Genomic DNA, 144,179 nt, shown 5'->3' on the forward strand with positions numbered 1-144,179 from the left:
TTTGGGGGCAGTTTCTAACCAAGACTTGTTCTGATTATTCAGTGTCAGAAATAAGTGTAATGTTGAAAAAGTAGAGTAATTGCATTTACTACCGTTCTTCATCCTGGAAGAAACTTTGCAACCCCAGAAGCAAATGAAGCACTCTCACTCCTTTTCCTGGAAGAAGTGCTGTAGAACAAAGATAGAAATGAGAGAAATCACCCTTAATGTTGCAAGTCATAGCACCAGAGTTTTCAAGACCTGTTCTATATTTCCATGCGAAAAGAAATAGCATGAAAATTCTGAACGAATAATTAAAAATGATCAAATAAATATTGATCTGCCCAGGAAATACATTGGTACAGAAATGTTTCCTTTTCAAACATAGTAGCATGGGAAGAACACTAGGTGGTATTTTGCACGTGCACATGATAGCACAGAACTTTTTACATGTGAACATGTGGACCTTTCAAAGGACTGAATCACAGCAATTTTTCTTTTAAGTTTTTCTTTTAAGTTGCTGTTTAAAAGTATTATGAGGAAAAATATATATTTGTCCAAGCTTTTATTTTTCAATAAAAGCATCATTCTCTCTTCATCAAAAAATCTAGAGGTTTATGAGAATGATCGCTGATATTTTTCACTTAATGAGAAACATTAAGTCGAGAAAAACAAAACAAACTGTTACAACATTTCAGATAACTAAAGACTACCTAGATTATTTTTTAAATCTTGTAAAAAATAAAAACTATCTTATTCACAACTTTGGCTGTGTCCTAGGCAAACCATGAAGGCACTGATTCTGCAGAAATGTTTTTTTGCCCAACAAAAAATTAAACTTCACAAAAAAGAATAACATACCTGAGTATACACTCAGGAGAACATAGTTTAGATGGCTAGGAAGAAACTGATTAATTCTGTTTTTATATAAACAGTCAGAACTTGCTCTTTAAATAAGTTTGTGAAATAAGGCAACATGCAGTAGTTTTGAGTGGTGTCTGACATGTAGTAATGGTAATCATATGTGCACCCATTGATAGCCACCCCGTGCCCAAGTACTGAAGTACTAAGTATGATACATTTGTGAGCAAATAAAACATTCAAGAGATGAAGCCAAAGTGTTCTGTCTATAGAGGATATGCCACTGGCTAGTTATAAGGAATGGAAGAGGAAATGTGTTTAGATATGTCAGCTAACTACAAATGCATATGATCAGACAAATTGGTCTACTGAAATGGATGTACAAGCTAATGAAACTTGTGAGATTTTTAATGGATTGGGATGCATTAAATCTTGAATATCTCATATTGCTATAGGCACTGATACGTTTTCTGAAGTTGATGTGCCATGTAAAACTCAGGTAACTGTCAATGACAGAATACAAGTCGAACTTCATTAGATGGCTGAATCATTTTGGGTGGCTGAGTCATTTTGGGCACTACTGACTGAGTTAATAATATGGCCACTGTACAAAAAAAAAAAAAAAAAAAAAAAAAAAGTTACAAGAATGTCAAAGTTAGAAAAGACAAATAACAGTCTATCTGAAGCAGTTTCCCAAACTACTAGGTGAAGAGACTACAGTATTAGAAAATGCAAGAAAGCTTTTAGTTTGGAATATGAGCCAAGAAGCCCAGCAAGTCCTACTGTATAAAGAATTTGTTCCTTCAATTCTTTGTTCAAAAGAGATGTGTATATGATGATGATAAGAATGAATATATTTCACGGTTCCATCAGCATCAGATTTTTAGGGGTGTTTTGCCTCATATCTTAGAGGATGTAGACAGAGTGCCATCAGGTAGTAGTCAAGCAGTGATCAGCTCCAAAAGAAGAAGGTTTGATTTCTATAAAGGAGAAAGAACATTAGACTGAACAGAAAAATAGTTCTTGTTTAGCCTGGAAGAATTCAGCTGCTGTAGGGAACTGGCTGTATGGAGAGAGGTTAGCAGAGGGGTTGGACTCAATGATCTCTAGAAGTCCCTTCCAACCAATTCTCTGGTTCTGTGATTCCGCAATCTAGTTATGTATTAGAAAATAAATACTGAGACTTGAGATATTAAAAATGGATTTGCATATATTAGTGGAATACTTCAGAACAAGGAGACCTGGAAAAGATTCATGAGCTTGTTCCCATACAAACATATTTGCCACAATTTTTTATGGTCAAGTGCATTCTTCAGACAAAAAGTAATGTCTGTGGGTTGACTGGCAAAAGAAAAGCCTTTGAAATACAGAAGACTCTGTTACAGAGGTATCTTTACTGATTTTATTTTTTTTTAAACAAGCAAGATCTATGATCTAATGTGTTATGGACTATTTTAATATTTACTAGCATGAGCTTCTAATAGACCATATAAAACAATATAAAACAATAACAGAAAACTCACTCTTAACTTTAGCTCAGATACAGCTTCTTGCTCAATGCCTAGAAGTCAGAATTATTATTAAAAAGTGATTACCTTCATAAAACCTGCTGTCCTTGGTGATGCTTTATTTTATATTAAGACCTCTGTTTTGAGAAGGAAGGTGGAATATTTGACTTTTCCTATCAATCACCATCACTACCATTTTAAAACATGCTTAACTGAAATGTTACATGGCTGGCAAGAAATTTCACTTCTATGAATGCTTTATCTTTAACTACCTTGGAAATATGAGTCCAGGGTCAATCTAAAAACACATTTTCTTTAATAATAATCCTTTCTATTAAGCAGCTCACACACACTACTGAGTAGTACAGCAGTACTGTAACATCACCTAGTTACAGCGTAAGGTCTTTCAAGCTTTCAGTGTCTTCGAGGCCATCGTCTGATACTTCGAAGATCAGCCTCCAAACCAGGACCTTCCACATGGCTGCACTCTTAGCAAAGCCTCTCCCCTTTTTCCTTGTGATCTTTCATGACTTAATTGGAAACAACTTTAAATGTCTTTTTTTATTATTATTTTCTAAATGATAGTAGTATAACATCTGCATTTTCAGCAGTATCCCATTTAATCACATTAGGTTATAAAGTGAAATTCTTATACTCAGTGTAAATCTTGAGGAACCCATACATTCAGTCTTTAAGCATCCTTGACTCATCATCTTATATCCTTTCATCAATATTTTAATAGCCAGTCATAAAAATGTAGTTTGATGGATAATTCTCTAAACCTGTTTTAGTTTTGTTGTTTCTCTAAAAAGTTGTGACTCTGCATGTGTTTTCTTACTGTAACTACTATACCTGAAACTTATTCCAAGCATTTAAACATGCAAAGATAAACCCCGGGCTAGCATAAATTCAAAATCTCGTACTACTATATGAGGTTGCACTGTAGAACAGTCTGATTCCAAGGTAAGAAAATCATTGTCAGTATTAAGGATTCTACTTTTAATTGAAACATAAGAATTTCACCTTCAACTGAAGCATATTTATGTGTTCTGTACTTTACAATGTAGTCTATGTCATATTAGTGTGAGTCTAGGTGCATGAATTCTATTTTAATCATGTTTTCACTCCTCACATGCTTGATTAAATTTAGCAGTTTCTGTCTGAAGTTAGTCATTTGTTCCAATGTAAGTTAATCACAGACTCTGAATTTCAGTTATCTGTAGCTATTTTGCAGCAAGTTCAGAAGTGTTTATTCACCTACTTCTTTCTAGTTAGTTAATATGACAAAAATGAAACTCCATACAGTAAATTATATTCTTTATGAACATTAAGGAATTCTAGGTCAGAAATGCCCTGAGGATATCACCCATATAAAACCATACATGATCAAGAGAACTCTGAAATAAATAACCTAAACTAAATGTTTACTTAAATGCCTTCCTGAGGGACCCTCTCTTAAGTATGGGGGAAGACTACAGCTAGAATGTATCGTAGAATCATCTGAGTTGGAAGGGACACTTAAAGGCCATGTAGTACAACTCCCCTGCAATATACAGGAGCACCTACATCTTGATCAGAGCCTAGTCCAGCCTGACCTTAAACATTTCTGAGCACAGAGCACCCACCACCCCTCTGGGCAACCTGTTCCAGTGCCTCACCATTACTGTAAAAAACTCCTTCCTTGCATTCAATCTAAATCTCCCCTCTTATCATGTGAAATCATTTCCCCTTGTCCTATCACAAGCAAAAGAGTCTGTCCCCTTCTTTGTCACAACTCCCCTTCACATACAGAAGGGCTGCCATCAGGTCTTGCCAGAGCCTTCTCTTCTCCAGGCTGAACAGTCCCAGCTCTCAGCCTGTCCTTGTAGGAGAGGTGTTCCATCCCTGGGATCATTTCTGTGGCCCTTCTCTGGACTCGTGCTAACTAGTCCACATCTCCCCAGTACCGAGGGCTCCACACCTGGACACGGTGCTCCAGGTGAGGTCTCACAGCACAAAGCAGACAGGCAGGATCACTTCCTTTGTCCTGCTGTCCGCATTTCTTTTGAGGCAGCCCAGGATACGCTTGGCTCTCTGGGCTGTGAGGGCACACTGTTGGCTCATGTCCAGTTTGCCATCCACCAGGAACCCCAAGTCCTTTTTGGCAGGGCTGTGCTCCATCCTTACGTCCTCAGTTTGTACTGAGAGTGGGGTTTGCTGTCACACAGGTGCAAGACCTTGCACTCGGATTTGTTGAACCTCATGTGGTTTGCCCGGGTCCACTGCTGGAGCCAGCCTAGGTCTCTCTGGATGGCATCCCATCCCTCAGGCCTGTCGGCTGCTCCGCACAGCTTGGTGTCATCCACAGGCTTGCTAAGGGTGTGCTCGATCCCACTGTAGGTGTCACTGATGTGAAGAGCACCGGTGCCAGTAGTGATTTCTGAGGGACTCCACTCATTACTGATCTCCATCTGGACACTGAGCCATTGACCACCATCCTCTGGGTACGATCTCTCAACCAGATCCTCGTGTACTGAACAGTCCTTCCATCAGATCCCCTCTCTTTCCACTACAGAGAAAAGATATTATGGAGGACTATGTCAAAGGCTCTACTGAAGTCCATAGACGACATCAGTGGCTCTTCCCTTTTCCACTGATGCAGTTACACCACCATAAAAGGCCAGTATGCCTTCATACATAAGCAAGTTGCCCATACAAGTATGTTCCTTTCTTTTCCAGCAGCTCTCTAACAGTTAGCAGGAGTGTAGGATTATTGAGAAAGCTCAGAAGAGAATTCCACTGCCATATTTTCCTTTTGACAGATTTCTGCTAGCTTTTATGGGAAACAGTGAAATTCACACTAATCCCTGGTTTTTCGGAAAAGGCCAAGTAGAGGGGAAAATAACTGAAAATGATACTGATACTCACTTCTTAAATAATAATAGTAATACAAAAATGGTATTATTAAGAAAGTTCTAGAACAATAAAGAACTTGTTAAAATAACAATTGCAATAAATAAATAATCACCCAACAACAACATTGTATAGATGCTAAATACTTTATGAGAACTCTTTCCTTAAAACTTGAAAAAAATACATTGTTCTTTTTGAAGAATGACTGTATAGTACTGACGCTTGCTTATTCGGTGGAATTCACATGCATCTATGCAGGTTTTTGAACCATATTTTGAAGACTGCACAATTATGAGACTGAATTTTCTTTCAGTGTGTTTAAAAAAAAAAGAACCAGTAAACAAGTTTCTACTACATGCTTAATGTTACAGTCTTCATGTGCTCATCTCTCACTTTCTTAAGCAAAATCCTTAGAGCGTGTCACCCCTTGAAGAACCATTGGACTAAACATATGCTTTTAACCCACAAGTGGTAATATGAAGTGTAGTTTCAAAGGTGGAAGGACCCAGTGTTGCAACTTAGACTACTAGTTAATTTTTTTTAAAGTAATGATACTGAATCACCACCTGAACTCAGTGTTATTACACATGAGAAATCTGGAATAAAGCATTCATGTTAAAAGTCAATGAACTATACCAGAATTATATTACCTCAACTGAGATCATAAATTGATCCTGTAATTGGACCTTTAGTTTTAAATATAATATTTGCAACTGATAGTTCTGTCAAGGAAACAGACAACTGTATCTCAACAGAATTCAGAGTCTATTAGAACAAGCTGGGAGTGGGTGACTACATGATGAATATCCAATTCAGCAAAATGAAGATGAGTAAAACTAGAAATACAGTGCTAATTTTGAAGTAGATGTTCCTTTAACTTACATTTACATTTGCAGTGCTTAGTGTGGTTGTTTAAAACAAAACAGGTGGTAGTGAGGGTGTGATGTCTGTCATCCTTCCCTTCTCCTTCCTTCCTTCCTTCCTTCCTTCCTTCCTTCCTTCCTTCCTCCTTCCTTCCTTCCTTCCTTCTCTCTTCTTTCTTTCTTCTCCCTTTCTCTCTTCTTCTCTCTTTCTTTCTCTCTTTCTTTCTTTCTTTCTTTCTTTCTTTCTTCTCTTTCTTTCTTCTCTTTCTTTCTTTCTTTCTTTTCTTTCTTTCTTCTTTCTTTCTTTCTTTCTTTTCTTTCTTTCTTTCTTTTCTTTCTTTCTTTCTTTCTTTCTTTCTTTCTTTCTTTTAAGCATTAGTCCAGCTTAGTCATGTTCAAATGACTGCCCATTTGCAGCTAGGGTGAATCATAGTATTTTCCACAATGATCTTGTCAAGATCAAACTAAGCTTGCTGATTTTTAGCCAGCTAAAAATAATCATGTCTTATGATAAGGGTATATAACATCTTTCAGGACTAAATTGTTTCTTAGAGAAATTATTTGCAAAGGAGAAAGTACATACTTAAAAAAATATTAACTCTTCAGCCAAGCTTTGAAAGAACACATAATTTGCAGTGCAGATAGCCCAAATCAGCTAGGCAGACATACAGGTTTGCTCCCTCCTATATAAAATCTATTTTCAGTGCAGATGAAAGACCTAATGAGTTGATAGTCCCTTTATAGCATTTCTGCAGCTCTCCCTTGTGGGCCAACAAATTGTCCTACAAGTCAACTTTACAGAAGAATTTCAACAGGACATGTTAAGGGCAAGGCAGAAATTCTGAGGAATCCTTCATGTAGATGAACTTTGCAGTGGAATCAATTGAACTAGCTTTGGAGGCAGTTGAGAAGATTAGTCAACCAGTCATGCTACTTTCTGCTTATGGTCTTGGTGGTTTGGGGTCAGACATATGTACTGACTAGGAAAGTGCTGGACCTTGGTATGAAGGTATGCCTGTGATTGCAAGCTCCAGGAATAGAGTCTAGGCAGATGATGATGATTCTTTTTTTATATAGTTTCTATCCTAGTAGTTACAGACACTGGAATTGTACTCATACATACTCTGCTTTTCATCTTATTTGTAAGATGTTATCCTGACTCCTTCTCCTGCTTTCTTTTCATAATTTGTGCTAGTGACTTGGGTAATAAAAAAGGTTAAATTGACAGACTGTTAATGAGAAACTGGCCTTAATTTCAGCACTTGTGTAATTTTTGTCTGGCAAGAATCATTGTGGATTATTTTAACCTCTTTCAGGAATCAATGGCACATGAAACATAGACATGAAAGATTTAAAGTAGCACAAAACCTTTGAAAAACTCAGTAATAGTTGTGGTATTGGAGTCAGAAGGCTTGGGAGGCTTGGGCCTCTAATGTATTTCTGTCTGAAGGTGTTGGGTGCTTTTTTCTTTTTTGGGGGTGTCATAGCTCTTCTCTTCTGTAAAGATGTGAGGGGGTGATGCTCTTCATCATTTGGCATCCACCAGCCATTCCTGGCTGTAAAAAGAGAACTTTTGCTGTAAGAAGTCTATGATTGTTTTCTTTAAATTTGCTGTGAGAGGTGAAATCATTGGGAAAGAGCAAGAAGAAAGCCTTCAGGAGCTATGTATGAAAATGATTTGTTTTGGTACACCCCACACTGCTATCATGTAAACAAGTTTTGGAGCAAGCGTAGCAGTGCTGGGTAAAGACCTGCTCAGGAACTGCCTGTCAGGGGTGGACAAGGCTGGCAGGTGCAGGCCTGGGCTGAGCCTCACCTCCTGGGGCAAAGCTGTTCCCACTGGACAGAGTGGGATATCACACAGGAGTCCCTGGGCAGACCCTGAAGTACCAACGTCAGAGAGGCACTTACTGGCTTTACTTTTTTATTGTTATTGTCCTTTTAAATTGTATCACCCTTTAAAACTGTTTATTTGGCTTGAAAAAGAGTCCTAATGGAACAACTGGAATGGTTCACGCTGAACTTCAGCCCTTCTTCCTGACCAAACCAAATTCTTATTCTCCACAGGAACAGCTGCATCTGTAGCTTCTCTGACACCACTGGGCAGGTTGTGGGGAGCTCAGGGCTGTCCACACAGCAGCTCAGAGAACACCAGTCCCAGTCCTGCCCTCTTCCTCAGGGCTTACCTGGAGGTTGCAGGGAGCTCAGATTCACCTGCTGGACGCCTCCCATCATCCCAGAACAGCTCAGTGGACAGCAGTCCCACTCCTGCCCTTTTCCTCAGGGCTCACCTGGAGGCTGCAGGGAGCTCAGGGCCTTTTGCTGGATCCTTTCTGTTGTCTCATCACAGCAGCTCAGTGAATACCAGTCCCAGTCCTGCTCTCGTCCTCATGGCTTACCTGGAGGCTGCAGGGAGCTCAGGGTTATCTGCTGGACTCCTCCTGTTGACCCAGCACAGCAGCTCAATGAACACCAGTCTCAGTCCTGCCATCTTCCTCAGGGCTCACATTGAGGCAGCAGGTAGCTTGAGATTGTCTGCTGGACTGCTGCTGTTGTCCCAGCTCATCAGTTTTGTGGACACCAGACGCAGTCCTATTCCTTCCCTTCTCCTGGGAAAGAAGAGGGGAGAGGTCTAGGGGAAGGACAAGAATGGGAGATGAGAAGGAAGGGGGTTAGGGAGCAGCATCTGGCACAGGGGCTCTCTGGCAGACATTTCAACACCGAGATGGAAATTGAGAGCCCCTGGTGTGCTGCCAACAGATATGATGATGTCACTGGGCAAGCATGATGTTATAGTGCTTGCCCAGGCCTGATGGAGATGGATCCACCTTCACTGGTCCTTCCTCTGGAGGTACATCCACCTCCACAGGCTCGATGTCATCTTCATGTGAGTCAATTTCCATTGGTTCAGGTTCTCTGCTGCTCCCCTGAAGCCTAAGCTTCATTGGTGGAGGAGGATTCATCCTCCTCCAAAAAGGTTATCTTTAATATGTTTTCAATGACTGTTCTAATTAAGATCTGGAAGATCTCAGGCACTCCACAGCTCCTCATGGCGGCACACAGCTCCTCACAGGGTGCAGATTGGCAGCACTGCTCTCTGGTGACAGCAACAGGGCCCGAGGGAACAGCATGGAACTGCATCAGGGGAGGGTCGGGTGAACGTGAGGAAAAGGCTCTGCACCAGAGGGCAGTGGGCATGGGACACAGTTCCCAGGGCAGTGGGCATGGCCCCGAGCTGCTGGAGCTCAGGGAGGGTATGGGCAGCGTTCTCAGACAAAGAGATTGGGTTTAGATGGCCCTGTGTGGAGCAAGGAATTGGACTCGGTGATCCTTGTGGGTCCCTTCCAACTCAGGATGTTCTGTGACTCTGTGGAAAGGCTTAATAGTGAGGGTGTTCTCACACGGTCTACACTGTCTCGCTTATGCACCTGCAGCACCTGTCTCAGCTCTGGATTTCTGCATCCAGAGTTTTTTCTGGTAAAGGTACCATAATCTCCTTTAAGCAGCTGCATGAGATATTTAAATCAACCTGAACAGCTTTGCTAGAAGCAGGAGGATCCACTGTGTATCTTCACCTACACAAATCAGCTGGGGAAGCATTTTTTTGGCATGAAAGAGAAAGTCAGAGGTGAACATTTTTCTCAGCATCCAGTACAGCTGTTTCAGAAAGAAGTATCTAGCCATGGCCTGAAAGCAGGGAACAAATGTGTAAGTTAACTGTACACTGCAGGCATAGCTTAAATGTAATTAGCTCTTTTGTTTAAGAATAAACTGACTCTAACCACTTCTTGGGTATGTGGTTCTTTCAAGACAAAAAGGCAAATAACTCAGTTACATTTAGAAAAATGGCTTTAATGAACAGGAAAATGGCATTTAATCTTCTGGTTCATCCTGCATTTTATGAGTAAATTCCATGGGAAACTGTAAGTGGAATGTAATTATTTTTAGAATAGAATCCTTTGTTATTAGCTACGTAGCTGTCGTGTGTACATAAAGAACCCTGCTGCACAGACAAAAGAGTGGAAAAGTTTCCTGTAGAGTTTTCTGCTATTGAAAGAATAAAAATTGAAGCAGTGGGGTGAACTTTTGCTTCACAGATTCAAACACTGAATGTTAAACCTGGCTGAGAGAAAATCACTTTATTCCGATAACTGGATTACTTAGAACAAAAATAGAGAAAATTAAGAACTGAAGAGCAGAAAATTAAGGTGGAATGCAATTTAAAGAGTAAGTAGATGATGTAGGCTTTCATTTTCATCCCCCCTCAGTGTCCAGCTAATTAAAATTACAATCAAAATGAAAGTCTAAACTTGTAAATATCTCTAGCTAATGATTTTGTCTTTTTAATCATCTTCACATTCAAAGACTTTATTTTATTCATTTAGAGCTTTACAATAAAATGAAATTGTTTTTCTCTAGTAAAATCCTTTTAATTTTCTTTATCTGTTGCTTTTTACATCATACATTATGTATTTTTCTTTTTTCTTTTTAATTTCTGCACAATATTCTCTCCACTTTATAGTCTGTGCTCTTATGCATTTACTTAAACTATTATAAAGTTGGATGTAATAAAGCAGATAATGAAAACTTTTTGCTTAGCATAAAATCACTGGAGTTGCATCTGCTGGCTTGCAAAGTAATCTAGACAAACATTACCTTTCTTTGTGAGGTACATATGCAGATACAATGAATTTCTAAGCCACCGATCACATACAACTTTAAGTTTAGACAGAACAGCAAGTATTCAACTTCCTTTCTATGAAAAAGAATGGATTTGCCTGGATTTATAGACTACTATCCATAGAAAATGGCTCGATTTTCTGTGAGTTTTCAGGGAACTCTTTCAAAAGGTTCAAGAATCAAAAGGAATAAAAGATGTTTGTAACATACTAAGCAACAGTGACTCATCTTTCTGACTCCAGCATCCTAAAAATTAGTGTTCTAATGTCTGTGTATTTTGCACTTTCCAACAATATGGGAATACAAAATTGCTATCAAAAAATGGATATAAGTTTACAGCCTTTGTTTTTGCATCCATGAAATGTATGAAAAACTTTAGTTTCATGTCAAAAAATTATTTTTATAAACTGAGTGTGAGGAAGCCTTGAAAATAAAGAACAAATTATTACCTGTGATTTGTCTTCATTACTTCCCTCATTTTGGATAATATCTCATTTCACTAGAAAATACTGATTTAAATTGGATACTAGGGGTACGACAGCCAGTCATAACAGCGTATCGTAACACAATAGGAACACAATGATATTTAGTAACATAGTTCATTTCAACCTCAGTTTTGCTTTGATTCAGCTACAATGAAATCTGAGGATTCTGATCTTGATCAAATCTATCTTGAAGTGTCTGCGAAATGACTGGGAGGTTATTAAACTTCTAGCTGGAAGACAGTGCTTTTGTTTATCTTCAGCTTGGTTTTCTTAGGAATTCTGCTTAAAGGAAAGAGAATGACAACATTATACCCTACCTTGCAACATATTTATCATTATTATGTTGACATGGACGTGTATATATACACATCTCCATTGAAATATCCTCATTTGACAGTGCAAAAGCAAGGCCAGATTTTGGCCCAGCATCTTTTGGAATTTCTAACAATGTATGTTCCCTGGTTCTGAAAGGCAACTTTCATCTGGCTGCTTGGAAGATCTCCAAGAGTTTGAGTTCTGCAAGGTTTGAAAGAGATAAAGTGCATATTTTTGTGTCTTTAGAATTCATATAAATTATGGATTAGTTTCATCTTCCATTGATACCACTGATTGCAAAGGAAGTATTTGCAAAATTTGGGAAGATGTAATTGGGCTTAAAGTATCTGTACATGGAAATTATTTTGTGTGCATGCATTAACGTTGATACATCAGTCATTTCACAAGGTCATTTGCCAAACAGAGTGCCAAGATATTGTACAAACACGAATGTGAGCTTTGATAGCCCTCTAGACCTGAAACCTTTTAAAATATCCAGTGTTTACCTAACCGTGCAAAATGGTTTTAAGTAGCCAGAAATAAATTGCAATGGAAGACAACTTCATAATAACCCCAAGAAATATATTCTAGCAAAAATTCTGTGGGTAGGGTGAGGGGATATGCATAAGCTGCCCAAAATAGGTTGTCGACTGGGAGGACTGCGGTAGAATGGAAGCACGGTGGTTCTCAACTGTCTTTTTCTTAGTGACTGATCTAACATCTCACTGTTTCCAAAGATAGTAGCTTGGGTTATGGCTGCTTTCTTCATGTCAGCTCTAGTGCTTGCATCACAGCTTCTGCAAGGCACGTTTGCCTAAAATGAATTCATGAAAAAAGCAATCAGTTTTTGATCAACAAACAAATGGATCTAGTTTACAAGGAGATGGATCAGGAACCAGAGAGGGGAGAAGCGAGGAGGGGCTGTGTGGCTGGGAGCTGGGTGAAGGGAAGAACATAACTGACTTTTGCAGTAGTGAGCCAGATGTTCAGGTGGAGCAATTGTACTAGAAAACTTCTTTCAGAAGACCCAATGGTTTAATCACAGAAAGGTCTATGTACTCCCAAGGGCTGCTAGTGCAGCTGAGTTGTGGATTTATGCTTTCAAGCAGTAGAAAACTGAAGATCTGGTGGGGTAGGGGGATTAGGGGGGAAATGGGGGGAAGCTCCTTAATTAGCTGAGAATAGGGTTTAAACATTAGTTTAGTTAGTTAGTCTAGGGCAGTTTCACTGTTTATCAGTGTGTTCTGATCAGATAAAGATACTGACACTTCTGGTGTAGCTTTTAAGAATAAGCAAGTTGATTTGACTTCAGTGAAAATAGGAACCATTATATACTATTCAAAGCATTCTTTTGTTCATTGAAGTCTCTCTTTATATCATTTTTAAGCATTTGTTAGGACTGGAATTCTTACACTGTGGCCTATTGTGCAGTTTGTAGAGGCCTGTGAAGTTCTGTGGTTTTAGTTCTGCTTAAGAGACAGATAAAATACACTAATTTTTTTTTTTTACTGTGGCTTTTCCTTACAAACAACTACTGCTTTGGCCATCAGATTTATGATTACTCTGCAGAAGAGGAGGTGTTTCGGAAAAGAGGTGCTCTGTGAAATAGTTACGTTATGTATTAAAATATGATGTTTGAAAACATTTGATTGGCAGCCTTGCACACTTAGTAACATTGACCTTCAGTGGCTTGAAATACTATTGTAATTTTTCAATTTGCTATTATAAAATCCAGATTTCATAAACATATTATTATCTTTCCATTATGATTACTTATTTCATCTGAGGTCTACAATGCTTTTCTGTAACATCTAAATGGAAATGGGATTAGGATGAGATTCTGTCACTCTGGAGACTTGTGGAAAAAGGTGGGAATATGCACAGAAAAGGTCATTTCTTAGGGGCAAGATGAATAAAATGACAATGAGCTATGATGAAGGACAGCAATAATGGTACTAGCAATTCTAAATTGATTGTTTTATGTTGGAGAGACTAATGTGAAGAATAATGCACTATTATTTGCTTAGAATCACAGAATCACCAAGGTTGGAAAAGGCCTCCAAGATCATTCAGTCCAACTGTCCACCTGTCACCAATATTTCCCACTAAACCATGTCCCTCAGTACAACATTTAAACATTTCTTGAACACCTCCAGGGTCAATGACTCCATCACCTCCTTGGGCAGCTTTTCCAGCACCTGACCACTCTCTTGGAGAAGTATTTCCCAACATCCTACCCGAATCTCCCCTGGAGCAACTTGAGGCCATTCCCTCCAGTCCTATCACCAGTTACATAGGAGAAGAGCCCGACCCCCACCTCACCACAACCTCCCTTCAGGATGTTGTAGAGAGTGATAAGGTCACCCTTGAGACTTCTCCAGACTGAAAAATGCCAGCTTCCTCAACCACTTCATTGCCCTTCTCTGAACATGCTCCAGTGCCTGGATGTCTTTCTTGCAGTGAGGGGCCCAAAACTGAACGAAGCACTTGAGGTGCGGCCTCACCAGAGCTGAGTACAGAGGGATGATCACTTCCCTGCTCCTGTTGGCAACACTATTTCTGATACAAGCCAGGATGCCATTGGCCTTCTTGGCCACCTGGGCACACTACTGGCTCATGTTCAGCCAAGCACTGATCAATATCCCCAGGTCCATTTCCTCTATGCAGTCTTTCAGCTACTCTGTCCCAAGCCTGTAGCATTGCCTGGAGCTGCTGTGGCCAAAGTGCAGGACCTGGCACTTGGACTTGTTGAACTTCATCCCATTGGCCTCAGCCCAGCAATCCAGCCTGTCTAGATCCCTCCGCAGGGCCTTCCTACCCTCAGGCATATTGGCACCTCCTTCCAACTGGGCGTCATCTGCACTCTTTCTAAGGGTGCATTTCACAATAGCCTCATATATAAAGAATCAAACTTAAAAATAATTCATGGAAACAATGTCACTTTCTTAAGTTACTAAGTGGTTTCATATGAATTGCTTTTTTTTTTTGTGAATGTACTTGCTGTCTCTGACTTTATGGGATAACTTTAGTAACAAAATCTAGCCTATTGAATATTCAGAAATTACTGCTTTCAAGAGTTCAGTCTCCATACTGGGAATTTTGACAGTCTATTCATGTTTTTATTTTCTGACTTCGTAACTACCTGAAAATCATATTTGAATGGACAAATAATTAATAACATGCCTTATGATTCTTCTGGCAAGCAATGGTTGTAATCAACCTAATAAAGGTGACCTGTGGCTGAAAAATTGAATCCGGACTCCTTTGCCTTATGAAGTACACCTGTCAAACCTCATCTTGCTGTGATCAACAACTTTATGGAGGAAACTATGAGCACGGGTAAAACATAATGGTATTTAAAGCCTGTCAGTGCTTTAAACTCGAAAACTTTTCTTGGTTTGAATCTTGCTTTGGATAAGGCACTCTAAAGCAACATCAGGATGACAACCTTCTTACAAGGAACTGAACATGTCTTTCCCAGCAACACTGAAAATTTGTTGTAAATCTGCACTTTTTTGCAGCTCGAAATGCACTGTTTTAAAGGTATGCTGCAGCCTCAGTTATAGGCAAGTTTCTAGGGCCTCTTGAAACATATATGAGGAATGCTCCAAAAATAATGCCTTATTTATTACGATGGCCCACAACATCAGAGGCAGATGTTGTCTGTGTGGTAGTAGAAGTTGAACCTTTCTGCCAATATTCCATTACATTTTGTTGCCATGAGACAGAGGGGCACCGTGACAGAACGGCACCTGACGTGGAAGTGCTTAAGAAGAAAAGGAGCGTCATTGAATTCCTCCAGATAGAAAAAACAGCACTGCTGACATTCACTGACACTTGCTGAACAAGGATGGAGATCAGACAGTGGATGTGAGCACAGTGAGGTGGTGGATGGTGCAGTGGCCATGTTCCAGACAGCCATGCCCGGCTGTCACACCACAAAACGAAGAGCTCTTGCTTATTGCTGGAGAAAATGCATTGCTAGCCATAGCGACTGTCGGAAAAGTGTGCCTTGTAGCAGAGAGATCAGTGTATCAACAGCGTTATCATGCGCTTTGTTGTAATTTCCATGTTAATAAACAGGAGGCATTACTTTCAGAGCAACCTGCATATAATAAACCTCCGAGGCTTATTTAAAACTCATTTTCCAGACTTCCCCAAGCACAGTGACCGCAAACTGCTTATCGCCGTATCGCTGGTTGTAGATCACGATCCCCACTCGAGGGCTCTCTTCAGCCCCGCTTCCTCAGGACGTCCCGACGCGGGAAGGAGAGCGCGCGCCTTAAGCAGCGGCCGAATGACAGAGATGGGCGGGCACGGCAGCGCAGCCCGGCGCCAACGCACGGAACGCCCCTTCGCCTCCCGCGCATGCGCCGCCTGACGGGCGGGGCCTCGGCACGGTTCGAACGGTGGCGGGCCGCGGATGCGCGGCGGCATGGCGGCTCGGGGATCTCTGTTCCGCCAGTGCCCGCTGCTGCTTCCTCAGAACGGCGAGGGGACGGCCTACGAGGGCTTCGTCAGCGCGCAGGTACCGGCTGCGCTCTCGTGGCGCTGCTCGACGGCTGTGTGAGGGGCTCTGAGCGGAGCCCGGCACAGCGGGACCGCCGCGCTGCCTGGAGGCGCCCGGCTCCGTGTGAGGCGGGGCGAGTGTCGTGCTACGGCCGCGGCTTTGTAACGTGTGTTGTCGGAGCTGCGGCTCTGTGTGCCGGAACGCAGCCCGGCTCTGCCGTGACAAATAAGGCGTGAGAGCGGCTGCTCCCTGATGCGGCTGTGGGATCGAGGCTGGGGCTGCGGTGTAGCGAGGGCTGAAGTTACGAACTCATTGAAAGGCTCATTTCGCAGGAGTTTGGAAGCAGTTGGTGCTCCAGTGGGCTGTGTTCCGCTTTGGGGCAGACGCTTTGTTTTTGCTGATGGAGATCGCAGATGTGGTAGGACTCTCTGCAGCCCCTTGGCAGGGTGACTTAGGGCAGGCTGCTCAAGCCTGTGTGCGTTCAGATTTTGGGTAACTCCAGGCATGGAAACCCCAGGACCTCTCAGGCAACCAGACCCAGTCTTTGACCACCTACAGTATCGATAAATGTGTCTCTTGTGGTTTTTCTGTTTCCCCTCCTTCCCCCTCCTTGCATTTAAATGAAGCTTCCAGTATTTAAACTTATACCCACTGCCTATTGTCCCTTGGGTGTGTGTCTGACCATGTGTTCTTTTCTCTTTGTCAGGAATTTGTACGTACTGGCAAGGTACTTCAGACCCTTAAATCACCCTCATAGCTCTCCGTGGCCTAACTTCAGCGTGTCTCTGTCCCACTGCATTCAAGGAACGCCTTACCACCCCTGAGCAGAGGGGAAGCATTGCCCCTGGGCCTGCTGGCAGCTCTGCCTAATGTAGCATTAGAGGCACTTCACCTCCCTTGCTGTAAGGGCGTACCACTGGCTCAAGGTCAGCTCTGTGCCCACTGGGCTCAGACAGGGCCTTTTCTGCAGAACTGCTCTCTAGTTGCTTAGTGCATTGGTGCATGGTATTACCAGTACACGTCACATCAGCTGCTTCCTCCAGTCTTTTGTCCTCCGCAGACTTGCTGAGACTGCGGTGTCCTCTCACCTGGGTCAATAAGGAGGGTTTAGTAGTGTTGACCCCTTGTGTGTGCCTTTAGTCAATGGCTTCCATCTGGACATTGTCATGCTGCGCACAACCTTTAGAGCCTGGCACCTTTAACAGCTTTCAGTCCACCTCACTGAGAGCCTGTTATGGAAAATGGTATTGAAAGCCTTGCTGGAGTCAAGGCAAAACAGAATTGGTTGTTTTATCAGTAGAAGATATTTGCTGTTGTTCTTACCTTTCTTCTGAAGAAATGTCAGAATCTGTGGTTGTAGTTCAAGGTGTGCTGAGATGGAAGAGAATCTGAAGTTTTGAGATAAGTTAATTGTCCACTTCTGGGAGGTGTCTTACAAAACTTTATTTCAATTCTGTTTGCATAATCCTTTAAGAATGTCGGGGCAAGATCGTGAATAGGGACAATTAATAAAAATAGAAGTGAATGGTGTTTAGGAGCTGCTTCATAAAGACTGCACCAATGGGGGGAAGGAGTATGTTAATATAGTTGAGACTACTTGAGTTTATGGTTTCTAAGTTGCTGGAAGTCTTCTGTACATCAATGCCCAAGTTCTTTTTAGCACAGTACTTTTATAATAAAAGTCTACTCTCTTACTTGATTTGAAAAGACATTCTTACAGACTTCAGCATGATTTGGATTATGGCATGTCTAGGTCTGAGTAATGCTTTTTTTCTTTTTTAAATGTATTATTTTTCTTTATAAAATATGATCTACTGAAAGCATTCTTATTGAATACTGTGAGTTACAGAAATAAAAAATATTTCAACTTGAGAATTAAAACCAGGATTATTCCTACCTGTTACTCATACTGCTTTTTATTTTTTTTCTAAATGAAGAAATTCTGTATAATATTTTTGAAAGTCACAGAAGAGAAATTTTCTTGCTTAGCAGTCAATACTTTCAGGAAGTATTGCCCACAATATCAAACAATTTTTCTTTGCTGGCCTTCTTACTAACTAAATGCTTATTTTCAAGGGTAGAGACTTCCACATCCGGATACTTCTACCAACAGATTCTCAACTGAAAAATGCAAGGTAAGATAATCATATGGAAAAAAATGTGTGAGTGTATGTAAGCAAGCATATTTGATAAAAGCAGTGATGAATATGTGTATTAATTGGTACCTTTTTCCAGTTATGAGCATTGGTAATAAATTTTTACTGGTTTCTACTTAACCTTGAAACAAAATTATACAGCATCTGTGCTAATAAACAACGATAATAAACATCGACTGTATCAAAATATTTTGTTTTTAATTAATTGGCTATTTTTTATATAAGTCAATGTACTTGAGAAAATGTTCATTTAGATCAAACTGTTTATATGTCACCGTTTGGAAAACAGAAGATCCAGCTCAGAGTTGTAAATTAAAGGCATCATATATTGATATTAAAAATGCTACACTATTACTGAGCTGCTCTTTAAAAGCCCTGTTCTTATTGGTGCAATTGTTTATCACAGTGGTATTTGGGTATATGCACGTACTGTATGTGTGCATTTATGCATTAGTTCTTGGCATTCTATTCTATGCTTCTACCTGCTGTAAACTGTGAACAAGTGATGTTAGGTAGCTTTTACATTCTAGGTCAGATGGTTAAAACGGCATTATAAGTAACTGACATTTTCAGGCTTGAGTTTCAAAATACTGGTATTTTCTTAATGAAGTCATATTAGCTTGAAAGAATTATGTTGCTTTCAGCAAAAGAAGAGGCTTAATTTCTAATGGGCTGTGGATAGTGACATTTGAAAATTTGAAATGTATTTGAATATGAAATCTGAAAGAAATTTGAAGTATTGTTTAATTCCTTCGTTGCTTTTGAAGGAAAACTTTTATGTTCTTGGCACCAAACTTTGTGATCCTTTCTCAAAATCATGTAGTATGAATTTAAAATGAATACAAAGTACTGTTTGTCCAGGATAGAGTGTAGCTGGCACCTGAAGAAGATACTTCATGGATATCGGCATATTTTGAAACAGGTATGCTACTTTTAAAACCATTTCTGCTAAATGTCTGTGTATAATGATTCTGTTAAGTGTGTGTGTATGATTTGTGAAACTTTTACTCACGCTTATTCTGAAAGTGTTAAAGAATCCTAAGTTCACTTTGTTGCCAAGATGTGCTATTTTGAAATGCTTGAGTATTTGCAGACTACTGTGAGGTGAGATGGATTGGATTTAGAAAGTAGTCGCTTTTTATTCAAGGTTTGGAGTGAGGCTGTTTGTTTGTTTGTTTTCCTTTTGTTCATTTTTGAAGGTTCAGTTAGAACAACTTGTAATAAATTACAGCTGCCATCTTACATTTTCCTTAATTTCTCTCTCTGTATATATAATAAATAGTCCATAATGCATAAAGGAAAAAATCACAGACGTTACTGATTTATGTAGCTCATTCTCTGTTGTGGGCAGTCAAGAAATCTAAGTTAAACCTTCCTGTCCTGAAGAAACTTTTAGAGCAAGGATATAACTGCCCTCCAGCCATGGAGGATATTTTAAGGAGACATCTGCCAAACCTGCAAATTGCATCTCTCAGACTTTGTGCTGCTTTGCAGAACACGAGTTGCAGCTTTGGAGTATCTGAAGTTACAGAGCTACAGAAACAGGAATATAAATATGTGCTGCATCAGATGACAAACAAGGATCCTTTAAAGTGTACGGTATCTGGAAGTAGATGGTTCCTGAGAGTTCTTAAAGAAAATTGAACTGAAAACGTTTTGAGTAATTCAAAAGCATCTCTTCTCTGTGGTAGAAACTGAAGGGTCCATAAAAATCTTCCTAAATACAGATAAATGCATGAAGTATAAAGTCTTAACAAACTATGTAAATGTGTTATGTGATGCTATTTGACAAAGATGGTAGTTAATTTTCACTAAGGTTCCCTGAACTGGAGACTTGTTTTTTTTAATTGTGGTATTTAAAATTTTATGTGTTGATTTTTTTTTTAATTTTATTTTATTTTTTTTTCTTGTTAGTGGCTTGATAACACCAGAACAGTAGCTATTTAGACTGGAATTATTTACCACTAAATGTTATGATATGAAAATGATGCTCTGTTCCTTCCAGAGGTTGCACAGTTGTCCAGATCTTGTCAGTTTTGTGGTGGAGTTGAAAACTATTTTGGTAAGTGGCATAATATCCAGAATATCAATGCTAGTGCTTTTTCTCTTTTGTTGTTGTTGCTGTGGTGTTTTGTTTCCTTTTTTTTAAAGGAGATAAACATACAAGGAAAAATATTACACAGTATCAGTGGATTGCTCAAGGTGTTTTCACTTTTTCACTGTATCCTGTTGGAACACTTTTTTTTCAGTTTGACTATCCACTTTCATTGTGCATCTCAGTATAGAATTAAGTTTTAATAATAATGAAAAAATCCTTGCTGTTAATGCTGCTTCTGTAATGTCTTCCACATCTGTCAAGTACAAAGCTCTGAGGCTGAGTGACGTTGATAGCAGCACTTGAAAGTGATCATTCATCATTACTGCAGTTTTGGAGACAGATCTCACTTCATATGACCATATGAGCAAAATTTTAAGTATGCTTTTCAAGTCCAAGTAGTGCAACACTAAGGTGTGCAGCACATGGCTTTGTGTTTGTTTTTTCTTTTCTGTTGTTTTTCTCTGTAATTTGGTATTAAGTTTTTCATAGAACTTTTGAGGCACCTGCCTGATGAGTACCTGTACACAAACTCTGGGATCCTATTGTATTAAAACTGAGACATTGATTACTTTTTGATTGAAAGTATGTGGTCTTATATGAGGGATTTAATATTTTCTTATGTGGCTGTGATGCTCAGAAGGCAGCTGTGGGCTTCACGGAACCTTCTTTTGAAATGTTCTTTCAGACAAGATGCTTGGCTTCAAATTTATTAGATGAAAAAGAGGCACATTTGATATTTGCATCTGAAGACTGTTGTCAACATCTGTGTTTTTTTTTAAATTGCAGATGTTTTCATTAGCAGTATCTGAAGTAATTTACCAAACAGCTTTTGTCTGCTTTAGCTGGAGGCTATAACAAAACAAACGCAGTGTACAGTTAATTTTACATAAGTTTAATATTTTGAATGAATTGCAAAAATCACATAACTAAGTAGATGCAAAAATATTGAAGTCTTTCTTAATGATGTTTTTAACTTTCTTTTAAACAGGAAATTGCTTTGAAGAATACACAAGAGCTGCATGTACCATGGCCACCAGAATACTACTCCTGTCTTGTCAGAGATCTAGAAATATTGGGTTGGAATAAGTATGTTTATTTTGTTACCTAGTAGGGGACCCTCTCATACATATGTATTAGGTGTTGATTTCACATATAACTTGTTAATTTATCCTGTTCAGAAGCCTTTTGTTTTAACATAGACTTCTGCTTTTTTTTTTCTTTAAAAAAGAAAAAAAGGGATGAAAAAAAATCAAAACAAAACCCTGCTTCAGCTGAAGACACATTTTCAGTATTGGATAACTGAGCTGGGGGTTGAGATTGTACTAGTAACCAATCAATTCTTTGACCTATAAACTATTGGCATAGTAAACAATACTATATTTACAGGTGATTTTTTTTTTTTTTTTTTTACTATTTCAGTCATGCAGTGAGTTATATAATTATAACTGACTTCATGATGGTGGTTCTTTACAAAACTAAAAAAGTGTAGAAGAGATTTTGGGAATTTGTTATTCCAGAACAATCAGCCCTTGAGAAACTAGAGAAATTGATTATGTTTCTGGCTCCCCAGGTGGTTTAAACAAAGATGAGGGCTAATGAAAGGCATCTGGTATGTTTTCTTGACTCAGCTGTGCAGGGAGACCATGTTTGGGGTGTTACTTTTGAAGGGATTGGTTGCTGCACAAGGAGAGGATAAGCTGTGTTACCTGGTCAGGTTGGCTTAGTGCACCTGAGTACAGGATTTCATGGGGTTGTATAAAATGAGTATCTATCAAATAGGGAATGAAATTCAGGTGGTCTTCTCAGGGAAGTAAAATAGTAGTGAATCATAAAAGATACTTATCTTTGTTGAGGAAAGAAAAGTACACGTAGCTGCATCTGGGAGCTTATTTGTTAGGATATTGGATGTGTCCAAACAGATCATATTTATTCACAATCCAGTATGCCTTCAGATGAGCTGATTGGAGGAGTGTCAAATTGAAGTTGTTCAGAGGAAGTCATGGATCTCCTCTTATAAAAATGAAGGAACGCAGGGTTGTGATCAAATACTCAATGTCTGTGCAGAAATGTTTCAGGAATCTGCAGTGCTTCCTGATTTGCAGACTTCTGGGAAGGCTTTACCTGCCATCATATGCCACTATTAGCAAGTTCTCTGATATCAAATAATTTAATCCTCCAGCAGAGAGCTTGGAATGATTTATATGTAGGTAACCTTTATGGAGATGAAGGCAGTTATTTCTGTGGAGGCACAGAGAAAATAAATTTGTAGACTATGTTTAATTTTACTGATAGCATGCAATTAATTTGAGTGCCTTCTTTCAAGGGGCAAAGATGAAAGATTGAAGAGTTTTGAATGAGAAGCTATATTTTAGGTTTTCTAAAACAAAAGTTTGAAACAGGAAGTCTGCGTTTGGAACTTTCAGAATAGCAAATCTACTTTTTTTTTTTCTTAATCTTGGCTGATAATTTAATATGTTTAGTTCACCACATGAAGTAATGTTTTTTTTCTAGAGACTTACATTGAGGATTAGTCCTAAGTTTTCTCACTTTTGTGTATGAATAAGTAATATATAATTAACATTAAGTGGGAATTTGCTTTGAAGACCTCCTCTTTAAAACGTCCTTCTTAAATCAGCTACGGTGTTTTCAGTGATTTCCATTATTAAGTATGTAGCTGGTGGGTACAGCTGATGGCACACTCTTCAAGCAGGTCTGAGAATATTTGTTAAGAATTCCTAAACACATAGGGACTACATTCTGAATCATGCCAACTTCCAGCTCAACACTCTTCCTCCCTCCCCTGCCTTCCCCCCTGTACCCTCAAAAAAAACCTTCAAGAAGCTCACGCAAGCAAAACACACTGACCCAAACTAAATATACTTGAGAAATACAGTTATATATAATTCCATATACTTTCAATTATAAATATATTTGTAAATTGTATGTCACTAAGCATAGTACACTCCTGAAATACATTTTAGTAGCTTATCTCAAAGAGAGGAGTACTTCTCTCTTGCTATAAATATAAAATATTCAGTGGTTTACTGAAAAAACACATCAGTGTTTTATCAGAGAGCATGCTTCTAAGGCAGAATTTGCCTCATTTTCTAGGTAAAATTGGTTTTTGTGTGGACAAACAACTTAGGCTGTGCTTTTGTCCAGTGTAGTCAAGTAATTTTGTAGACATGGATCTCTTGATTAATGTGTTACGGTTGCTATTCAGTCTGGGAAGTGGAGAGTCAGTTATTAAAAGGACTGGGCTGTACATAAGGGATCATATCTGCTTTACAGTGAGTTGATAATTTGAGTGTACTAGCAAGTTCCTCCTCTAATTAAAAATATAATGAACTACAGAGAAGGCCACTTAACTTAAACTGGTTTTGGGCTGCAAGAGATGTGTACTTGCATATTAAAAACATGTTGGTACGGTCTTCTAGCAGAAAACTAGGCCTTCTTACTGCCAGAAAACTTCAATTAAATGCTCACACCTTGTGACGTCTGGCTTTATTTATCAGTATTAGTCTTTGTCTTTTTCCCCCCTCCCCCCCCTCAAAAACTGGCTTGTTGTGGACTTTTTCTCAGTAAGATTTTTGGGCCATGCTCCATCCAATCCATATCTGAATGCATCCAAATCCAACTGAAAAATTTTCTTATTTGAAAGAGAATCTAAACAATAGGGTATAGTCCCTTATCTCTAAAGTGAGCTAAGAAGCTTTTAGGGATGGCAGGAGTTCAGTGTATTCAAATAACTTATCTAAGGAATATGTGGAGTTTCTCAAAAACAAATTGTAGACGTTACTTGAAATGATCTTATGCCTCTTTCCTCTTCAACCACGGAGAGTAAAACCAGTAATGAATATTGTAAATGGGCAGGCTGCCATTAGATATAATCACTTTCTCTATTATAATGGAAGCTTTATTTTTTTGACCTAATTTTAGTGTGGAGTACACATTCTTTCATATTCAAATACTTGTTCACAAAGATCACATTTCAATAGGTTCTAAAGTTTCACTGAATTTCCTGTAGCAACTGCTCTCCTTCTTGAAGCTGGAGAGTTCAAAGGAAGTTACTCATACAACTTCAAGAAGATGAAGAAACTGGCACAAATTAGTTTGCTGAGATGGGAAAGTAGTAAAATAAATGAAAGATTTTTCTAGTGTTATCTGACTAGTTGAGTTAGTAAAAATGCTTCAGGTAGGTAGCTTATTGACTATTAAACCTCTGTAAGACTCATCACCCTTGTGTGGATGACATCTCCAAATTGTGCTTAACCACAGTGGTTGCCTTCTACGTTGTCATCAGTGGGTAGATGGGGGGAGAGCAGTGTGTGTTGTGTTCCTTGACTACAGCAAGGTGTTTGACACTGTCTCCCACAATGTCCTTGTAATGAAACTTAGAAAGTGTAAGATAGACGAGTGGGCAGTGAGGTGGGTTGAGAACTGGCTGACTGGCAGAGTTCAGAGGGTTGTGATCAGTGGTGTAGTCTAGATGGAGGCTAAGAGGCCTGTGTTCCCCAATGGTCAGTGCCGGATATGGTCTTATTCAATGTCTTTGGTGACCTGAATGACAGGACAGAGTCCACTCTCAGCAAGTTTGCTGATGTATGAAGCTGGGAGAAGTGGTAGACATGCCAGAAGGCAGTGCTGCCATTCAGTGGGACCTGAGCAGGCTGGAGATTTGGGTGGGAAGGAAAGTTCAAGGAAGCAAGTGTAGAGTCCTGCACTTGTGGAGGAATAACAACATGCATCAGTACAGGTTAGGGGATGGCTTGCTGGAGAATAGCTCTGCAGAGCACAGGGTGACAAAGATGATAAAAAGCCTGGAACATTTCCCATGTGAGGAAAGGCTGAGAGATCTGCAACTGTTCAGCCTGGAGAAGAAAAGGCTGAGAGGGGGTCTGATCAGCGTTTATAAATATCTGAAGTGTAGGAGGCAATTTGACAAGACCAGACTCTTTTTCAGTAGCGTGTAGTTATAGGACAAGGAGTAATGGCCCAAAACTGGAACATAGGAAGTTCCACATAAATATGAGTAAGAAATTACTTACACTAAGGGTGATGAAGCACTGGAACAGGCTGCCCAAGAAGGTTGTGGAATCTCCTTCTATGGAGGTATTTAGGACCCATCTGGACACCTATCTGTGAGACCTGCAGTAAGGAACCTGCTTTAGTAGGGAGGTTGAGCTTGATGACCTCTAGACGTCCCTTCCCACTCCTGCAATTCTGTGGAAAAAAGTTGCTTACGTCTCTTGAGTCCACAATGTGAGTCACAATCCCAGTTATCCCAGATCTCAATACAGTCTTGACTTCTGCTTGATACTTGCCAAGTTGTTTTGTGGAATGTATCTTCAGTTGCCTTTTCCTTTCCAAGGAATTCGGCCCTGCTGTGTGCCTCGATGAAATGTCATTTGTGCATTATGCTGAATTACAGTGCTTTGGAGCTTTCCATCTTCATGATCATTCCATTCTTTTATATGTGAAGAAATGATGGAGCCCACTGAAGGATAAAGGTTTATATAGCTGAAATATCACCTATCTAAACTTCCTTCTTCTATTGTGAGGTCGTATGAAGAAGTTCATATGGCTTTTACAGAGTTGTCCGACTTCCCCCAGTTGTACAGAACTCACTTCTTCATTTTTATTTTTTTTTCCAGAGACTGGTAGAATGATGTTACAGAATGAATAGCCAGTAAGCTACTGAGTTCTTTTCTTTTATCTTAAATGGAAAATTGAATCCTCCTTCATCCCCTAGAGGCAGTTTATTGCTTTTTACGTTCTGTTGAGAAAAAGGAAGACCAGCAATGAATTTTCATTCTGGGCATTCTTCAACTCCATCTGCAACAGTAGATGGAGGCCTGGGTTGTAAGTAATTTCTTATCTTTATAAAAATGTGTAATATAATTTTGAGGTAAAGTTAGAATGAGGTGTGAGCAGTGATCATTCTTATTGGAGGAGAAATGCTGTCATGTTCTCTAAGTAAACGGAATTTAATTGACTACATTTTCATCAAGACTTCTATTTCTTTAAACTGTTCTAGAGGAGTGGCAAAATATTCCCAGAAATTTGTAGGCCAGTGTAATATTGCTTTAAATTATCCAGCATTAAATGTGAAATAATGTCTTTTTCAGTACTCACTAGCACTACTACTTTTTCCAACCTTATTTTTCACGCGTGATTACGGAGATCACTTTGTTCCTTTCACCTCCTGCTAGGAATGTGTAGCTCTACTTTTTCCTATGTAGACTTCTACAACTGTGTATCTATTTGCTCTTGAAAGAGAAACATTTTTTCCAGTGTGCTGGCTAGAGTGACTGGGCTAGTATGTATCAATATAGGAAATGTGACTTAGGTTGGCTAGCAGATACTTGCTTTGAGCTCTGATGGAGTTTTCCATCAGTCTAGGTGATAAGTTTGTGCAACAATTGTGGACTGCTTTTTTTATCATCACACGCAAATGATACAGTAATAATGTCAAAATATTCACATAGTTCTCTGTTGAGTATATGGGTAAGTCTCAACCTTTTTGGCAGCTGCTGAAGCCTCTCAGTAGGACATACTTTGGTAGAACAATGCGTTTCATAATTTCATTCATCTTTGTTTAGGGAAGTAGAGATCAGTAACGTCTTAAAAAGATTTTGTATTAGAACTTCTTTATGTTTAGTATGTACTTTCTACTTGCTCGAGTGCGTTTATACTGTGTGAAACTGTCATGAAACAAAGGTGAATCATTGTAAACAACTCATTTTGTACCTGCTGTAGAACTGCTTTTTGTGAAAAATCAATTTCAGAATGTGAACCAATAGCCACCGAATTTTCAAAACTAATATTATTGATAACAAGAGAGAGCTTCATTGAAGACAAAAGCAAATCAGGAGCATAAAAGTCTCATGGTGTAAGAAACTGCAGAAATGGATCAAAGATTTGACAGGAAGTTTAATGTGTACATAAGTAGAGGCTGACAGGAACATGCTGTGTGTGTCAAAGGTTCCAGTGATGGAAAACTGAAACATAGCGCTCACTGACCACAGCGTGAGCCTTGACACACACTGTAAATAACCCAAAGATGTATGACTGCATTAAGCAGTAGGCTGGTGTATTAACAGCAGTAAATCCAGAAGAGATGGAATGCTTGGCATATCAGACTTGCCCTGATTAATATTTGTAACAGACTAATAAGAGTATCGCAGATCTTTCAAACTGTAGTTCTTGAAATCCCACTACAGCTTTCTTTTCTCTTGTAGAGTTGTGTATGTGGATACTGGTCTCACCACAGTCAAGCTGAAAGCTGAAGACTCTCGTGGTCGACAACATCTGATCACTCTGAAGTTAAACGCAAAGGTGAATTTATATGGGGGAAAATACTTCAACATTTCCATGAAAAAGATGGATTTTCTAATTTGTAAGGATTTTAGGGAGTTGCTCTGATAGCATGTCTGTTGTGCAAAATAATCTGGTTTTTGGTGGTTTGTTTTTTAGAAATTGTTTTGTAAAATGCAGAATTTTCAGACTTGAACTTCAATGAAAATTCCTAATATGTTATTGTTACCTGTAAGGATCTCACGTGAGGCTGCACATCACATGAGAAACACTTTGTGATGCTGCAATTATTTTACCTTCTCATAGATAAAGCTATTTTAGAGACTTCCATACATTATCACTCAGTCCAGAGACTAAACATAACAGGAATTAGAGGATGTTATGTAGCTTCTGTGGCAAGTCTTACTGTTTGAGCTGTAAAGATTTATGGCAGACTGACTGCAGAATTGACATTCTTAAGCATTTAGAAAGCAAAACAACAACAAAAAAACCATACTGTGGCATGTATGGAAGCAGGAAAGTTTTAATTCTTCCTAATACATAGACCTGAACTCAAACTGTAATACTTCTTTGTAGAATTTCTTATTTTAAGACATGAATCTCCTATCAGAATCTATGAAGATCCTGGTAGGCTGTGTGATGACAATTGTATGGTCATAGCTGCTACCTTCAGAAAATCAGCTTATGGGTAAAAGTGGATTTGGAAACTATCGTTGGTCCATCATCTGGAATAATAATCTTGAAGGAATAAGAACTGGGCACTGTACTGTGAAACTAAATTTCATCCTCAGAAACTTCCTGTATTCTTTAAGAAATAGAAATGCAGGATTTTTTTAGTTTTATGTAAGGCAAATTATTACCTCACAGGACACAATAAAGAACTGTCAGGGAATGGTGGTTATCAACATAGATTTTCAAAAAATAATAAAAGTGCTCTAAATATATATGCATGTGTTTGTACACACAGTAATGAACAAATAATTAATTTGCTAGTCATTTGGTTGTTAAATACACTTTGGGGGGGGGGAATATCAAGAGGTAAAATTATGGGCTATTTAGTGTGCAAGAACCTGACTGTATTGTCATTGTTTATAAGGAAGCTGCTATCCATATGCTTAGTATGGCATTAGAAGTGAAATGCATGCAGCCTGTTGCCCCTAAGCTTTTTCTTCAGCTTATGGAGATTGAAGTAAAGCACTTTTAACTGTAAAACTCAAGCACCTGATAAAACTGGTCAAACAACGTTACCCTTCTGCATTGGCTGGTTCTGTTTCACTTCCATGACCGGAATCAAGCTTACCCATTTTCTGTCCTTCTGAAAAGTTGTGCATTTCTTTATAGTAATGAAATGTGTGTGGTTGAGGCTCCTGATAGCAGAAGAAAGCACCTTCTATCAACTAAAGATGCGGTGTAATAAAAAGACTAGGTTATCTAAATTGTCTGCTGTGAAAAGTAATCATCAAATTTTTCTTTTCAAGTGATTTTTGTGATGAAAGGATCAATTGTTTGTCCTTTTGAAACTGTCTGGCATTTAAAGTTGCCACAGAGAAAATTTATATGTGAAATGTTGCTGACACAAGGGTTTGATTTTCCTTTATATACATATTTCAGATATTTGAGAAGACTGTGCTTTTTAAGAGATTTCTTTTGGTAACATGCTTTAATTCAATTATGCTTATTGTTGTTATGCTATTTATTTGACTGTGGTTAGTTTGAGAGTTAAACCTCTCCCCTGAGCATATGTTGCTGGCTCTTGTCTGTGCTGTGGCAGAGTGGTTGGTTCAGCCTTGTCCTTGCAGATGCCATGCACTGAGATGAGTTAATAAGCACGCCGAGAATGACTTCAGGATGGAATACTTCTACAAGTGGTTCAGAAAATTATTCTTCATGAAGTTACATTGTGTATTCAAATAATCCTCTAAATATTCCTTCACTACCATCCTTAATGGTTTGGATGTATTTTTGAGGACTTCTCTGTAACAGTTTGTCAAACAGTTTGTCACCTGTGCGACCTGGTGTAGGGAACCTGCTTTGGCAGGGGGGTTGGTCTCGATGATCTCTAGAGGCCCCTTCCAACCCCTACAATTCTGTGATTCTGTGAAATGTTTTCGCTTATTCTTGGATTAATGTTCTTTGTATTAGGAATTGCTCTTGTAAAAATGATTGCTCTCTATAATCTACGCTTATGAAGCACATGGGAAACTTGGGGCAATCAAATGAAATCTGGAAGGATCGGGAGTATCATGTCATTGGTGTCTTTGTGCAATCCAGTGCTACACAGTGCTGACTTGTGTAAATTATTAGGACTATCCTCATAAGAGGATGCATTGTTTAATGCTCAGATTACATTTTGTGAAATAGTTTTCAGTTTAGTTTGCCTGAAAATGCCTGATGCAGGAAATTTTTTCCACTCACAATTTAATAAACGAGCTAGAAGGTTTCTGAAAGCCAAATGTGTGTCTTTGCAAGGTATAAAATGAAATACATTAGGTTTTATTTTTCAGATTTCATGTTGTATTACATGAGAAACTCATATATTTCAATTCTTGGAAGTGGGTTGGGTGCTTGCCATTTCAGATCCCAAGAACTCTAATAGCTGCTGCAATAATTTGCATGCCATGTAGTAAACAAGATGCTTTGACAGTAATTAAGTGAATGATTTGGCGAGGGTTATTGAAAATGCTTTTTCTAGATAACATCAGCTGCATGCGCAAAATACGGTACATAAATCTTTGCTCTAGCAATTGCTTAAATTCTTCTGAAAAGTAGGATTTCTAAGGTACCAATCTGATTGTATATGATGCTGCTGATGTGCTGTGGGATAGCACTGTAAAATACTATCTCAGGCAGAATCACTCATTACTTTATACAGGATTTCACCCTGCAAGGTTGAAAAGCATTAAAGAGATAAGGTAATTTATTTATTTTTTTTAAATAATGTTTGTAGGATCTGTTTGCAACCACTTGTTCAAAGGCAACGTACAAAAGAATGCATAAAGTGGATTTACTTACCAAGAAAATAAGCACCTAATTGGTTAATGCTGCTGATATTTAACCAGGGCAGTCCTAAAATGAATCCCACACAGAAACTGATCTGTTTGTTTTAGGCAAGATTTTATACATTGAAAACAACTTTATTTTTATGCAAGTATTAAAGCATTTCATGAAAAATAATGCTAACGCTACAGTAAAAGAAACGGTGACAGCTTTTGTGGGTATACTTCTCTAAACTGTAACTGCCTCCTGTCCAAATTAGTTGTTTGTTCTCTTGCTCTCTTGCAGTTTTTTAGCTTGTCTGCCTCCAGTTTGATAAAATAGCAAATCACACAGTACTCAAGTTGTAGAAGTTGTCTTCAGGAAGTGGGTATCTGACAGAAACTACTAAAAAGTGCAAGTTTAAACAGATTTCTGTGAAATACATAAATCCACTTCATTATTAAAATCAAGGCAGTGCAGAATGGATGCTCTAGAAAGCTATACCTTTTATTGTTTTGCTCTTTTTACAAAGATCAATTGGGAACCAGTTCCTATAGAATTACACTCTATATGATGCAAAGGCACTTTAAAAGAAAAAAAAAATACATTGATTGCTAGATGATGTAAATGATGATATCTGTGTGGGGGGGTTTATTATGAGTGCAGGATGGTTGTGGGAAGCAGCATAGTTAAGCTTCACATCTCTGTCTTTAATTCAGGGAGGAAGTTGGGACCTTTTTTTTAATGTCTCCTCAAGTAAGGTTTTCTGAAATGTTTTTTGTATTAGCAGTTTATGCAATACTAATACAACTTCTGTAATACCTCTTGGTATGTCACTGGCTGAACTGGGAATGTTGCCTCCTTTAGTCCTGTGCAACTTCTCAGGTGAATAAAATTTTGGATAGGTGTTAATCTGTAATGAAGTGGGCTTTTTTCTTTCACTGCTTTATTTTTCAGAGAATACATTTTTTTCTCCACAGATCTCAGAGTGGGAAGCTGAGCTGCAGAATTTTAACAAGTGTAATGAATGGTCAATGCCTTTTTTATCAAAAAACAGTCAATTTTTTAAATATATCTTTTCTTCCTAATTGATACCTTTTAATCTGGGGGCAGGTGGAGAGAATAGCTGTTAGTTTTAATTTTGTCTTCACGATTGCTTTGATTGTTTTAAGTTTCAAAACAAAAAGCACTTCCAATCTCAGCAAATATTCTGGTTCAATTGAAAATTAATCCTTGCCTCAGGGAAGTTTTTCTGTTTTGTTGTTTTTGTTTTAAACTTTTGTATCCACTACAGGCAATTGAGGAGCAAGGGTAATGCTTCTGTTCAGCAGATGCCATCAAGTTGCCAAGAAATATTTTCTATTTTTTTATGTGATCTGTTTTTGAAGTTCTTTTTTGATTTGCCTATGTGAAAACTGAGCACAGGAAGCTATGATCCTCCTGCCTTTTTCAAAACCTGATACATAAGAACACTTTACGTGTAGATTTCTTCTTTAAATGATAATTAACATTTATAAGTATTTCTGAAAATGCCTTCCATATTTTTCCTTTGAGAGCCAAGTTCTCAAGATGCATGAAGTGCTTATATTTCATTATCGAATTTGGCAGCTGAGTAACAATCTGACTTTAATCATATTTAAAAAAAAAAAAAAAACTACCAAAACCAGAACTATATATATATATATATTTTTTTCTCTCCCTCAGTATCCTACTGAACCACCAGACTGCATTGTGGATTTTCCTGCTCAGTTTGCCATTTCTTGGATGCCACAGGTAAACACATGTACCTGTTATTTTTGTTGTTTTCCTTTTTTTAATAACAAAGACATATGAAGGTAGGTGGCAATGATGCACTGGACTTCATTTTTAACTCAAGTGTTAAAACTGTGTGCTTTTTACTTACAGACCTGCTTCTGTTTGAACTTTGCATTCCTTATGAGATTATTTTTAATGTTTTCCTTTCATGTCTGTATACTTTGTGTGTTGATTGCTTTGCACTCATACTGCTTTTCTCTTAAGCTGTATGTACAGGTGGAACTTGGAGCCTTTAGAAATATTAGGAAATGATATGCGCAGTAAGTTTTTCATGCAGAGAAGCACCACCCTCAAAAGGTGGCAGCTATACCAATAGGTACAACAACCAAGAGAAATCTCAGTTTGTTATCCTGAATGATTTCCACAGCAAAATGAAACTTCATTTGTAACCAAAAGACCAAGAAAATACTTAAGAGAACTCAAATTTTGTAATTTAACAGTTGTCAATGGAAGCTGTTGTCTTTTAGTTTCTTGCTTTATTTTGTCTCTCGCTCTCCCTTAATGGAGCATGCGTCCTTGATTAAATGGATTTAGGAGTGACCACTTTAGAAGCAAGTTAATGTGAATTATCTCTAGAAAATAGTTGAGATTTGATGTCATTTAATTCAGAAAAACAGATTTTGCACAAGTGACAGATAGCATTTCATAATTGTAACTCCTGCAATGATTTCTGCCCATCCATAAGGCTTATTTTGACACTACTAAATTTGTGTAGGGGAGGTAACCAAATGATTGCATCAGAATGATTTTTCAGATGAGATGCAGAGCTTGAGGTTCTGCACATCACCTTAAATCCAGTTTGAGAGCCTGAGGAAGTAACTTCAAGAACGAACCACTGCAAATAAAAACTGTGTTCATTTTCGTGTGTAATTTTAGTTTTTGATTCCCTGGTACAGTTTTGAACAATCTGAATAGGTACTATTTTTCTTCTTAAATTTTACTAATATGTGGTACTGATATGTTTTCCTAATATTACAGGCAGGATTTCAAATGCTGTTTCTTGCCTCTGGAGTTATCTACAGTTCTAATATTATTTTCTTGATTTTTATGTCATTGCAATGTATGTTACCTCTAATTAAAAGCATTTCAAATATCCTTGACAGGTGTAGCTGCTCCAAATGTACTCTTAGTAATTATAAGGCTACCAGCTGGACTTAGGTTTTAATACGATGCACTTGAATAACATAACAAAAGCAACCTGCTTAGACAAGTTAAAAGATGTGAGCAAATATGACTCTACAGGAAAGTAAAAATATAATCTTAAAAAATATGACGCTCCAGTGCCTGGAATCTTAAATTTCTTACAGTTAGAATTACTAAGGGGTGGTTGAAAATACAAGCAATAGATGTATGTATGTAACTGAGGGCTGTTTTGAAATCATAGGAGACTGATTTCAGCTGCAGATAATCTCCTGCACTGTGGAGGCAAATAGCAACAACCTGTGCTTTCTGATGGGAGATGTGCACAGTCTTTTGTCAAAACTGATCTTCTGAGTGTGACGTGAACTTCTGAGGTAAAAAGAATGTTTATAGTGAATGTTTGTGTTGCTTGCACTATTGAAATTTGTGCTTATTTTCAAAGTGCATTGAAACTATTAAAGTGAGCATCTTGGTAGGATAAGGGTTAAACTTAGATAAAGATGAAACAACAACAGAAGCAGATTTTAGCAGGTTCTCAAGTGGTTAAAAATTTTGGTACCTAAAAGGGAAAGAGAGCATGCTGTACTTATCTACCAGTAAAATACTATGAAGTTTTAATGGAACTTTAATATTTCTTGGTCATCTTTGATGTAAAAACTGACAAGGCTTAACTGACAAATATGCAATCGTGCTATTATACTATAAACTCTTGTGAAAGGAAATAGAAATAGGTTTCTGGTAATTGATTTTGCTAATTTTTTTATTTTCCCCCCCTTGCTGTTGCCTATTTGGGGTTCTTTTCAGTGCTCATGGACTTTAAACTTGAGGGGCTGTTGGGTGGCTGGTTTGTTGGTTGTTGTTTTTTTTATTTGGTGTAATAATAGACATGGCTTTATGGCATCCATATTAAAAATGGGTAATTTTCCTTATGGTCCCTGTCTTCCTGCTGGGTTGATAATGTTTTGATGTATTTTTCTTTTGCTCTGATGAGAGGTCTGCTGCTGCTGCTCTGACATATTCATTTGGATGAATAATTATAACTTGCACAATGTCAAGCTGAAGATGGTAGGGTTTTGTGCGTCATGACAAGCCTAGTAGCCAGTGCAGGTGTCTCACAGCATGATCAGCAACAGCCAGTGTATTCTGGCTCAGAGGAGACATTTTAGAGTAGTAAGAAATCAGCACCAAGGGCAATGCTGCTGCTGCCGCTACTGTTACAAGTGCCAAATAAATGCAGAGTGCTTCTCAATGACAAGTGCAAGAACATCTACTTATTTCAGTTATATTCTTTTTCTAAATTACCCAATAAATGTTCTGTCTACAGATTTCAGTATAAACTGTCAGCGTGGTTCTGCAGTTTCAGTGCACTTGTATTCTGCTGCCCTCGCATCAGGATATTGTTTCTATACTGACCATTGCCCACCTGGTTTGCTACATGAAGGTCAGGAGAGTGGAAATTAATGACTAATGAGGTCATGCAGCCAGCCAACAATGCAGTAAAACTAAATTCAGAAAGTATAGTAATATGAATGAGATTATTTGCTTATTTTACTGAGTTTCCATTAAAATATGGCATAATTTTGTTGTGTGGTTTTTTTTTTAGCAAAGGAGCTTCACAGATCTGCTTTCTGTGTGTCTATCAATACAAAAAATACAAATGGTTGACACTTCATAAAGATTTCAGATTGTTGTGTCTGACTGGAGTTTGTGCTAAGGAGGAAGAAAATTGTTGAAGTTTGGTTTGTGTGAAATAAATAATAGCCCCAAGAAATCTAAAGAATCACAAATTACTTAAATAATACAGGTGATCCACTGCCAGCCAGCAACTGCTCGTTTTATTAAATGGTTCTTTATCTGGGAGTGCACAAAAGGCAGATAGCAACATCCATAGCTTAGTCTACTTTACCTTTTCAGTTAGGAAAGCTTTGTTCCTCTTATGTTCTTTCTAATTTTACTGTATTTCTAAGGGACAGCAAATCTTATGTTAGGAAGAATTAGGGAAAAACCCTAGCATCAACAGCAAAAGAACTCAACAGAACAAAATGGAGAAACCCCACCAGGCTCTATTCTTGATTTTATATATTTTAATAAAATGCACTGTGTTTAATTTGAGCATTCTCACTGCTATTTGGTCAGTATTTAGTCCATCCAGGATTTGGAATAGGCGTTTGAAATTTGTCATGTATCATGTAGCACTTCTTTCGAGTTTCTAGCTCTATGAATAAGAACCAGCAGTAGAATGACTTGTTCCCCCCCGCCCCGTTCCTTCTTATTCATTTAATTGAAGTGACTGGGGGGGAAGTGTTTTGAGTTGGAATAAAAGAAAGAATTAGCATGAGGACTAGTGATGGGATGGAGATGAGAATGCAGAGAGTAGAAAAAGGAACAAATTTTGCAGAACTACTTGAGACTCTTCCTAGGTAGAAGACTAATTGTTAGGGTGAGGCTGGTTGGGGGACAGGCAGAAAACTCGAAGCTTAGGAGTAACAGGAGCAGCAAAACAGAATGTGCTCCTCTCCAGGTAGGTCCAGATTGTCACTGACCAGAATAAGCAATTCATGTCCTGTCAGTGGCTGCAATGAATGGAGGATGCATACAGTCTGATATCACAAAAGATAAAGAGGGGTCAGATTTCTAAAACTGATGGGGAGTCCCTTGGCAGTCACGTGAAAGTGATATACCTCCATCTTTTGTCTTGTAAAATAACGAATTTAGCCCAGTCTCTGTAAATACCTATTTTCAGAAGTTCAGATCACAGAATCACGTCCTTCCAAATCAAGAACCGTTCAGTCCCAAGGACTGTGTAAGTATGTGTTATGTGAGCATGCATCAGACTTGTGTCTGACAGAGCCTGGAAGAACTATATGGTGAGGCTGGAGAGAGAACTGACTGTGCTGAATCACACTGCACTTTCATACGTCATCACTAATTGTATTCTTTGCTTTCTACACTCACAGTCTGAACTATGAAAAATCTGAAAGATGCTGGCTGTGTAGAAAAAGAAATGGCATGTGATGCAGTTAGAAAAGACCGTAACATCCACTTGTACGACAAACTGCATCGAGGCTTCACAGCAGGATTTCTGAGCCTCTGGTAGCTATTAATTAGCTTCCCATACTAGCCACAGACTCAGTGGCCTCTGTACTTATAAACAATATGCAGGGTCTATTTTAAACATAAAATCATCTTTGTTTTGTTATAAGCTGTTGTGAAAGATTCTTTATATTTTTAAAATGTATGTTTTGCCTGATGGGCATGGAAACCTAATAATTACAGAGGGTGGAGTAAAACCAGATTGCTTTTGCTAGTGATTTTTAGAGTCAGGTGGGCAGCCAACAATGATTTTGTGAATGGTGTCTTGTTTTTTTGTTTGTTTTTTGTTGTTTCTTTTAAAGAATATTTGACTTATTTCAATAAAATTCTAGTGTGCTTATGGGGAGGTTACTGAGAAACAGAGTTTGTACTTCGTGGTGCTGTTAACAGCTCTCTTGGTGTAGTACAGACAAAAAAAAAAGCACGGTAATCTTTTTGGTTATTGCCTGATGCTTTTCTGAAATTAGTTGGTTAATCAACTAAAAAGGAGTGTTACAGTTCTCGTGGTTTGCATGACAAGCGTGTGATGTATTTAAATACCTATAGATGCATTTATGTATATAGCAGGAGACAGCTGGCAACATCAATGAAGCATGCAAATAAGATCAAATGAACAGTGCATTTAAGAAAAGATTTAACTACCTTTTTAAGGAACATCATTGAAAAATTACAATTAGTATTAAAATTAATTGGATTTTAAAACTTATCTGTGGGTTATAATCCCTTGATGTTTCTTTTTTCTAGTGAAACCCTTTGAATTCCCAGAAGATAAAGATAAAAATGATTATTAGAGGATTTATCTGTATGTGATATAGAAAAATGTAAAAAATCAAAATGGAAAGCAACTGTTGCAAGTACCAGAAAATTATGCTATTAATTTAAGTGTCATCAGAGCACAAAAGATCACATTTCAGGACTGTGTTAAAATTATTAAAATACTGGAAATAATAGTACTTAAGATGAAGATATTATACTCTAAGATGTGGTTAAGTGACTGACACTATTATATCACTTCAGGTATTATAAAAGTAACAAAATGCTTTTAAAGATAATAAGCGTTACGTTTTGAGATTGGCAGTATTCACACTTTTCTGCTTAAGTGCTTTCCTACTTTAATTTAATAACAGCAGGAAGGAATGTAGCATTTCTAAGCTGCACTGTTTCTTTCTGGAATGTGTGTGCATAAAATATGAGAACTTGTTATATAAAAAAGCATTTTTTCATCTCAGAAAAATATATATATAATTTTTACTTCTTGTTCTGGTGAAAGAGCATAATTACTCAAAGATTAAAGGAGAGTGTTGCATGCATGCTTTGTGTTATTTGTAGAAAAATACCTCTTTAGAACATAGTATTTAATTTGCTTTTTCTTTTTCACACCCAGAACTTGTTTGGCTCCTGGGCCAAAGTAAAGTATATCTGAAATGTGACCCTTGTCACATCTTCTTAATTTTCCATCTCCTTATTGTCAATGTTCTGTCATTGTTTTTACTCCTGCATTTGATTTTTCAGTTGTGTTTTGTGTGAGTAATTTCAAGGTAGTCCTTCAGTACTCCCAAATCCTAGCCTCCTGTGTCCACGTGAAGCCACGTTTGGAGTGCTTGTTATTCTGGGCCCTGTTCATGACACTCCAGGCTTCTCTGCTCATTCCATCCTATATCAGACTCAAGTTTACTTTGGATCAGAGCATGGATGGAATATTACTCTTGCTTTCTATTGCATTCTTCACCTCTTTCTTTGGCTCCCTGAATTCATCTTTGTATTTTGTACCGTTTGGCATCTGCATTTTGAAAGCTTGACTCCTAAATATTTTCTCTATTTTGAAAATTTCCTCTAGAAGAATGGCATCTGTTTTGCTCAGCGATATTTAAAACACTTCTTTTGCATTGCTGCTCTCTATATTGTCCTGTATAATGATTATTTTTTTTTATTCTGCCTATTCCACTCTCAAATATTGAAATCCTTTGGGTGTAATCCTCTGAATATTGCATGGTTTCTCTTTCTCTTACAGTATTTGCATGGTTTGAAATATAATGTTATGTCCCTGCTTTTATGCTGCTTAATTTTGAGACTGTTATAACATCGTTTAGCAACATATCATAGCTTTTTTAAAATCTACCTTGTAGTTGTCACCAGTTTTCAGAGCAGTTTCCTAAAAAAAAAAATAAAAATAAAAATATAAAAAGAGTATGGAACAATATCAAATCAGTTATGATGTATACTTATCACAACGTGCTGGAAGTACCAAGATGTACCAAGATTAGAGAAATTGTACTGAAGATAGTTGTCTACTTTATGTTGCTTCAATTAAAAAAATAAAGTGTTGTTATATAAGGTCCAGCATTTTTTTCTCCCATACTCTAAGTGGATGCATACTAGATTTTAATGCTGCTTAAATTATGCCAGTTGTTTTTTTTTAATATTCTATATTGCTATAGGTAGAAACCACGTAAAATCTTTAAATTTCTTTTTTTTCCCAGGACTCCTTGGTAGACATCCATAATCAGTTCCTGGCAGCATTAGAATCACTGAAAGAGTTCTGGGACACCATGGATGAAATTGATGGGAAGACGTGGGTGCTGGAGCCAGAAAATCCAGCCAGGTGTGCTACATCAAGAAGGATTGCCATAGGTACACAAAGATTGCAAGGAATGCATGAGTTTTAGAAGTAAACTCAGCATGCTTTTTTTTTTCCTTTGCTTATCAGATGGTGGTTTTTTTTTTTCAGTCTGGAAAAAGAAAGTTAGGACTTAAAAAAAAATAAAATAAAAAGTAAAACACAACACTTACTCTGTATTAAAAGCAAACTTCCACTGAACACTACGCCTGTTTATGAAGTTGTTAGCAGTTCTCTGTTAAATACAAAATGTAAGTTTCATTTCCACATTATGAGCACGTAACTATTAAGAATAAGGAGAACTTGCATGACAACTCTAGAAAATCAGTGTTTGTAGAACAGAGCTTCGAAGAATCCCTGATCTTGTTCACAAATTCCAGTTTTTCAGTAGACTGTTTTAGATTGTTCCTGTCTTGGAAGAATGAAAGGAGAATTAGTGTAGTCCAAAGAGGGGAAAAGAGGTTAAAGAGGCAGGAAAGGACAAAGAAAGGAGGAGAGGAAATTAGAGGCATACAATGGTACTTTTTCAGATTGTTAACTTAATTCATATGCTGGCATGTGGCACTTCAAGGTCTTAATATATAGAGAGAGTAAGGAGTCCTGTACTCGCAGAGGAGAAACTTACCAAAGTCTTAGGTTAGGAATACAGGTGAAAATGTTATCTTTGAAAAGATTTCTGATTTTCAGCTTAAATCCAAAATTCCAATTGCATACTGTAGAGATCTGAGAACGTACAATGGACCAAAGTAGATCTAAGTTGTCCCTGAAAGCTGCAGAGTGGGGAAGGAAGGCTGCTGGTGGGGTGCTGAGGCAGCTCCTTCATTGGGGGTGATGGGAGGAAGAAGGAGGGACTGGGAAGGTCAGCAGCTGGTTAGAGCAGAGTGGATTGGATAATACATTTTTGGTGTCAGGCTGGCTTTATCTTGGTTGTACTACTGTACTGATAAAGACCAATGAAAAGGAAGGGAAAGCCTCAAAAAGTTCAGATCAGTGGAGAGCAGTGTAAGGCTTTGAGGCCTTTGTTTTCAGTCACAGATGATCAGTTAAGACTAGATTTCAATTTAATTCATTCCAATTTATTCAAAAAGGTCAAGCCTAACTACCTGTTAATTAGGGAAAAAAAGTTGGATTTCACTTGTTTGTGTGTTAGAGAATGTGCTGCAAGGTTTTTAACCTGGAGCCAGAACATTCTTGAGCAAATCCTTTGGGGTTCTTAGGCTATCACAGAACGGGAGATATTTGCTGTTTGAGAAATATGCTGCGGCTGGCTCAGTCCAGGAGTATGCTGTCGAGGCCTTGTACACTGTTGTGGACTTCAAAAGGACAAGTAGAATTGACAATTAAATCTCTTCTGCCTTTAGAATTTCACTAAGATTTCAAATTGATTACACCATTAGCTTCAATTCGATTATTCAGAAGTCTAGGCATTAAGGTTAAGATATTCTCGGAGAAATGCAAGATGTAACTTTTTTAGTAAGTTGCTATTTTTAATTACAGTCCATCGGAATTGAATGTTTTGTACCAACTTTCCAATTATCTGGAGGAATTAAAAGCAGTCTGAATTCATTAATTTATAACTGTTTTCTAAGTTAATGTTTCTGTTTTCAAGTAGTTGCTTGCAAAGAAAAACTTCGCCTATGTCTGACTCTCTTCCTGTAGGGAGCAATGTTTCTGTGAACATAGAGGTGGATCCCAGGCATCCAAAGATGCTCCCCGAGTGTTACTTCCTTGGAGCAGATCACGGTAAGGCAGCAGACAGGCAACATTTGTTTCTCTTCTAGAATCTGCTCTCCGGTGGGCAGGCATCAGAGTAAGCTATGTCAGGCTCCTGGGTCAGCATTAAGTAGAGCCAGGATCTAGGCTGTGTGTCCAGGAGGGTTTGACACAGACACTTTTTTAACAGCATAAATCTGCAGCCTGCTGTTTTGCTGAGTGCCATTTTTTCCTAGTGTTTTCCTAACACAGTTTATGTCCTGTTGATGATTATGCAGTCCTATTTATATTTTATTACGATTTTCTTTTTATAAATAAGTTAATAATTACTGCATATGTCCTAGTGGAGTTTGGAAGTAGTCTTTCACTCTGCTTCGCACAGCTTTTTTGCCAACTTCTTAAGCGAAATAAATCAGATATTTATCAGTATGGTTTATCAGTATGGTGTTTTAAATGCTAGCATGATCAGTTTCTAAAACTGAGGGCAATCGTTGAGTTGGTTGCCTTAATTTAAAAAAAAAAAAAAAAAACACCAAAAAAATGATCACCAACAAATATGACTTCCTGAAATAGAAGAGATAGAATTGAGCAAGGGATAGAAGGGGATCATAAGGATATTATAACTATGTATGTATATTGTTTGCAGTGGTTAACCCTTTGAGAACTAAGCTGAACAACAACATGCACTTGTGGTAAGCACCTTTAATGATACAGGTTTGAAACTAGAATGGTATTTGCTGTTCTTTGCATTTACTTTTTTCTCCCTTTTTCCCGCTTGCAGGGATCCAGAAATTAGTTTACTACAAAACTTGAAAGACCTCTTAGAAATTGATTTTCCATCTCGTGCCGTGTTAGAAAAAAGTGTAAGTTGTTTTTTGTTAATGATCAGTCATTATTTCCGAATAAGTAAAATCTAAACGGTCATTTTATAACTGCCAGGAAAAGTAAGAGACTTAGAAGAGTGGTAATTGGAGTAATATATTGTCATAAGGACTTCTGAACTTCAAGCAACAATTGTCAGTACTTGTTAACCTTTGATTTGAGGTGCACGCTTTCCTGTGGCCTTCATAGCAGCAGGACAATTAATAATAGGTTTCACTATTAAAAGGGAAAGAGGAAGTTCCAGAGGAGCTAATGAGATGTGGAAAATCCAAACATTCTGTTATGGATGTTGATGACTTACGTTCTAATTAGGTAGAGCTGCTTACAGGGGACAAGAGGCCATCCAAATACTGGTGCATTTCAAATAAACTTGGAATTAATTTTTGACAATGCTGTAACACTGGATTACCAGCTTGGCTTTCACTCGTGAAATTTTAAATTAATATCTGACTGCAAGGTCTCGTTTCTGATATCTAAATGTAATGACAAATCATTGTGTTTGAAAAAGAAACGCTGGGGCCCGACTATGAAAATGCTTGTCAAACTAGATGTAATGCAGTGAGGATAAAATGTACAGGACTGCTAGGTTACATCTGGCAACTGCTCTCACTGTTAATACCATAATGTAAAAAAAAATATGTCGAAGGCAGAAATGTCTAGTAATTCTAAATAAGGAAAGGTGCAAAACAAAAACCAAATAGATGAAAATGTTTCTCTGTCTCAGCCCTTTTTCTTCCCTTTGAACCTAAACTAGTGTGCTTTCAGGATTTTACTAAGGACTGTGGGATCTGCTATGCCTATCGCCTCCATGGCACCACGCCAGATCAAGTGTGCGATGAGCCCCGATGCGGACAACCTTTTCATCAGGCATGCCTGTATGAGGTACAGTAATTAATGGGGCAAACTTGCTTGTTAACTGACTGGCAAGTCATAAAAAAACAAGTATTGCACACCTACGTTTACAGACGAAGCAAAATCCCATAAGGGTTCCTAGAAAAGCTCCTGTGATCAGAACACTTTGAATAAAACAAGCTCAGTGTGGAGGTGAACCTTCCTCACAGTGTGGTTATACAGACTGACCTGACATGCACTGTGTCAGATGCATCCCAGATGAACTAAGTTTGCAAAACTCTGTTAAGGGATGTGTTTTAAATTTAAGTAAATTAAAATCTACATTTGATATTATTTGTGTTGCAGTGGCTACAAGGTCTTCCTTCCAGCAGACAGAGCTTTAATGTCATCTTTGGTGAATGTCCATATTGTAACAAGGTAAGGAAGTATGATGAAAATGGGAGCTGGAATGAAGTGTGTGGTTACTTCCTTACAGTTTTTTGCCTTTATCTCAGTCTTCTGTTGAACAGCAGTTGCAGCTTTTATTTCCCCTTTTCCTCTCTTTATCCTGCTGAGTAAAGTTTGCATTTAATAGTACTTAACTATGCTGTTTCAGAAAATCCTTAAAGATGTTGTTATAACTCATATCAACATACTAGTGTTAAAAATAAATAAATACCATGCTGCAATCTTACATGATTTTTTTTTAATTGTCTGTAACAAAGAACTCATTTATGAAAAACCCCCAAATTCATAGTACAGAACAACCCCCAACGGTACTTCAGTACATAACAACTCTTTGGTGCAGACCATGAAGGTTTAAAAGAACCTGCTTTTAAAGGGTATGTATTTACATTTATTTCATAAAATTATTTTCTAAGCCACTGACACTGAAATCTTCCATGAAGAAACCTTGAGAAAAACACCATGATGGGAACGCCGATACACTGAAGACAATGAAATGGTGACATCAAAGAAAATACAAGGAAAGTAATATCAGAAACAAAAGCACAAGTATAGCTATACTGTAGCGGTATCTTTCTTCAGTAAATGCAAGCCTGAATATAGTGGATACAGAAAGACCAGGTTCTTGCAAAGACAGTGGGTGACATGTAGTTAAAAACTGATCTAGTTTCTTTTTGGATTCCGAGAATGATGCTTGGGGGTTGAGTGGTGGTAATTCTCTTCCTGTGTCTTTCTGCAGAGGACAAAACAAAAACAGTAACAACAACCTTAGTATTTACATGAGTGAGATCTGATGCATTAAAAATAAAAACCAAGCCAACAAGCAAAGAAAGATAACATCCAGGTATTTAAGTTATCCAAGAGAAAGAAACACAATTCTGACCAAATCTTAACTCTTGAGTTTGCAGATGTTTATTAAGTGCATAACTACAAGTTTGATTAAACACCCTTTAAAGATTTTTGTCTATTCCTGAAGGGAACAGCTGAAATTCTTGTCTATCTTTAACTCTTTTTGCCAAATGTTTAATATATTGAAGTCTTTACAGTATTCTTGTGAATAAAGCCTGGAAACCTGGAAAATAATCTGACGTTTGATGTATTGCTTCAACTTGTGTAACTTTTTGTGTTTTACAGTGAGGCTGCCTTCTGGTTTATCACATGCAGCACAAACGTGCATCGTGTTCCTCTCTCTAGCTGGACAGGGCAGCTGGTTCTTTAGGTCTCCAGCAGCACTGGGACCCTTAGTATACTCCTTTGGTCTTCATCTCTGAAATGAATCCCCCAAACACTATTATTTTGTTTCTCAAATAAACAAAAATTCAAAGTTCATGCAAACTGTATTTTTTTCATCATCGCTTAGAAAAATTTACATACACTCACAATATGTAATTTTAGTAGAAATTTCGTGTTTTCATTATCAGCAGCCTTACTTCTCTCTCAATGACAGACATGTCTTCTTTTACCTTTAATGAAAAGCTAGGCCCCATCTCATAGAAAGATAACTATGATGTCCAACATAAAGGTAGCTCTTCTTCATTCTGTGCTTTATCACTTCCGTACTCTTTCTAGACGTTATTTCTGCCTTCCACCCTCTCTGTTTGCCAGATGTCCCGTCTCTCACAACCAACCTACTCTTTTTGTCCTACTCCTCTCACTCCAGCGCTCCCCTTGTGACACAGAACTGTTTCTCCTTTTTGTTTGTATCTAACAGCTTCTAGCAGTATCATACAAAGCAGACCCGCTTCTTTCTTCTCTTTTTGTCATTGTCCCAGCCATATGATGTTTTTCTGAACGTACTTCTCTTAGAAGATAAACCATGGAGACAGAACCTTTAACTGCATCATCTATGACTATGAACAGCAGCATGACCATTCTAAGCGCTGAAGTTGGAGCGAGGTGCCTGCAGTTAGCTGCTCCAGGCAGCTGTCTGACTGAAGGGTTTGGAATTGCTCTCTGGAGAACACTTGACAGACAGACTCATCACTCCAGTTCCTGAATTAGCCACTGTTTTCCCCCTCCCCCACCCTGGTACTCGAACCATCCTTCTGAAGTTTTGTAACCTCACTACTATGAAATACAGCTTTCTGTACCAATCTCCTAAGTTACATGGAAAAAATTAAAAAGAAGTCTGCAATATGAAACTAAGGCAATCCTGCCCTTTTTTTTCTTCCCATTTCCAGTTCCTCACTTGAATATCTTAAGTTGTTAATCTGGCAGCATTTTAACTCTTCCCTTTAATGCACTCAGTTCAGTAGTAGCTACAAAGCCATTCTATATAGATGCAGCACTGTTATACTGCAACAGTGGCTTCTCTTTTAGAATAGTAAAATCGAAACAAACATATAATCCAAATATAAGACTGGGGATCAGTTCCAGTTATTTAAAATGTACTTCTCCTTTCTTCCCACAAAGGGGAGGGAAACACAAATCTCCCATGTCAAGACCCACAGTCCAGTTGTTTAGGTGAGCAGGGAATGTTACGAAGATACCAGTGGTTTCTTTTATTCCTCCCATGTCATCATGGAAAACTGAGTGTGTCTCTTCTTCCATATCTGCTGCTTTTTTAGCAAGTGAAAGTTGCCTTCATACAAAACACACAGGAGGAACAGAGATTGGGTGAGCACTACTTGTTTTTATTTGCTAGCGTTTTAAAAATTTTCCATCTGAGGATTTTGAAGTTGCATTCCATGTCTTCAAAGAAAAAAGTTTCATTGTGTCAGAAATCCGGAGACCCTTCAGAGTCTGACTACCTTGCTAGCAGCCAAGACATCTCCAAACATCGTTCTGCTCACCACTTTACTGCCTCCTGCTCTCAGGTACCGCTGTGCTTTTTCTGCTTCTCTCTCCTAGCTTGTACTGGAGGCTCCAGGCAGCAATCAGCAGACTGCCAGAAGCAAATAATTTTGGATTAATAATAAAGCTGCATTTTTGTGCTTATTCAAAATTGTCCTCATAGAAAAACAACATGTGAAGGAGATAAACAGGGCTGAATTTGTTAAAAGACAGAGGATGTTTACTAAGTTGGAATGTTAGTAAAACCTTGATCTGCTTTTTTCTTTCTGTAGAAATGGATGGTTGAAGACTAAGACAGGACACAGTCATTCAATCCTTTTATTTATTAGTTACCAGTAAGTGAGATTAATTAGTTAATTTCTCAAATCCTCAGATTAAGAAGTCAGAATTTAAGAACTCTATTAAGAGTGCTGTTAGCTTCTACCAAAAAAAAAAACAAAAAACAATAAGGGCCACAGAAGGAGATGATTTTTTTTCCCCCAGCACTTTTATCTGTTGGGGAGCACACTGGGACAGTGCTTTAACTACCAAACCATATACAACAAATGTTAATTTGGAGCTGTATGAAAACATATGCCAAACTTTCAGTGTTTGTGTTAATGTTTTTGTAGTGCTGTTAGTTATTTTGAAACTCATTTTTTGCAAAGCTCATCTTTCTTTCCCTGTGTGCCATGCCTGCTCTAAGTTAACAGCAAATTCCTCACCTTTTGTGGGTCAGTCTCCTGAATGGTGCTGTTCAGTTTCATAGGCTTCTCTTCAGCATGGGATCTCCTGTGTGTTATCTGAGCTTGGGGCCTGCTTGGGCACGTAGAGGCATCCTCTTTCATCTTTTGCTTCTGTCTCACTGGGTTTGGTGAAGGCTTTGGTAAGTGAACCTGTTGACATATAGTAATTCTGTATGCTGAAGAAAAACCAGCAGGCTTCACAATTAGAGGTACTATTCCAGCATTCTACCTGTCAGGTTTGAGACAGGTAGTGTGCCTATTTTGCTCTTCTTACCTGGGTACAACATACAAAGTTGCAAGTTTCCAATAACACAAGCCAGTAAGTGCCTGCCCACCTCTGGTGTTCATGACTCAGTGCTTGACTTTTTTCAAGCACTCTTCTCTCTGGCCCTTCCAAAAGGTGACCAGCAAGCTAAGAGAGTGACCTCCCAGGAGATACCATGCATTACTGCAGCGTCAAAATCCTCACCTGCTGAGGCTCTGTTTGGGGAAGTGTCCGGTGTAAGTTACTTGGCTTTTCTTCATCTTGGAGCAGTCTGCCTCTTGCTCGACTCCAGGCCTTGTCTTGACAGATGTTTTCCTCACTTTCCATCTTTTTTTGCTTCTGTTGAGCTGGTTTTGGCATAGGCTTTGGTAAGCGAACCTGTTGATGAACAGTCAGCAGGTCTGTATAGCAAAGAATGCCTCAGTATTTTAAAAAGAAAAAAAAATTAGCTTCAGTGTTGAGAACACAGAATGAGAGTGGGCTTTAGTCTTTCTAAATAATTCTTTTCAGCATTTTAATTACCAATAAATGCCATTTTCAAGCAGTATGAAGTTACAGCTATGCTGTATTTGGGAAGTCTGCTACAAACTACACCCGAGTTACACCTTTCAAGATATTTACTAATCACCTTTATTGGGAATAAGGCCACTAAGTCACTGTCTGTATCATTAAGTAGAGCTGAGAGCATTTCATACTGGTGGAGTGAGTTAAATGGACAACTGAAAGATAGGAACTCTTCCAACTCAGGTAATCAAATTTAAAAAGTGAAGTCTTGCACTTCAGAAGAATGTAATTGGGATTACGTGGTGAACAGTTGCACTGAGTTAATACAAGTTTTTCCCAGAGCTAATCTAAGCGCTACGTATCAAGTGATGTCTGTTTTTGGCTTTTTTAACTTGGAAGACAAACGTAGCCAAAACACAGGCTGTATGCCACATGCCTTTGGTACTTCTGGCACCCTAATAACTCTGTAACTGCAATGTTTGCATATGGTCCTATGTGCAGCAGCTGTGTCTCAATATAGAAGCTAGAAAAGAAGTAATATGCTTCTTTTTGCATGCTGCAAACTAAATACATATAGGAGATAGAAATTGCACAAGCTAAATACTGTTGGAAGTGCCAGTGGGGGCACTTCCTATAGTTTAATCCAAAACACCTTTAAAGAACACATCTATAGATCTGTGCAAATTATTGTTTAGAAACAAAGGTGTATTTGTTCTGAATAACTGAAGCCAGTTTCAAGCACTCTACCTCAGGACATAATGCTGTCAATAGCCTTGAGAAACCTCATTATATAAGCAAGGCTCAGTGCCACCCTGACACTTCTCTCAGTTTGGAGGTCCAAGCTGTTTTCTCTGCATCTCGGCACCATGGTGCATCAGGCAGGAACTGCTAATCCTGCTGACAGCTACGTCTGCTGCCTTCACAACGTACACGTACTTCAAATGACTAAATCACTTCCAGTACAGAACTTACAGCACTTAGGGAAATATTTGTTGTCTGCCTAAAAATTCCATACTAATAACATGACAAGTTGGTATTAATGTAATCATTTTCCAACATGAAGCTTACAGTATCTAACAAGTAGTCAAGCTGGCCTTACATACTTCATTTGGCCCTAATTCTAGCATTTTCAGTGGAGGTGAGAAAGCTGAGAATATTTATCCAGTGCCAAAAACTGTTGTAAACAAATTTGAGAATTAACCTAATTAATGTTTTATCATCTGTTCAATGTGCAACTGAAACAAGGAACATGGATGTAACTACTGTTACACTTTTAATGTCATCTCAAGATTAAATTAATGTGCAACACAGGGAGCTAAACCTTAAAATTCAAATTCTATAAAAATTCCTTTTCACATCATCTTCGAGGACAGCTCTTGTTACAAAACCTCCTCGGTGGCAGTGCTGGGTGTTTACTGGCCTTCAGATGGGAATTAACCCAAGTTCACCTCTTTCCTGTACAAAACTACTGCAGGTAGATGCAGACAGGGCAGCTAGATTTAGTTTCTGCTTCTCAGAAGTGAGGAATCAGGCCAGTTTGTAGTGGCTCCTTCTATCTTTAGATTGCCTGTTTAATGGGAGAAGTAAATGGAGAAAAAAGGGAAGGTAGGAAGAGAATGCAGAGGTGTGAATGAAAGGAGTCAGAGCAGGGTAAGCATGAGGAGCTGCAAAGGGAAAGTAAGTGCCTGCCTGCCACCGTGCTGCCAGGACTCCAGCACCAAACTGCACCAGTGCTGGATTACTGGATTGAACACTGGATTGTCTAAGAACAGCAGTAAAACCAGAGAAGGTTCAGTTACCTGCCCTCTCTACTGCAATTACATGGCCCTTAAGCATTCTTCTTATTCCAAAAAGCAAGGCAGTCACATCAAAAATTTCTCTGAAGATGTGACGATGGGTGCTAGGATCTACCTCATTGGCCACAAGAGTGCTAATAAGTGATACATCCATCCATGGCTTTGGAAGAAGGCTTATGCTGTCACTGCAGCACCTGCTGTTTGCGAGTTCTACAGTCCAGAATTTTTACCTTTTCTGACGCCGTATGGTACAAGTCTTAGGCCAGGCAGAGATGAACAGATTAGCTGTTTGGTATCCTGCTCTAAGAAATCTAAGATGTGTGAACCAGAGATCCAATCGGATCAGCTGGAGATTAGTTAATTGAACTGCCAGATAGCTGTTAAGTTCAGAGAATGGTACAAACCGGAGGAAAAAAATGGACTCAAATGAGTGAGGACAACACAGTCACAGCCATAGCAAGGAAAACTCTGTCACTGACACAGCTTTTGGTTTTGTTAAGAGACAAAAGTGCTAAAACCAGAAAAGTCAATAAAACTGCTAAAATAAGTATCTGTAATTACCAGGATCAAAACTCAGTGCCTTTTTATTAAACATGAACTTTTGTCCTGCCTTCCGTAATACGTAAATAGTGCTGACAATTGGTTTGTGAGGCACTAGCTAGAATAAAATGTAATTGTATCATGAGAGAAAGGTGACAATCAGGAGATCATGAAAAAATTACATATTCTCACTGGTGGTTAATTAGCCATGCAAAACCCCCTCAAACAGATATTCTCTTCTATTAGGAATGATTACTATGCAGGCCTACAGATGTCAATACCACAGTCATTCAAATACTTCTTTCCCCACTAATTGAAGGTTGTAAAGCTCTGGTGCCAAGGTTTTGCTTCCAAAGAGCTAATTTATGACTAGAAGGATATTTTATGTCTTCAGTTGCAGCAGCTACAAAACTCAGCAAATCAGAACCATCTGTGCACTGATACTTGAATCACCATTCATCTAGCAGCCTATCAGTCACATTAGTTTGCATCCTGCATTCTTGGCTCACGTACACTTGTGCTGGTCCAAAGTTCACCAGAAATATTAAAAATGAATGGTACCCTGACCCTGTCTTATTGCACACACATCACAGGCAGAAACAGGGCTTTTGCATACGGGTAGTTTCAAGGCAGAGGTATGCTGGGAGTGACATTTCACAGCAAGTCCAGTAAGACCACTAATTACCCCGATTTCCACTTATTAAAATAAGGTTTTATTAACCGTATCGTTTCAGACTTAGAAGTACAAAAGGCAAACATAACACTATTAGCTGTCAGTTTTTAAACTCCGTGTTAGTGCATCGCTGCATACTGATAACATAGTTAAATCCCAGAATTTAACTCCTCCACATTAGTGGCTGCAGGAGTGTAAAGGCAAATGACAAAGAGCAGTTTGAAAGCAAGAAAATGAATTAAATGCTTTCACTAATAAAGGTAGCTATGCTTTTAATCTAGAAAGAAGGAAAAACCTGGCATCCAGGCTTGTCTTCAAGATATTGGTGAACAAAGTCCTCGACTTCCCCATTATCCTGAAAGTAAATCGTTCTCTGCAGACCTACTGCTTTGAAGTGAGAGGCTGTAGGTCAAAAGGACTCATGACAGTTCTTCCTCCTTAAGGGTTGACATCCCACTTTTTAGCAAAGCCAGGGGAAACAGGAATTAACAAACATGGTGTATTTAAGGCAAAAAGAACTGCTGTGTCAGTCCCATTTTGCGATCTTAAACTATTTCCTCTTTTGCAAAATAAAAGGCAACAATTAAGCAGGAGATTTCAGAAATAATTCCAAAACTCACTTACTTTTGTTGCTTTAGCAGCACTGTGATTTTGTGTGCATCCTGCAGTGGAAAATTCCAGAGGGCCATCATAGGGAATTCCGCTCATCTTCAGTCCATCCAGCAAGATTTTCTTAAGCTCTTGGTACTTTGGCTTTTCATCGTAAGCTAAGCCATAAACACACACCAAAAACTTGGATAGTTCACCTGTGGAATGTATTGCAAATGCAAATTTCACTTGGTGTAGACGTAGATCTTCAGAAAGCATTTAATTCCAAAATGGGTGCCAACCCTATACTGCCAAACAAGATGACAAAATTTCAGCCGAAGACAACTCTCAAAACAGAGCTGACAATATCTTGTCTTTTGGAGATGAGAAAGGAAAAGATAGACTTGGATAAACAAGCTAACCCTTATGCACTGCGTCTTGTTCTGCAGATGCAGTAATTTGTGTGGTAGTTAGCCAAACACAGTAATTAATCAACTCTACTGACAAATGTTGCATACTTCTGTATAAAACAGAACTTTATATTTGAAGGATCATAATATGACTTTAAATACTAACTAGTCTCAACAACTCTATTTTAATCTGTATAGATATCCTTAGAATGCTTCAGTGAATGACAAAATTTTCTTTTCTAATAGTCTGACAAATGTTGATTTGGGGATTACATACTAATACAGTCTAACAGCAGCACTATTTTGCATTCACTTTCGAGTGGCTCTAGAAACAAGAAAACCAGTGAGCGTGCAAAAATAATGCTCTTAGGGAAAACATACAGGTGGATCAAACTTTTCTTTCAGTTGACAACCCAAGTGCATCCTAAAACTGAATGCCACACCAGACATTAGCAGCCAGCGAAATCCCAGAAGCAAAAACTCACTAAATATGTACGTAGACTGTGAATACATTTTATGTAACATGTCCTGCATCCCAATCCCTCAAATGCAGATATTACGAAAATAACTGAATAAATAAAAACAGAAGCTGACTTTCGTAGGAAGTGCGATGTTTTCTCTGTGCTACTTTTGTATTTCAGCGAAGGAGACGAATGACGAGATGAACTATGCGTTCATTTGCTTTTTCAAACTCAAAATACTAAGCTATAAACCTTTTGTGGGCACATATTCTATTCCTAAGATAGTCACTCCTTCCTAAACAGCCTGGATTACCTATGGCTGAAATCCCTTACGTCATGTATCGTGCATCACAGATGAGATTCAGATCTTTGTTCTACCGCTCGTGGGGGTTGAAAATTTAGCCCTCCATGTCTGCATTGCCCACTTAGCGCTTGCTCATGGGACAGAGCAAAAAAGCAGCATCAGAAGTTCCTGCAATAAAAGCACTAAGTATTCTTAATCACCAAGTATCATTAAGCATCAAGAATTGTGCATTGTAGAGTGACCAGCATCCAACAGCATCCAGAAATTAGTTTCTGCCCTTGCAGTAAACAAGCCTTCAAGATAAAAATGCTTTAAGCTTAAGCTTGTACATGAGGGGCACGATCCAATTCCACTGAAGTCAGAAATATTAGTTAAATTAAATTACACCCTAAATTAATGAGTCTGACATATAATCTCACAATGAGTATTATGTAACTACCCTGTTATCAGCTAAACACAGATATTGCAGGGTGAATTATTATGCTGGACAGATACGCATTCAGAGAGGTTCCGCCAGTGCCAAATTTTACACAAATAGGATAAAGGGAAACTGCCCTGAATGCATCCATTCCCGAATTACAGATATTTTGTACTATTTGCTATCTTAATACCCTATTTAATACAGAGCGTATCTCTGAGCACTGCAGAGATTTCTTTATTAATCCCCTGTCCCTCAGCTTTTACTGCACATTACCACCACCAAACCTGTACTCCTACATCTGGCAAGAGAAAGAACCAAACCTTATAAAAAGCTGCTGACAATGGAAACCTCACCCCCAATCTGTTCCACGTGCACTAAAGAAGTCGCAGCCATCTTCTCAGAACGTAACTAACTCACCAAGTAAACAGGTAGACAGAAAAGTGAGGGAAGTTTAGGGAAGACAACAAGGATGCAGACGGGATATCAAAAAAGCATGGGGACAAAAAAGGGAGAAACTGAGCCAGGTTTGATTTCTAGATCTGATGCAGTTGTGAGGCATGTCAGGAAAGTTCAGGTGGCACTGACTCGGATATTCTTGGTTTGTCCTAAGACTGGTAACTGCATGGACTCAGGCCTCACAATTGCATCTGCCTTAAGGTGTCAAAGTTTGGCAATTCACTTTAATATTTTAAATTGAAAAGTTGGCTACATTTGTATCATTTTTCTTTTTCCTCTGCTTCCCCAAATAAAGTAAGACATCTAAGTATTTTCCGTAACAGATTGAAGAGCTATGTGGTACACACTGCGAGCACACTTACTACAGCTGCTTCCAGAAGAATTCCATTCCATCACCGAATGTGGGAGCTCATCCATAAGTCTGAAACAACATGAGAGTACAACAATTTAATGCAGTTTTGGAGCAGGTGATTCTTCATTTGGGATTTTAGGCAGACAGCAAGTCTCAATTCCAAAGGGAGTGGACCTCCAGGATAGATTATGATTCACAGCACTGCTTTTAAAACAAGATCTCCCCCTTCCAGCTGTATTTTTAACTCTTTGGAGGCTGCTGATTTCAGCAGGACCACGTTTACAGCTAAGACTCTACTTCTAAGTTTTTCTTTGCAGATAGTTTAAGTGTTCTAGAAAGACAAAAAAATCCTTTGAACTTGTTCTGATTTCAGCTTAGTGATTAATATTTGCGTTTTGAAAATTTGCAGCTCTTATCTGCCTTTAACATCAGATTCTTTCTGCCATATAGCTCACAGACAGCTGCGTGATGGCTGTCAAAATTACAAGCAGGCATGGCAGAGATGACAGGGACAGAGAGGGAGGTGAAGCAACACTGAGTCCTGTGCACGAAAAAAAATAAAAAAAGGGCAAGGGCGCAGATCTACTTTCTGTCTATCCAAAACCAGAGTAACAAAGAAAACCAGAATAAATCATACCTTAGAATGGGGTGAAGCATCACCAGCTCTCATCTCTGAGCAGGCAGGAAACCCCATTTCTTAGCACTTGCAGGAGCCTGCAGATGCACCAGCTCCCTTTTCCTGAGTGAAATCTGTTACTTTAGCTGTGCTGTTAATGCTGTCAAAGGATCCTTTGTTTTGTTTAAAGGAGTCACAAAGGTCCACTGATCAGGAACAAGGTATGTTCTCAAATGTGTAGAATCGGGGTACTTAGAAAATAACCTCCAATGCCACAATCTAGTTACCCAGTCACTTAGAATTTGTTTGTTTGGTATGCAACAGCTTTACTGAGACCCAGCAAGAGAAATGTGATGACCAGGCATGCCTTGCTCTAAGCCCACACTTTTGTGGTAATAGGGACACCTCGAAGTTCAGGCTTGTGAATCTTGCCCTGCAAAGCTATCTATGTGGGCTTTGCATTCTGTAATAAAAAGTGGAGGAGGGTTATTTAACATACAGCTACTTGCAGAGCACATCTCCATGCTACAGTCACTTCGTTTCCCTATTTAATAAATACAGGTAATCTGTAATGTTCAAAAAATAATGCAGTTCACTGAAAGAGTAATTTAGTCCCTTTTTTATTCTTCTTAATACTTCTTTCTCCTGACCATCCTCAAATTAGGAAACAAGGCCAGATGGACCCTTGGTCTCACCAGGAGCTGTTCTCTAATACCAAAAGGAATGACTGTTTTGGAGAAACAAAACATTTAAATGTGTCTATTTTCCTTCAGTTTAGCTTAAATTCCAATTCAGACAGAGACCCCACTCCAATTATAGCATGAAAATTTCTGAACTCCAGTACACCAGCAGCCCTTAACAAAGCCCATAGGTTTGGCACAGTGACCTCACTGACCCAGTGTTACTGGTAGAAGAGGCTTAAGAACCTGTAAGGGAAGGCTGATACCATCCGTGAACAACAGAATTGAGTCCTGCTCTGACTCCTGCTTCTCAGCTGCATCCCACCTTGCAGGCCTGGCCCTTTTTCCTCACAGTCACACACTCACAGCAAGAGACTGGTGTGCCCAGAAGCAATCTGCCTGGGCTGCTAATGTACTTAGTGACAGATATGCAACTGAGTGCACACATGTATGCTGATGACTGTTTCTAGCCTTTGAAAATAGTTCAGGCACTGAAAAACAAGGTACGTTAAAGGGGAACATTACTTGATACCAAGGTGCTTAATTAATTAGACTAGGAGGATATCGCTGCTAATCTAATCTATCATTTTCTGTGCGTTTCCTCCTAAGCATCTGTTTGCTTGGCATCCTAAAAATCCTAGCAGTTGCAAGGGAAGAATTAAGGGTTAATCGCAAGGGAAGAATTAGTGAAGCAACCTGATTGATTAAATTGATTTAACATTGAATTGTGTAAGTGTTACCTTGCAGGGGGTTGTGTAATGATCAGAGGTTCTAAAGGAGAAATATTAAACATAACATATGATGTCAACATTTACAGATGCAATCTGTATTATCCACAGTCTGCAGGCTAACCTTTTTCTCTGTTGAGAGCCGATGCCACACTGAATTTGCAGATTGATTTCTGTGGATCAGCCATCCCCATTGTGTACCTCTGTTGTGACTTGCCCTACTTAAAAGTTTGCTGCCTCCTCCAATTGTGATGTTACATTTATGGATAAATGCTCTTCTGTGCAGCCTTCTGCAGGCAATGCTGTACCACATGCAATTAACTCTCTAAAGTCCCAACTGTGAAAACAGTGAAAGAAAACACTAATGCACTCTGTTGCTTTAGTAAGCTCTAATGAGTCATGCCAGGAAAAAGAAAAGATTTTACACAAGTTATTTAGTATGCTGCTATTTAAATGTACCAGCAGTAGGCTTGTATAAATTTAAAAACCTACATCAAACAGCTAAAAAAATAGGTATCAAATGGAAAGTTAAATACCTTGAACGCAAATGTGAAAGAAAACTTCCAAGAGACTTTTGTACCATCGTCTCTACAAAGCCCCCACGACCTGTAGTGGAAATCTGTAACATCCTTCTACACGTGCAGTAAGGCATGTGCTCGTGCACAAGTGTTTGCTTTGAAAGGAGTACTGAAAAAATACACGGCAGACAAAATGACCAGACTGTGCAGCTGAGTTTATAGCATCTCCACAGTCATACATCCATAAAAATTAGGGAAAGTTCACATCAGTAACTGCTTCTAGCATCTATTAAGGAAAATCATTCTTGCTTTCTTGTGATACCCTACAGGATGTGTGGCTGTCCTTCCCAGACTCACTTTGCTAAATGATAAGGATGTTGACGTGTGTACGTGCGTATTGTTTTGTTTTTACTTTGTTTTTGCAGTCTGGACAGCTACGGGGTCCTTCAGGTTGTGCTCCCACGGTAGTTTCCCACATAACCATTGCAGCATGCAGTAGCCAAGGATTTCAAGGTCACCTCGTCTGGACGGGGCTAAAACAGAATTTGGGGGGAGGGGGAGGGAGAAAAAAAAAAGATGAAGGAGGAAAAAGATAAAGAATAAGAACCTCTTCTTAGGAAATAGAAAAGACTTTGACCGAAGTACTGTAGATGAAATATGAAAAAGCCAAATGGGCAAAGTGTTTTGTTTGTTCAGCTGCATTAGACCTAAAACACCCAGGCTTTTGGCCACAGTCCACAGACAGGCAGTGACTTGTTACTGTTGAAGTAAGGGTCACTTTCCTCACCTCCTCCAACTTCATCCTTCCTCAGTCTGGCCTGTCACATGGACTTGATCCCCATGGCCTCTGACATGATCCAGACAGCCCATAACCGAGTACCAACACTTTCTCAAAGAGCCAAGCAGTAAAACAAAGAAATAAATGTCTGCTGCTAAATTGCTAACACATGTTGCAGGAAGTCCATGGGGTCCACATTGGTCATGCAGGGACCCTGTGAGCGCAGACTAAACACTGATGGCCTTTCCTGTTCTACTACAGAGCTATTGGTGCTCGGAAGATATGACAAAACTGCCATCTAGTGTACATTTGCACGCCCAAGTTGTCTGCAAGTACCATGAACGGTTTGTGGAGAGGAGAGCCACGGCTCAGGCTAACATACACTTGCTGCTTATCAAGTCCTGTGTAAATTTCCCACTGTTTCCACAAAGGAAAATTATTTCAGGAAGAATTTACTCTCATCCTGCACAACCCAAATGGATATACTAACTACAGAATGTAAATACAGTAGATATAATTCAGTCCAAAACTAAACCCGTCCCCAGGTATCTCCCATGCAGAAAAACAGGTAAGTGAAGGTAATCAATAGATTGACTTTTCTAGGGGGAAATTGCAGTACTAACCCATTTGCTGTTGCTTATTGCTAGGCAAAGAAAACTAAGTTCAAGAAAACTAAACAAGCAGGAATTGTTGCAATATGTATTTGTGCACATTTACAGCCTATAGTTTGCCAAGACAAGACAACGTGGAACCTGCAAAACCAGGAACTGTTAATCAAGATTAAAGACAGATGTAGAATTTCAATTTATGCTTTTCCAAAATGAGTTTGAACTTAGCAGGAATGAAAGATTTCAGATTTGTTTGATGCATCTTGTCTGGAGTACAGAGTGGTAGTTGAGCACGGTGCTGCTAATCCTGTTGTAAACAGATGTCATATTTTATGGGCCTTCATTAAATTCCAGAAAGTCACTCAGCAAACTTATCTTTTAATTTAAAAAGTCATCTGCTAAAAGCTACGATGCCAACACATCATAACCGTTTCTTGTTACCGTGCTCACATTATTGTAAAAGCAGAAGATAACTTCTTATGTGTTCTCTATCTTAACTGCTATTAGACTACGGGGTTATTAAAGGCTCTTCAATCTAACACAACACTACGCTGTCCCTCGGGGGTCGTTTATTTTCTACACTAAATTCAACAGTGTCCTAATGCAAGACTTGGCTCTCGTATTAAAATAAAAACACAATCTCTACCACTTGCTGTTCTGTAGTGATTTCTTCTGCCATAAATCTCCTGTTAACCGTGGAACAATTCCATTCATACACATGTGTTCACAACTCCTTTTTCCATTATGGCAATTCCAGATTAGAACCATATAAACCAGCGCTCCCATTGCAGCTCCTCTAGTCTTCACACAACGCTTCTCTGGCCCCTGCTCGTGTAAGACAGGTGATGTAAAGTGGCCTTTAGTGAAAAAAAACTGTCAAAATTACAGCAGGACACTTTTCTGCACATTTGGAGCTAATTGATACCAATCTGTAAATAATGCTAAGTCAGTGAGATTTCAGGAGCTAACCTAAGATGAGTGGTCTTCTGACAAAACGCTCCCTGCCGAACGTAGCTTGCTGTGCTCAGTTACCTGCTGCTCGCATTTGGATCCTTCAGCCTTTCCAGGACTGGCACTACAGTAAAGCTACCACAGACAGGAGATGGGTGCAGGGAAGACCTTAATGCATTCCTAAAGCCACAGTAGCCAGCTGGAAAGGAGAAAAGGCCCACGTAACTGAGCCGTACATCACTAAAAGGGGAAATGTTCTACAGGGAGATGGTAAATTCCCACATCACTTTATCTCCCAGGTCACTGCAATGTTACTGCTAAAAGACTTCTACACGTGTTTTTCATAGATCCACGTGAAAATGTCAACATGTGATTACTTGACTGGTCCAGCTTGTTCTTTCTCTCTGCTCCCTTTCAGCTCAGCACCAGAGATGCTAACTTCCTCAAATTTGACATCATTTTGACCCTAGTAAAAAACATATTCAAATAACTAATCTTAAATGAGTTAATATGATCTACGATCAATGAATAATTAGATTTTCACCCAAATAAAGCACTAAAAAATAAATATCAACTATAAGCTTACTTGAAAAATGAATTTGCTATAGAATGGGGATTAAACAAATTCTTGACAAACATCAACTCAGAAGTCAATCTGGCTTCATTTTAAATGTGATTGCCAGGCAGAAACACAACAATTCTGCTTGATAAGTTGTCACTGTTATAAATGTATGTATTCAAAGCAATACTTACATTGAATTCTTTTATTTTTCTGTAGACTACAAATTCATAGTTCTTTCTCCTTTCTGAATAGATATTTGATTTCTTTTTCTTCTAGTAACCAGGATTTTTTCTTCTTATTATTTTAGTCTCATATTAAATGCTATCTAATGAGAATGTGTTGGCAGTATTTTATTTCACTGTATTTTTATAGTTTAGCTTTTTTATTTGAAGATTTAAGGCCCGATTCTGTCCTCACTTCTGCCAAATAAATCAGGGCTAACTCCACTGAAGTTAGTGAATTAACAGCCATGTCAGTGAAATCAGAGTCAGGCCACGAGAAGTTTTATATGCACTACAAACATATACTCAACTTGCAGCCATAGGGTTGAACAATAACTCAGAATAAAGTAACTGAAGCAATTCACCCTGAGAAGGAAATATACCATGCATCTTTGTATACTGGATTTGGCAGCCATTTGAGCCCTAATATAAATTCAGATATCTATTTCAAAATAGAACATAAATGATACCACACTGAGCTCTCGATGCTACACTACTTCTGAGAAACTCATCTTCAAACCACGTAAAAATGGGAGTTTTCCTCTATGGCCCTCATTCAGCTAACTTTCTCAGGCCTTTTGTAAGAATCCGGGAGGCTAATGAGCAATAAATGAAATGTTTTTCTATTATTTTTAATTAGCACTGTTGCATTACAATTTTGCCACTAGCTTTTCTTTAAATTGGAAGCTTTTCATAAAAAAGATCGTTTTAGCTGCTCATCTTGTGTCTACACGAACTGGAACTCCCCATTCTCATTGGCATTACAGCACACAAATTCATATTAAATCACAAACAAATATAACTTACACCACAGCCATTAATCCAAAAGCCCATAAAGAAAAGGAGTGTTAACATGACTACGGAGAAATATTATTATGGTAGAAATGTATCATTACTATATTTTAATAAATGAAATAAAAGTGGCTTTTTTTTTTTTTTTTTTTTAAAGTTGAGTGAAAAATCGAATGGATGGCTACAGGAAAAGGTTAGGTAAATACAGCTAAGCAAAAAAGCTAAATGAATTGCAATGCTTGCAGGCCATCTACACAGAGTTACCCTGCCTTGGGCAGGAAGCTGCCAGCAGGGGCTGGGGCAGTCTCTGTTTCCCACATGCAAGGTAATGCACAGTTAACTTGGCACTCTGCAGAACCAGTCGCTGATAATAACCACAAAGAAAAATAAATCCAGTGCAAACGCTGTGTTGGAATACACCTCTTCCAGATAACTCAACCTGGCCAACAGCAATAAGCAACTCAACCTATGCCAGCTCTGGTCTCCAAACTCGAATCCCAACTATGCAGTTGTAGGGCTGAGAGGCATGGAACACAGGTGCACAGGGACTCCCAGCACTCAGCTCACTACAGCTGGGTGAAGTGGCAACATCAGCCCCAGTGCTGAGGGTTCACATCCTCCCAGAGGCTGCCTCCACGGCAACCTCTGCACAGCAGCCACGTCACTCACCTCAAGAGCCACAAAAGCAGCGACACTACTGCTCTGTCCTGCCACGCCTGAGTGCAATGAGAGCTAGCAGGGCCTGATATTCCCAAACTGTGATCCTCGTAGACAGGCAGAGAATGAAAACCAGGATTGGTGAGATGGGATGTGCTGAAGTGTCCTGATTTGGTGGGGGGAGATTTAAGCAAGGGGAAGGTGGGGAGACTGGATTGGAAATGTGTCTGCAGCAGAAGAGGGAGTGGAAGATAAAGCTAGGAAGTTCACAGTGAGATCTGAGTGGGAGATAAAATGGTGGTGGCAAGAGATACAGGCACCGGGTTGGAAGTGAAAGGTCCTGGATTGCAGCAAGCAGAACACATGGAAACAAGAAGTTTTACTCCTCTGTAAAAATAAATTAAAAAACCACATAGACAAAGGGCTGACAAGCAGCTGTGAGGGTCACTAGCTGTTTAAATTCCTGGTGTAAAGCATGAGAAACCAAAATTAAAGAAAACTGCTAATTCTCAGCCACACTCATCAGCTGTGCTGGAAAATGGTGATGCTCAACATCTTCTTTTTGCCACCTTCTGACTGTTCTGGCAGGACAGAATAAGCTTACAGAGGTGGTTTTAAGAACCTATTCAATCTTCCTTCTTTTCCTTCTAAAGCCTGACTCTGCCTGTGCTTCCCGTGACCTTCTGCTCCCTCTTCTACTGTGGACACGTTTCCAATCCAATATTCAGAAACTAAAACATCACTTTATTTATTTCACACTGCAAAGTTCCACCCATTTTTTATCAGTTATATTTTCTTTTCATTTTTAGATTTACAGTCTGTCCTGCACACAGTCTTTGGGAGGCACGCACCAAAGTGCAGCAAATCAATAATTCATGTGACCGACAAAAAATGCAGTCCCTCTGACTCCTTACTATACATGGACAGATGCCAAATAAACCTCTTGATCCAAAGCCATTTAGAGCTGAAGTTCTCTAGAAGCCATGCCGGCTCAGAAAGAATTTTTTTTCCAGGCACAGGTGTTTATATTCCTGCACATCCCTCCTCACAAAATGAGCCCTGCAGATATTCAAGTCAACCCTTGCATGTAACAGAAAAGGAAAAATGGACAAGCACCAAGCTATGTTTTTAATATCAAACAGCAACAGCTCTGTCAGATCCACAGGGAAAACAAGAACAAGAACCGCAGAGCTGTCTCTACAATCAGCCCAAAGTGCCCTGTACAAACACTGTATACGAACATCAGGATGGACTGTGAGGAGCCAGGCTGCAGTAACCCAGCGGGAAGGGTAAAAAGATCTGGCTAAAATGTGGCATCAAGGGGAGCCACAGCTGTCTTCCCCCAGCACAGGACTAACAAAGCAGCCCTTACTGAGGCAAACTCCATCAGATGCTCTGCTTAGCCTTATGCCTGTCGTAAGTCACCACTGCTGTCTTCCAGATGCAGCTATCAGCCCTGGTAGTCACTCTGCTCGATGTGAGATGGCAAAACCACTAACCTACCGTGCAACATTTGTTAAAAGGGAGAGTTACCTCGAAGCCTATGGCAAAAAACACATGCTGGAGGGAATTCAGCATAGATGGTTCATAGTCTTACGCTCATCAACGACAGCAAATTAAAACTGGTCTTATGCACTCAATGCACAGGACTGGAGTATTTAAAAAAAACTCAATATGTTAAGCGCAGTATATCTCCAGAGAAATTAGGTATTGACTGCATGCCTCAGTGAGTAGAAAATCTACAAAAATCCATAAGAGGCATTGATCCAAATATTACATTTTAACACTATATAACAATTTTTTTAAATGTATATTGGGTACAGATAAAATTCTCTTTAATTATCAACCAACAATGTAATACAGTTTATATAGAATGGTCATTAAAAATGAATACAATGCATACTCAAGTGCTATGCTAAAATTAACAGTGCAGTTGTGCAATATGGAATTTGCATCACAGTAAAAAGGAGGTTCATTAACAAACCCAGTAGAACAGTGCCACGTTCAGCACTGCTTATTGGCCACACACCATCTGCAAAGAGATCCAGACACCAACTGCAGAGAACTGGTCTTGTGGGTAGGATTCTGTGGCAAAAAGTCCCAAGAGTGGCCCTGGTTTGACTGAGGATGAACTCCAGGTATGGGAAAAACACAGCTGCAGTTGTGGTGAATACCTGCAAACATCCAACAAGTTCAGAAACCTCAGAGAGCACGGGAGAGTCCACTCTGCAGGGCCAGAATCACAGAATTGTAGGGACTGGAGCTAGTCCAACCCCCTGCCAAAGTAGGCTCCCTAGACTAGGTTGCTCAGGTAGGCATCCACACAATGGATAGTGAACGTGTGAACTGTGTAATTCTTGCAAAAACTAAAACCAGCATGAAGAGCCAAGAAACAAGCAGGGCAGCTCCTCCCTGCCATTCCCAGCTCACAAGAATTCCCCTCGTCTTCCAGCACAAAGCCACTAACAGGACACGCTGGCACACACTAAGTCAGCTTGCTTGAAGATGCAGTTCACATCTGCTCCTAGAATGGCACATCCAACTCAACCCTTACCAGAGGCTACTGGACAAACATGGACTAATTGTGCTGCTCAAAAGCGAAACTTTCTGGATCTTGATGGACTGCATAACTTCTACAAGTGATGAGCTCCAAAACAAGCCTGGGGAATAAATAGGCATGCAGCTGGGTTAATCTCTCAATTCAGCTAGGGAAACACCAGTTTTGATTTAAATTAGTAGGAAGTGGGTGCATTTGATTGACTTTATGCAAGAGGTTATCAGCTTCAAGCATTGCCAAGAGGCACTTTTGAAAGCAACAAATTCATAATTTTGTTTTAAGTTTCAGCATGCATCTCAAATCAGTGCATATATTCAGGTAGCTACTTTATGAATAAAACCAGAGCAAGTCAAAATGTTCTCATTTGCGTACCTCAGTACAGCAACTGGTACTTATTTAGAGGGTTTAAGGTTTGAAATACATTTATCAGAAAATGCCCTCTGGAAAGGATCTCATTTATATAAAATAACATTTTTAAAAATGAACTACATTCTGAGAGCATTCAGGTAAAACATATTCCATCCTGAAAATTTGGGTAAGACCAGAACTAAGGCTGCCTATGCAGCTGTAATTTGGCAACAGTACTGCAGCCTTTAAGCACTTTTCGGAAGAGCACCCCCTCTCACTTGGTACTTGAGACTGTGCTTGAGAGACTCCATCATGTCAGGAATAAAGGAGATGGCTGAGAAAAGCCCTTTGCAAAGCTGTTGGAGGCCTTTAGCTTCTCAAAAGATCTCTGCAAATCTGAAGCTCACAACAAGACATGAGATGAGCGAAACCAGTCATTGTATTTTGCCATCTGGATCTGTGGAATCTTTGGCAGAAGTCACTGCAGACACATATTTTCCCTGGGATGCTGAGAGACCTGCTGCATACAAGAAACTGGTAACTTGACCTTAATGGATTCAGGCTGTTACAAAGTCAGAGCTGAGACATTCGGTACGAACAGTTTGGATTCTTTGCAACACACCAGATATCATGTTCTGCAGGCTTTTCTGGCGGAAGCAACTGAAAAAATTGCAGACTTTCTGTTCACAGCTATTACGAACTATAAATTTTTCAAGTGTAAGATAGGGGAAACACCTCTTCAATCCACCTTTCTGAATATTTTGTTCTCTAGAGTCTGCCAGCTTTCTCCAGTTCCAGCGTGGCTTTAGCTACTTGAGAAAGCAATCTAACCCACAAGCTTGCTAAATACAAAAACTTACGGTTGAATACGGACATGCTTTGCCACACATTTCCATTAAAATTTCCTTTTCCTTTCAAATAAAGGCAATTACTGATCTTCTAATCAAGCAATCAACAACAGATACCGCTTTACCAGACCAGGTAGCTGCTATAACTACTCAACTGCTGAGCCCCACATATTCACAGTGCCGCATAAAATACAAGTACACAGACAAACCTCTCAGTATCAGGAACGCAAGTCAGAGTCAAACCTCCAGAAAATGCACGGGGCAGGTTAGAAGAGGCTGAAACAGATGTCCTCTTCATCACCAAATATTTTTTAGAAGGTGAAATTGTGCAATTCTTTTAGCGGCAAATACTTGACAGTCTTATTTCATTTTTCCTAATGACCAGAGTTAAATGATTGCAGGCTTTAACAGTGCCGGCAAATTATCAAGACCTTCTACATTACATGGTCAATGGCCCTTTTAATAGAAAAAGCAATAATACACAGTTGTTTGTGCCAACTAAAACTCGTTAGAAAGTATTAGTTTAAGGTAACACTCCAGCAGCTATTAACGAGCACAAATTTCAACAGTTATCACTTGTGACGTTATGATTCTAGCAAAACTGACAACAGAAAACCATTCCTATTGTTTTAGAAGATCTTGGGGATGCAAAGGGGGAGCAAAGGAAGAAAAGTTTAACAAAAACACTGTTTTGTAGCAAGAGTCAAAGTTTTTCAATAATCACCATTTTTTCACTAGCATAACATTAGAATTGACTTTTTGTCTTGCTGACATAGCAACTAAGAAAGTTGTGTTGCATTGACCATATTGATTGTGAACAATGCAGCCATCACAGGGACTCTGCACCATATATTTTCAATATTGACCTCCCATTCCCTTTTCCATGGCTCTATGGGTCTGCTATTGGATTTGGACTGCGGTGTAATAAACAGCTAAGGTTTAATTAATGGTAAATGAATACAAGACATAGGTTATGACTTTAACTAATTAGGGAATTGTTGAATTAAGTCTGCCTTGGAATGCAAGGCAGTACAATCAATATCCAATAAAAGGACTATGTATGTAATTTACCTGCAAATGTGTTTCCAATACCATCAAAGTGAGTTTAAATAAGTAAGATATATGAAAGGCTACTGGAAAAAGATTTCAAAAAGTTAACACTTTATGGCTTCAGAAAAGGTTTTTCTCCTTGCAGAAGGAGAAATATCTTGAAATACCCTCTTACAACACAGATGGTGACACTCAGACACAGCTCTCCCTAAAGGACAGCGCAAACTTGAAACATTTTTCCTTGACAATGTAACATTAGCAAACACTGCCTCTGTCTCTACAGAGTACAGCAATACAAACCAGCACTCCCAGCACGAACTAATTAAGCTTAATGGCGAGCTTTTCTTAGGGCATCTCAGTCCCCCTTCCTGTACCACGCATGCAGCAGCCTTTCAGTTGAAATTGTGCTGCCCCTCCCCACCAGCACTGAAGAAGTGCTTGCAGGTACAAGAAGAGGTCATCACACAAGGGTCCGATCAACCCCAAGCAATCCCCACGACTACTTGTATTGTGTACATCGGCTCTCACAGCCTGATTACTCATTCTGTAATCACTTCTCTGAAATACAAAAAAGAAACCTACCTACTCCCTTGTGGGCATCTATGCTGGTAAACTCTATTGTCCCATTATGGCCCTTCCTAGGATTTTCCTGATACTGTTTGTGGTTCCCATTGGGACAATATCTGTAGGAAAGTCCATAATCTGCAAGATAAACCTGGAAGACATGAACAGACAAATGAATAATGCTTTTGTCCTTTGAAAGTATAACCTTTATAATTAAGTCTTAAGAAACTGATAGATTAAGGACAGCCTTAGATCTAAATTTTATTAAACCAAATGGTGCCTCAGGATAAAATATGTACAACTGGGGGCTATAACAGCTGCCCTCCCCACTTAAATCCTTCTACTACTACAGTCTTTATCTTATACCAGAGTCGAGCAGAATTTCAGTCTTTTTATCTCGCTCCCAAGCTCTCTCCTCTCCAGGTGGGCATCTAGACACCATAAACTGCAATATGTCTTTCACACATCCTCATGTTGCTTGTGGGACCCCTTCCTCCCCTTACTTACCACACTCCCCTGTTCAAACTCTCCATCAGCTGAGACTGCACAGCTTCATCAGGTGCCATGTGGCAGCAGCTCCCCCAGCACACTGAACTCCAGTGCTAGCAGGGGCCACGGCCAATGGAGTGCAGGGCATTCACCTCACCATAGGCTCATCCTCTTGGATGCCACTGCCAGCAACTCAGTGCTGGCAATGGCATCCAAGAGGATTTAATACAGAATGCATACAATAAAACAAAGCAAAACAAAACAGTATCCCCCACAATCCAGAAAGCAAACTTCGTAAACCATTCCTGAGCTCAAACTAATGTTTAATAAGACACAGAGATAAATTTCACTCTAAGTTACTCTGAAGTAAATCCATGGAGTTAAATCAGTGCTCCTGTGCTGCCTGTCCAGACGACCCCCAACACATCACCTGGTACCCATTTCTCTCTAAGCATAGTGCAGGGGGTACTGCATCCATGTCAGTTCTGCCACTTACACTGAGGACAAGTTCACTCCGTGAAGTTCAGATTAACTCTTTCTACCCTCCAACAACGGAGGATTTAATACATGTGGTCAATTACCACAGCGTAGCAAAAAAGCAGCTGGACCTTAATCACAATGCATCCACCCCATAATATCCCAAAGGTTATTTTCTCACTTTGTCATTTGCACATGCTCACCTGGCACTTTCGTCCCTCCCACTGACCAGCTGTCACATTGAGAACTGCTTTTATTTATTTTTTTTTAAATAAATATCTAAGGACAGTCCTTTCACAAAAAATAAAATAGAATAAAGCTACAGGTTGCTATTATACTGCCAGTGGAACAAACCTGTGGTGCTGAAGTTGAATCATCTAACAGCATTTTTGCTAAATTATATTACAAAGAAAACCTTTTTCTTACTCTAACCTTAGTTTTGTTTCCTCTTCAGCTAAAAAAAAAATAGTTTACCATATAACAGTCTAAAATAAACTCCTCCAGAACTCTCTTTTAATTTAATTATATCACTTCTGGTAGAGGAAAAACAAACAAACAAAAAACCCTCAAGAAAACTTAGTGCATCATTTTGCAGCGCATGCTGTTGAATTACTGATTCCTGTTTGTGCTCCAGGCAGCTTCAAATCCTGGGATGGCTGGTCTCTTGGTTTTAGTGTTTCTGCTGCAGGATCTGTGCTTATTTGGAGCGTGTGAGCTGGGATGCAGCACTCGCTTCCTGCAGGGTGATGGCTTTTAAGATTACCGATGATGTTTTTCACCTGACAGACCATACAAACTGTGATACAAGATTAAAGACTGTAGGCACGTTCAGAAAATCTGGGACGAGGCATAAACTTTGTTGGGTTCACTGATTTGATTTTCTCCTACGTTCATTCTCCAGCGTATTCCTGATGCTCTGTACCTGGTATCTAATTGAGCTCACAGTCCATATGAGAGAACTAATTCAAAGTTTTGTAATACCAAGTTTTGAGAGTCTTCTGCACCCTTGGTGGGCTGGGAAGGAAAGCAGGCTAGAAGATATACGCTTCCCCAGATAAGTGGTAGGTTTTGGATTTGGCTTGATTACAGACTGCCTATACAGCTGGATCAGGTACACTAAGATGAAATCCAAAGGGGACTTGAACCTTTAAAAAAATCAGACTATATCTTACATTCAAATCAGATTTTAGCCATTATAGGAAAACAATCAAGGACAAGCATCTCCAACAGCTCTTTGCTTCTAATTGAGCTGGGACTGATGGACAACATGCTAGATCTTTTCAAGATGGCAGCCCAGCCTTGGACTTTCAGATATCTTAACAGCAGGACATCTATAAGGGTAGCCACCAATCCTTACCAGTCAAATTTGAACTCTGTAAAGAAGTTACTGCCTCTCATCCATAATAACTACATATTCTTTGATCTAGTTTTAAGTATTGCTTGCAACATTTTAAGTTGCTTAAAATACCATCAGTATTACTATCAGTAAAGCAATTTTAAAGTTACAGCAGAAAAAAACCCCAACAAGCTAGGAGTAGCTTTAGGTTATCCTATCTTGACTGAAGGAGGCAACACACAGACACCAGAAGCAATGACTTCTTAAGGCCATTCACATGCAATGTTTGTGAGCACACCACTTTGTTCCAAAGTTGGCCACGTCTGTCACTGCTCAGCCCATTTCTTCTGGCCAAGCCATTTACCACTTCTACAACCTCTTGTACAGCTCTCACACCACATCTTTTCCATAATCACAGAGCTGATGGCAGCTTCTCAACAGAAAGCCTTTTGGCCACCTGCAAAATGAGTCCCCTTAGCTTGTACAAAACCAGCAAGGCACTGCTACAACCTTGTCACAACTATTATTAGAACGTCTACATTATTTTAAATTACCATTAATTCCATTTCATCAATTCTCATTATAGCCCCTTCATCATTAAAAAGATATATAGTTCTTTATAGCTGCTTTTCACTTTTTGATAATGTACCACAGCTTGCCCTTCTAAATTTGCTCAGAACATGGTGGGTAAGGATAGCTAATTCATTGGGGTTTTTTTCCTTTATTACTTTAAAAAGAGTATAGGAAGGGGGAAAGGAAGATGAGTATTACAGAACATTGAGAAATATTAAGTCAGTATTAGCATGTTTTCCAAAATCAAACATTTTTCATCTGCAAACTACAGGGATAGCAAAACAAACAAAGAAAAAGAAAACGTGCAGAGTAAGATATGTAAGATACTGCAAACAAGAAATATCAAGGATGATGAAGGTGCAAGAGATGTAAGCCTAGAACAGCTGGTTTTAGCTGCGTTATGCTATATATTCCTCCTTCCCCCACACTTATTTTAACCCCGTTGATTCTTCTCAGGGTTCTTGTTTGTTTGTTTTTAAAATGCATTCCAGTTTGCACTAGACTCAGGAGTGCCTAGCATGGTCTGCTACTAATAGATTTTGCTACAGATTAGAAGCCAGATTTTTAAAATCTTTGCACTTAATTTCATGCAAACACACATATGCTATCTTATTCAAGCAAGCATCACCACAAAGGCACAAGTAATTATGTGCATGCACAAATAATTATTTAGGTGCACAAATAATTATTATTTACGTGCACAAGCAACCAGCTGTAGTTTCAGCGGTCCGCGTGACTCCTACACAATGCTTTTATATATAAAGTGCTAAATATCTACTAAACATAAAATTCTTACAACTTGTACACATTATATCACATAGCTGCACTGGCTGGGGATGCTGTAAGTCTGACACTTTGGATTCTTCGAGTATATTCTTTCTCTTGAAGTACATAGGACAGGAACTTCATCGTTGAACGGATCACAAGATAGAGATTTTCCCTTTCCAATTCATTTTCAGTGGTACCACTAAGTTTATGCAAGGCACTGTAAATAATTAAGCAAACATCTACTAATATGAGGCAGGTTGCCAATGGTGATAGAGCTGTCAGCTTCCTTTGGACGTTGTACTACAAAAGACAGGCTAAAATAGATCTTGGGGTCAGAGCCCATCTTGGGATGATAAGTTTCAAGTATAGAGATTAGTACAGGAACAGCATCTTTTACAAAACAAAAGCCAATGAAGGTGAAAAGAATAAATAAAGAAGGAAAGAAATCATCTGCAGGAGGGATTTCAGGCCACTTCCAACACTTTTCAGCATTGAATTTCTACATTCAGGGTCTTAAAGGCTCATCCACTTGAAGAGGACAGTTTGCAGTGAGAGACAGGCTCATTGCTCATATATACAGAATGGAATGAGGCGCCAGAAAAAAATGAAGGAAGAGATGGGATGCTAGAGAAATGTACATTTAAGAAATTAGGAGTAACAATATTGGCAAAGTAGTAACACTATTGTTAAAACATAAAATGCTGCATCACACAGTTTTAATGTTTTATTAAATGTCTGAATTTTGCCAAGCTGTAGCAGGTAAAGATGAAAGAACATATTGGCTGGAACTGCATTTATTACAAGCATTATACACAAGGAAAAAAAAGGCAAGCATCAAGTAGACTAAGAGGACTGAGTCCAGTTAGAGGGAAACACTTGCAGTGGCTCCCATCTCACAGGCAGGACTAACACTGAAGTAGAAAACCCAAAGAAAAGAGCAGTTAAATCACAAGTTTTGTAGATGCTAAAGCATAAACAATTCTAAGATAAAATGCTACTTGACTATATACATTCCTTCTGAACACTAAGTGTCATAGTACCTCTTTCTTTCTAAATAAATATTTTTGAAATATATCTCACATTAAGAGAACATCAAGCTCATCACAATGCTGAAATTGTGCTTAAACCAATCTTTGCTTTTACTTTACTTCCCAAACCCTACTGAAGAAACCAGCCCCCTTTGCAGACTCATTCAGCTACAGAAAGAATCAATGACATCCTTGCTGGCCAAATCTTAAGCCATTTCTGGGATCCTAGTCTAGCTTCTTTGCTCTCCTTTTCTTCTGTAACAATGTGCTTTTGTTCTTTCTTGGTTTGTTTGTTTTTTAGAGCCAAGAGGAGGAACAGGAACAAATCCTAGTGCTGGAATCAATTGAAGTCCAAGACATTTGGGCCATAACTACAAAAATAAATTGAACCAATGCGAGTGTACATCTTAGCCATTATCCACGTGTTAAAGACAGTTTCTGTATGATATCTCTGTGTACTGTATCCTTCCTAAAACACACGACGGAGAACAGAGAAGAATTTTATTTTTCTCAATTCACCTGCTCTTAAGCAAATCTGTCAAGCAAGTCTAAAGAGCAGAAGTCACAGTGATTCATCACACAATGAAAAACAGCTTAAAGCTGGAATTATTTTCATGCATGTTTTCTCATATGACCAATGCATGCACTTTACATCTTTGTACTTTTCTATCGAAAGCTGGTCTTAAAGTTAATATTCTCAGATGTTCCTTCATTCTCCTTTTTCATTTTCAATTCAGACCATTTATGATTTATGTCCAAATTTTATTCTTTAACTATGATGCCTATGAAAAACTTAAAACCTAAGTTAAAACAGATGCAAATCCAATTTTAAAGCCTGCAGCTTAAAAATCCAAACAGGTGGCTACTGGTACAGTCTTGAGAGTCTGCAACACTGCCAGCATGTCTGCCCATACACTGCATGGAAAAAAAATGCTACAAGAAACCTTTTGAAGAGAGAATCTACCAAACCTCATTTCACTCATTACAAACTCCACTGTTAAGCTTTTGTCTGGTGCCCATTTGTCTCTTTTAACTGTATTACTGTTTAAATGAGTTTAGTGGATTCAAATTCCTCTTCTAGAGTCTACATCAGTAACACTTACTGTTTTCTCATACAGTTACTGCCCTTCAGGACAACTGTGACACTCCCCACAATACTGAGCCAGTGCTTCACTTCTGTAATTTACGGGTCTGATCACTTCAAGTTTGCTTTCAGGCCTCTCCCAGATTCGTGGGCTGTGTACTTCCCTCAGTACATCACTGCTGTTCTGTCACTCATTGTGCTGGGTCCATGTTCAGAAACATATTGACTACAGAATTGATCTTTTGACCTGTAACTCACTGAATGGCCTCGCTCCCTTTTATTGAATAGATCTGCAGCTAGCTGCTCTTTGAGGTCAGTTGATTTCTGATCTTCTAACCATATCTAAACATCATTTGGAGGTCATAGAGTGACAGGACCTTTACTTTATTTGTTTCTCTGTCTTGCCACGGAAGGTAAAGGATAGCAGTATGGATTTCACGTTATTTCAAGAAGGGACTGATATTTATTGGCAGCAGTGTAAGCGTACTCGGTTAATTTATAGACGAGACAGCATAAGAGCAGAAAGTTTAACACAGAGAAATGATCTTTTCTGGAACTGCAGGACATCAGTGGCAAATTTGGACATAGTAGTACACATCAGCAACCACAAAATAACAAACAATGCAAAGCTCAGTGTAAATGTCCACGTTTGTTTTGCGTAGAGATCTGTCTCTTCACCAAAACAATATAAAAAAAAGTCTGAAAAGTATTTCTACATAGAGATTTATGGATCCCATTTAAAAACCAGAACTTCTATAATTAAAATTACACTTCAATTTTATTTTATATTAAAATCCTAAATCCTAGAGAGTAATAACTCTCTAACTTAGAACACATAGCAAATACTCACCACATAAACTGTTAAATCAGTCAGCTTTATTATGCTATCCCTGAAGCTAGAGCTCTCCCAGCTTATGTGCTCCTGAGTTTGATTCTGCTATTGGCTAGATGCTCCTGCTTCCTAAATGTGAAACTGTCTTGACCACTCTACCTCTCAATTCCATTGCTTTTAAAAACGTGACAAGGCAATCTAGCCACCCACCACTTTAACAGAGAAAGCAGATTGAGCAAAACGTGCTCCACAGACATTTTGTGGTAATAATAGTGTTTGAGGTTTTAACTGAAGCACGTAAGGTTGATGCAAGATTGCCAAATTAAAATACAGCATCTCTGACAACCATTTGGAGGACACGGGACAGATTATTCCACATTGCTATCACACTGAGTCGGTGGTGGGGCCTCACAGAGCTTCCAAAATACTGCTGCAATAAAACCATAAGATATTCATCAGCTCAGCAGCAGCTCAGTGTTGTAAAGATTGTCCAAACATCATGAACCTTACAATAGGAACAGGACATTTGAACCAAGGAAGAGGCAACTTTCACACCGAAATTACATCCAAATTATAGGCATGTGAACATGGCCAAGAGGTAATAAATGCACCATTCTGAATGCTCAAGTCTGTGTGAAGATACTGTCCAGTACTGAGCCTACCTACTTGTAGAGTGCCAAGAAAAATTAATGAAGTATAGAAGGCAGACAGCACACCAAAGTAATCAATTTCAAGGGAAGGTGTACTGAATTCCGTGACATCTTCTAATATTAAAACTTCAGCTGCAATGTTGCTAAGATTATTCCAACGAGCCACAGAGTATACATGTTTTAAGTTACAGGCAAGCTGGGAAATCTGTTTTTATTTGACCAAAATCTGCCTCAATTGAGACAAGTGCCCTGTGTAAGTTAAATATAGTAAACATTACCTTAAAATACATCCCTAATGATCAGCACATGCACATACACATCCATGTTACAATTTTAGGCTCTGTTAATATGGTTCCAAGTCTAGCATGGAACAGTTATCCTGGTTTCAATGAAACCTGTGGACCCATGGCACTTGCAGAATTGTGGGGACCTGTGACTAGAGAGTTTTTTTTAAGTTCAACCTCACTCTTATTTAGCAATAACTGAACAGCTCTGAGTTTTCTTAAGCAAATAGAAACACAAGTTTAATTCACATTTTACCAAGGCAAACAAATATTAGAAATCCTTTCCTCCTAACCTTGTGATTTATTTGTTTTACAGAATCATTTCAAAGGAAAACACATTTTACCAAAACAAAATTTGAAACAATATCTCTGCAGTAGCTTACATTGGTACACTTTGAGCTAGGAACTGCTTTAGCTGAAATATCTATTTTCTGTATTTAGAAAACTATATTTTCACTCAAAATTATTTTCAATCTGTCAGTGAATACACTACTCACAAAAACTAAATAGTAGTAACATAATCTTCATGCAGACAACATGAAAAATAAAGCTTTATTGTGGGGTGATCTAAGTCAACAGCACCAGATCACAGTCAGCCACATGCTTTAAAATTTTATGATTACTGTCATCGGACACTTCCAAAATGATTTCCATGTAAAAAACAGCAGCGTAGTTTGTTGTCATAAAAATACACAATAGTCAAGACAAAAAAAGTCATTTGAGTTATGTTAATGGAATCGGGTAGCAGATCGTTCTGCTTCTAAATAGCCTTCTTCCCAGATTCAGCAGGCTGGTAAACATCATAAACTGAGATTATGCACTGGCTGCTACCAGTGTCTAAGAAGTGGCTGCTTGATAAGTCATGATACTTCTTAAGCTATGTATTTTAGAAAGCTGAAAAGATAATTTTGAATCAACCATTTAACTTGAAACTTGTAAGAAAGCAGATACAATTTAATGGCTCAACCTTTAATGGCAATGAGCTGTTTCACAATATCTGTTTCTTCATCACTGTGTTAGGGAAAGAAAAAAAAAGGAGAACTATTGCTTACAGTTAACTATACTTAAATGAAGTTAGAGATTTTTTTCCCCACGTTCAATAAAAAAAGAATACTCAAATTGTATTACGAAAAAAGACGTGGTAAGATCATGAAGAATATGACAGGATCAAAAGTTTTGTTTCACAATGTTTTATCAAAACACTTCAGTTTCAAGGCCAACTTTAGGGTATTAGAGACTTGTTTAGTGACTTTAATCCTACTCACCTGCCATATCCACTACAAGTGGAAGAAGACTCAGAGGCATAGAATCAAAATTCGCAACAATATTAGAAAGCTAGAACACCCCAAAAGTTGGGCCACATCCTTAAATCCTACTACTATCCTTAAACCAACATAACCTAGAACCACAGTAAGCTTTTCTAACTTACTCAGTTGATCAGTCTACCTGCCCCTTACTACTATCCCAGTCAGCAGAGCACTAAGAATCCGAACAAAACTCATTGTTCTCTTTCTCAAACCTAAAGCTCTAGAGTCATTACTGGATTTGTCATGAGAGGATGTGAATATTTATGCCCCAACTTCTCCTAATATGTAGGCTGTTAACAAAGAATAGACATAGCAAGCTACTGAACACTTAAACTCCAGTGTAACAGTGTAGATAAGTAAACATTCTTACCTCATGTGAATTGGTGTAGCCCAAAAGCAGATTTGCTGCTTTAATGTCACCGTGAACATACTCATTTTCATGTATATATTCCAAAGTATCCAGCTAGAAGGGATTTAAAACAAAAAGAAAGCATCATCTCCACTCCACCCTTAATTCTACCAGCAAATATTTCACACATACACAGTGAAGCCAAGGGCTACCCAGACTGAGGTGACTGTTTTTAGTTAGAGCACAAAGATTGCTCACTGTGTCCACAGGGTCCAAAGCTCTGCTTTACCATGAGTATCCCTGTTTAACTGCCATAAGAATACCAGGTCACAAAGCAAAAAAAAGCACTTAGCAAACTCTGGAGGAACATCAGGAGAGCACGCAACCAGACCTGAAGGTTTGATCCTGAATTTTATTACATGACTTGCATCTCAAATCACTGTCCCCTCCTCATTATTATCTTTCTTCAGCTCTTTACTGAGATACAACAGCTTTAACTGATACTTAAAAACGTGTGCACTTGGCAACTCAGAAAACAGCAATTTTGGCTGTTGAAGAGTATAAAAATAGCCAAAGAGTTCAAAGTTTAATCGATGATACGACTGTAAGAGCCCTTCACCTGTTATTATTGTTTTAGGTTAGAAGTAAACTTTGTGGGCATCCAGTCTAAAGCCCTGCTTCAAGCAGTGGCAGTGTAAGTTAGGCCAGGTTGTACTGTCAAGCTTTAGAAGTCTCCCATGATGGGTGTTGTCCAACCTCTGGGATACACGCTCTAGAGCAATGCTATTCTTTCTGCAAACACTTTTTCTTAAGATTCAATTAGAATTCCTCTTCTTTCAAGTTACAATCATTGCCTCTGCTCCACTTGCTGTGCACTTCTATTCAGTAATAGCAGTCTTTAACAAGTTAAAGCACAAATGAGCACATAATAGAATGTTCTGTTACAACATGCCAGTTTTGAACTGGTCTTTGAAACTGGTATTTGCAAACCAGCCTTATCCAGCTTGTACTACCAGTAAAGTAGTACAGTTCAGCAAACACACAAATTTTTGCATTCAAGCATGCAATTGTGAACTTTGACAAATATGGATGTCTAATACAATACCCTTCAAACATTGAAAGAAAAAAAAAATCAATACATGTTAAAGCATGAGAATGGGCTTACACAGCTCAGTCTAGACACACTTTTTGAAGTGTATGGTCTGTTTTCACCTATTAGAAAAAGTTTGGTTTGAGCTTCCCAACATTCAATCCACAGATCTTACACTTCATGCTAACTGTATTTTTAAAAGAATGAAAAAAAATAAGGAAATGCATGCCTGTTACATACATTTAATTTCTAAACTCAACAGCTACCTAAATTAACTTCATCATTTCAGGAAGATTATTTTATTAGTTGGATTCAGCAATTTGAGGCACAGTAATTCCATTTCTCTGTATACATACCATTCGTGCCCCAAGTTGCAGAACAGTCTCCTTCTTAAATCTGCTTCCACAGTCTTGAAAGATTCTTTGAAGGTCTTCCCCCAGTCTTTCCATGACCATGAATCTATAGCTATGCAGAAATACACAAAAGGGAGAATACCTTAGAGACAAGACTGCACATCTGTGGCAGCGCCATTTTGTTGAAAAGTGATCTTCAGTCAATTTCAGGCTCAATTTCAATTCATCTTATTACCTTTTTCCCTTGTGCTCAGCCAAGCCTGATCCCCAAAACACTGGGATTCCTAAGCATCTTATTTTTTTGAGATTCATCCATTTTCTTACTGAAATAATAATAAAGAAAATATAAAATTGGGTTAAAGGTAACTAGAGAATTTTCAGTTTCATTTCTTTTTTAGCTATTGAGCCAAAACTGAGAGCAAACAATGAAACAAGTGTGACTTATTTTGCTGTTAGAGTAGCAAACAAGAGATCATAGCTTTATCCTGAAGTTCTCTGTGTTCTCCCAGACAGAAAGTATTTGTTTTTCTAGCAACATGGCAATTTGCTCCCTTCAAAAGGCAGACAAACAATTATCAGTGGCTATCAAAATAAGTCTTTTGGAAGCACTACTTCATTTTATACAGAGTGCTTCAAGTTACCACAAGTGCTCATGCCTATCAGTGGTTTCAGTCATTGGAAGTCTTTAGGACAGTTCCCATGAATAAACCCCATGCCAAAGTGTCTGTGGACTCAAGTGTCTTGATTATTACTAAATCCTGTGACGATTACACACGTTCCCAACTTCGTACATGGGAATAGTAACTAGCAGAGTTACAGCTGCAAATCGGTCAGTGAAGTACTTCTGTTCTAAGGCTGACAGCTCCCTGGGGTCCATACATTGTTGTGCACTTTCTAACACATTTGTCTTACTTCTGTTTTCTCTTCCAATCAGAAAGAACTAAGATAACATTGAAATAAAGAAACTTACAGCAAAATTAAATTATCACGGCAGCAGGAAAAATCAGTTCAATGTATGTGAAGTGAATTGACTATCATGCTCTAAAGCATCAGTTCTTATCGGACAAATGAAAACAAAATCATTCTTTAACTGAATCAGAATTCAATGTTTTTCATTTTCTTAATTTGTTGATGTATTACTTACTTTGCTCTTGTTTTGCAGCCCGTTGGTAAAATTTCAGTTCAGAAAATAAGGGGCCATTTTCAAGATACTCCTATTTAGAAATAAACAGTACAATAAAATACCTCAGAAAGACAACAGATTGTAATCAAAGGTCCTAGAGAAATTCAAAGAGATTTAAAATCACTTTTTCCATCTCCCACATAGTATGCTATCTGAAATGCAGTTTTAGTAAGTAATTGTTTGACAATGCACTTTCATATAGCACAGATTCTTTCAGGAATTAAGATATTATTTTAAGAAATTCTATAGATCGGACATGTTTTAATTCATAGCTTGATTTTCCTTACCTAATTATTCAGGGCAGTAATCAAAATAATCAAGTCAAGGAAATACCATGTGTTGTGGGAACATCAAGTATATCCTTTAGCAGGGAAAGTATATCAAGATGTTAAAAAAAAATAAAACATATAAACTAAAAAATAAAAAAAAATCACCACAAGCGTGCGACACACACTCAGTGCTGACAATAAGGACAGATAATTAAGAGAAAGCTCTGCATACAAGTTAACAACTTAGAAATGAAATCTAAACATTACCACTTTAATGACATGCATTGCATCATCTTCTACTGGAACGTGAGTATGAGGGGAAGCTGCAAAATGAGAAAGAGAGGATCAAGCTCTACGAAATCAAGTGGCAAAGAGCAAGCTAAGATTAACTAAGGTGATCAGAAAAACACATGACAAAGATATCCAACATTCTATCTGAATTTCTACTTTTAAAGGTCAAAAATTTGCAAATTTAAAAAAAACAACAAATCAACAAAGTGCTGTAAAAGTTTAATCAACAAGCATAGAAGCAATTTTAACCCACATTTTCAGAACTCTCTCCTTCAGTGCTAACTAAGGAGTAAGCAGGGCGTCTCCACGGCACGTTTTCACCACAATGAGGTATTCCATTATAACAGACTACCAGTCAATTGGATAACCTCTGTATTTGGTTCCTGTCAATCCACTGTCGTGACAAAGACACCACTTAAAAGTTATGACCTACATTATGCCTTTAGACAAGCTTGTCAGCTTTCCTCTAATACAAATTACTCTGGCCTCAGAACCTTGATTTCTATTCTGACATTATTTAGACACTGGCCTAAGTTAGGGATAGCACAGCCATCACCTGTCTAAAAGTGGAGATGAGGGATTGTGCCTCAGTACAATCAGAAATTTCAAAACAATAATTGACCACATGTGCCAATTACAGCCCAGGAGACAGAACCTCTCTGCACAGACAATGTGATTCTATTTAATTCTGACCCTGAGAGAACTATCAGCTCTCTCTGATAGTACTGAAGCTACAGAGAGCTATACTGGGATTAAAATTTAATGAGACTATATCATCTTTTAGAATCATCATTGGGAAAAAAAAGAAGAAAAAAAAGTAAAAAGAATACAGTTCCTAGGAAATAAGTGTTCCTTTCAAACTTCTTGCAATGATCAAATACCGACAACAGCCCAGGTGAGAAACACTTCAACTGTCAGCACACACCAAAAACAGACCACTTTTATCCACATAATAAAAATAATAAAAATAAGTAAACTTGACCAAACCAGCCAAGCTTATATTTTTTTAGGGTCAGAAAATACAAACAGATTTCTTCAGATGCCATCACCTTCCTTCAACTTTACTCAGCCTCTGGGTTCAATGTGGCAGCATTCCACCCCAAGCCCCCACAGGTTGTCCTTCATTGTCTGTTTGACCACCTCGACGTGAACGTTTCTGTTAATAGCAATTAAGATAAAATGAATGTATTCCAAAATAGTAGCTCTGGAATGGATGAACTATCCATGGACTCGGGTGGGTAACAGTCCTATTCAGTACACAATTCAAAACTTCTTATAAACAGGAAGGAAATTTTGGTAAATTATCATTTTCTTGTACTAAACTGGGAATTAAGGCACAGGTGCTGAGGTTTTTAGCTTTCTTTGTCACATATAAGCTAGGTGCTAACAGCTGAAGATTCTAGTTTAAAGGAACACATCCCAGGTGTTTTCATTGCACTCAATAATGTTACATTACTCAAACAGAATTAGATCCGCTCTCTTACTGACATGGATCAGAAAATAACCTGTGTATAAAAAAAAATATTTTAATACCAAATTACTTAACTGAGGCTTGAGAGGTACAGAGGAGTAACAAATGTATTTCAAAGAATCTGATCTAACTTCCCTGTAGACATCTTGACATTTTATAAAGAGAGGCCTCATTCATGTAATCTGGAACAGACAGTAACAGCTGTCAGGGTAACGAAGAAGAGCAATTAGCAGGAGATAGCCCAGCAAAAGGGCCTAACCCTCATGGTTCTCACACTGCACCTGTGAGGATGCTTTCTGGAGTAATACTGAATGAATATCCTGAAGAAAAATAAAACCAAACCTAACTGCAATCTGTCGTAACGTGAAAAGGAAGAGACTTTTAGACAAAGCTCAAGAAGATAGAGAAACAGACGCTCTAGAAAATTAGAAAGATGACTTTCAAATATATAAAAGGAAAACTGAATGATCATCCTTACCTCATGTACATGAAATAAGGCAGAATAGATAACATTCTACACTTCTTATGCACGTAAAGCTCAGATAATCGCATACTTACAGATAGGTAGAAGTTGCCTATGTACTTTTTGTTGTATATTTTAATTAACCATTCAAATATCAGGCAGCAGCATTTACCCATGGCATAGAAATAAAACAGACTATTTTTTTGTCCATAAATATACATAAGTGGTTTTTAAAAAATGGTCTCATTACTATGTATAGTTACTTAACAGACTGGAAAGGCTCCCAAGGTTTAACAAACAGTCTGATTACATACCTCATAGACCACCACCACAGACTCTCCTGCGAGTTTAGCTCATAGTTAATTACTGTATACTCGTAATTAGCCATGTGCTAGCCTCGTTCTGTGTGGTAGCACATGGCTATTTATAATATTACAATCAGTTAAATGCTAGACTGCAGGACAGTAAGCAGAGACCCTGCAGGAGAGCAATGCTGATATGCAGGAGGTCTCTGATGGCGTATAAGTACACACAGAGTACCAGAAGCACTATACGGCGAGATTATGTTTGCAAAGGGTATCTTAAAATAGCACAACAAATGGGAGAGTTCCCACTTTACAGTGTGTTGCTTATATGAACTACAGATGCAGTTTCCTTACATGGGGGGTGGGGGGGAGAAGAGTGTTCATATATGCACGCAATAAAACCACTGCCTACCTAATTGTTAACTGGGAACACTGGCACAGGATGAATCCGTGCAGGGGGCTGTGGCTGTTTCCATCCCAAGCCAAGAAGAGTCCCACAAAACATCTGCAAAGGGCATAGCTCTATTTTTCTTTCCTTCATTTTACAATCACAGCTCTCATGCCACTGAAAAGTTCAGAAATACTGAAACAAAGCAGTGTGGTAGGATACACATTCTTTGTCAATACTTCCGACTGTAGTGCCTACAGAACACTGCAAATAACTTACCTCGTGTTGTCCAGAATTTCCTAATTTCATCTAGGCATAGCAGTTATAGTCTTATCATCCACCTGAATCACAAATTTCATCCAATTTGTTGCTGAGTGCCACAACCTTAATTAACATAGCTTTATAAATGTTAATAAGACATGATAACAGAAAGCGCTGTTAGAACAGAAACTGGTTTCCTACAACCACTCAGCACAGTTGCATGCAGTCAGACAAAGAAACGTGTCAATTCTACTTGCCAGTTCAAATGTGCTTGTTACAGATTTAGCAGTTAATTTGTGGCAGTCACATGTGGAATACGGTGAAATATTTTCAATAGCTCTCACAGAACCAGTTTTGTTGACAAAGTTTACACGGTGGAAAAGAAAACAGCACTGATTTGGCAGTTAGCAAAATATCCCTGCTCTTGTCCACAGCTGGTGTCTTTGCCACTGCTGCATATTTTGAGGATTTATTTGTTTTGGCAACGTGAAAAAAGTATTTCAGAAGTTCTTGGGTTGCTAGCATTATGCTTTTGCTTTGTTTCACTGGGTAACTAATCAGAAATACCACAATCCGATGTTACAGACTACCAGTAAAAAAACCTGAAAGAACTCTGACCCTGCTGAGGTCAGCCAGGAGCTGTTAAACCCAATGGCTGACAAAAGCATTGCTCAGAGCATCTAAGAACTGAAAATAATCCAAGTTGCAGCTTTATAGTTACTAAAAACAGAATGTAAACAAATAAATAAGAAGTAGCATCTGCTATTTAGTACACAATTACACATATATCCTACATATGGAGAATATTAATACAAATATTTAAAGGCAAGCAAAAAACATGGATTCTTAGCTTCCCTCCCCAACACTTCCTTATATTCAGTGTTTCCTCAAGAACTGAAACATTCGGTGCTTTAAGTGTCTGATGATGCATCGTCACTTCCTTGACAGGCTGTTTTCCAAGCAAAGTTTATGAATATATTTTCCTACATTCTTCTTCTAGGTACACTTACAAATGTAGCTTTATTAATGAATTGCATACATGTCCATCTACCTCGCCTGTGAAATCATCTTCCACAAGACACAAGTAAACTGCTTTTTGAAAGAAAATTGTGCTTAACTGTGGGAGCATTTTGCTGACACCTGTGAATGCCTCCAAGTTAAGGACATTTAGTACTGGTAGGAAATTTCACTGTACTGCTTACACACCTCTCTGTGAAACCTTTGTGATTCACTAAAGCTAAAGTTTTGCATTCCACAGCAATAGAAGCCACCGTTTGCCTTTCAAAGTTAATTACTCTAAGCTGGAAGAGGCATGATACATCCTTTAACCCTAGGCAGAAAAGCTATACATGGTCTGCTCTTATAGCACTCTCAAACAGGAGCTCAGGCCTCTAATATTCAAAACGTGGTGCACAAACTGTTTTCTGGCAAGATTCTGCTCTAGCCCATCTGCCATTTTGATGTAGAGCCCACTAAGAAGGTATGATGCCAGTTTCAGTAGGTTACAGGTGCCAACGACAGCTGTAGAGAGTGCCCTCCATAAGGCAACAAGTGCCACATGTTTCAACCACAGTTTTTCCTTTTTACATATAATGCTATTCTGAAATACCTTCTTCACTGGGGAAAAAAAATATTAATAAACCTGCCTTCTTCCCTTTTAGTTTTACTTGGCATGTCAGGGTCTTGGTCTCTGATCAGAATTCCTGCAAAGTGGACAAATAAAGAGCAAAACAACAGCTCCCAAATCACAATACATATGGAAAAACAAGGAAACAAAAGTATCAGAACATTAAAGCATAATAGTAATGAGCTCTTGCAGCACCAGCAAGAACTTGTAGAAGCAGAATTTCCTCTAACAGATGGAGCAACCTGAGCTTGTAACAAGTACCAGCCCTAGGTAATTGCTGAGTAACAAAAAGAGGCCAACTGTATGTTCTAGTTTGCCTTTAGGGTGAAAAACTATCAGTGTACATACAGCAAGTAGATTGCATAAAGTTTAATATTAGAGACTAGATAAAAATACTTTCCTGAGGTGGCATTTATCTGGCATGACTTTTTCACACCAAGGATCACACCTGCAGGTACAATGAGAGCTTTGCTGAAAAGCACTTTCACACCTGAAGTTTGAGAAAGATCCATCCCTAATCAGTCACCTGCTAGTGCTCTTAATTACAGCTTTTTTTGCTATTAATATTCTTCTTTCCACTGAATTCATAAAGATAATCCTGAACATATACAGTTAGATATTATTGTTACTGCATTGTTAATTTGTTTGCTGCAGTAGGTAAATAATTTTGAAGAAGTTTAAGCAATTTCTCTAGAGCCAATTACTGAAGTCTGCTTCCTAACTCAAACCAAAGACGAACACTAAGAACATGATAGAATATGGATAATGGAAATCGATGTTTCTGTTCCCTGGCACATTATATCCCCAAACAAGGGTGTACAAATTAGCCATGGAAATTTCTTTTTCTGAAATAGAAAAAAACCTTTCTTTCAGACCATTCAGTCTATTTCTCAGAACACCAGGTCTCAAAGTATCAACAGCAGAGCAAACCGTGGTCCAAACTCAAAGTCAGAAGAAGCCACAACGAGTACAGCTCTCTCTGATGCAGGTATATATACACACATTCAACCATTCAACTACTGTTTACTGCACAAGCAGGTTTTTTTGTTTGGTTGGTTAGTTTTTTTGCCTCCTCTTGAAAAATGGAAAGGAAAAAAAAGAAAAAATGGAGAAAAAAAATAGCTATTCAAGTGACAGACCTCCAAGGAGGACAAGAGCATCACTGACTGTAGCATTATCACTTTCCTGAGCTTCTCATATTGTAACAACATCTGCAAATATAGCAGTCAAACAGCAATATACAAATAGTTTCAAAACTTTTTTACCTATCATTTACAAAGTTCTATTGCAATATACAGGTATAATAAAGTTAGATCACATTTGCTATGTAGTAAGTAAAACATACAATCTAACAAAATGTAAGTACGAGTATTAAGAAGAACTACCTGCTTTTGTTAGAAAGAAGTCTGAAAGCAGGTAATGCTGTGTACACCAGGTTTTACTGCAACAATGGAGTCCTAGCAAAACACTGTGTGACCTTTCTGAATTTAAATTTTCCGTCCAAATTGTGCATTAATAGAGTCCTTGCAGCAGGACTACAGAATGATTTATATAAAGACTGCTGTTAATTACTGACTGCAATCAGTAAGATAAATGAGAGAATGTGAGGCTCTCAGTAGCACCCTCCTCAACTCTAGCTTAATTTTCATATGTACTGCCATGGTGCTCCACAGGGCTACAACCTATTTGTGAGACCAACAATATGTCATGTCCTCCCCTGGTTGCTCTCCATTCTGTTCCTGCCTTATCAAAGGGGTAATGGTTCTGTCTGAAGTATTGGATGGCAAATCAGCACCAGGAACAAAAACCAGCATGTCAGAGCATAGGTAGGCCCAGTGTATGATCCGTATTGCTTTTGCTGGGACAAAAGCAATGTTTGATAGAATATCTCTAGACAGTTCCTAGTGCTTCTGGCAGCAGAGGAAAGTCTGCTCTTTGGGAGCATTAGGAGGAATCAGTATTTGCCAGCCTTCTCCTATCTACGCTGGTTAAAATAAAAATGCAAAAGAAATCCAAGGGAAGGAACAAGTCAACAGAGAAACAGACAAGATGGCACACAGACAGGAAAGAGCAACTAGAAAAAACAGTGAAAATGTTCATGATGCAGAACAAAACTTGTAGCTACTGGTAATTGTCACCTACATAATTAGAAGCCCTGCACCTAAAGAGACTACGAGCGTTCTAGGGCCCAGGTTAGCAAATGGCTTTCAGCAGCTATGATTCAGTGAACCTTCCAAGGAATGCATCTCCAGTAAACACATTTTGCAGAGATAGGGTAAAATATCTCAAGTACGTTAGTATAGATTAATGGAGTATGGAGTACCCTTAATGGCAAATTAAGCTATAACAATGCACATCAAAATCTTTATACCACTACATTAAAAATACTTGTTAAAAGATACAGCCAGAAAAGTTAACCTTTGCTTTTATAGAAGGGCTGTGCTGCTCATATCTGGCAGGGAATCGAATCCATCTCCACTTTCCTGTCTTACCCACCTCTCTACAGTTCTTTCTGCTTTAGCTTCTCACTGACATTTCAGTGGCCACTCTCACATTTTTGCTGCATACATATTAGAAACTAGGCTGAAAAGCATAGAGAAAGAAGTTGGCTCAGCACCAAGAATCTGCGTATCATCATCTACTTCACTGTCCTTGCCACTCAGACTCTCTTTTGTAGATACGGTATACAAACATGCATCTAAGAAAAGGATGTGGACAAAACAAGAAAGTTTCACTCGGTGTCAATACAAGCATAAGTTTTGCCCATTTTTACCTCTTTTAATTGTAAGATAAGGTACAAGGGGAACAAAGCCTTCAGTTCAGTCCTACATGTAACATTCACTGTCATCCTAAAAAAAAAAAATTAAATGAACACAAACACCATTATAAGTGGCAGCTGTAATTCTTCAACTACGGTGTCATTTATGACAAAATATCTAATTGCAATACCAAGGGTTCCAGGCTGTATTCTCATTCTCAGCAAATCCACTGATTGCTTCCTGTTGCAGTTCAGTGGGACTCAAACTGCAACAAACACCACAATACATGAAATCATCTCAGCAATCTGAACAATCAGGCAAATAACTAGTAAAATCTATAAGATACCAACTGAATTCCATGTGCTATACCACACACAAGGTCCACCCACTGCAATTTGACTGTAAACGGCAAAGCTACATTTTGACTCAGGAACGTTTTCTGTCTGGCCTGAATTACACCCACAGCTACAGCCTTACTTTCTGCATTGCATCTGCAGACCCTCCCCTCTGTGAAAGCCTTCTAAAAGCTTCTGTCTGCCATTCCTTTGGATCCTGACCCCCACTTGACATCTCTGTACCCTCTTACCCTCTCCCACGATTCATCCTTGAATGCCAATATGCAGAAGTAACTTAATTTCACTTCTTAGCTCCTGCCAAGCTCTGTTTTCTTATGGTAACATTTTTCATACTTTCTCTAGGCACAGCAACTCTCAAATGTGAACAACCAACAGTCATAGTCAAAGAAGGTCATAAAAAGCTATCATACACATCAGAAGAAAAAGAATGTAAATGTTCTTAGCATGCTGGCCTTTGACTCCTCTAACCGCTGATAGCTGAAACTCTTATCATCCCCACTGGTTCAGTTTGCAGAGCCCTTAGGTACATGTGAACTGCATCAATTCCAGAAGAAATGAAACTATAGAAGCCCACCAGATACACTCAAACTCTTAACACGAACGTAAGATTCAAAACAGTTTCTTCCAGTGGCCTCAAATCACACACTTAGGAAATTCCTCGCAGCAGATCACACCAAAACTAGTCCAAAGTGGAAAAAGAAAGAAAAAAAAAAAAAAAAAAATCCCTCAACTTAAATATAGGGCAGATGTAGGCCACGGCCAGCAGCTATTGCCAGTTACTCATATAATTGTAACAACAAACTACTAATGAACAAACACAGCCTTAGTTTTCTAATTTTATCGAAGTTTTTCCAGTGACTGTGTTTACTTTGTAGGAAAGCAGAAGCAGTGGCTTTTTTCCTTTTTTTTTTTTTTTTTTTTTTTTAAAACACCGAAATCTCAGTGTCTATACATGGCTCCATTCCCACCCTCTCTCCAATACAATATAAACAAATAAAGATTAAAAAAATAAATTTCCACACAAACCTCAAGTCCAGATGTGCAAGAAAAATTGTCCACTCCCCTTCAATTTACAGCCACACGTTACTAGCTGGAAGTACAACTCTCTAGGCAAACAACACCTGACCACATATGGGATCATCACATCATGGAATAAAAGATGGGTCTTTCAACATTTTGTTGAGATTAGCCATAACAGACAAGAGGAAGAAAAAAAAGAAGGAAAGGAAGAACAGTTTGGTGCAAGTGTTCCCAAACAGCTAGAAACAAACAAGCACAATGAGTTAACCAGTCACAACAAAGATCATAGTAAGTCTGCCACTGAAAGAATAGTGGCATGCAAGTTCCTCATTTATGACTGTAAATACGACAGGAGGAAACACACTAATCCTTATAAAGAAAATGCATCTCTTTATGCAGTAGGTGCTGGATCCTACAGTCTGACACTGATGGACAACTCCTTTCAGGTTTGCAGGGCACTGCTAGACTCATTGTGGTTTCACAGAGGTGAAGAAGAACCTCTGTGCAGAACATATTTCTCTTTACTAAACACAAGGGAATTCAGAAGATGAGTGACAGGAACTGCACGCATGCAGTAGAAAGCAGAAAAAAACACCAAAACTTATAACGCTGCCTTTGAAAACAGGATTTGTTCTTTCCTAAAGACCAGCAATAGCTGCCTGCATATGTGACAACTCTTCCAGTGACCCAGAATGCTTTACAAAGTGCCTCACAATGACTCATTCCTTGCCATGCTCACACCGAGTGAGAGCTTCTTCCAAAGAAAGTACAGAATAAATACAGAAACAAATGAAGACTGGCAATTATACCTCCTGCAGTTTATGCCTCTGATTCACGGGAGAAAGTCAAGAGGAAACTCACACGTCGCCCTTATAATTACTGTGGGTTCTACCTCAATACATAGCGTTTTACCTAAGTAGATCAGGCCAAACCCGCCCTGGCCGATCTGGCTGCCCAGCCTCCACGTTTTTCCCTCGGTGTCCTTCAGGATCGTGTCTCTCGGCAAAGGAACAGGCAGCTTGCCCCTGCCGCGCTCCTTGGGCGGCATCGCACCTTGAAGGGATGAAACGAAAGAAAAAAAAAGTTGACTTTCCTGCGGAAAAAAACGAGATCCTTTGCCGGCCGGGCCCGAGGAAGGCGCCCAGCACTCCGCGGCCGCTGGGGAGCCGCCAAGCCCCGCCGGCCGCGCACCCACCCTCAGCCGGACGCCAACGTCCTCGCCGCCGACACCCCCTGGCCCCCTGAGCGCCCGCTCACCAACTTCTCGGCAGAGAACTTCCCGCAGGCCTCGCTCTGGCGGCACACCGCCTTCCTGAGGGAAACCCCGGGGCGGGGATGGGGCGGGACAACCCCGGCCGGGCCGCGCGCTATGCCCGCCCGCTGCTTCTGTTCCTCCCGCCCGCCCTGTGGCTGCCGTTCCCGCCCTGGGCTCTCCGCTCAGCGCGCCGTGCCGCTCCCACAGAATCACAGAGTGGCCAGGGTTGGAAGGGACCTCAAGGATCACGAATCTCCAACCCCCCTGGCACATGCAGGGCCACCAGCTTCCACATTTAATACCAGACCAGGCTGCCCAGGGCCCCATCCAACCTGGCCTTGAACATCTCCAGGGATGGGGCATCCACAACCTCTCTGGGCAGCTGTTCCAGCACCTCACCACTCTCATAGTAAAGAACTTCCCCCCATCCAACCTCAGTCTTCCCTCCCTCAACTTAAAACCATTTCCCCTTGTCCTGCTGTTATCAACCCTTTCAAAGAGTTGATCCTGCCTATATAAAAGGAGTTGGTTGGATTCATTACCACATAGGCTTGAACGTACAGCTTCACATCAAAAGCACCAAAATCTCATTCCTCGTGGCTTCATCTGGAAAGATCTTTGCATTTTATCACTAATCTATACATCCAGGCATACCTTGGATCTCATATTCAGACTGTTTTAGAAAAAAAGGGCACTAGTCACTTTACTGTTCAGCTGCTCTTCTTTCCGGATGGACCTTCACAATTTCCATGCAATTACTAAAATGTTTTACTAACAGATCAAGGCCCTGCTGGGGCAGGGGGATGATTCCAAGAGAATAAGCAAAATGCAGATCATCTTCAGCGTCTACACTTTTCAAGTAACAGATTATGACTGCAAAGTGTTTATCAGCATCAGCAGAGGAAAAGATAAAAGTAAGGACTTTTAAAATAAAACATACTAAGAACCTTACAGTAAAAGGGCTTTTTTCATTGCTGGTAGCTTATACCACATTATTGTGTTTGAAAACTTAGTCAGGTTACATATGTAACATCCAAGTGACTCATGCAGCAGAAATACAGCATAGGTGGTAGGCTTAGACCCTACACAGCTGTAAAAAAGTTGTCTTGCACTACTTAAAAGAAGTTCTAGGTTCACAACCATCTAGGTTTTCATCCAGAGACAAGACTGTCGGAAATCTTTCCCATCTTTACTAAGTGTTTTACAAGCTGTAAAATTCAACGTGGTATGTATAAAGTATATTCTCTACAAGTCAGAGGGGAGAGATCCCAGAAACAAGAAATGTTTGTTTTTTCATCAACTCTGCACTTGGGCTTGATCTGCAGCGCTACATCCTCCAGCAAAAGAAAGATGTGGAGCTGTTAGAGTGGGTCCAGACGAGGGCCATAAAGATGATCAAAGGGCTGCAGCACCTCTCCTATGAAGAAAGGTTGAAGGAGTTGGGCTTATTCAGCCTAGACAAGGCTAAAAAAAAAAACCAAAACAAAACAAAACAAGAACATCCAAGACTTAAACATTTAAGCTTTCATCATCGTTTGGAGAGTTAAAAACCTTCAGAAATAAATGCAGAGAAATACAATAGAAATTACGGTTATCATAAAGATTTACTGCAAAAAGTTCTCGAGTAGTTGAAGCTACTTCTGAGGAATGTTTGTTATCTAAATCAAGGTGCTTATTAACAAAGAACCTCAGCAAATAGAAAATAAAAAAGCCAACACCAAATTTGCCAGTAAATTACCTGCTCCAGAAATAAGCATACATATATAACCAATTAAAAAGCAACAAACTTCACTAAATTTACCTGAGGAAAAAAAAAAAAAAAAACAGATTAGGAAGCAACAGTAGGTCATCTTCACCCTATTAATAGAGCATTGCTGTGTTTTGTGGAAAGGACTGAAAAAACCTCACTTATTATCAGTCAGCAAACTTCTCAAGAAACGTGAGTTTCGTTAGTCAGGTTAAAGCCTCAATTTCCCCTTCACAGTAGGTTCAAATTAGCACTTTGAGATTGTGATGGAAGGGGGTACGAATGCCTAAAATATTTATATATTTGTGTTTTCTCTGATGTAGTTTGCTTTTTTTGTTTTTTTTTTGTTGTTGTTGTTTTGTTTGTTTTTGCTGTGGATTATTCATTTTTTGTTCTTTTGTTTTTTGTAGAAACCAGTTATGATGGAAGCTATTTCCCTTCAAGGTAAGACAGCCAGCATTATTGCTAAGCTCAAGAATTCTTACAGGAGAAAAGTACATACACTAATAAGAATAAAAATATACAAATCCTGCCAGCACACAACTGAGTATGACCTCAGTTGCATACCTTACGCCTAGACAGAAACAGTTTTTTTCCACTGAGTAGTTTTCTGGGGTTTTTAAATTTTTTTTAGCTAGGTGAAAGGAGAACTATAAGGCTTACTGATCAAGCTATACTAATGTATCTAGTGTGCATTAAAGGTAAGGGATAAGCATACCTTTTCCTCCTAGTGTGCATTTTATTACTGCAAATAGTGCTTATTATACTATTGTTCTAATAAACACATGCTCCCTAAAGATGTCAGCCTTTGAGGCTCAAGACATAGGCACTGAAAATCAAATTATTGTTATTTTACTTGTTAATGGCACATTGCTGCAAACATCTGAGAGCCACGGGCCCTTCTCATTAGGAATCAATCCTTCATGCAGCTTGGTGTGTGCAAACTCTGAGCAGTGTTTTACAAGTGGTGCAACGGGCTATTTGCACGTTGATATTAATGGCTCCAATATCGATAGACTTTTTTAAAATTTGTATTTCTTGCAATATATATGTTGCTATGTGAAGTATCCTAGCTTCTCTGCAGAATCAATGTGGTTGGGATTACCGTTGTTCTCCTGAAAAAGAAAACAGTGCTGCTATGTTGCCTAAAATGGCTCTTCCATAAGGTGACTGTAGCCATCTAGTTACCAGCAAAAGTCCTTTCAGTTTGTGAAACAAGGTTAGTTCCCTAAGTAACTCTTGAATACCTGGTTTCACTACCTAGCTGTATATTGGGATGCACTGCGCTATTAAGTATCTGGCTTCTTCAATTTGTTGGTGCCTAAGAGCTACTCTGAAAAGTGGAAGGTACAAACTTGAGTTTTGTCTTAGTTTCATCTAGAATTGGATTATTTTCTTCAGAGTGTCTGGTAGGATTCTATGTTTTGGTTCTAAGAGAAGAAGAAAGTTGATAATACACAAATGTTTATAGTTTCTGCTAAACAGCATTGTACAGAGCCAAGGCTATTTGCAGCAAAGGGCCCAAGGAGCTGGGAGGGAACAGAATTAGGACAACTGACTTAACCTGGACAAAGGGATATTCCATTTCATACAACATCAAGTAGATGGAGTTTTGGAGGGGGTGGAAGTTGATCTGGCTCTCTTTCACTGCTCAGGGGGCTAGCTGGGCATGGATCAGGGGTGGTAAGCAATTCCTTGTGCATCACTTGTTACATACATATATTTATGTATATTCATTATAATTATTATCCTTTCCTCTATCTTAGAACATAGTTTTATCTCAATCCATCCACAAGTTTCCTCCTCCCCCCCCCCCCCCCCCCAATTATCTTCCCCATCCCACTCCCACTGGGAAGAGGGGAGCAAGCAAACAGTTGTGCGGTGCTCAGCACCTGCCTGGTAAAGCCACAAGTTTTATCCTGCTCTTTGTCTTTGAAGCATTGCTCTACTCCTAACTCTCTTGACAGAATAAGTTTCAGAATTGTGGTGTTAATGTGAGTTAAGTGTTAAAAATGCAGTGAAATTATCAGAGAGCCAGAGCTTTCTTGAGGTATTTAACAGTACAACAAAAACTTTTTATCCATGTTTGAAGACTGTTTATATCTTTGTTTTAAAGTATACCTATGTTTAGCATACAATATGTTCTATTTATTGTATTTTTTTCTTCTATTTTCTCATATCTAAACTTTAATATTATAACTTCAGCTATACAGGATCTTGCAGCCTCACATATAGAAATCTTAGATTTGTTGCATTAGGAGAGCAATTTATAACTTCTCTCACTGTTGCATTGTGACACTTCTGTGGTACTTAGCACTGTCTTTTAGTACATCCACTGTTAATTGTCCCCCTCCAATCCAGATGTCTTTGTTGTAGCCCTAATTTACAGTAGAGATGTAACATCTCTGTATTAAAAGCATAAACAAGAAATCACTTTTCCCAAATACTACAGAGAAACCCATTTATTTGTGCATCGGCACAGATTTCTGTGTACCTGTGCTAATTCAATTGTTATTGTTCTTGCTTCCTATTTCTTAGAACTTTTAGAGTAATTACTTTCTGCGGTATCAAGGGATCTCCAACATCCAGGGGGCATGTTGCCCAACTCAGTCACTGTCTAGGTGCACCGACTCCCATTTTAAAGACTCTTGACACTATTTTGTGTGACTGGCCCCATGATTGAGATCACATAATTACAATAATTAGGAAGCTCACCTCAGGATATTACCAGAGCAGCCTACCCAAAACCTAAGTCCATATGGTTTGAAATAGCTAATGAGTCAGTTAATGTGCTATGTCCAGGAGTAATGGACACTCAATATGGATGGCATGAAGACATAATTTACCAACTTCCTGACTGATTAAGGTTTTGTATGTAGACAATTCTTGTATTTTGTATCTCGCGATAAGTTCAAAGTATTAAAGCTTTTATGTGTTAAACAGAGCAGAAGAAACAGCTGAGACCTTTAGGAGACAGGCAAGAGATTAGGCCTCTCTCTAAAGAAAATACAAAAAAAAAATCTTAAAACATTCATCTTAAAAATAAATCTACAAACAAATTATTTGAAATGTTCTATTAAAATACAGGAGATGTCAACGGCAATATGTGACATTTGCTTTAATGCCAAGTAGCCTAAATGAATGAATGACTGACTCCCTCAGTGCCCTTTGCCAGGCCAGCAAAGATAGTCCTGGAGGGGTTGTTTTAGCCTCTATGACTTATCTGCCAGTTCCTACTGCTTTAACTAAGAAGAGATATGTAGAACATGGGTGCATATCCTATCTTTTTGTATGTCAGGGATTTTACTTCTCATAACTTTAGAAGGAAATTATTTGCAAGCATTGAAAAGAAATGTTTTTTACCCACACTTATTTAATTCAAAAATATGCTAGGACTTAATGTTTATTATTGTTTGTTATTGTTGTGGGGGTGGATTGTATTTTCAGAGAGAGCAAAATGTCAAGTGGTTAAAGTAAAGGAGATCAGATTTTCCTTATGGGAGTAATTCTAGTAATCTTAATCCTGGCTCTGCTGCTAACTGATGTTAAAGGAATAGTTTCATACCTGTCTCACTTTATCCATGTGAAGCAATCCAGTTGGCTTGTTTTAAGAGTTACTGTGAACATACTATTGCTACCGCTGTTATGATGGGGAACGCTTTCCCTCCATTATCATGAAATGCATGATGTATAAGAATCAGTTTTCCAACATGGACAGCTCAAATATACGTTCTTCTTTCTCTGGTTGTTACCCCTCCAAAAACAAGTGCAGATGGAACACAAAAAACGCATGAAGCTCGTGATCACAGAAAATAAGTATGTTCTTATCCACTGACATTCTTGTACATCTTGTCCAAGGCACAAAGACCGGCAAGACAAGGCACAAACAGCAAGAAAGGCTGTTTAGTTCCTGTGATCTCTGTTACTTATCCTTTGAAAAGATCTAATGTCTATCTAGAGATGAAAATGAAGGAATTACAGGAATAGTAGCACTAAGAGCTTGGCAATGCACTTAGGAAGAAAGGTGCATGCACTAATTTGGTCTTTCAATTTCTGAGTTTTATCTACATAAAGCTGTTTGGGAAAGGAAACTCATCCATCACAGCACCCATTATTCACCTATCAGTGCTACTTTATATATATAAACTTAATTATTATGATGTGATATATTAAATACGACTCATTTTACTGCAAGATTGATTTTTTTATTTTTTTTTTCCCCCTGACCTAAGAATAAATATTGATCCTCATAATCTAAAAACGCAGTGCAAAGGTCATTATATTAATGGCATATTAATAGAAAATAGCCCTGACCATGCAATATTAATATATTTGCATTGTTATTTCTCAGATCACATCCCAAATGAAAAAGGCAGGGTGCCGATACCTTCTTCCCCAGGAGAAATTAGGAAGCTGTTGCATTTTAATGACTGTTCTGACTGCTTTCAATTTGGTTAAAAAAAAAAATTAAATAGTGGTGAAGTGGCAAATGGACTGTATAATAAATCTAATAACATAGTGATGCATCCTTTTTCCAGCATGTCCAGAATGCTGGAATGGAATGGTTGGTCCTTACCTGATAATGCTCCACCATCCACTGCCATGCAGTCAGTTCCATGCAGAGAAACATAGTTGGGAAAGGAGACAAGATAATTTGGCAGCTTTGTTAGTAGATGCAGTATTGTCTCTGCTTTCTGCAATAGTCTCCTTTGCAGCTGACTTTGAAAGCAGTTAGCTTATTCTATTTAGCCTTTGCTTAGAGTGTGTGCTATTTCTATTTATTTGTGTTTATAGCAACTCTTGTAAACGTAGGTCCAGAAATGCTTTTCTAATGGTTGGCTGAAGCAGAAAAGCCCTGTTGTTTTTAAATGTTTCCTGCAGAGTAAGCATATATGATTTTATGACAGGGAGGGATAGGAGGGTGTAGGTTGAAATAACCTTTAAATAATGCTGCATAGTTTCCAGAGGTCCTGAGAAAATGGTGCCCACTTACATAGATGAGGAATACTTGTATGTCTTTTATAAACACTATTTTTATGAGCAGTCTTTCTGTTTAATGCATGTTTTGAATATTTCGTGTCAGGTGATATAAGTCAAGAAGGAAGATTACAACTTCCATTCCACAGTTCACAGACAGCAAAGAAAATAAATGTCTAGAATGACATATTACTACACAGAAAATAAGTTAAGAAAGGAGATAAAGTGGTTTGAGCAACTGAAAATTTGGCAGTGTGACTTAAACAGCTTGCAGCTTTGAAGAAAACTTTGAAAGACAGAATAACAAAGGTTTGTGAGGAAAAATGGAAAACAGGAAAAAATGCAGCTACCTTGATATGTTTCTTTGCTAAGATAACAAATGTGCTAGACAAGAGAAGTACAGGACATCCAATTCATACGGATTTCTGATTCAACAGGGCTTCAGCAAGGCATTTTGTACAGAACCACATAGGAAATGATTAATTAACCTGGACAATGTGAAGGTAAGCACAAGTAGTGCAAAGGAGTGGAGAAATGGGCAGGAAAAGGGAGATTGTGGAGATTATGAAAAATACACTGTTTTTGTTCTTTTTCTAACCCCTAACATTTTCTAAGAATCTATTCATGGTCCTCCTTAATTCAGTGATGCTAATTTGCCATGCAACAGCAACAAAACAGAAATCTCCTCATACAGTTTACTGGTGAATATAAAGATGTGAGCCATTAGAGTCTTGATACAAGAATGCAGAACAAAACTTCCTGATTTTTGCCTAGTGCAGAGACATTGATTCTGTGGAAGGAAAGCTGCTCCTACAAAGCTACTCAAAAAATAGTATATTGTACAGAATCTTAAGTTTATGAGGCTAAATAAGCTTGACAATCAGGAGATATGATTGCTCTCTAGAGAATACATAGAAACTCTATATAGAAAAAAAAAATATATGAAAGTTTATCAGGAAGATAAATAACTAAGCTGAATGAATGCATACTGGCCACGTTTGTGTAAGGTTTCTAACACCAGACAAATGTAGATCTGCATAGTCTTCCAGCAGGTGACTTTCCTTCCAGGGAAGCAAAGCAGAAGGGCTTTAAGGCAGACTATGATGAAAAAAGTATTTTGACAGAAAAGTGGCCACAGCATTTAAGACCAAATGTGGCTTCAGATCTTGGGCTGTTAGCATTTAGGTCTAATGTGGAGGACTGAAATTGAACTGAGTACATGTAACAGTCCTCAAACTGGAGACTGTCCTACAGTATGTTGTCTTTGCAGTAAGCATTCTACCAGCAAGAGGAAAAAAGTCAATAATGTAATGCACTGCCTTTCAGTCATTCTAAAGTGCTGCATTACAAAAGCTGATGGGATTGTAGCATGTGTAATGGCACCAGGACCAGCACAATGAGAAAATGTTACAAAAGAAGAATGCTCACCCACCTCCAAAGATCTTTGCTCACAGGAAAAACTCCACAAAGAAAGGATCTCCAACAAGAGGTTCTTCCCCAGTGGCAGTCAGCCCTTAAATGAGGTCTAAGAGGGGTAGAGCTTCACCTGTGCTTCCAGGGCTGACAGCTTTTCTCCAGGTGATCAATCAGTGGTTCAGGCTGTGACTTAGCAGTTCCCATACAGCATGGTTTACCATTTCAGAATCTCTGCAGGTCTTTCTCTCCTTAGCTGTACTTTTATTACGAAGTTTAGAATATGCATTTGGTAGTTTTTATTGAGATTTTATTTACTATCTTCTACAGTTCAGTGTTAAATTGTGAGCAGTATCTCTAAAATGATTCAGAGAGAAGGGTAATGCTCATATTTGTGGTGTGGGTTTGCTGTGTTGGTTTTTTGTTGTTGTTGTTGTTGTTGTTGTTTGTTTGTGGAAAACAGAACTAGATGAACGGTATATTTGGAGCATTGGAGAAGGACCTCTTCTGCTGAAAGAAGGTCCCTGTAAAAGGTAAGTATGAAAAGAAGTTAAGAAGAAAATTATTTCCAGAGGTAAAATAAATAAAATTGTGCATTTTTTTTCAGACAGTGGGAGTGTTGTAGGGTAAGAACAAACAGAAAATCCTTTGCTTGAACAATAGGCTATGGGGGATTAATTAATTTGATAGGAACTGTAAGGAGGATAGCAAGGAGGTGCTTGTTTTGTACGTTAAGGAATAACATCAGAAATATCATGAAAAATGATTAAGAGACCCAAGGTAATATGAATTATTTTAGGGGAGGCAGGGTTAGGTTTTGAAATCAGCATATCCTTCTACTTCTCCATGACATGAAGGCCTGTTACTTGGGTATACTCTCATCCCATGCACAGGAAGAAAGGCAAGAACTGAGTTTTGAGATAATTTTGTTTTGTCTGACAAGATTTGCTAGAGGAAAGAGGGATTACAGCCCAGTTAAACACTGGTATGTACAGTGACACAACAACAGCTATGCACTAGTCAGGAGTCAAGTGAATTCAGGCAATGGATTGAAGCACTGTTTCAGTAAGATCCTGTGCTCTGTTTGGCCCAGACATTTTCAAGGGAACATATGGCCTGTTTACTTATTTACTTAATGCTTTGAGGAAACTGTAACTTCTGAAATTTCCCCGGTTCTAGAAATTAATAACTACATTAATCTGTATTTTAGGGATTTTGCCGGAAAGAGTTCATTTATTTTATTGTGTACGTAGCATATTGCATATGGTACTGCTAATTTTCTTTTTATGTATGTTTGTACGTATGTCTGCTCTTTGCATATATACTTCTGTGTGTGTAATTATTTTATTGCAGCACATACGATTTGAAAAAGCTGATTGCCTGCTGTGGTATTTATCCTATATAAATTCTACATTAAATGACAAATTTTAGACCCATCAGTCCATCCGTTGAATTCCTATTTGTATTATTACTTCCTAATGAATTCTGTACTACAGCAGGTGTCAAATCATATCTGTTGTTTTGCAATTGAATATGAATAGAAGATGTATTGCTATTGCAAATGAATCTAATATGAATCTAATGAGCAGTAATGAGCAACTGTTTTGTCATTATTGAGGCAACTGCTGTGATGCTAATAAACTCTCATTTCTGCTCTTTAGAAGAAAGCACTGACCAGGATTTATAACTTGGTCTTAATGTCCCAAAAGCCTGAGGCAAAAGAGAAAAGTGGAACCCCTAAACTGAGCATAATTTAGTCATTTTCTGCGTGGCAGTCCTCTTATTTCTCTTATTCAACTAAACCTGGTTTAAGTATTTTGAGCTTACATATGTTTGAAAAGAAAAAGATGAAGAACGAGTGTCTATTAGAGTTAAGAAGATGGACATTCTGCCTTAATTTTCTTTAACATAAGTGCTCCAATTCCATACTCCTACACTCGACAATGCTTTTTTAATAATAAAGGCAACTACGTGCAACTATTTTCAAAACAGTCACTTTAAAATTAACAGGCCATTAAATCAATATAGTACTATAATATATTTAGGGGGAAATATTACAACTGTCTCTTAATTGAGAATTTTTTATCATCAGTGGATTAGAGGACTGCTGAGTAAACAAAAGTACCTTTTACACAATAGCAGCAGTAACTTACTACATAACTGATATGTAAACGAGTTCTGACTCCTGTGTGCCTCTGTCTTATCGAAGGATAAATAATACATAGAATGATACATAAAGCTGTATAAAAGGGACAGCTGGGTACATGGTACTTACAAGAAGAGCACAGGAAAACCAGTCAAAACTGCTTTTCTAACAGCAAAGTACTATACTTCCATCAAAAAATAATGCTTCTGTGTATATGGTCTTCATGGACTCATCTCTCCGTGCAATAAAGCTAGACGCACTGTAGAGATTCATTTCAGTATTTCATTTGGAGGTTTGAACTATTCTGTGTAGGGTACAGCTGTTTGTTTTACTACAGTACACTCCATACTTGCTTTAACTGCTGAATGGAGACTATATTGCCAGCATTTAAGGTATTATATAGACACTGCAGTGAAACTGAATTCGTGAGCAAGCCAGGGAATGGGCATTAGGACAAATTACAGCAGCCATCTCTCAGAGTTGCAAATAGGGCGTCAAAGGTTGTATGAAAGCTATGAACTGCTTCTTCCGTGCTGGGGCATTAAAAGGACTTCTGGCCTGCTGAGCAGTAGCTTGCAGTAGTTCTCATTTACTGACATTTCACCTTCAGCCCAGTGCTGAAGAAAAGAAGGAAGCGTGAAGTCAGGACTGCTGTCTTTCAATAACTCAGCTAGTGCTGTGTTTTTCACTGGGTAAATCATTATGTTCAGCCTCTCTTCCTATCATCAGTAATATATAGATCATATTTACCCACCCTTTAGGTATATCAAAGGGTTAGTTTTTATTAATGCTCAGTGTTCAGGGTTGAAAAAGACAGCTTCGTTTGAACAGCATCAGTACCCTAGAGGTCACTCAGACACGTCTTTCTAGCTATCTTCACATAGAGTATTTTTACCACTATGTATTCATGCGGTGGAAGACCTCTCAGACTGACACTGCGTTCCACTGAAATCAGTGGAAACTTTGCAATTTACTTCTATTTTAGAATCATAGAGTTGAAGAGACCCATAAGGATTATGAAGTCCAACTCTCAGCTCCATGTAGGACCACACAAAAATTAGACAATATGCCTGAGAGCATCGTCCAGATGTTTCTTGAAACATGGCAAGCTCGGTGCCATGGCCACTGTTTTGGGGAGCCTGCTCCAGTGCCTAAGCATCCTCTTGTTGAAGAGCCTTTTCCAGATATCCACCACAATCCTCCTCTGTTGCATCTTCATACCATTCCCTTGGATCCTGTTGCTGTTGTCAGAGAGATTAGACCCATGCCTGCCCCTCTGCTCCCCCTTGTGAGGAAGATGAGGTCTCCCCTCAGTCTTCTTTTCTCTTGGTTGAACAAACCTAAGGACATCAGCTTTCCTTGTATGTTTTCTGCTCTACGTCCTTCACCATCATCATTAGCCCTCCTTTGGAAACTCTCTAATAGTTTTATGTCCTTTTTGTCCTCTGCACACAGCGTTTGAGGTGAGGCCACCACGGTGCAGTGTAGAGTGGGACAATCCCTTTTGTTGACCAGCTAACAGTGCTGTACTTGATGCGCCCCAGGATGTGGCTGGTCTTTGTGGCTGCCCAGGCACGCTGTAGACCAAGATCCTCAAATTCCTTTCAGCAGGGCTGCTCTCCATCTTTTCATCCTCCAGTCTATATAAGCCAGGTTTGCCCCTTCCTAGGTAAAGAATCTGGCACTTGCTCTTGTTAAACTTCATGTGGTTTGTGATTGCTCAGCTCTCTGAAGTTCTCATCTCTAGTTTAAAGACTTGCCTCCTCGTGCATATAAGTTGAAATTTGAAGGTATAAATTAGTATTCCATAAACTTTCAAGAAGGTTTATATTTCACTTTGATAATTATAATTTTTTGAAATAATAAAACTGAGGCCCAAATGGACCTCTCGAGGTCATCTGTTTCAATGCTAATAAAGATCAGGACCAACATTGAAGCTACATCAGATTGCTCTGGGCCAAAACTTTCCTATCTTTTGAAAGCTGTAACAGTTTCTTATTGAATATCTGGCAGTTTTATTACAATTTACATTTTTTTTCTGATGGCTTTCATCTACAGTGATAATAGGCATACATTACAGTGACATCCACAGGCCTGTGTTAGGGCTGGAACTTTCCCATACTAAACACATTTAAAAATAGAGAAGTGGCCACTCTCTGAAATGTAGCTTAGATGTAGCAAGATAAAGATGTCCTCTGATGGTAAAAACAAGCTCTCTTTTGCTTTCTCTACAGCACGTTAGTCTGGATTTATGCCTTGGGCTCATCTGTGGGCTATGTGAATGGTAAGAATACATGGAATAAACATTCTCAGTCCCAACCAAATCTCTCACACTGGAACACTTGGTGTATCGTCCCTTCAAAACCAACAGACTCTTGCAAGCTACATTCAAAAAAACATGTGCAAATACTTATTCTAGTCTGTACATGGTAGCATAACAGTACATATATTACTGTACGTTCAGTATGCATCGGTTTGATGTATGCTAAGAATTAAATAATGTGAAAATTATTTACATTTCAGTAGTAGTTCATATAACTTGATATTGAGATACATACAGCTTCTAAAAATATATTTTAACCTACATTTACAATGTCTGTATTTTAGCATTATTGAGGAAGATGGGCCCAGGGCATTAAAAGCTCTTTGCAGTTACAGTGACCCAGAGACAGCTGATAAATGGACTATAGAATTCTATGCCAGAGGCAATCAGTGTGTGAGGGTCTGTTTATCTGACAGTCTTTTCTTTTTGTGTGCGTGTGTGTGTGCTTATGAATTTTGCTCACATAGAAAGGTAAAGTAGTTCTTAACTCTGAAGCCACTTTGTCGTTGAATTGCTTAGTAGTAGAAAGCTGAGCTGAATGTTTCCTTAGATTTTGTCACATATTTGAAGGATCCATTTCATTTTGCAGTAAGCAACCATCCACTTCATATGCTCTCTGGCCACAGTTATAGAAGCTCTGGACAATCCTTTGCTTCCTGTGTCTTCTGTAATGCTGAAACAGAACAGAATTTTTGCATATGGAAAGCTACAGATGTCCAAGGAGACTAGAACAGTGAGTATTCAAAAGTGAGGATACTGCTGAATTAAAGTCCAACTGGCAAAAACCTGAAGGCTGGATTGGCTGGTGAATGGAAGAGGTTGGCAGAAAGGACACATATAACACTGTGAGAAGTACAGTGGCTAATCACAAGAGATTGAGTAGTATATAGAATGCAAGAATCTCTTTTTGGCTGAGGCATGAGATCAGGAGAGCAAATATTCAAGGCTTTTTTGCCCACTTCACAGCCAAGATTTAGAAGTAGCCTGTGGTTGATGTAGCTTGGGAAGTAGAGAGGCTGCTGCTGAAATTTGGGGCAGGTTTGGGAAGCAGTGGTAGTTCAGACCATTTTTGGATTCTTTAGTTATGCAGAGAGCTTTCCAGCAGAACTACCAATGGTGCAGATTGTGTCTTTTTGTCTCTAGTGTTTGCCGTGTCAAACTCAACTAAGAAAATTGTACCAAGAGAATCAAAACAACACCAGAACAAAGCACTAAAACTGAAATAGCTAGAAATTTATTGAGATCACTACAGTTTTTCTGTTTCTTTAAATAAAATTCCATAGTGCCATGCATAAGTGTCTGTGTCACTACAATGGCCTACTCTCACTGAAAGATTCATCAGATTTAGATCTTTTGGAAAACAAATTGGAATGGGAGAAGATTTGATGAAACTGCTGAAGAGATCATAGAATAATAGAATGGCTTGTGTAGGAAGTGACTCAAGGATCAACAAGTTCCAGCCACCCCTGCTGCCAGCCAACTGCTTGATCAAGCACTGTATCAGGTTGCCCAGAGCCCCATTCAGCCTGGCCTTGATCACCTCCAGGGATGGGACATCCACAACCTCTCACCTTACCACCCTCTCAGTGAAAAACCTCCCCTGATATCCAATCTAAATCTTCATTCCTTTAGTTTAATATCATTCCTCCTTGTCCTATTACTATCTGTGTAAAAATTTGGTTGTTTTTTTTTCCCCCTCCTGTTTATAATCTCCCTTTAAATACTGGGAGGCCATAATGAGGTCTCCCTGGAGCCTTTTCGTCTCTAGATTGAACAAGCTCCTTCAGCCTGTCTTAGGAGAAGTGCTCCAGCCCTCAGATCATCTTCGTTGGGTGCCCCAGTCCTAGACTCAGTACTCCAGGCCTCACAAGGGCAAAGTAGAGGGCAGTCATCTCCCTCACACTGCTGTGTGCCTTCACCCCTCTTCTGATTCAGCCCAGGATACCATTGGCCTTCTGGGCTGCAAGAGGACATATATGACTCATATTCAGTTTTTCATCTACCAGGACCCCCAAGTCCTTCTCAGCAGGGCTACTCTTAAGGATTTCCTCCCCCAGTCTGTATACATACCTGGGATTATCCCAACACAAGTACAAAACACCGTACTTTGCTTTGTCAAGCCTCATTAAGTTCATATGGGCCCACCTTCTGAGTTTACCAAGATCCCTCTGTATTGCATCCCTTCCTTCTGCCATATCAACTGCACCATTCAGCTTGTTGTCATCAGAAGAATTGCTGAGGGTGCACTTGATCCCATCATCTGTGTCACTGATAAAGATGTTAAAGAGTAGCAGTCCCAAGACGGACTCACAGGGAACACCATTTGTTACTGGCTTCCACATGGACACAGAGCCATTGAACACAATCCTCTTGCTGCGATCTTCCAACCAATTTTTCATCCACCCTTCAAATCCATATTCTTCCAATTTTGAGATAAGAATGTGGAGAGGGATCGTGTCAAAGGCCTTGCAAAATTCCAGATAGGTTGCATCTGTTGCCTTCTATTTGCCCACTGATGCTGTCACTCCATCATAAAAGGCCTCTAGATTGATCAGGCAATCACTTGCAGAAATTCAGAGATGTCTTTAGGAAAAGAAAAGAAAAAGAAAAATTATTTCAAAGAATCCTAGTCTTCGTATGATGTTCTTTTGACATAAATAATGAAACAATTGTTTTACATGACCACTGAAGGGCATGTGGCAACTGTTTTTACTTCTTTATTCTGCTGCCACCTATGACTAAATGACAACAGAAAGTTAATCAAGCGGCAATTAAACTCTAGTGTTCTGTCTCAGTCTTTCCTGTTGTTTTCTCCATGGACCTGGAGCAGGGAAAAAAATATTTTCCCTTTCCTCCCCATTACACCACTGCTGGTGTGCAGACATGGTGAATCAGTAAATATTCTATTTATCCTTTCCATCAATGTGGATCAATTCAGCACATCATGGAGTTAACACTAGGTGGAAGGGTGTTAGAAACTGAAGCTGACATCCTAGGAAAGAGTGGGTATGGAGCATCATAGGGAAAAGGTAGTGTCTTTCACTGTATGACAATTGTATGCAATATGGCTTTATAGAGTCATATTGAACTGTATTTGCACTTCTATGAAAGCACCATAAATGCTAGAAGAGCCAACTGGCAGCACTATCACCATATAGATAACATCCCATTCAGATTGAGAAGAACAGTCGTGCACTTTTTCCCTGTGAAAGAGCTGACCCTTCACTTAGGGAGTGAAGGGCATCTGAATCCAAATGAGAGACAATATGCATAAAGAAAATAGAGCTACATTCCCTATTCTAATATGTGGCAGAAAATCTATAAAGAAGCTCTTGGTAAATTTGTCACAAGATGTGTGAAAAAGCAGTAATGCATCCAAGGTGAATGTTACCCATACAGAAGATGAGCCTACCCTGTAATAAAGGTATAGAAGGACTGAATGTAGTGAGCAACACAGAACGTATGTAAGGGGCACCACAACCCAAAGATGATGGCTTTCAGGCAATTTTTGCTACCAGCTTAAACCCAAGACATTTCTGGGTGTCAGGATCTTGGAAATGCTTCTAAGCCTCCTTCGAACTCTGGAACCATTGATTTTAAGGCAAAATGAGATGAATGGCTTCCCACTGAATCAATCAATGTCTTATGGGCTATAAAAGTAATCTTTCTTTCAAGAGTATATTGCCATTAGCTCTCCCATCCTACCAAGTTATGACTGGTCACAGGTTTGGTCTTTACTTGGTTGGATGTAGAAATTACATATTAAAATTTTATAGCCTGGGATTATTTAACCAGATGATCACGGTGGCTCTCACAGCCTTCACCTTTCTGAAGTATCTGCACTTTTCAGCTGTATTTTCTGTTAGTCAAAGGAGAGTCCACATGATATTTGTGGCACACATGATATTTGTGTTCCTGGTTGACACTTCTGTTCCAATAAATGGAAGTTCTTCCTCACCTCTGTATAATTTCTCCTATTCTGAACTTGCACATAGGTGCCATCATTCAGTGACCCAAGTGTGTTAGTCCTAACCTATCAGAATACATATTTGCTGTTCCTGGTTTCATAGCAGTTGTGCTCAGCAGTTCAATATAATTTTGTAAACCAAACAAATCAATTCAGGCAGTTTCACTACCCTGCAGAAAGTATTTGTGCCCTAGAATTAGATTAATTAAATCGCTTAATTTTCACAATACTTTCTGAGTTTCTGTTCCCTCAAGCTATCAGTGATCTTGTCATTCTCTCACTCTGATGCACTTTGTTCCTTGGCTCTACAGTACAGTTTCAATGAGATTTTTTAATCTTTTTTTTTTTTTTTTGGTTAGTTAAATGCAGAAAGGAGTGAAGTTCATTTTTTTTTTTTAATTGGGAGCCACTTCTTGTCCCCAGTTCTGCATTATTATAGGCTTATTTTATGGCACAAGAAAGACTAAGACAATTCCAGACACACTCTCAGGGCAGTATTCCCTGACACTCTGATGTTTTTGTATTTGCCTGTTGCAAGGCTTTTATTTCATTAATGTTCTTATGCAAGCTTGCTGATTGAAATAAGAGTGCACAGCTGGTAACTGCCCAGTCACCTTTAATGTGCTTTGATGATGACCTCTACAGAACGCCTCAGGAAGACTGTGCATAAGCTCAGTGCATAAGTTGCAGTTTGAGTCCATGGCTGAAGAGTTACCTTGCCCTGGTGAAACTCTCCTGTTCTTTTGTTTTCACTCTTCCTTAGTGAGCACTGCTGTCAGGAAGAGCTTACCTCTTAGTGCAGAGAGCCTTAATGCAGCTGTGTTTGTGATTCCTGACGAGTTTCATGAGGGACTACACTGCAACCCTCAGAGGAATTCGATTTTTCAGTTGATCTCTCTGCTTCTCAGAGCCATGCTGCCCTAGGTGACACTGTGTTGCTGACGCTGAACGTTGCTGTAATGCAAGCGTGAGGCAGGCTGATGAAAAAGTCATTATAATTTTCAGTTAGAAAAGGCAGAACTCAGGGAGGTGTCTAAATGTTAAAAGATTTACGTTCTTTTCATCAGCTAGTCTGAGATGTTTTGTGTAGGGCCATTTGGTAAAGTTCAAGGGTAACTTGATTTTGAAATTTTTCTTCTTATAGCAAGAGAAGCATGTGTATCCTGCTAGAGAAACTTGCTGGCATAAAACAGCTTTTAAAAAATATATTTAAGGAAGGAAAAAGGAACATTATGGACTAGGCAGATGTCATTTTTAACAAGTACAAAATCCATTTCCTTATTAAACCCTGTAGTCAAGGATAAAACAGTTTTATGGGACAATATCACAAACAATAGTTACTCTGTTAAAGTAAAAGCTTAGTAAAAGTAAAACTAAAGTAAAAGCTTAGTCTCTGCATAATGGCTTTCTTTAGTGATGGTTATTTGGCTTCTGTCAGAACTGTGAGAATCACCTGACATAGGAAAGCATGTTTACTCTGTGTGGTTTTTCTAACACTAAATGACATGATGGTTTAAGGAAAAACAAATTATCGTTATCTTTTGTGGTTGCTTCAATTCACTGGACTTCCTTTCCCGCTAAGGGAACCTGGACAGAACAAAATGAAATATGACTCTGTGACTTTTTGTATTTAAGCCTGATGTTGGAGTTGAAGTGGTCATTGAAGTATGCAGCTAATTCCAAGTTGAGTTTCTTCAGCAAATATGGACACAGAAGCTGATATGGTGTTTCCACATACATCCAGGTATAACTATTCCTGTTTAGCAACAATGCCTAGCATCAGGTTTCAACCACTTTTCGAGTTCTATCACGTACAGTAGATGTTCTGATGCAAATAGTCATGCAACCTGTCACCTAGCTGGTCTGACCACTGTCACAGTGCCCATTAATAAAGATACCATTTTTAGAATTTGCTTTTCCTGACTCTGTTGTCACCTCAGGTTCAGTTCACTAGAAGTTCACTAGAACACAGTTCATTTATGTTCTTCTGTATCCAAGTAAATAATGCCTTTGAACATCCAAGCTATAATATAGAAGCACGTTCTGCCACAGCAATCATTGCCCCCTATTGTGATGAAGACTCAGAGGTGGTTTAAAATCTGAATTTGTTGCCATTTGTTGGTGAGGCTCTAAGTTCTCTAGCCATTGGCAGACATAAATTAAAGGAAAAGAAGCTCTGTCCATGAAGGATCTCCTCTACACATCCAAAGGCTTACAGCTTGGAGGATGCATCCAAACATGACCACATGCATTTCCTCTCATCGGAAAGCAGATTGAGTGGTAAAAAAAAAATGAGGCCTTTTGTCAGCTTTGAGATGATGAAATCTTTACTGCAGAAAAGCCCATATGTACAGTGAAATCCAGACAGCAGGTGACAAGAAGGTCCAAGTATCTTAAGTGGAAAAATGGCAATAGGTATCTTGCATTCCAGATTTGAGGAGACTGTAAAAGAGAACTAGAAGAGAAATGAGAAAAGAGCTTGGCTTTTTATTCCTTTGGACAAGAATGCTGGAGGCTTGTGTTACTTCAGAGTAACACAAAAACACAAAACACAAAAATCCAGTGGATTTTTAACCACTGGGATGACTTTTCTTTGGTTTTCCTAAGGGTTTTTTCTCCCAGATGTATTTTTAAGATATGGTGGACAAACAAAATAATATTATTTGCAGCTTCTCTTTCCAGGTTTTCAGTGAAAGCACTGCAATAAATGCACCACGCATACAAAACATCTGTCACAACCTGACATTATCTTCTCTTTATGGTTCAGAGTGGTTTTTCATTAATTGATTGTAAAATGAAAATATCAAAAACCTCGTTCAAAATGCACAGTAAAAAACGTAAATGCTTAGAGGGGTTTGTTTATATGTGTGGTTTTCATGCTGACATTTGAATGAGCCATGAAACACAAACAGATAAAATAAACACAGTGTTGAAAAGTCCCAGAGTTCAGTGCGTTACTCTTCTGTTCTGCTAGTTACCATTTTGGCATGCAACATGCTTTCAAGTTGGTTGGTTTTTTTTCTAAAAACAAAAAAGCCAACAAAAAAAAAACAAAAACCCTACTATCTTACCATACATGACAAGTTAGCATGTGATGGACTGTCCCAAGTGACATCATGATGCTCACATATGAGGTCATTTGAGGATTTTGCTGTTTTCTAAAGAGAGTGAATTCTTTGTAGTTTATTCATCAAATACTAACTTACAGGAGCAAGTCTTTTGTGTGTATCAAGCTTAAGACTATGGACTATCATAAAAAGCAAAGAAAAAAAAAACTGTTTAAGAACTTCTACTGCTTTGAAAATGGAAGCAGTTAAAAGGAGAGTACAAGCACATGCTTCTACTGATGTGATCACAGCACCAAAGTTGCTCCTAGGGTTTTGATGGAATCCAAATACATCTCTATTCTGCTTTAGTGGAATGCAGCAATTGGTCTCATGTAATAATTAATGGATACTTGGCAGAAGCGTGAGGTGCCACAGAGAACCAAACCAACTCACCCTTATCTACATTTTGACTTTCATTAATCCGTTTTATCTGCTTAGCACTGTCTCCTTTTCTTCTGCTCATCTCAGTCTTTCTTCTGGCATTTTTACTGGTCTTCCTACTGATCCCTTTGCTTTTCCCTTGCTTTTCCTTTCCCATTGCGCTCCCCTCTTCTTGGAAATGCTGCACCTTACCCCTTAGTTCTTCCTTTCTAGTCCACTCCACACTCCTTTCTCTTTCACTTCTTAACAGAACAAGTTCTCAGATCCTTCTCATGCTGAGCGTCAGTTCTGTGCAGTTGCGATGCCGATTTATTGCGATGTGAGAACCAACTGAAGGCAGCTGTGGTGCTGCTCAGAAATGCAAAGTGCAGCCTCCTGTTGCTGAAGCAGAGCAGCAGGGGAAGTGGGACTCGCCGTGTGCAGCACAGGATTCAGAGCCTCCCCTCTGCAGCAGAAGCAGTGACAGCAGGGGCAAGTGTCAGATCTCGCTGGGTATGACGTTACATTGTCAAGGCTTTAAGTGCTCTAAAGACTAAGGACAGCAATGAGTATGCCTAAGTTTGGGGCTTATCTTGAATTAAAAGGTGAAACATGGATAAAAACTCAGCTGAAGAAAAGCTGAGCATGGAGTAGAGAAGTGTTAGTTACAGGCTCTGTAAAAAGAAACTGCTTTGGAGTAAAATCTAACCTGACAGTGACCTTCAGAATAGGCTGATCTTCCCAAAAGAGCTTCCTAATTTGTACCTATAATGAACACATCATCTATATAACAGATTCCTGAATTTGAACTATGCCATGTTTATTCCATTATGTGATGAAATACAGATGTACTTCCAGACACACCAGGAAACTATTTCTAATTCATCTTTTGCCCCACTGCTGACTAAATAAAGTGATTCCAGGCTTTCAGGATGTAAAACAGGTTCATCTAAACAGTTGTTGAGGGTTGCTTTACGGTTTTTGTAACTGCAGAGAGGAGAGTCATGCTATTTCACAGGATACTCACCCAGCACATGAATAGAGTCACAGTTGAATAGTGTACACTAAACATTTTCCCCATAGTTCTAAGAAGCTTTATTCAGTACTGTAGTGAGCACAGTCCTCATGCTGACAGAGAAACTAAAGCCTGTCCTCTTTTAACTCTATGGTCCTTATGTTCTTCCTATCAAAGCAAAAGCCTCTGTATATGTATATGTGCTTGTTTCCTAGCACTGCTTTCTGAAGGGTGACCCACAAAAATCTCAGAAAATGGAGTAACTATACCACTAAAGAGAAAACTGGGACTAACTTCACCTGTAAGTAGCTACGCAGAACAACATGATTCTCTAGTTAGTTTCTGCCTTTGTGAGCTATTGTATCTATCTGGTAATGTCTTGGTGTCCTTTGGTTCTCTAGTCATCACAGAGGTGTTGACCATCATTCATCCCATTGTCATCATTCTTCCCTCCTTCACCCTTCTGACAGAGATTCCCTGAGCCATTCAGTTGCACTGAAGTGGTGCCTGATGAGAGCCTCTTTATCTTAACAGAAAGTAACATTCAGTACTTTTTATATTTAAGTAATGTTTATGTATCACATCCATGGTGATAGAAAGGTGTGGAATATCAGTACAGTGGAACATCAATAACATGCCTCTTCTGCATTCTCACCATTTACATCTTGCTTTTAAGAGCAGTGTTGCTAGGAGAAAGGCAAAGTTCTCTTTTACTGTACCAATCTTATGCATTTAAGCAGTGCAATTTTTGAAGTTTCTGTATCCAGCCCTCTTCTACTACGTTACTGTGTTCTGCTATGTTTACTGTGTGAAAATCACTTTGCTATCTTTAAAATCAATACCCTTTACACTTTTTGGGAGAGTGGCTGAGCATGAGTATACATTGCCCAGATTTTAAAAGCAAATTAAGTCTGGAGAGTTCAGCCTGAGTGCGTTAAATGGCTGCATTTCAGAGGTAGCAAGGTTTCCTTCTCCTTCTTTCTAGCACCAATTGGAGCACTAGGTTGAATCAACTGATCTCATCCTCATTCTGTCCTATTCCCGTCTCTCTCCTCGCTGGTGCATGAGCTCATCTTTGGAACAGCTACAGTTAGTATTCACAACTCTGGTGATCTTTTTCTGACGACACCTGTATCCCAATTTTTACCCTGGTCATTGAGCAATCTTGTTGAATCTGATTCTATCTCGATCTGCTTGGGCTTGGAAAAACACACCTATTGGTTTTGATAGCAAGGTAAATGCAATATTGAGCATCTATAAGTGCAGGAAACTAAGAATTTCTTAGTGCCAGGCAGCATGCTGCTCACTGTTCAGTGCCAAGGATACTTCTGCCTCTGTCACTTCCTTGGGTCTGTAGTGACTGCCTTTACACCACCTGCCTCCCCTTCTCACTCCCTCTGCATCAGCCTGGAGCAACAGTTCTGACCTCCAGCTTACTCTCAGCAACATCCTCTGGACATCTGCAGTTTCAGCTGTCTGCTGTTACAGGGGCATGACTTCTGCTCATGTTTGCAAGACCGGCTTCTGCAGTGTTGTGTCCTGGGTTTCCATAGATTTTTGCATTGCTCTGGAGTGTAATGAGTTGTAGAGATTTGCAGAGTCAAATCCTGAACGCTGTAGCAGGCATAGGTGTGCTAAACTACCTTGAGGGCTCTAAGGAAAACAGCAGCCAACTTCTTTGTAATGTGATCAAAAGTGGATCATATACACTTCAGAATATATTAGGCACATTCTGAACAGAAGCAAGAGATTGGAGTTCCTTACTGGAGACTTTGATATGCTGTAACTACGTTTCTTCCTTTTGCTTCTCATGACTGAAAAGTTTCTGGCTATGGACTCCCAGGAAACCTTAATGTGCTGCCTTTGAGTCCAACAGTTAGGTAGAGTGCCACGAGGTGTGTTCAGCAAACTACTGCAGCACTTCTAGGTGAGATTTAACAAAAACTATTCGGTATTCAGATTTTTTTGTTTTGTTTTGGATTTTTTTGAGGGTCAAATGAAAAGTCCACTGGGCATAAGGTAGAGGAAGTTATTATTATGTATCCTCTGGAACTACCAAGCTCATATCAAAGTTGGCTAATAAGTGGGAAGACATTTTTCTTTCTGATTCCTGCTATGTTCTATAGTCTCTTAGGATCAGAAATTTCAGCATTTACCTATTTGATGTGCCAAATGTTGAATGCTAACAACCTTAGGCACTGTAGAAACTATAGTTTGATCTGCTATGGGTGTGCAAGAATAGAAAAACAAACAGTTTACCGGAATTTGTTCACTTAGAAAAAGTTGGGTTTTTTTCAGGCCATATCTTGAAAAGCACAGGCAGACATGAATTCAAGCTTATGACGCTAACCTTAGCTCGGATCCTCGCAGGGCACACCAAATACGGAGGCAATTTTAGCAAGCATGTGGATTTTAGAGCACTTAAAGTGCCAACCTTTAAACAGAAATAGGTATACAACCTTGGTGAGCCTGCACTCCCTGATAATTAAGAGGATGATCTGATACTTTGAGGCATGTAAAAGCTCTTTGTTGATATTATTAAAATGGAATTATCAAGCTACATCAGACTTACATTTGTTTTGCTCTTACAGCAGTATAATGTTGCTTAGAACATGTCAGAGCAAGCTCTTCTAAAAGATCTTTACCCACTGTCATAATCTGTCATAAACTGCACTTCACTGCATGTCCTCCAAAACCATTTGCATTTCCTGAAGAAAATGCTCTCACTGTGTATGCTTTTTCTAATGTTCCGTGTTGCAATATTTAATTTGTTAAGCACAATGGCATGTTCTGGCTTTAGCTACAAATTTTACAGTTGTCCCTACATGCACACCAGCTGGTCAGGTGTTCTGACAGAATTTGAGTCCTTACAAGGGTAAGTAATGGAAAAGGGGGAAAAAAACCTCAATGAAATAAATGTAACAAAAGGTACAGAAAAAGACTGTAACAGGGAAAAGAGAGAGCAATGAGACTTGTGGCAGATATGAGGAAAATTCAGCTCTTTTTTTCGTACCTGCATACCTCATTGCCTGTCTGTGGACATGCACGTACACTCTAGTGTCAAAAACGTTCATTTATGTAATTGATATTCTAGCACTAATAATAAATCTTGCCCTTGGCATCATCTGGTACCTTGCCCATTCTTCAGTTCTGCACTGGCCATTCTTGAGAACAGGGACAATGTGCTTAGCACTGCTTTTTTCTTGCTCTTGATCTCACAAATCCTGGATAACTAATGGAGTTCTATCATCTTCTTAAGCATGTTTTGGTTGTAGTCTGAACTGTTAAGCAAAGGTTTCTCTAAAATAGGAGGGTGTTTAATAATACAAATCTGATGTACAGTGGTGCTATGTGTAGCATTCCTACCTTCTAGCTGCTCACAAGCCATGAAAGAAGCAGTTCTTTTCTTGGCCCTTTCTCATATTCTGCAGGCTGACTTAGCATTGGTGTAAGCAGTCATAAAACTTTACTTGTTGTTACTGCCTTATTGAGTCTTCATTCATCTGCAAAGTCTTCTCCTGGCAGAGGGTGCAGCGGTGTATCTCATACCACTGGTGGTTTTGCTGGCATGAAACTAGCCTGTACAGTAAGTGCAATTTCTTCACTGCAATGTATCTTCTGTATTTGCACATATGTGTTGGGCACAGTCCAGCCTTTTCTCTCTTCTGCATTTGTCATTCAAGCACTGTTTTATTTTTCTTGCCCATCATTAATACAAATGTCAAACGAGCACAGGCTCCCCACTAGGTAGCAATATACCAGGTTGAAACGTGTCAAGTATCTAGCATTACCCTTTGCTTGCAGGCCTTTCACAGCATCCTTTCACTACCTCTGACAGACCATCTCCTGCTAGCTCTTTTGACAAATTAACATCTACTGCTTGGGTAGGAGGTCTACCACACAGATGTATTAAATAATCCTAACAAGAACTTTTTCTGCGCTGTTTTTGTGAGCTTGTTAAATCCAAAGTCACAGATCTTACCCAACCCACTTTGTGGCTCTGTCTTTTTTATTTGTTTCTTTTTATTTAGGTTCCTAGTTGCTTTTTGTTCAGCATTTTTTCTATCCCACCGTAAGTTCCTAAGCCTTTAACGGTTACTGAAGTTAAAAATGTGGATTCAAAGTCGTGCAAATGTCACACATCTTTGTGTGAAAGTGTGAAAGTGTTTATTATGGTTTGTGTGTTTGTGTGTATAGAAGACCTTCTAATCTGATTTCCCCTACTTCATTCTACTGGTTGCTATGTGGTAAGTAATAAACCTGTGGAAAGAAAGCAGTGCTTATCTTGCTTACTCCAGCAAGGCTCACTGTTCTGGAACAAACGCTATGTGTTCTCATTCACTAATGAAAGTAAATATAAAGGGAAGAAGACAAGTTTACATGAATTAATTGAAATTATAGAAAACAAAAACATAACTAATGGAAGTATAAGTGGAGCTAACATTTAAAATACTCAATTCCCAGGCATATTTATGAGGTAGAATCATGAAGCCTCAGTAACTGAGACATTTTTTCCTCGGTTGCTCAATGCTTGTCTACTTGGAAGATTTCCCGAGCTTGAAAAGAGCTGTGGAAGGAAAAACCCTTCAGCTCATTGGCCTGACACCAGAGACACACATTTGAATCACATCACGTCAGACAAGCTAACTTCTTCCTGGTCTGTCACTCCTGGCAAGTTCTTTGTCTTCTAAGATGTGAATGTTTTGGGATGTGGAAAATTACCTTGTCTGTACTTTTCATGGCCATGCGGTATTAAAAGATAGTAAAAATAGACAACTAACAAGGGAACATCTTTACAAGAGGGCAAAGAAGCACTTAGGCCTGTGGGAGCTGACTCTCCCTCTCTCTTTCTTTCCGTCGCACACTCTCGGGCACGCACACACTCACAGCCGGAGCCGTGAGTGATCAATGCACCTGCTGGGCCCGGCTCCTGCTGAAATAGCCAGTGAGTTCTAACAAAACAGCCGCTCCCTGGCCTCCCGTAGCATGCTCTTCAGGACGAGGAGAACACATCCACCCAAAACCAAGCTTTGTTTGCATCCTAACTGAAACGGCATTAAGGGGGGAAATGGGAATTCAGAGCTGCCAGCTACAGTATCTCTGCTATCAGTTCACCAATAAGGCCTAGCACAGACCCGCAGAGCCTCTGGATAAATTGTATTTTCCAAGGGTTAATTAAGCTGTCTTGAGCTTCTGCATGAAGGGGAACAAACTGGCACTTGCAGCGTTTTCTGAAACCTGCTGTCGACATTACAGTCCCTGCTGCTTTTAGCTGTATCGATCCGATGCCTGACCTGTGAAATCCTTGATGGCTGCTAACACTGGAAGCTTACTGGAGCTTTCCAAGGGAGCTTCAGGACAGCTTGTGTAGTCAAGTACAATTACCTGTCCCTCCAGGAGAGCCAATTAGTTCACAAAGAGCTGGAGCAGAACAAATGTTTTGTGTGTGATTTAGAATCTTTAAAAAAAAAAGAAAAAAGCAAGCAAGAAAGAAAGCAAGAAAAAAAGAGCTTTGTTTTGTCTCATTCTTTTGTTTCTAATTTTATGATTATTACTCCATTCGTGGCAATCCACACTGCATTTCCTTACAAGTCTCATAAAGGACTTCTTGGGCATGAGAAAAGAGATTTACTGTTATTATTTTTTAACAGAAGAACGTCTCGTGTGTAACGCAAAAGCCAGCCTTAGTAATTTTAAATATCTTGGGCCAAATGTAGAATGCTTGCATATTAGGTGTTTTCAGAGTCTTGGATTAATTTGTTTGAAACTGACAGCGTATGTAGATATTTGTGCTGTAGTTTTTATAGCACATACATAAATGTATATACATAGTTATACACAGATCTCACTTTAAATTCTGAGTCTTTGTTTTCTGAAAATGAAAAGAGAGCAACTGCTGTTCCCAAAGAAATCACATAAGAGTGGAAATCAGAGATCATCAGGTAAATTATAATCCAGTTAATGTAGTACATATAACTATTTAAAAATAGAAATAAAAGACAACAAACCAAAATTTGATCTCCATTACTCCAAATAATCTCCCTACTTTATTCAAATTGTGAAGGGAGTAGCAGAGCAGCACTGGCTCAGTAATAAAACCTCTTCAATTAATCTGAACTAATAATTCAAATAAATAAGAACCCAATAGCTTAAGTGGTCAGTTAGAGTGGACCGAGTCCAAATATGCAGTGTTCTGCATATCAATTGAACCGCATCAAAGACTGTTGCCATAAGAAAACTTTGGATGGCTTTCAGCCAGTGGTGAGAGATGTCCCGAGGTCAGCGATTATGGGTTTTGTAGGTATTGCACTGCTCATAGCCTGTTGCTGAAAATTGAATGCTTTTAATATATATATATTTTTTTTCGATAGTAGATCTCATGGGCTTCCAGTTTAGGGCTCAGGGTTCAATGACAAACCCATTACTTTTGGATTCCTTCCAGTCCTAAAAACTCTTGGCATTGCCAGTCTAGAGAAATGGAAGGAAGGGACTCAGACTTTTTTGTTTCAAGGTCAGTGGTTTGATGAGGTTTGGGTTAGCAGTGACCAAAAGTTATTACTGCATGATGACCCTTTTGATTTCCAGTGTGAAATGAGACAAGTGTCTTTTAGCCCAACTCCCAGCTAAAGAATTTCCTGTAGTACAGAATCCACCATTGCAACTGACACTAATTGGCACCCTGGTTAGTAGTGTGAGCAGATAGACCGAGTACAGAGTGGGCATTAGAAGAGATTTGTATTCTAATGCTTCGAAGCTGTTTTTCCAAAGGAGGCTTGAAATGCTGCAGTAGAGCAGTGGGGAGACATAACATGTTGTTCTGTTTACTATACAGGTGTGCCTTGCAGGGACCCAAAGGGGGTGCAAAGTTTAGTGCCGTTAAGCTAGCAGTTTTCACATGTAAGAGAAAAAGTAAAATTTGATCCACAGTGCAGATAAGAGTAACATTTATCTATTTTTACCAGAGCTTCATTCTACTCATGCAGTTTTTGTGGGAAAACTGGGAACATGTACAGCCACAGTTGGAAAAAAATCCTTCAACTGCCTATATACACAAAAAGAAAACTTACACATTTCATGTACTGGTGAAGACTTTGTGAAAGGTTTCTATGCCTTTCCCTAAAGCATGAACGTGAGCAGGAAATGGCTCACACTTCCAAGTTAACTTTTATTGTTATTCCATGTTATTAAATCACAGGCATCTATTTAGGAGAAAATGTAGTGTTGGCTTTTTAAGTATTAGCATCTTCTCTTCAGTTTTGGGAACTTGCCTTATCTCTTGGACTGGATGTGTTCAGGTGCAATAGAACACTGGAGAGACATTAAGAGAGAAATTCACTGCAGGAACTGCTGAAATTCCCTGTGTAAAACAGGGCAGACAACTATGATGCTGATGATGCTTGTAGTCTTTGAAGCTCTGTTCCTCATGCTCAGGTCGTCAATCTCTTCCATAGCATCTGCACACACATGCCCATGCTTTGTAGGTGCAGGAAGGATTGTTGGCATGTTTGACAGCAATCTGCTTGGTTTAGGTGGAGTATTCTCAAAAAGAGATCACATCTTCTCACTCTAAAGGGCACTGTTCTAGCAATAGAAGTTAGACTAAGGCTGTGTTGGACATACTCATAGCAGCAGAGCCATCCATCACAGGAAGGGGTGTTGCAGTGACTCCTCTGCCAGGTTCTCTGACTCCAAGATTCTGTAGTGAAGATGCAAAGCATGGACCACATTGGAAATTCTTGGGTTGGCCTGACCAAATGACATAACATAAAACCTGGAGCATTAAGATTTGCAAATGTGTCTGATTTATGTTTAGGACAATGAAGTGCTTCACATTCAAAGGGACACAATGATTTTCAAAGATTTCCAAGAAATTTGCTAGCAGTGATAGAGAAAAGTACAACAAATAATAGCAGATAATCCTGCAAAGGGTGAGATGGGAGATGATGTGCTCCATGGGCATCCTTCATTACAATCTGCAGTTCCTAACTTACTTCAGCCTATGGTCTAACCAAACGGGGTAAAGAAAGGAATCATAGGAACAGAGCTTTTCTGGCTTCTATTGGATTACCTACATTCTTCACTAAGTATCAATAAATGCCTGATCTTCTGTGCGTTACATGTTCTCCTAGTAGCTGTGTTGAGCTATAAAATGATCAATTATTTATATGGGAAGCATCATAGCAAGTCTGAGTGGCATTTCTATAACCTGGAGCTTTGCAATTAATAAATAAAACCACATCTTCTGCAGTCAGTGGCCTGTATCTTTGCTTGCTGAGCTGCATGCTGGGCAGCCAGAAGAGAAATTGTAGGGGCACAATGCCATACATTTGCTTTGCTGATGTAATTACTTGGTAACATGATATACCTTTCTTAGTAAAAAAAAAAATAAATACATATATTGCTCTGCAATTCTCTATATTAACATTAAGTGAATCCTTACACTGTCATTTGCTAAGGAAGCATCATGAAGCAAACCTTCATAACAATTTTGTTTGTTTTTTCTTCCTCTCCTGCCCCTTCTTCCTTGCTACCTCATACTGAATCCAAGAAAACCCCATGATGCGATAGGCAGAAAACAGAAAGTTAGCAGTAAGGAGTAAGTGTTAACCACCACAAATGCTGCAGCATTCCTTGCAGCGTAGTCATTTTTGTCCTTTGGGTCAGGGTTAAGCACAGTACAGCAGTGCTTTCAAACTGCCTTAAGAGTATGAGAAGCTATAGAAGAGGTCATCTTGTGAAGGGTCAACAAAAGCAAAATAACAAGGTGTATGTGTGTTTGGAAGGGAAATGTTTGATGTGTTGGTGGTACGTGTAAAAGACCAAGTCTTTCTAGACATAACATTCAGCATCCAATCCTGGAACTTCATTTGTGCTTCTTCAGACTTCTATTCAGGTTTTCCTTTGAGGAAGGTAAGAACCAGTTCATAACCTCAAAATTCTGCAATTTTTCACTTGTTAGGTTTTGTCTCCTGATGCCTCTCCAACAATCTCAGCTGTCTTGCTCACAAAAACCTAGCTGCTCTTACTTGGTCCAAGGGAAGAGTGGCAGAACGGCAGGAGAGGCATCGAAAACGTGTGCAGAAATGCTTTCTGTGGTTTTCAGGTGCAAAAGACTAACTGTTCCCTGTTGTGCTCCCATACCGTGAGTAAAGCAGTCTGTTTTTCAGGAATGCAGACTACTGAGGCTGAGTCCTTCTTTCTTGTAATGGGAGAGCAGCAGATTCGGAAACATCCTGCATTCCTCTGAAATTGAGCATTTACTTCAGTTACAGCATGGAACTGAAGGATTTGGGTATTGAGGACCCAGGCTTTTTAGTATATTTCCATGCCATTGGAAACCAGTATACAGTTTAGCTTCAGAGCTTAGAACTTCTTTATTTTTCCCAAATTGAGTATCTACCTGCAGGTCATATTTTCTCTCTTTAACATTCAAGCAACTCAGTCATATTTTAATTCTTTTACTGCAAAAAAGACCAAAAGTACATATGCTTCTTCAGTTACGGAATTTCTTCGTGAATATTTCAGTGGAGTGCCCGACTGAGGCAATTTAACATAGTACTGAACAACTCTCATGGAAGAAAAGAAGCTATATTCCACAGTTCCTCTGAATCAAGAGAAGTAGTTCTTCTGGCACATATGGCCCACTTGGTACAGGCTTGTGTTAAATCTGTAAAGCACGCAGCTAAGAAAGCCCATGCACCAAGGATGTGTAGTGAGCTGAGTTAGCCGTGTAAGAAAATGTCCACTTAAGATGTAAACATGAGATAAGCCAAGGTGCTTATTAATCAATTTAACTTTGTTCATCCCTCGGCATCAGAATAGTCTGAGCTTTTCAATCACAGAGGATTTCACTCTCTTTATCCATAGTTACCATGTACTCCACGGCCAGAGAGGCAGTCACATTAAGAAAAAGCCTACAGTAGCCCAACCCAACTCAGCTGCTCTCCAGTGGTCTTCATAAAAAATGGCTTTGGGCAGTTAACAGCCATTCTTCAAACACCTGTGAAATATCACTATCCACAAAACTCTTGAGTTTTAACTGTTTGAAACATCTGTCTTGAGATGATCTTTCTAAAAATGAGTTTGACTTTTCAATGCAAGAAACATATTTATGGCCTTAAATAAAGCAAAATAAATAAATCCTACAGCATTGTTGGACGTGCTGCATTCCACTTTGTGAACCCTGAAGTAATGGCTCTGCAAAAGTGCATGCTGAAGTCTGTTACTGACTGCAAAGACATTTGGTACCAAATTCCTGTGAATTAAAGCATCATTTTCACACTTCTACCAGCATAAAAATAATATTATATTTGAACCTCTGATTTGATTGATACATCTCAGCAGCAGGGCACTTAGACTTCTATGTCATAAAGTGAAAATAAAGTACTTTATGTCACTGAACACAGCAGCCTGGCACACAGTAGTTAAAATTCAATGAAGTTCCAATCAATCCTGCAGTTACTAAATACCTAGAGTCTTGCATTTCTTGCTCTTGAGAGGGTTTCCAGGAAAAAGTTGTAAAGTTAAAATGGTGACTAGTCAGTATTTGTACTTTTAAAGCTCTACCATTTCCCATCTTGCAAGGCCCGCTAAGTACAGGCAAGCAGCTGTATGGACAGCTGGATGCAGGGTATCCAACTCGCCCAATCTGCAGGCTGAACGCTGTATTGTACAACCACAGTTACCTGCAGCTGTTCAAGCAGACACATTTCCTGCTTTGCTCAGTTCAGGGCTCTGGTTTCGAATAGTGTTTCCTAAAAATTCTTTTAGTAACATCAGCTTTATCTAAAACACAGTGAATTCTTCAACTGAAATTGTATTTGAATTCTTCAGGTTTTGGGAGGGAAATGTCTATTGATCGAGAAAATATTTAACTAACAAATCACCCTCTCAGCACTGAGGTAATTCTTGCTTATGTGTGTGTCTGTGTGTGTTTTTAATGAAAAAAAAAGGTTCTTTCAACTTTTTATCTGAAGTGCCCATCTTGACAAGTTCTTAACTTCAGTATATTGTGCCTCATTAGTACTTTAAAACCTGCTGAAGCTAAACTGCATCTTACTTGCCTATTAGTTCAACCTTAGGCCCATCAGTAGAGCATTACCCAATGTCTTGGGAACAATTAAGGCATGCCTTCCCTACCAAACAGTTTTTAAGTGGACAAAACATATTTAACAGTAGAGTTTGTGGCGCACAGAATGGAAATGCAATGAAAACTACTGGGAATATGCATTAATCCTTCTGCTGAACAAGTTCCTAATAACTCACTTGAAACTCCTGGGGATATAGTATCAAGTATGTACTCTCTAAATGCTACTAATGAAACATTTACAGTCCACAGTGATAAAAGGAAAATGGAAGAGTCTGTGGCCAGCTAAAGGGCTACTTGAACGACATGCAGAATGCAAACTTCAGATGTACATGATTATTGATCTTTCCAGCAAAAAGGCTTTATGAATAATATTCATACCATACCATTAGAAGCTAAAGTAGACTGGGAATTAAACATCAGCAGGAGAGCAATTGATGGATTTAGACAGGTCAGGCAATGTCACTCTAAAAGCAGCTAATCAATATGGACAAATGTGTCAGAAAGGTGATTTGAAAAATGACTTTATAATAAGGGAGGAAAAAAGAAGCCAGGTTCCTTAGGTCCCCAGTTTTTCCTTCCTCAGAATTATGTATTTATCTAAGCAATGTTGCTAACAGTTTCACATTTCCACAAGCAGCAAAAAGAAATTATGCTACAAAACTCAAGGGCAAAGCTATGGTTTTCCCCCCACTGAAAACAAGTAAATAGGCTGACAACAAGTGAATTGTGCCCAGCGTAGCTACTGTGGTGTCCCTGCTGTCCAATTTCACTGCTGGGCCATGCGTTATCCCACCTCGTTTTGAATCCTCTTTGAAGTTGCAAACTTAGCACGGGAATCTGTGTAGCATTTTGTTGAAAAGGGTTGCTCCGGCACTCCTGAGGAGGCAAAACCTTTCTGAGCTGGATTCTTTTTGCAACAAAAGAGCTGTGATGGCTTTAACTTGATGGCTTAGGTAGCTTTCCAGCTGCTTTGTTCTCATTCAAGTGGTGCAAAGTGGTCAGAGAGATGGCACTTGATTTCCAGCTGGACTTCTTCAGGAGTCGACTGCCAGCCATTGGATATTGTTACGCTTTTGTCTGTCAGATTAAAAAGTGCACTGCATTAAAGCATGATGTTATTTGCTCTTGCAGTTCACCGTAACCTACCAGCTGCCTGAACAGCACACGCATAGCAGAGCCTGCTGAATCCTCGACTCGCTCGCCCGAACTTCTCACTGGCGTCTATTCTTCCCAACCATGAAGAAAACCCAGTGGCTAATGCTTAGGGCTCCGGGTTAACAGTAAGTAGCTGCTTCTAATTCTGACAAAACCTTCCTACTTATCTATTGGCCACACAACCAAACCCGTCCTTCGCTGTAATTTTCCCGTGGGTGCAATAAGTAGAATGGTACTTCACTGCTTGAGAAGTTCATACTTATGAACTCCTTTCAGATATTCCAATGGAAGGAATAAAATAAAGGATGTATAAGTACCTAGGGCATTGTTGTTATTTCTGCTTTTGTCAGAGACTAAGTTAACTTCTGTTTATTTGAATCTCAAAAAGCAATAGACTGAAAAGCAATGGCTGTGGAAGTTCAGAACGAATTTCTTGTTTTATTCTCTGTTGTCTCAGAAAACACTGTTAATTGCATCAGTCCTTTTGAAATCCTTCTCTATCTTCTGAGTGACCCCCCTCTCTTTGATGCAATAGCCACCTGATATATGATGTTTCTTCCCTAAAATGGCCTTTCGTTTTGTGGCCTACCATCACAGGACGCCTGGGCAAACTGAAGTCACTTTGGCCATCCTGAATGTACTGTATCACATGTGAGATGTTTTCCATCGTGTTTCTTGAAGAGGAAATACTAACTTGGGTATCATCAGAAATGTCTTGGCCAAGTTTTTTATTGCCCTTTGAGAACATTCTCATGTCATGGCTGTGGATGAATGTGGTCAGGATGAATGAGGTCCCTTCTTGGACTGCAGAAGGGAGGACTCCTAGGAAAGGTTGTCCACTGCCACCCTCTGGGACTTCCAGGGAGGAATGAATGGAGTCGTTATATTGCTGTACCATCTGGAAGCAATTGGAGCAGGGTAAATTATGAGGAACAATGAAACAGGCTTCAATGGGCCTTGGTTTGTATAGGTACTAGGTCAATACATGGTGAATACATTTCAGTGTAAAAACTAACACAGAGCCATGGAGTACAGTTGGAGATTGTTTACTAACTCAAACATTTATGTAACACAGTGATGAGGAAAAAACTTTGCGAGTTGCAGTGGGGCAGTAAATGAAGCTCAGCCAAGAGTTAATGTATGTGAATGTTGATGCCATTGTATTAATATGAATGGGGATTTGTTCAAAGCTGTCACACTCTTCCCGTATGCCACCAACTACATGTTTATGACTGAACTGCATTTTTTTTTTGAAGGTGACTTAATGATAAATGAATTTTAACACCAGGCATTAATAATATGTGCTATGTATATGGGGTTTCTATTGTTTTCTAGGCTAAAATCTGGTAGAATTATCCTAGTTTTGCCTGAGGCATTAATAGTTCTGCTGTAAATCTCTGAGGAAACCAGATTTTTCTGTGGTAATCATATCTTAAGTCACGGGCGTACAACATTTTGTTTGCCTGGGCCACACTGTGGAAAGAGGAATTGTCTTGGTCTGCATATACATAGATAGCTCCAAAAGTAATGCATACTATTTATTTCCAAGGAAACAGCAGCAGATACAAAGAGCACAACAACACTGTCTGATTGAGCAAATTCTCAGCTGCAGAATGATATTTTTCAGCATAGTCACCATCACCGCCTATGCGCCTTTGCCAGAGATGAACAAGAGCCTGCATGCTGTGCTCATAAAAATCTGTACCCACTGTTTCTAAAATGCACCACACACCACTTCACTGTGCTCCCATCCACTGTTTGGTCTCTACAAACATGCAGCAAGCATCAATGAATGTCATGGGTGCCATTTTTTTCTGTATGGAAGAATTCAGTGACACAACTTTGTTTCATATGCGCTTTCATGTCAGATGCCAATTTGTCACACAGTCCTGCTGCCACCTATCATAGGGCAACAAAATGTAATGAAATATTTGTGGGAAGGTTTAACCATACAATCAACATCAGCCTCTGATACCGTGGGCCAACATAATAAAACAGCAGGCATTACTTTTGGAGCAGCTCTCATTAAATATATAATACAGCTAACGTATATAAAGAAAAAAGCTTACTTTAGCTTTTAATGCTTTTTTTTCTCATTAAAACATACAGAAAAGAGAGAAAGAAGGACATAAAACTAGTGGGATATGTGACTTGCTTTTGTGAAACTAACACATCAATCTGTTTTGATGGAAGTGGCTGCAATTCTTAGTAAGTCCTCAAAGTGTTCGTCAGGGATTTTTGATGACATTTTACTCTTCCTGTACTTCATCCTTGTAAGCAGTTGTTCACAAAAGTACTTACTGCCACAAAGCAATGACACGACTGAGGCAGACAGTGCCCATGCTCTGGCTGCAGCCCGGATGGGGTTCATAGCACACTGATGTTCTGTTGGCACTGAGGGGCTGTGGCAGGGGATGGCTGCAGTGCACATGTGGCCCACGGGTTGGCATGCCTACCTTAAGTCTCGGCTTGAGGACTGAAAGACTGTTACCTACAGTGAGGTACAGCCCAGCCCTGATCGCACCCTGGTGAATGGGCCTTTCAGCTCTGGATCGGAGCTGGAGCAGGGTTCAATGCCACAGCTGTTCTCCCTCCATTCTCTTTCACTCCCTCCCATCCATGACATAGTTTGAGAGGTTCAGCTTCAAAATTCCTATTCTCCCTCTTACTTTACGTAACACAAAATCCCCAGAATGAGCATCATATACCTTCTTTCTTGCCAGATCATCAGCTGTTGATGGCATTAGTCCTGTGATCAGTTCAGAGAAAAAGCCTTTAACAATATCAGTTTTTTTCTTTCCTCCATGGTCCTGCCTCCTTGGCATGGGTGCTCGCAGCAATTCCCACTGGTAGCAAGAGGTACCAAAGAGGGTTTTTTCTCCCCTTAAAGCTATTTCGGCAGCACAAGGTCGATGCTTCTTTCCCTCTGGTTTTCCCACCTCCAGAGAGTAACATCTCTGAACAGCAGTCCCAAGTGGCTAGGGCTGCAATGTCCCCCAATCCCGAAGCTCGCCTTTGCTGCTAAGAACAAAAACGGATTCTCCATCGTACAGCGTGCCCATGATATTAACCCTGCAGCCCTCTGAGTCCCCCTCGACATCCACAAAAATAAGTCTGGAGTTTGTTTACAAATCAGAGCGATTTTCCCAGGAACATTGCATTGTAAAACAACAGTTTATCTTGAATGTGTTTTGATTTTTCAAAACAGTTTCATCTTGAAAGCAATCCCATAAGCCTTATCAAGAGAAGCCTCAGTTCCAATATATCCGTTTGCTGAATTAAGCAGCGCTAAACATTTAACATTCTAAATGAATTAGGCTGCAAGATGTAAAGAAAGCTGAGCTTTAAGATGAAATGTAGGACAAACTCAAAAGGATGTTGTGCCTGTTTCATTCAGCATTAGTGCCTTGCCTATAGGCCTTCCTTTGAAATAATCTGAGAACATGGTTGCCATATAATTAGCTGAGCAGTAAGTTAGGTGTTTAAAAATATTTTTTCAGGTGCTTTTTTGTATTCATGATAGCTTCTCAACACCAAAAATCAATCTCAATCAAAGCTGCTACTGAGTTTATCATAAATTATCATGAAAAGGTTTTCTACTGAGTAGATGGTTAATTACTATCTAATTTGAATATTTTTGCATATTAATGAGAAATGAATGAAAATCATTTTTAGATTTTTAACTTCAGCTGAGAAACCCATGGAGATAATGGCCCCCTTTTAAGATGCATGTGGTCCTGTTACTAAAGGAGACTGAGAATTTTTTTCATTTACCAACTTGTTTTAAATTGATTAATGGATTAGCGTTTTTGTCATTAATAAACTATATCCAAATGAAAGACAAGTTCATTATTTGACTGTGCGGCCTTATATCTGCTGCCAGGAATAAAGTAACTGACTGAAAACAGATTAAGTCTTTGCTTAGGGAGTTTACAGCCTGGCACAATCCTTTGTAACTGCCAGAAAGCCAGAAATCTGCAGTTATGCAGAGCTGCTTCGAGGTGGGTAGCAATGTGCAAGCTTCACTGGATGGAACACAGGTAAGTAACACTGGTACAACCCCTTTTTCTGCTCAGCACTCACACCTAACCACGGGAGAGGAGAGCCCTGCCTGTGGGAGATGCAGGATGAAGGAAAAGGCAACAGCACTGCTTTGCCTGGCAGTTGCAGCCTAGCAGGGATATCAGCCTTTGTGCTTTCAGTGGGCTCCTGTGAACGGGGAAGGACAAAAATAGCCTTTGTGTTCACTCATCCCACAGTGCTCTGCCCTCAGGCTTCCTTGTACAGTGGTCCTTATACACAGGTCTGTGGGGACATTAACTGAGTTACTGCTGCTTCACTGGCTCAAGGCACCTGTGCATCTGCAGTGGGAGATGCGAGACTCAAAACATAAATTCACACAGCAATGGGAGGATAAGGTCATCGGAAGTTGGAAACATAAGTGGCGGTAGATCTAGGCTCCTTTATTGGTCCTGTCTTTGTGGAGGAAACGGGCTCTGCAGAGTGCCTCAAACACTGTAGTCCTCCTTGACAGTTGTGTGGTTATCCATGTAATGCAGCCATACAGGTAACAAATAAGGTTAAAACGCACGCAGCACTGTGCAGAGCAAAATGCTTGTTCAGGAACGACGAGTCAATATTGCAGCCCTTCAGCTTGGGGGATTTGTCCCTTCTGACTTGCAACTGTACAGTGCTTATAATATGAGCGAAAAGAGCTTATAATGAAATTGAAAGGTTGTCCTCATAAAAATGAGTATACAATGCACTCTTAGAATAAATAATTAATTGCCAGAAGATATCAGTGAAGCTTAAAGAGTGACATTTTTTAAATTTAACAAGACTATCCAGATTTCTAATGTCAAATATTTAAAGACAGGAGTGAAAATCATTGTAGGGAAATAAACTATCTACTTCTAAGCATATGCCACACACCTCATCTAATGTGAGCTGGGAAGTAACTACGAATGCACATTTTAGTAGACATTTGACTGCACACAGTGAAGTGTCTTCCTGCAGCAACTGGTAATCGACTAAGCCAGTAACAGCTTACTGGATACTAAGCTGGCCAATCCTGCAGTTTGGCCAGAAACTCACAGATAGTTTTGGAATTTTTTTCTTCATTTTGGTAAAAGGAACATTTAAAAAATCCTAACAATTTTCAGCCTTTTTCTTTTTTTTCTTTTTTTTTTTAATGTTTTATGATCCTAACTCCTAACCTCAAGATAAAGAATCCGAACTTCTCTAAAGGCAATTCCTGAAAATATTATGTTGTGACTGCTGAATCTGCACAAAATAAGAGATTTTCAAAATGGACCATGGTATTTAGCACACATTTCTCATTCTTGGTAATGATAAATACACAGCTAAATCTACCTACAGGTTTGGAACATACAGATTAATGTGAAAGGTAAACAAAAGTGAAAGGAGATGATAGAATATTTTAAATTCAGTTCTCATCCTTCCTACAATCTTTTCCCCAACTACGCCTGTATTTTTTGAAGCACTTCAAATGTCATTTCAAGCATATAAAATCTTTCAGATATCAGAATTTCTTCTTGTATTGACAAAGACTTGCTCATTTCCATTCCTCTGCATTGTTTGCTTTCTTATTTTTACTTCTAGGAACAACTACTGTGTGCATTGCTAAGCACTGGTTGTTTTAGTTCTGGAAAACTACAAGGATAAGCTGAGAATTCAGACTGTACCACAACTAAAAATGGCATGTTGGCATGCCTAAGAAGAAAAGAAGAAAAGTCAGGATGGGAACTGAGTATGAGAAGAAGCTGGTTAAATAACATAATTTCTTTAGTATGGCAGTACTTCTTTAGGGCTTGGGGTGAAATATCTGTATAAAATTGATATTGAAATGAATAGGAGAATTTAGTAATGATCAATATACGTCCCCTACTAGCTGGGCATCTGTGTTTCCAAGTCAACCTCCCAGATTGTTTCCTGTTGTTTAGAACATCACTGCAGTCTCTGCTATTCCTTATAAAAGAGTCAGGGAGATGACTCATGACTACTCTTTTTCTATCATTAAACCATGCTTTTTCTGGTGTTTATATTAACATATCTCTCAAAAACGATCTGGCCCAGCTCCAACAGTCTTTCTTCATGACACTGATTGCTTTCAAAAGGAATTCTGCCGAAGTTTTGACAGTCCAAGTCAGAAATTTCATCCTTAGGAACATTGTTTCAACAAACACAACCTCTGCTTGAAAGACAGTACACAGGTGTGGTTTGTAAATGACACCAGTGGACTTGGTCAACAGGTCAGTAAGAAAAAATGAAGCCATGAGATCAGGAGATGTGTTAGCACCCTTTAGTCACCGTGCACGTTTGCACAGAACTCGGTGCCTGCCACTGATACTGAAGTTACTCTAATGAACCATTATTTTCAGGTTTTCTGGTTTCCTGCATTGTAGAAGAAGCTCTGCAGCGTGAACAGCTACTCACTTTCTGGTGAGTAAAGTATTTGCCATCATCGGAAACGTCAGCAGAAGGTCAGACTGACTGCATGAGAATTGTGTGAATATTTTTGCGGCTTTCATTAGCAAAATTATTTTAATTAGTGAAGCCCAAAGCAATTGAAGGAGAAGGTCATTTTATTTGTTTAGGATCAATGCTTCCATCACCATCCTGGTAGAATACATTTCTCCTGTTGTGAGGACTAATTCTAATCTAGTGTAACTCAAGAATAACTCCACTGAGGCAAATAGAACCCCTCCACTACAAAACTCCATTGTAAAGTCCTAAACTCTGCTTTAATGGAGATGCTTGAAGCTAAATGTCCGTTCATGTTTGGCCCTCTCTCAGAAATGCTTTGCCTCTTGAATTTTCTTTGGACTATTTGGACCTAAACAATCATCAGCAGAGCATAGTATGCCTTTAGGATTATAATGATATGAGCTGAACGTACATTATATCCAAGATATTACATGGTTGCAGCGGGGCACTGCTTTTTCTCAAGGTGTGAGCTGTGCTCCATATAACCACAAGCTGGTTAATGTCTTGCCAACAAGCTGTGGTGAAAGGGAAGTTTAATGCAATCGTCTTTGTGACACACCTGAATATGAATGTTTTATTTTCATTTATTTTCTATATACTTTCATTTATTTTATTTATATATATATATAAAAAACTAGTTATTTTTTCGAGGAGACCACACATAGGTAGAACAAGAAGAGTAAAGGCAGCCAAATGCTGAGAGCTCTGCTGGCATTATAGTCCTTAGTTTTGTGATGTTTTCACCTCTCCACTATGTACATAGTAGGTTCACGCTCATATTTCCGGAATTCCTTCTGAAATGCCCTCTTCAATGGCACAGCTCTAAGTTCACACCCAGTCATAGGAATGGCTCTATTCCTTGAAGACAGTGAGATTTTTAAGATCCAAATACTTCAAATGCTGCTTGAAATGATCAAGGGCAGGGACCACTCATGAAACTTACTCTGTGCCATTAAGCTAGGCATTTTAAAAAAATACCACAAATAATTGCTAGATTTGTTCTGTACCATATAAATTCATAGAATAATGACCAAACTGAGGCATAGTTCTACTATCACTTACACTGAGTGTAAATTTATAGTAGTTGCAGTGAAGTCAATAGCGCTTCTTTGGACTTACAAAGGTTATTAAATGTCAAATTCTGCTTTCAGGCTGAGAACAAAATAATTCTAAAGATATACTGAGAGCATGATCCTAATTTGCTTTAGCAGCCTCTTTGTCATATAGAAACCCAGGAAATTACAGAATCTTCAGTTTTGTATTCCTTTTAAAGACCGGATGATTTTTCAAAGACCATCTGAGGAAGCAGAATGTGTACCAGATAGTCACTGGCCCAGTTTTGAAGGTCTGGTGGATATGCATGCTCTCAGCTGGAACTGGGAGATCTCACTTGCTCAACTGGAACTGGGAGATTTTCATTTCCTTGACTTGAACTGCCCACCTCAGGGCAAGCATAACATTCCTTTTGCTTCCTGCTGTGCCCCGAGGTGCACAGGCTTGACATACTTTAAAATGATAAAAACTTCCTGAACTCCAAACACAACTCAGCCTAGGGCTAGCTGTTGAGACAAGCCATGGCGATGTTCCGCCTCATTTCAACAATTAGTGGATCATCCTTACGCTGTTTGATTATCTTTGCTATTGCCTTGTGTGCCTTGCTGAAGCCTAATTCCCACTGATTTCAATGTATAAGTTGTGCTTTTTGTTTTAATAATGACTCTGGAATCTAGAATTAACTATGCCAAATGAGGTGGCATATGGAGGTCCAAGTTAATTTCTGTTTAATAGAAATAAATACAGGTGACTCTCCCTCAGGAAAACAGGGTCTGTAAGGTGGCGTGGCTTACTAAGACTTGTGGATGTTGTTTTTATGCCAGGACTGGAGATGTTTCAGAAGGATGTTTTGTATTTGCAAATGTGCAGATCAGATAGCCCTGAACAAAATATCTTGAAGAATAAGAGTTATAGAAAAGGAGTGTAAATGTCCATGTATTTCTTCAAGTTGAAGTGAAATATCATCAATGTGCTTTTAGGACCAAAAATGGGCTGCTATTTAAGCTGTGCTGGTAGGCATGTGTTTTGGGATAGCACTACTGGCTAATCCTTCATGTGCATCCAAAGCTTTGAAATCCCCTGTACCACACTTTCCAACGTGTTGTGGACATACTTGCCTGTCCAGCTGTTCTGTCTGGCTTTGCAGGAGCAATGTCAAGCAGAGAAGACCTTGTCTGTTGTCCCCTGCTGCAAGGACAGACAGGAGCTGCATGCTGCCTGAGTTCATTAGCAGGTCAGACTACCTGCAGGAGGCAAGTAGACACCAATCCTGGGTCCTAAAGACAACACTGACCTTAAGCATTCCTGGAACTGCAGTCTCATGAATAAGGAAGCTTGCACTGTGCATAAAGATTGTGAAAAACATTTGCCTACAGAACTGATCCTGTAAGTAAAGCTGCTGTAAAGCTTTACACTTTCAGACTCAGTCTAACCCATGAAGTCTCAGCCAACAAGTCAGTTGTTACAAAAGGCACTTGTGATATTCACTGTGCTTCTAAAATGAGGTTGCTTTTTGTGAAAGTGCAGTGACCAGTAACACAAGCTCGTCGGATGCATTATGTCTTGACACCCATCCAGGTAAAGCAGCAGAGATGACGGATAGTTTGGCAGAAGTAGTGCAGTTAGCATATGAAAGGATATCTCTAACATATGGACATCAGTAAATATTTGTGGATTAATACATAGCTATTCTTCTGAAAAATAGGTTTTAAAATTGTCCTTTCTGCTTAAAAAGTCAATGAAGATTTAATTATAAACCTGAACATACCTAATACATATGTAAGAGAGATCCTGGGGAAAAAAAAAAAAAAAAAAAAAAAAAAGTTAGAGGACACAGAATGAAAATAAAGCCAAAATTTGTCTGTCTAACAATTAACTACAATGGAACAATGCCAGTTTACACCACCTGAGAATATGGCCAATAATATCTATTTAGTACACGTTGTCCTGAATCTCATGAAATTTATTTTCAGACATTAGAACAGCATTGGATAAACAAGGTCCTGCTTCACGTTGGAGATGAGTCTTAAACCAACTCTAATGCCCAGAGCTCATCTGCGGTTTTATTATATGAGTGTATGTGCAATAAGCTGGTTTTATACAACATCTTATAAGCTACGGATTTTTGCTGGGTTATGGCTTTTTAATATATATTTATATAGTAATTACATAACTAGTTTAGTTAACTTGTACTTCTTAGGTAAGATGTTCCAGAAATCAAAATAGTCAACATTAAACACAAGTACAGCTGCAGTTTTAAATATTTTATAATCCAATCAAATTGTTTGAGTAGTAATGCATTTAAATGTTGTTATGGAATCCCCTCTAGACTTTTTAAAATGGTTATTCTGTTCTTGGCTTTGCTATTTATGAAATTCATATGGGATGACATTTTTAATAATAGAGCATTTGACTTACAGAGTAGCAATTCCTGCAGTGTCTCAGTATAATCTATAATTTTCTGACTGAACTTTCAGAGGGACACAAACACATATCACACTTTTATTAATGAACATATACATCTGTTGATGTTGCCATAATTGAAATGACCTTAAGTGAGAAGACCTACATAAGTCATTTAGCATTTTTTATGATGCTTGGGTGAAGATGCTGTACAAATGCAGCTTTCTGAATCTAAAGCAGGAGTACAAAAGCCATGCTAAAATGACAAAGGATGATTTAATTTAGGAAAAAGGCACAAAGCAAGATGCAGCCCACAGACAATTAAGCAACATCCGGTACGATAGAGTCAAACCAAAGAAAGCTGTAGGGGAGTTTAAATTACCTCTCCTCCCCAGAGAGGCTGGCACTGCCAGGTCAGGGCTGTGCTAAATGCTAGGTAACATGAGAGTGTTTGATTGCAGCTGCCTCTGCAGTACAGAGGTTGTGGATAAACTGCGGCCATTGTTTCTGGGAGACGTAAGTTCCTTAACCTCTTCAAACATGGATATGTGTCAGGAGGGCACTTATAAAACAATGAGAGCTTTGGAAAGGAAAGCAAACAAACAAACCAACCCAACACACGCTCCCCTCCTCACTCCCGTGAGGTTTGTGACTGCTCCTTTCAGTGCAAGCCCATAGGGGCTGCGCTGTTTCCTTGTCAGCCCTATGGCACTGGAAAGGTGGCCCAGGCATGTGCGCAGGAGCAGAACTCCTGGACGAATATCCCAAGAGACACAGAGATATAACCAAGGTTCCTTATTTCCATACCATTTCAGCAAAGGTTCTTCTCTTTGAGTATTTCTTCACCTCCTTGACTGTGCAGAATGACTTTTCTAATGGCAGTGGACAAACCAGAGGTGCACATGGCAAAGATCAGTGTAGGCAGCTCCAGCAGCTGCAGAACCATTTGCTAAGATACTACCGCTGTTTTTCATTGCCTCAGTGCTGTGGGAGAATTTCATTTGGAGTTTATACCAGAAAATCTAAGAAGAGAGATCCTACGGGAGGAGGGACTGCTCCTGTTCCCATATGCACTGCTGTGTACCTCACTGTGTGAGAGCTCTGGAGCCACTCCAGGTTAACTTCACTGCAGAAGAGCCTGGAATCAGGCCCTGTGTTGTCTGAGTTCTTTTACACTGTTATTAATTTGAAAAGAGAAAACAAATTCTTGTAAAGGGAAAACAAGCAGTGTTTATTAATAATAATTAGAGAAGGAAGACATTAGTTTTGATATATTGGCTTAATTTAGTAAATAGACAGATCGGTAAAAAGTAGAATTAACAGTTTTACAAACTGGTAAACATTTTCCATGGTTGAATATTAATTGTACCTAAATGTTCCTTTAAAACTGTGGGCTGCTCCCATAGTTGCAGCCACACCAGAGTGGATTTCCTGAGCACCCTCTGTTAGCTGCAAAGCCAGGAACCTGCTGCAGACCTTGGTGATGGGCTGGGATCACCACTGGCCACCAAGGCATCAAAGACACTGGTGTGTGTGTGTGTCATCAGCAGCTGGGATACTACAGATTTTTTTTTGCATGCTGCTGCACTTCATATGAACTGCTCATCAGGATCTGTTTCCGCCTATGCCTTTTGTTCTGGTTGTGAAGCATACAAAAGATGCTATCTCTCAAGATGCATTCTTAACGCGTGACAGGTAAAGGCGTTTTGATACTAATGTACTGGTTCCATTGCTCTAGGTCTTGTAGTCTGTAGCTGTTTATCTATTTAGATTGCAAAATTTAGGAGTGGAGAGAGAGGGATGCGTGTGTGTGCCAACAGCATATCAGAGTCCCTTCCCTGTCATTACACCACATCTCCTCTGAAACACCAGTGTGAGTAATTGGATTTTCACTGGCTAAGAGGGAGTAGTGACACTGTCACCAACATCTCTTCTGAAAGATCTCACTGGTGCTTTACTTTCCCATCTCATCGCCATAATCTTTTACTCATTGACTTTTGGTGGAGTGACAGCACAAAGGAGGGAACGGCTGCGATCCAAATCATTATTTGACATGAGCTAAGTGAAAAAAAAACGCCACTATCACATTTCACCAGAAGCCATACACTAATGCACCAGGATTATTGTGTTCTTCATAGTCAGAATCATTGTATGTAATTCTACATGTAATGTTCTTTGAACATATGGTTCTTAACATAAAAATCCCTTCATTTTAATTGACGCAATAGGCTGGAATGGCTTTTTTTTCCCTTGCCAAAGTACTTGTTATGGTCTGTATCACCTATAATGTGCATTCTATAAAGCTCCTAACTAGGTATTTGGATGCTGGAATGCAAAAGATTGCTATTTATGAGACCAGGAGACCACCTAGTGGGTCAATGATTTGCATTTTAGAAGTTCATTAATATGTACTAAGATTATAATAATGCCAGTGTTTCATCAGACCAACCTTCATCTCGATCCAGTAATGAATATCTTTCAAAAATTTTCTTTTGATATAAAGCAGAGGAGCAAACAAATGTGTATTTTTGTGGTTCTCAAGTCGCTCTAATTGAAAGGTTAAAGGACACCGGGCAAGGCATTTTTCTCCCACTACTGGATAAAATCGTTTTTCGCTCTGTTCTTTTTAAGAATCCACTAGACTCCTGAAAGTGAAATCTGTTTTTGTATCTAATCTCTTTTTCTTCCTTCGTGGACACATACTGGTTCGCTATTGTAAGGTTGCTTATCAGTGCTAGTCTGCCTCACATTGATTTTTTTTTCTTATTTAGGAATAGCACCACTGTGTTTTTGTTTTGGAGAAAACACGTATACAAGGAACTGTGTGATTTTTCACACACATTACAAAGAAGTAAAAACTTTCTTGTGACAACTATTTACTGTCTCCTTTGCCTTGTGCCCCATCCAGGTTTCACATCGAACTGTTTTATATGCCTGTACCCATCTTCAATTCAAGCAGCCTTTATTAAGCGTGATCAGAAGCACCCTCTCCTCTCAACCCTGTGATCTGTACTTTTCCCTTTCTAGGATAAACTTCATGATAATAATAATTCAGCTGATAGAAATATTATATTTTGATATTTATTTTTTTTTCTTTTTGTCACTTTCAGAGCCATAGCATTGAGGAATTTACTTTTGACTCCCTTTCATCAACTTTAATCACAAAGGCATACAGAGAGGTAGGTGAAGGCCTGCATGCCTTCTCTGGAATATAGGTTAATTATGCAAGCTAAATACACTTTACAGAACAGAACAATAGAGCGTACCATCCTTCAATTGAATTCAGACGATGCCAAGACAAAAACGATCATCTCAGACGTTTGTGCTGAGCTTCAGCAGGCCTGCTCTCAACTTTATACAACAGCATGGACTAGTGGCAAGAGGAAAGATTGTAGCCAGGGAGCCTGGCGAGGTTTTGTCTTCCAGGGATGGTTGTCCTGTTGCGTAGTCTGTGCTGTGATGTGAGGAAAGTAAATATTCTTTTTAGTTCAATTTGTTGTCACCTACCTTTATTTATTTCTCTATTTGTGTGAATTCAGTTCAGTTTGTCAGTACCCCCTAGCCCACCGGATGAGCAGACAGAACAGAAAGAGCATTTGCCTGCTGATGGAACTGACTGCCTCCCTTTGTGCTCAGAATGCTGACGCCATTTAGCTGTATTTAATTCAACTGTGTTTAATTCAGTGGATTTTTTTTCAAGTAACATCTGCCCAGGAACAAATTCTGTGGGTCTTCAGCAAAGCAAAACTTCCACTGATTTCAAAGGGGTTTGCTCAGTGAAAGAATAGTATTTGGCCCCAGGAGCTTTAGCAAGAGACCTTCCTTGTCCTTAGCACACTGCCAGATTTCTCCTGGAAACTGAACAAGACTACATGTAGGATGCAAAAGAGTCTAGCTTCTATTTATGGACTAGGCATCTTGCTTGCCTGTTCCTGTCCACCCTACATACGTAGTCACACACAGTGTGAATGTAAAACGTGGGGGAAATTTGGCAGTTATTTTCCACAATTTTTACTTTTTGCCGTTGATTTCTAAATGAGCTGCAAAACAATGAAAAATCCCAGCGTCAAAAAAGAGCAACTTGAGAGACCTAGGGCAGATCTGAAGCAAATCTGCTGGACTTCCCTGTTGCTCATTAGTTAAATTAGACAGTGAAAAGCCTGGTGCTCTTGCCTGTAAGGTTGATCCATCCCCGGACTTCAGAAGAATTTGATGTTGCCATTAGAAAAACATGTCCTGCTTGAGTAGAGGAACAATACTGTTTGTACCGCTGGCAAGAGGGGCTTTTGTTGTGTGAAGACAATATGGTGATGACTTTCAGTTAGAGGAATGAAGCAGCACTTGTAGGAACAGCTGGGCAGTGAAGGGAGACCTGGACTTGGACAGGTAGAAGGGTGCAGACAATCTCCTTGTGCTTGTCTGCAGAAAAGCAAGTGTAGCAGACAGCTGAGTGGGCTGAGTACTAAATGCCTATTGTTTTCATTCTGGATTTCTTTTTCTGCTATTAGGAGTAGAATTGGACTGCTTTAACTCAAAGGATGATAGTTTGTGTTTGTGTTAGATAAGGATTAAATAGATTAGGAAGAATTTTACTAACTTTTAATGTATTGCTCTGAAAGCACTGATGAATCTGGCACAGAAAGTAAGTAGTCCTTCTGAGGCTTTGGTCTCAGCTTTCCAAGCTAAAAGGTCAGACTTTCAGTTCTGGCCTCTGTGTGTTTAGGCTACACCCAAACAGCTTGTTGTGTCTGCAATTAATCCTGAGGAAAATCTATATGTACAAGGAAAACAGAGCCTTTAAAACCTAGGTCCCCTCACGAGTCTGCAGGTTTTTTACTGAATCCTACTACTAGTGACTTTATTCCAGGAGTGTCCAACCAACACTGCTCTGCAAGCTGCATGCTGAAAGCTCTGTGTGGCTGAAAGCTACAAGGCACACATCACACAGCCCAGATTCCTGAGAAAAGGAGATGTCCGGAGCGGCTCCCAGGTGGCTCACAATGATGGTTCTCTCCGGCAAGCTGTCTACTGTGGCAGAAGATCCTCATTAGCCGATGTCTGCCCAGCCTTTCTGCCAGTCCAGGGACACAGTGCTGGCCTAGATACCTCTCTTGAACTGTCAGAAAGCCACGCATGACAAAAGGGGCCAGCCCCTGCTCCCTTTTCTCCTTGCTATTAAAATATCACAGGAAGTTTGAGAGAGATCTTTTCTTGTAATTTTCTTTTTTATCCACTCTGATGATCTAGGATATAGTCTCCAAGTGTTGCTTGCAGAACACAGATTTATGATGAAGAATTTCTTGAAAGCTAGTAGGAGTCACATCCTTACATGATCAAATATAAATACATGAATTCTTTGCTAAAAAATGCTGATCATAACTTGAAAGATAACTCAGAAAAAAACAGCACTTACTGAATTACAAGGGGAGAAAGAAGGTGAAGAAATTGGAGGGCAAAAGGACCACAAGTCCAGGTGTTTTGCTGTTTGCTATTGCCAGGACTGACCTGTGACTGCATTATAAGAGATATTTGAATGGAAGGCAAAAAAATTCTATTAGACTATTTAAGGGGATGTTGTTAAAGTTTAGAAATCATTTTAATTAAACTAATGCTTTCTTTTAGTGTCAGGAACCTTGTCAAAATATAGCAGTCTGTGCTCAGTACTGGCTCCAGTATGGCATAGCTGCAACCTTGGACAAGGCTGCTGCGAGAAGAGCTATGCAAAAGTGTTGGGGGCTTCCTCCACTTTGCTCAAGAGCTGCTTTTAAACTCAGTTGCTTGCCCTGGCTTCTTGGGATCTGCAGGTGAGCCTGTGCTTGGCCACATTTCCCCCTGGCCTGCTGACTTAACTTCTGGCTTTACCCTGCCTTTTTTTCCAGCTAGTCCGGTGGTCAGAGGGCTCCTTACGGACAGGAAGGGCTGTGAGGAGGATCCGGGGAACCACAGACCTGTCAGCCTGACCTCGGTACCAGGGAAAGTAATGGTGCAAATCATCTTGGTGAGATCACAGGGCATGTGCTTGGCATCCGGGGGATCAGGCCCAGCCAGCACAGGTTCATGAAAGGCAGGTCGTGCTTGACCAACCCTCATCTCCTTCTATGACCAGGTGACCAGTCTGGTAGATGGGGGAAAGGCTGTTGATGTAGTCTGCCTAGATCTCAGCAAAGCCTTTGATACGGTTTCTCACAGTATTCTTCTGGGGAAACTAGCTGCCCATGGCCTGAACAGGTATACTCTTATTTGGGTAAGGAACTGGCTAGAGGGCCATGCCCAACGGGTAGTGGTTAATGGAGTTAAGTCCAGCTGGCGACCCTTTACAAGTGATGTCCCCCAGGGGTCGGTACTGGGGCCCATCTTGTTTAATGTCTTCACTGATGACCTAGATGAGGGGATTGAGTGTACCTCAGTAAGTTTGCAGATGACACCAAGTTGGGAGGTGGTGTGGATCTGCCTGAGGGCAGGGAGGCCCTACAGAGGGATCTAGATAAGCTGGATCGCTGGGCTGAGGTGAATAGGATGAGGTTCAACAAGGCCAAGTGCTGCACTTTGGCCACAACAACCCCATGCAGCACTATGGGCTTGGAGATGAGTGCCTGGATGACTGTGAGGAGGAAAGGGACCTGGGGGTGCTGGTTGATGCTCAGCTGAACATGAGCCCAGGTGGCCAAGAGGGGCAGTGGCATCCTAGCCTGCATTAGAAATAGTGTGGCCAGCAGGAGCAGGGAGGTCATCATCCCCCTGTACTCAGCTCTGGTGAGGCCACTTCTCTAGTATTGTGTTCTGTTTTGGGCCCCTCACTACAGGAAAGATGTTGAGGCCCTGGAACGTGTCCAGAGAAGGGCAACGAAACTGGTGAGGGGTCTGGAGCACAAGTCTTATGAGCTGGGATTGTTCAGTCTGGAGAAGAGGAGGCTCAGGGGAGACCTCACTGCACTCTACAGCTTCCTGAAGGGAGGTTGGGGTGAGGAGGGGTTTGGCCTCTTCTCCCAGGCAACAAACAGGACCTGAGGAAATGGTCTCAAGTTGTATCCGAGGAGGTTTGGGTTAGACATAAGGAAAAACTTCTTCTCTCAGAGAGTGGTCAGGCACTGGAATGGCTGCACAGGGAGGTGGTGGAGTCGCCGTCCCTGGCAGTGTTCAAGACACGTTTGGATGAGGAGCTATGAGATACGGCTTAGTGCTTGTGGTAGCAATGGTAATAGGAGGACGGTTGGACTCGATGATCTTGCAGGTCATTTCCAACCTTGTGATTCTACAATTCTATGATTCTGTGATTCTGTGATTCTATGATTCACTTTGCTGGTGCTGGCTGCTGTCATGGAATCTTTGCTGAGTACTGTGAGACAGTGCTCACTCTTGACCGGTCTCTCTCTTGCCTGCTTTCCTCTCCCTCAGCTCCTGGCTCATCTCCTGGGAGGAGCAGCCCACTGCTGCTGTTCCATGGCACTTAAAACCTTCGGAGCCAGGAATCTTTACCTGTGGTAACAGGTCTCTTTTACTACTGCCTGCTGCAGCAGAAGAGCTATGTACTAATAAGTTCCCATGAATATGCCTTGCTGAATCAGAAGAGCATCTCATCTGCAGCAGGGAGAGCAGGAGGCACTTCCGTTGAAGACTAAAAAGCACAAGCCTGCCTCCATTCAAGTCTATGGGACACAGACTCCTGGAAGGTGTCCCCAGTTATATAGTTTAAGAGGGTAAGAGCCTACTCTTCTAAACTGAAGAATACTGTGATCGTGTCTAGAAATAAAGAGGCAGCCAGAGGAAAAAAGAAAGCATGTAAAAATGTAGAAAGTAAGATAAGGATGGCAGGGTTCATGAAGGAGATACAGAAAAAAAAAAAACCCACTGTCATATTTTCTGCCCTTCTATCTTTATTTCTGCTCTCTTATCACTCTTAGTGTTGCACATTCTTTTTTTCTTGCCCCTTCTACATCTTTCTCCTCTCCAGCTCTTTCCTTGGCAGAATATGATAGCTTAAAATCTTGGCACTCTTTTGAACTGCCAACTTTAAAATTCTGAAGGCTTTGAGTAGTAATAACTGAAATACTTCATATTAGTGAAAGGTTAAAGCTGGGCTACCAATTCTGAGTAGAGTTGGAGGGAAAAATTAAAAATGCTCTGATTTGCTTGCTGCTTAGTCCACAAACTTCAACAAACATGCAGAGTCAGTCTTTGCTGCTTCCCTCGGAAAAGAGATGCAGAAAGAAGGCAGTGAGAGGGGCTTGAAGAGGGTGTTTGTAACGCTCAGCTTATTGGGTAAGCAGATTTGGGAGAAATTTCTGTACTTGGGCACAGAATGCTGTTTTCTTGATCTCAGACAAGGTAGTTTTTGTTCTTCGTGGTGGTATGTTTTGAGTAGTGGTGGTTACCTAGTGAATGTTGAATAAATGAAGCACTGTTGCATTTTTTTCCTTCTTTTTTATTTCCCTGAGTGCACCTTACAGGTTCTGAAAGGTCGGTGAAATCATCTATATATGAATTCTTTCATGAGTAGGAAAAAATAACAAAGATGATGTCATTTTTTTTTTCAGAACCACGGGTTTATCGACAGTGTCTTATGGAACAGGACTTTCTCCCCTCTTCTGGGGAATTTGGGAACTATCTTGTCCTTTTAGGACAGTTCTCCATAGCTTCATGTCAGAGAATAATCATACTGCTCTCCTTAATCACTAGATCGTGTCAGTCCAATTTAGCAGAAATTGGGTTTTTCTGTGTTTTTCCTTCCTTATTTATCCAGATATGTCTTTAAGCCAGTTCATTTTCTTATTATTCAGATGTCAACCAGCAAGTCACAAATCAATATCTGACCACATAATTTTTTTGGTGAAGGCAATGAGGCATGCTTAAGGGGTTACAGGAAAAGAATGACAGAAAAGGGCACTTTTTAAAGTGAAGTTAACGCTCTGGAACTGGACAGATTGACATCAATCAATAAAGCACAAGGAGCTGCTCAACGGCTGTTGCTTAAACCTCTTCTAGAATGACCATTTACAAGGGAAGGTCATTCAATTTTTGTGCCACTGGATGTCTCAATCCTGCCTTATGATACTTGCAAACACTTTCCTATGCAACTTCTCCAGTTCTCCAATTAACTGTTAACAAAATGGCTATTGGATCACTTTGGTATTTATTACCTCTGTGCTTCCCCAGTTGCTAGAATCTTGGAAATGTTCCTTTCTATACTACCATCCAAGTCATTACTGTGAATAATTAGAAAGCTGGGCTATACCCTACTGGTAACCTCTTTCCACCTTGAAATAATCCCATTTACTTCCACTGTTTGTTTCTTGCCCTTCAGCCAATTTTCAGTCTGTGTAGCCTGCCAGTTTTCTTCCTATTGTGTGAGTCTGCACCTTAGGCACTAGTCTTCCATATGGAAATGTTTTCAGCAAATAAGAGCTGAACTTCTTGTATCCAGTCTCCCTCTAATCATAACGTGCTATACTATCACACTTATCTACTCTATATCCCTTCCCCATGCCCTCTTGGAAACATTTACTAAATTATTTCATTTCGGGGGGCTGAAGTTACCTCTCCATCTTCACCTTCCTGTTCTTGCTTGCAAAACACATCCCTGAGCACACTCTGAGCCCTTCCTGTAATTAGCCGTGGGCAGAGCACCCTCCAGGTAGCTACCTGTGTGGATGCCGTGGGTTGAGGATGAGGTGTCTGCTCTCCATCTCTGTGTCAATCTCCGCAGGGGCACTAGTGTTGCACCACCAGTATTTCTGTGGGATAAATGGGGGGGAATTTTGATTGTGCGGGAAATTTAATTAGATTTAAGGCTAATTAAATTCATTTTTTTCATATTAGCATGTTCGCAAATATTACTGCATCTCGTTAGATTTCATTCTTCTATCCTTACCGAACAATATTCAGCAGTAGTTTCAGATTACAATAAGTTCATTATGAAGATAAGGTGGAATTAGTGTAGGAAGCTCAGCTGGTTGAAGGGGTCTGTGCTTTAATTACTGCAGAGGGTGTGCATATTAATTACAACACAAGTGATATTTACTGTACCTCAGGAACATATGACAGGGTAAAGATACTGACAGCACCAGCTAATAAACTCAGTATGATAATGAGGAGAAAAGACCATAAAAATAGAAGGAAATAAAATTATTCATAAAGTATATTGATCCCAAAGTAAAGACATTAAGCTCTGATGAAGGGCAACAAAAGGGAAGCTCCTCACTTTATCAAACAAATAACCAAAGTAGAGAAATATTAGCAGAGAGACAGATTGTCATTATACTGGTCATGTGACTGTGCTCTGGAGAGAACATTTGAGCACTAAAATATAAGATTTTTTTTTAATAAGTCAGCAGAAAGCCAAGCCTTTACCTGCAGGATACCAGGTCACAATGGTTCTGATGAGCTGAGGGCTGGAAACATTGGAAAATAACATCTGAAGAAGAGTGACAGGAACAGATCATTCTTTGCATGAGAAGGCATCATCAGCTATGCAAAGAAATAACATGGCTAATTGGTTAGGGCTGCTATAATTGCTGTTGGTTTGTGTGTTGGTGTGTTTTTTCCCCCCCCTAATTTTGAAGCAGTTGTTTAAATTAACTTCTGAGCCACTTTACACGCAACCTGACGTTCAACAGGCCCTTAAGCATATACCAAATATAAAACACAGTGGGAAGATCTTTGGCATGTCTGTCAGCTTCCCCATGATGGATGGTCCACCTCTCCTGGCTGGTGAAACTAGGAGATCTGCCAGACCTCTGTATTTCCCTGCTGGCACTTGTGTCTGAGTTCACTGCTTGTCAGCAGCCTCAGGAGAGGCTTGCTGGGATGTCACACCATCAGTGCAGGTAGCACAGACCCAGCCTTTTGCCTGGTGCTGGCTGCACACTTCCCTAGAACTTGTGTCAGGATGATTGCATTCTTCTGTCTCCTCTGCGTTATCAACTAATGCTGTGCAAGTGAGTTAAATAAAGGAGTGTAAATTATCTCTTCCAGGCATTACCTTCCTGTTTGAATTCCCACAGCTTAATATGTCTGCATTATATGACATCCGACCTACGGCCTCAGCCACCAAAATAGAGTAAGAACTTCATTGTTTGCATTTAATTATCATACATTCTCTCAGAATCACTTTGAAATGGCTATTTCGAAAGATTTTGCCTAAATGAAATCAACAGGAGCAGTTCGGTACATAGTGCCAGACCGACTAGTTTGGGGTCTGTGAATAGGACAGGGACTATGCAGTGCATGGAAGTTTTACTGGGCATAATTCTTTTTACTACAGACATTGTGCTACGATGTGTTTTCCTCTAAGGAATTGTTCTAAGTTAGGTGACAGTGAGGTGAAGCTAGCAAGCAAGTCAGCCTTCTAGCCATTCATCTCTAAAGACCTACGTTCAAATCCCATTTACTGAAAGCTACATATGTCTACTGCTTTGTTGTCATCATAGCCTTGGCAGACATTTGTTACCAATCACAAAGCTTCTTCATGTTGGGCATATATGTCAATCTTTGCTTAATAAAGACACCTGGATTGAAACAGCCACTCTTGGTCAGGATCTCTGTACTCCAGTGAAGCCTGAAGTGCCTACCTGTTTTATTCAAAAGGATCTTTTCACTTTTTGGAGCTCAGTATTTATTTTTTTTTTTCCTTCTTCCATCCTACAATTAAGAATTCACATTTCTTTTTCCTCATTCTTCTTGACAGGTCAAGGAAATAATGTAATACTTACATTTTCAGTGTACTGGTTAACATTAAATTCAAAAGAAAAAAAATGAAAAAAAGAAAAAAAACCCTATTGTCCCTGGTGTTACGATAGTGCCCCTAAGTTAAATGCTTTGTATCCATCTTATGTTGAAGTAAGGTTTACTGGCTACTGCTGAAGATCCTAAATTTTCTGCTCTGTTTTCGTTCTGTATTATTTCAGCTTTTCTCATGGCTGTCTCTCTGAGTGATGCAATGCAAGGGTGGAAATGATAACTTTTTTTAATTGCTTTTTTTAAGGTCAGTCACAGGTTGTGCACTCTGGGCAAACTTAACCACACCTTCAATACCTGCGTCACTTGACTCTATAAAACAGATTGAAAGAACTGCAAGAACAGTTGGTATCTTGACATTTCAGGTACTTTTATCCAAATCCAGGAAGCACAAGAACATACAATATTGAAAAATTATAATAAGAGTATATGACCATTTTCAAAGCTACAATAAGCTCTGTTATGTACATAATTTGATTTTGGATAAATGTTTGGCTCGGTCTTTTTTTTGTTTGTTTAAGGGAATTTGCGTATCCCTAGTTGTAATTCAAGGAGCAAAAGAGTAATTCCTTTCCAGTGGCCGCTGTGAAATATTGGTTCAGCTCTCAATTTGTGTAGCAGTAAAATTCCTGCCTCTGTGGGCTCCTGTGCTTCCCTGCTTGACAGAGGGATTTGAGGCTTCATCTACTCTCTTACCCTTAGAGATGGTCCTTCCAAGATTAGGACTGAAGCAGATTTGAGGACATTGGGGAAGCATATGTTTTTTCTGTGCATGCTTCACATCTCGCATTTCCTTAAATATCAGAATTTCTGGGCTCTGATTCAGTGCCTCTCAGTAACTCATTTATCAACAGATTTTTAAAAGAGGAAAAAAATACAGTAATGTTAACCTCTCTCCTAGTTGCTTCTGCAGTTGCTACTTGCAAGGAACAACAAGGAAAGGCAAACACCCAG

The 144,179-nt window shown here is 39.3% G+C and overlaps 2 protein-coding genes across 10 annotated transcripts; one reads left to right on the top strand and one right to left on the bottom strand.

The window, feature by feature from the left end:
* The first annotated feature begins 15,952 nt into the window (after positions 1-15,952).
* Positions 15,953-44,525, top strand: FANCL (FA complementation group L). Of its 2 annotated transcripts, none has more exons than XM_010706359.4 (14): positions 15,953-16,111; positions 18,170-18,228; positions 19,111-19,171; positions 20,255-20,311; positions 21,336-21,433; positions 27,589-27,685; positions 32,345-32,413; positions 39,169-39,319; positions 40,965-41,048; positions 41,665-41,710; positions 41,800-41,881; positions 42,655-42,782; positions 43,098-43,169; positions 43,613-44,525. In XM_010706359.4, the coding sequence occupies exons 1-14, from the start codon at positions 16,007-16,009 to the stop codon at positions 43,617-43,619; spliced, it is 1,116 nt and encodes a 371-aa protein (XP_010704661.3). In that variant the 5' UTR covers positions 15,953-16,006; the 3' UTR covers positions 43,620-44,525. The 2 variants fall into 2 exon arrangements, with proteins under 2 accessions (XP_010704661.3, XP_010704660.3); XM_010706358.4 differs by having other exon boundaries at positions 15,954-16,111; positions 42,666-42,782.
* Positions 43,416-88,380, bottom strand: VRK2 (VRK serine/threonine kinase 2). 8 transcript variants are annotated; one of them, XM_085218552.1, is made up of 15 exons: positions 86,982-87,102; positions 85,614-85,689; positions 80,977-81,069; positions 78,302-78,357; positions 77,727-77,796; positions 76,818-76,905; positions 76,586-76,694; positions 75,161-75,253; positions 65,981-66,113; positions 56,439-56,559; positions 53,495-53,553; positions 51,117-51,298; positions 47,184-47,357; positions 46,694-46,864; positions 43,416-43,929 (listed from the first exon to the last, which is right to left on the bottom strand). In XM_085218552.1, the coding sequence occupies exons 4-15, from the start codon at positions 78,317-78,319 to the stop codon at positions 43,702-43,704; spliced, it is 1,446 nt and encodes a 481-aa protein (XP_085074678.1). In that variant the 5' UTR covers positions 78,320-78,357; positions 80,977-81,069; positions 85,614-85,689; positions 86,982-87,102; the 3' UTR covers positions 43,416-43,701. The 8 variants fall into 8 exon arrangements, with proteins under 8 accessions (XP_085074678.1, XP_085074673.1, XP_085074676.1 ...); XM_085218547.1 differs by lacking the exons at positions 80,977-81,069; positions 85,614-85,689; positions 86,982-87,102 and adding exons at positions 87,888-88,028; positions 88,233-88,379; XM_085218550.1 differs by lacking the exons at positions 80,977-81,069; positions 85,614-85,689; positions 86,982-87,102 and adding exons at positions 87,888-88,028; positions 88,171-88,304.
* Between the last annotated feature and the right edge of the window lie 55,799 nt (positions 88,381-144,179).

The sequence above is a fragment of the Meleagris gallopavo genome, chromosome 2 (assembly GCF_905368555.1).
Source record: "Meleagris gallopavo chromosome 2, MGAL_WU_HG_1.1, whole genome shotgun sequence".
In the NCBI taxonomy this organism is placed as follows: Eukaryota; Metazoa; Chordata; class Aves; order Galliformes; family Phasianidae; genus Meleagris; species Meleagris gallopavo.

What these genes read in the sequence shown, in the direction of transcription:
- FANCL (XM_010706358.4), top strand. Translation starts at nt 16,007, where the DNA reads ATGCGCGGCGGCATGGCGGCTCGGGGATCTCTGTTCCGCCAGTGCCCG. An exon ending in CCATTTCTTGGATGCCACAG is followed by an intron (nt 32,414 to 39,168) that starts GTAAACACATGT and finishes TTTTTTTCCCAG; the next exon opens with GACTCCTTGGTAGACATCCA. An exon ending in AACAACAACATGCACTTGTG is followed by an intron (nt 41,711 to 41,799) that starts GTAAGCACCTTT and finishes TCCCGCTTGCAG; the next exon opens with GGATCCAGAAATTAGTTTAC.
- VRK2 (XM_085218547.1), bottom strand. Translation starts at nt 88,023, where the DNA reads ATGCCGCCCAAGGAGCGCGGCAGGGGCAAGCTGCCTGTTCCTTTGCCG. An exon ending in GGCTGCAAAACAAGAGCAAA is followed by an intron (nt 76,906 to 77,726) that starts GTAAGTAATACA and finishes TTATTATTTCAG; the next exon opens with TAAGAAAATGGATGAATCTC. An exon ending in TGCAACTTGGGGCACGAATG is followed by an intron (nt 75,254 to 76,585) that starts GTATGTATACAG and finishes AATCCCTTCTAG; the next exon opens with CTGGATACTTTGGAATATAT.